The sequence below is a fragment of the Tinamus guttatus genome, unplaced genomic scaffold (assembly GCF_059628265.1).
Source record: "Tinamus guttatus ecotype Peru unplaced genomic scaffold, ASM5962826v1 Tinamus_guttatus_pri_ptg000125l, whole genome shotgun sequence".
In the NCBI taxonomy this organism is placed as follows: Eukaryota; Metazoa; Chordata; class Aves; order Tinamiformes; family Tinamidae; genus Tinamus; species Tinamus guttatus.
The window spans coordinates 5,823,339-5,932,159 of NW_028288659.1; the positions used below are offsets into that span (position 1 = coordinate 5,823,339).

A 108,821-nucleotide genomic window follows, 5' to 3' on the forward strand; every position below is an offset into this window, starting at 1 on the left:
GCTTGGCATTGAAACAGAAAGTGGCCAAATAGACCTAATTTCTGCAGGATCAGTGTTACGAGATCCATTACTAAGCATGCAAACTGAGCCTAAGCTATGAGCCAGGTTACATGAGTCAACTGATCTAACTCCTTGATTATACTGAATTGCTTTCATACATTAAATTGTGTTTTAATGCCAATTTACTGATACTTGTTCAAATTCTGCTATGGATGTGCAAGATGAAGCCTTGTTTGGAGTGGTTTGAAATTAAATCTAGTTATTCCAGTGTAGTTTGTATGGGGACTCTTTTGCAGGAATTTAACATTGGATGTATTTATTCAGCTTGCACCTGCCTACTTAACTAAGCAGAACTGCAGCAAGCTGGTTTAAACCAGTGTATCCAATTCATGCACAAAGCTGCTCCTATTTATGTGAGGGGCTGATAAACACTGTTATTTATATTGATGGAAAAATTCAAATTGACTAGTTTAATCCTAATTTATATTGATAAAGCATATATTTCCAATTATATCCAAATGGTTAGAAACATTTCAAATGGGAAATATTCATGGAGAGGGGTTTATCCCACTGCAGTTTGATTTCTATCCATTATTCTAACAACAAATGAGTATCAAACCCATCTAGACATACATCAGATTAGCAAACCTGCTAGAGACCAGCTGAAATGAATCATAAAAATAAAACTGTAATAGAGATTTGTATTTTTAAAAAATATCATTAAAGGCTCACATCTGGTTATTAATGTAAAACTCTCCCATTTAGGAAACATACAAATCAACGTAAAATTCTTCAAATTAGTCCTAGTGCAACTAGGTACTTTGATCAGGGCCTAAAGGACAATTTTCTGACAGTTGGATTGATGGATGGTCGCCCATTACCACCTAGAGCAAGAACAACTCTCCCTGTAGGAATGGGTAAAGCTGGACACGGAGAGCAACACCCTTCCCAATCATTAATATCACCTCACTCAGAAACTCTGAAGGAGGGAGAATGCTGAGCTGAGATTCGAGCATCAGGAAAAATAGTTTTGAAAGGGAAGGGCTTAACTTTTCTGTGGCATTTTCATTGTGTGTGTGTTTTTTCGGACACGTGCCACAATGCTACTGGCAGATGATCAGAAAACATTGTTCGATTAAGAAAAACCTTTCAGCTTAGAATGATTAAAACAAAAGTAACACTCATGAGACAAATCTCCGTGTTGGACCAGCCAGCTCCTCCTCCTCACAAATATCCACTTGCTCACGTACAAACTCACAGCAACAAAAGATTCTACATTTTATTGTTGGTGCTGATCGACAGAATAGCACGTTGACAATTAACCGCTGCAATCATCAATGGACAACAAACCTTATAGATACATACATCTTTTTTTTTTTTTCCTGATTTATTATTTTTATAGTGAAAAATGTGCAGTGGTCTGAAAGCAATGTGACAGATCCTGTGAAAAATCTCCACCTCTTGCCTTTGTGTCGACCTGCTGCAGATCACTTCCTACAGGTCTCCAGTTCTATAAAAATTGTTCTCCCAGCTGGGGACACAGAGGTGACTGCTGCCTACGGCACCAGTTGTGATTTTCCAGGGGACAGTTTTCTCATTTCCTTGGCTAAGGCCATGAACACATGAATGTGGTCATGGAAGTGAAATCTCAAGCGTTGTAAACACATGACCTGAGCTCTAGCTGTCCTATAGCTCAGCACAACACCTGCAAACTCACCCCATAATAACTGGGTGACGTTGGGTTTCATTAAACCTGCTTTTGAAAGCAGTTTGCTGTCGTACTTTCCAAAAGAGCCTGCTGGTGTGCAGCTGCCTTCAGGGAATGCAGTAGTTTAATCCTCAAGTTTTACTTTTCACAGCTTCCTTCTGGTGTTCTCAGAACAACCAAAGTGGGCTTGGGTGCAAGAATCATGGCTTTTGAGATAGTGGAACACCCCCACCTTTTTGTACACCTCTGCTTAAGGGTAACAACCAAGTCTCAACAAAGTCAGCTACAGAAAAGGAATGGATCTTATAGGATCATTGAGATAAAAAAGTAGCAGAGAAATGCTACTTTTTCTAGACCACTGATCTGTAAACTTCTAATCTGGTATAACTCTCTTGTTTGCTTATTGTACCAACCTCTTTGAAGCTGACATGGCCAAGCTTGATCTATAGCATTTTCCATTCAAGTTCTCTGACCTACAACAAAAATGGAACAGGTCACTGGTAAAATGTATCCCGCTAATGAATTTCACAAACATACCACTACTTTTAGGGGTGTTCCGAGATTTTTAAAGGAAGTGGCAGTATCCCAGAAGGTCATGGGCTACCGGAGTAAACACCTTACCTGTTCCTATGCAATACAGTACAAAGCAATAAAAACTTATTTTAAAAATACAGAGTCTCTGAGGTAAGTGTCTTGTGTTACTCTGGTTCTAGGCATGCTGAGCAATCACAAGTGTGGTGCAAAGCAATGCACAGTGCAGAAGGAGAAACAGCCAATGGGCCTGTCAGTATTTCAGAGGGCTGTTGACAATCGCAGAAAGTGCAGAATTGAAAAGTTGTACCCAAAAGACACAAGAAATTAAAGACAGATGAAGATTAATCTGCAGAACTGGATTATTCACCCTGCCTGTACAAAAAAAATCGTCTACCCAAAAGTAATCTAAATATTATCTGTGGTCTGCCGCTACATTTCCTGGAATATTAATAGACAGGGAACACACAGTAGTAGTCTGTAGTTTATAACTCGTATTTTAAGACAAATCAGGTCACCTCAGAAAGCTATGGTCTGGTTTTCATGCACAACTTAAGAGGACTCTGTAGAACAATACCTTATAATGAAATTCATGACAAAAGCCACAGGCTGTTATTGGTGCATCTGCTTATTATTTTCTCTTGTTCCTAATATCAATTATAGTTATTAAGATACACCTAATAGAAGATCCCCAAATAGTGTAAGGCTGCCCAGTTCTGTTGACTCAGGGGAGCTTTGCTAATAAAAGCATATTCTACCTATTCAGTGCTTCCAAAATCATGTTTCTCTTTTCTTTTCTTTCTTTCTCTTTTTTTTTTCCATTGTAATTCCAGAAGGCAGCTAATTCCACTCCAACAGAAAAGCCTGGAAGTGAAATGTTAACTCCAAATTTATCAGTGATTGATCGGATATCCTATATTATTGCAGCCTGCTGCCCCCTCAGGCTCTCACACACTCTTGTTGGGGCTCTCCAAGGGCGCGTGCAAAGGCGAAGATGATGGATCACACCAGCTATTAAGAGGCAAGACACCTTCTCAGAACGATGATGGAAACCGTAACACTCCCGTCATTTACAATGTGGTTGGCAAGTGTACTTGCGCCAAAAAGTTCCTCACTGGCAAGAACAGAGAAAGGAAATCTATTCCAATTAACAGGAATTAGTGCAAAGAAAGGCAAAAAAGCTTGAACCCTGGATGGCTGAATAAAAATAAATGTGACTGAAAGGCACCAGCTTGAATCTTAACATTGCTGATCAAGTTGGAACATCTATCCATATTTTATGGACAAAATTTCTGAATTTCAGGCAAGAAATAGTGCCTGGAAAGGGAGACAGGGAAGGGCACTGGGGGAACCGCCAGCCCACAAGTACTTTGACAGATGAGCAAAGTTGCAGGGATGGCCGCAGCTGCTGCCAGAACAGAGCGTCATTAGGGGCTATGCAGGATTTCAGGACAACTACTTCACTTTGCCCTGAAATAATACCAACCACATCTAACTAGTGATTTTTTAAAAATACTTAATTCACAACTAAATTGATTGGTACTTAATGCATGACTCTTCATCTTCTTAGATGCCATTGCTCTGGAAATGACTCACATTATTCACGGCTTCTATCCTTGGGGTTTTAGTGAATGAGCTACATATTAAGCAATTGCACTTTACAACGATTACACTTTACAAAATCACCAGGGGTTGAAAATTGGCAAGCATCAGAGCTTCCTACTCATGAGAGACATGCAGTGAAAAGAACAGAGGAAAGAGCTTAATTTCATTAAAAAATACAAGTGCTCTATACTGGGACTTTTGAGAATGTTTCCTAAAGCCGTTATAAATGTTAGGATTTGGGAGAAATACTGTAATTGATTATAGCAAAGGAATGAAATATAAGTATTCATTCCTGGGAAGCAACCATCCTCTCTGATCCTCATGTGCAGGATGTTTTGTGATATCAGTGGTATTAGGAGCTGCTGGGGAATTAAAAGCTCAATGCAGATTTCAGTGCTCGAATAGAACATACTTTTCAAAGAATTTCTACCTCCTATTTTGTAACAAGCACCTGGAAAGAAACACAAGATAAACAATGCAGTAGCATAGAATCATAGAGTCATAGAATGCTTAAGGTTGGAAGGGACCTCTAGAGGTCATCTAGTCCAACCCCCCTGCACACGCAGGGTCACCTAGAGCACGTGGCACAGGACTGCATCCGAGCGGGTTTTGAAGATCTCCAGAGAAGGAGACTCCACAACCTCTCTGGGCAGCCTGTTCCAGGGCTCTGTCACTCTCACTGTTAAAAATTTTTTCCTTAAGTTCCTGTGGAACTTTTGGTGCTTCAGTTTGTGGCCATTACCTCTAGTTCTGTCAGTGGCCACCACTGAAAAGAGACCAGCACCATCCTCCTCACTGCCTCCCTTGAGGTACTTATAGACACTGCTCATGTCCCCTCTTGACCTTCTCTTCTCCAGGCTGAACAGGCCCAGCTCCCTCAGCCTCTCCTCATAGGGCAGATGTTCCAGGCCCCTGATCATCCTTGTGGCCCTGCGCTGGACTCTCTCCAGCAGCTCCACATCCCTCTTGTACTGTGGAGCCCAGAACTGGACACAATACTCCAGATGTGGCCTCAGCAGGGGTGAGTAGAGGGGCAGGATCACCTCCCTCGACCTGCTGGAGATGCTCTTCTTAACGCACCCCAGGATCCCATTGGCCTTCTTGGCCACGAGGGCACACTGCTGCCTCATGGTCAACTTATCATCCACCATGACACCCAGGTCTTTCTCCGCAGAGCTGCTCTCCACAAGGTCGGTCCCCAGCCTGTACTGGTGTCTGGGGTTATTCCTCCCCAGGTGCAGAACCTTGCACTTGGCCTTGTTGAACTGCATCAGGTTTTTCACCGCCCAGTTGTCCAGTCTGTCCAGGTCCCTCTGACTCCCACATTTCTAAAAAGCTTGGAAAAATCACAGTTCCAACAGACACAAAAACTTTTCCCCTGCACTTCATGTGTGAGGAATTCATAGACACACCAGGTAACCATTTTGCAGCTCACCCATCTAAAGGCTGCTATGAGTTGCTGATACTCTGCTCCTCTCCTATCCCTCAAACTGGCTTCTTCTGAAAAACAAAGACTCTGTATTCACAGGAGGAAGCAAGAGATGCCTGTCCAGCCTCTGGGATCACTAAAGTAAAGCTCTGTTCCAAAACCCTCACATTGCTCTTCATGGTGCCTTTAGCTATAAAAGCTAAGGAGCGAAGCTAACTGTGAAATCTTCCTTTTCTCCCTCCACCACTGCCAGTTAAGAAACTCATGTTTTGTCTACATGAACCTGCAGGACACTGCTGTTTTGGGCAGAGTGATAGCTAAACAAACACCCCTCATATCGTGTCCATCACAATCCCCTCTTTTGCCCCCCTCCAAAGTTCCTACGCACAACTTGGTTTTCCACTTTAGGTAAACAAAAACAGCCCAGGGCAGTTTGTAACCTCACTTGGATGGAGATGCTACCATACAGATCTCTCCAAAACTTACAGATCTCTCACATGCTGTGGCAACAGAGTGGCACCAAAGGCCCCTCCAGCCCATTTCTGTCTTGCAGTGGCAGATCCTTGGGGAAGAAGGAAGCACGGCGTGCACAGCAATCCTTCCACATCAAACTTTCTGCTGCCTCTGTGCTCTTTGGCAGCCAACTCAGCTACCCACATTAGTTTTACCTTTAGTATTCTCTGTTTAAAGAGTATACTGTATTTCTTCCCTTCACTCCCTGCCCATCGCTGCACCCAGTATTGGTTGTAACAATCCACAATTCCGCCCTCTCCTTTTCTTTTCCCTCTCTCTGTTCCAATGCTTCACCACTCTTTCCATGTAGAATTGTTTCCTAATGTCTAAACTGAACCTCCCCTGGTGCAACTTGAGGCCATTTCCTCTTGTCCTATCAGAAGTTATTGTGCAGAAGAGATGGACCCCTGCCGCACTAAGACCTCTTCAAAGGTAGTTGTAGAGAGAGATAAAACAAGTGCACTGAACGAACTGGTTGCTGAGTCCCAGGGACAGCCACCTTTCCTAGTGTGGCATTCCCAGACCACATCACTAAACATGCAGCTAAATTCCACTTGAAATGAAAGGACTAACAGTGTTTCCTTCAAGCACCCACATCTCTGGCTGCTTTGTCTGAATGGCTGAAGAGACATGCCCAAAACCATCTCACTGCAAGGCTGTCCCCCCTCCACAGTATTTCTACATACCAGGCATTTAAACCAGACTGGTTCAAAAACCTTCAGCTCTAGTGTGGCAACCCGTAGCCTCTGATACAAGAAGTTGTTAGCACGCTTCAGCTGGTCTATGCTCAACGCTCTTGTAAAGATGTTGTGTGACAGTGTTAGCTAAGAGTGGTTAATTCATCCTTACATAAAGAGGACTAAATAATGCTTATCGGCACTAGTGTCAAGAGCATCCTAAGCACAGAGCTACAGGAGGCGCTCTTCTTGGCTCCCAGACAGAAGGGGGATTACTGTGAGGCCACGCTGTGCCCCTGATGTGGCCTGCTGGAAGCCACTAACAACTTCTCTTGAATTTTTGCAGTTTTACCATAGCCGCTGCAAAAGCGAGAATGTGCCTTCCAGCCTCCTGGCAAGTGTCTTCCACGTCACAGTAGAGTGTAGCAGAATGTACATATAATGTAAATATGAGATTGTGCACCTAGAAATCCCCTGAATGGGAGATTTCTCAGTTTTAGTCTCAAATTACTGGAGTGCTCCTGTTCAAACCATCCATCAAGTCGAGAGAAAGAAACTGTCCTGACGACTGAATTCATCCATGGAAATGCTTAATAAGAAGAGTTACATGCAAAATGTAAGGCTACGAACCGGAGACGATTTTATAGGATTGCATGGAGCTGTTTATGTATGTTTGGATCACCTGTACTTCATAGGATTTCATCAAATTCATATTTGGCAACTGTGTACTGATTGTGGCTAATTCACGGTTTTATCTCCTATTTCCTCAAACATCCTCTAATTTTCTCAAATCCTCCTTTCCATTTCCTCAAAAATCCTATTTCCTCTATATCCTCAAATATCCTTTTTATCCTTTTATCCAAGGATAAAATCTTTGTGATTGATAATTAGAAACCAAAAAAATTACATTTTCTTTTGTCCAGCTTCGTTTGGTTCTATGTTTCAGAACCAAAAGAGGTGGAATTTCAATTGCTGAACATAACACTGTGCTAATATTCTCTTGAATATGAAGAAACTTTACCTGACGCATGAAGAAATCTCCAGCTACTGCTTTCAAGTCATACACAGCATTATAGAATTCATATAAATATGCTGGATGAGCAAAATGACTTTGAGAAGCCTCAGGAGAAGCGGTCACAAGTACAGGACGCAGTGCTTCACGGGAGCTGTATACATTAGACAGTATTCAATGTGAAAAAAGTATTAAAAGAAAGAGACAAAAATAAGACAAAACATTCCAGCTCTACAAAATATGAAAGACAGAGAAATGCATACTTTTAGAGCACTAATGTAACGTCTTTATCGATCAGTCTAACATTCACAGGACTCCAGTTCTACTCTGGGAGAGTATCTAAAAAAAAAAAAAAGAAAAAAAAAGACAACGATTCTCAAATTTCTTATTCTCAGGGTGCACTTTTCCAGCATTTAAAGACAGGAGATCTGAGTACACACAAGGAGCATATCTGTTGGAAAAGCATTTTGTCAGTACTACTTCTGACATAAGCTTCATTTCATATGACACTCTCCATAGAAATAACAGACCTTTCAAGCAGCCAAACTCATGCCAAAATATTGGAAAACTATAGAGTCTTTGTCAGCATTGCCAATATTTTTCTTTCCTAATTTCTCCTTACCCAGCATTTAGAACCTACAAATATTGAAATATATGAACAGCAGCATAGTGATGACAGTAGCATATGTCCCCAGGCTTTTTTTTTTCCTTCATTTTTTAATAAAAATCTCACAGAAACAGAGACATAAGGGAACTGATTTTTTCTTTCTATGTTTAAGCACTTTAGATCCACTTATTTTCTCTAGACAGAATCACAGCATGAGTAAGGTTGGATGGGGCCTTTGGAGATCACCTAGGCCAACTCCAAGCAGGGTCACCTAGAGCACGTGGCACAGGGTCACATCCAAGAGCATTTGAACATCTCCAGAGAAGAAGCCTCCACAACCTCACTGGGCAGCCAGTCCCTGTGCTCTGTCACACTCACAGGGCACCTCTAGACACCCCTTAGGCACCTGCAGAAGCTCTGCAATCCTGGTGAACCTCTGTAATTCTGGTGAAACTCTTTTGGGAGGGATGTTCCTCACTTGTGCAGACCAGAACTGTTGGTGGGGAAGGCCTGTGCAGAGAGGTTATGTTATGCGATTGGCTTGGAGGACACAAGGGGAATTCCCCAGGATTTAATGCAAAGTTGCAGGCAGTCCTGGACACCTGGTTGATGCTTTTTGACTTCTGACAATCAGATGTCACCGATTTTCTTTTAATCAGCTCTCAGCTTTGTGACCTCATTGAGAAAACACCCAAAGGTGCCATTCAGGGAATTTCTTTGGAAGATGTTTATTTCTTTGCTGGTGCAAAAATACGGCTCAGGTTCTCACCTCAAAGTCACAAGTTGTCTTCACCCTGCCACTTTGAAGCTCGTAGCTAACATAGGCTTTTTTTTTTTTCCAAAGACTGCTACCTGTTAATGGAGAAGAATTGCTAGATAAGGCATAGAGTGGAAAGTGCTTTTTCTTGGAGCTGAAATATGAGAGGATCTTGTTAAGCTGGAAAACAGGAAGATGAAAATCCCTCTTACTGCTGAAAAGTGCAAAAAAGCAGCATGCTGAGTCCCTCATCTATGGACTCAAAATCCCTCAAAACAAAGAACGCCCAGAACTGAATCCCTCTAAAAATGAAGTTCTCTTTCCCCGAATAAATCCCCACAGTCACTGACAGGACTATGTATTACATAGTAGTAGAGAAATGAAGTATGGCCCGCTTTTTGAATCAAATGTATGAGAAAGAATTACAAAACATCACTTAGTTCCAAAGATAACCAGGAAGCAGGCTAGAAGCCTCTAGGAAAGGAAAGGGAAAGCAAACCAACCAGCCCCAATTACTTAGCTCTCATTTCAACATTTTCCTCTATATGCCAAACCAACACAGACTAAACAAAACTGTCAAGGGAACCTGTGAAGAAACACAAGAGTCTGAGGATTCCATGAATCAGATCATTTAGGCGGGGAAATGGATGTAAGTGCTTGTAACACAGTCTTCTGTGCCTGTACCAACTTCTCAACAGATCAGTTTTGGTGGATTCACCAACAGATGCTATGAATTCAGGAAACTTTAAAATTTAAAACTTTTTTTTTCTTTTAATAGGGCAATCAAAATTAATTAGCAAAAAAGCTCATGCCCACGGGGATGCAGAAGCATGCAGATTTTCTCCCTGGATTGCCAAGCAGAAAGACAGGCATTTGGGCACATACCAGAGTCCTTTTGTAGTACATGAAAAAAGAACAGCTTTCCCACAGCTGCAGAAAGTGTTAAGACCATCCTTGGAACCAAAATATTTAATGCCCTATGTACTATCTGTTTTACTATATGAATATACAGAGTTTGCCATGCCACTTCCTCATGGACAGCAAATCTCTAACCGGTTCAAGAACAGAACTTCCAAAAACAGCTTTGCAGCTTCTTTATCATCCTTATTTGTCAACTTGTTTTAAGGGGAATTTTTTTAAAAAGAATCAAAGAAGGCCTCTCTTATTTATCTAGAACTTTGTAAGTTCTTTGCAATATTTGGGACTAGAAAGAAATAGAAAAGATATTCTTCCAAATATAAAATGACTGAATACAATAGGCATCACCATCACTAGCACAAACAAAGGATGAAATAGTATCAGTGTCTATAAGTTTTAAAGCTCTTATTCCATATTCCTTATTAAATTTGAGCAGCTGGAGCCAGCACACAGATAATGAAATGCTTTTCTAGAACCCCACATTTTCTTGACATGAAGTTACAGTAATGTGCTAATTACTCCATGATAATTTCCATAATTAGAGGCTGCTGTTATAAGCACACAACTCTTGACTTCACTACATAATTAATCTGGGGAACTATCTGGGCTGGGAAGGAAAGAGTCTTTACAAAAACACACACAGTCTTCAGCAATTAAAAAGAAAAACAAACCCAGTGAACATCATCTGATACACTCTTCAACTCTTCATTCGGCAAAACCTCTCTTTTTTTGAATCTGCTTCAAAAGTTCCTCTTCAAAGTATCAGCAGTGTTCCTCGTTACAAACTTGGTAGAAAACTAATACTCCTTTATTTTTATGGTAGAATTGATCCATCAGACAAAGAGCTTAAAAAATATTCATACAAATGACCTGCAGTACCTCTAGGTTGGCTTGATTCCAACTTCAACCAGTGTCCACTAGGACAATAAATTTTATACAGCTTTTTGATGAACTTGGAGAAACCAAAGAATAACTTCACTTCCTAATAAAGCGAGGAAAGAGCAGGCCATGCTGTTTTCCATATCAGTGAGCTGCCAGCTGCTTCCTAGCTTTGGCAACAAATGACACTACATACATATTCCATGAACAAGGTACACGAGCTTCTTCCGTGGCATCCCTCTACCCGTCTCCACTGCATTTCGAATTTGTCCCGTCGCAGCTCCTGAACCATGCACAGGAACCGGGAAACAGTCGGAAGCCAAAGCGCCTGTCCGGCGCCAGTTACACACCTGCACTTTACCACTGCTGTTCCTACCAAAGTGAGGCAAACCCAGCCCTGTCCTGGTAAATCCCAGTGATCTTCTTGGCACACAACCTTTTAGGATCTTTATGACCTTTTATGACTATTATCCACTTCCAGTGTTGGACATACCCAAATTATAGCACTGAGCGTTTTTGCTCATCGTTTTCACAGCACAAGGCTCCTAGGCCTCCTTAGAAACACTAAGCTTACCCTCTATTCTCTGTGCTACCTTGTTAGCTTTTAGTTAAGTCTGATCTGAAAATAAAAACACTCCAAGGAATGACAACTTAATTAAAATTCTCACATGTATTATGTCAGTTACAGTTATGCAATGGCCAAGTATTAGTAAATTCATAGCTAATATTAAATTAAAACTCTGGAAAAAAAAAAGTGACAAACAGCTCCATGGCACGTACCATTCTTACCATGGGGATAATGCTTACCCTTTGTCCCAAGGGACAGTGGAAACAGGTATAAATATAGAAAATGTCTCAAAACTGCAAATCTAAGCCTATGTTAATGCTCTAAACTGTCACTGACTTTCACTAAAATTATTCAGATCCAAACATAAGTAATGATTTAGGACATCAATTTATAACTTAATGCTGGTGACCCTGTACCAGTCAGGCTGGCTTGCTTTCTGTACACAAAGCAAACTACACAGTGGCAATATTTTATCACTGGTTTTACAAGAGCGTATCGTTTGTAAATATATTTTTTAAAGATATACATACACAATTCCCCAAATTCAGTCATGGCTAAGTATTTCTCACCTAGCTTTCAATAATTTTAAACAAAATAAATACCAAGCCTTTTCTGTTTGGATGTCTTGCTTTGTTTTTCCAGCCTGAATGAGTCTACAAGTATTTTCTTAGTTATACAAGGCCAATGTTTCACTTTGCAAACATTGAAGATGAAGGAACACTTGAAGCTTCAGCACCAGAAGGAAAACAAGGAAGAGTGAAGAGGGTAGCTCCATTCGGAAGCACAAACCTATAACAATTACTGTTCCAGTTTGTTAGAAGTTGCTCAAAAATCCTTTTATTCTAAGTAGTCCTATTGTTATTGTCAACCAAAGTGATTCTTACGTGGGATCGCACCTTCAACACCCCAGATTTGATACAGTCATCCTGAAGAACAGCAACACAAAACAGTTCCCCATAAACACTGGAGAGATCAGAATACATGTAACCTCTTGCAAAATGTCATCTCAGTTCATGCAAACCTTTGCCTTTTTCCTTAGAAAAAGGAGTCTACTATGCTTGGACTTTGTTCCTGTGATTTTTTTGTTGTTGGAGGGTTGACTTCTTGACCGTAAGTTTTGTTTGTTAGGTTGAATGAGGGTGGGGAGAGAGGAGAAGCACCATAATATTTGCTGATTGAACTGCTTGCAATGACGCTGATGACTTCCCCTGTTTCTCTCCAGGCTCCCCTTACTATCCTCATTTTGCAGCTTTTTTCTTTTTTTCCAGAGTGCTGTCAAAAGAGTTGTGAGAGTTCATTCTTTTGAGAGAATAACATTGCTGATTTCCTTTAACTCTTTACTTCCATAGGAAGCAGATACGAGGCAGATTTGCAAGAGAATGCTAAATCAACTATGGAAGTTCTGCACTGTTGCCTGTTTCTGAGAAAGTCGTAGAAGTTCTTCTCTAATTGCTTTTATAAGAGAGGCTGAAGAGTGACCCGGCTGGAGGTCCTCAGTGGAACTGGTGGTGTAGCAAAGGCCCTGGCCCTGAAGGCTGTTGTGTGGAAGCTGAGCAGGGGGTGCCGAAGGCTGCCTGGCTGAAGTCCTCGGCATCTGGAATACTGGTGAGGAGGAATATTCTTGGTGTCCATGCATATGCGTCTGGAAAAAGTAGAAAGCATTATTGTACTCCCAGCAAACAGGATTATCCCAGAAAAGGCAAGAAAGCAAAAGGGCAAAGAACAGAGGGAAAGCAGCATGGAGATGCTTCTATCTGCTGCCACTGTTCCTTCATATGAATGAACGATTCCTCTATGGAGCACAAAACAACAAGCATACGTAAAATTGCTTGGACTGCCTCAAACTCAAGGAATTTTAAAGTTGCTTTGAATGTTCACAGGAAATCTGGCCTTCTCCTACTCTCTGATACTTTTACTGGGAGAAGGTGGGGAGAAAAAACACAGAACTGCAATTACACAAGGGAGCTGGCTTTGCTTTCATTGCTATGCCACAAACTTCATAGAAGTCAGTGGGAAAAACACTATCTTCCCAGGTATCATTTTTCAGAAGAAGCAGCAGGAGAAAATTATTCAAATCAGATAGATTAAATTTCCCATACTCTAGAGATGACTTTTACACATTTGAAAAAAAACTATCCCAATTTGGGGACAAGCTCTATCTAGTAAAAAGGAATTACTTTTACTTTTGCTCAGCCACATATATTCTCTCATGAAACAAGGGAGAATTAAAATAGAAGCCTGAAATTATGGGCTTGTACATATAGAGAAAAAACATGTACACTACAACGAAGCACGAAGTTACAGTACACCAAGTGGATGAATTTACAGTACACTAAGTGACTGTATCGACTCCCAGTGTAGACACAAGCCAGAGTATGTTTTGACATCCTAACTTCCAGCTGTGATCCCTAAAGGAGGTGTTTTGTTTTGGCTGGTATCTGTGAAGGCTGAGACACAGCCCAAGGGAAACCCTGGGCACAGATGGGAGCGAAAGCGGCACCGTCCCCTCTCCAAGAGCCTGTGCTCAGGTCACAGGTGTCACCGTTCAGGGAGCACTAACTTCCTCTGCAGATAAGCATTAAGTAGCAGAAAGGAGGGCAACCTGGTGAGAGAAGAAATTAATGCAAGGTCAGCTATGAGAAGCCTACCAGAGAAGGGGGAAGGGGAATGCAGGTATTAACAGAGGAGAGTCTGGGGAAAATGGGGGGACCTGCTGTGACTGTAGCAAGCGAGAAACAAAAAGGCAGGAGAATACGCTGCTTTAGGTCTCACAATATGAATGAGAAAACACCTGAGCCATCTGGTTCACAGCTGAACTAGTAACGCCCTCTGACTCTCCTGCACAGCTCACGTGCAGCACAGATCACTTGCACGTTTAACGTGAGGGGAGAGATAAGAGGAAAAGAAGCTTTAATAGAAGAATGGTGGGTAAAGAAGGGTTTCCACGTTACATCTGCTCTTACTTCTTACAAAAGGCAGATGATTTTAATATTAGCAAGGAATGAATAGTTCTCTTGACTGTTCCAAATTATTGCACTGAAACCTGAAACTACTTTTCATGTGCAGTCTTGAGTTAGCAAACCTGGCAAGTACTCTGTGGGTTTAGAGAGAAGAGATGATATAAAAAAATTAAAAACAGTAATTCCTTGACACATGAGCCTTAAAGGCAAATTAAATTGTGCTCAGGTTACTTTCACATTAAAACAACTATTTGATTCAGCTCCTATCTCCTACAGCACTGAGTTAGTACCATAAGAATGGTTTCCTAGGGGAAGTTAGAACATCTGCCAACAACAGTAGCTACTTTTTAACATTAAGGATACCGAAACTTTCTTAAATAGCTCATAAAAATAACAGTACATATGTTTGTAATCTAATGCTTAACATCAGAATTAAACAAGTTCGAGGACTTTCAAAAACACAGATCAGTTTAGAAAGCTTATCTGTCCAGCATTATAATAGCAAAACAGCCCATCAGTAAAAAGGATGGAAAATTTTCTGCTTTCTCTTTTTTGCATTTCTTTTTAAAAAAGAAATATATATTTATACATAAGATGTATATTTACATATATAACAGTATATACGATTTTATGTACTTAAATTATATTTTATATACATTTATATACATATATTTTTATATTATATATGAGCTAATTGACAAAAATATCTATACTGAATCTTCTTCCAGTTAGAATCCTCCCTTCCTCATAATAAATTCTATTTTGGCAGTAAGTAAAAATAATACTTTGGGTTTTTTTAGCATTGTTTCTTAAGGAAATAAGATTTATAAGATCATGGGGTCTATTTGTTCATCTCCACTTAGTTGTTGAATTTTCTGGCCAGTTTCAAGTGAAAATGATGTAGGGAGTGATATCAAAAACTGCTCTTCAGTATATATTGGTGCATGTGTATACATATACATATATGTACATATATAGTACATACACTATTTATATATGTATATGTATACACATACACTATTTATATATGTAGAAATAGAAAAAAAACATTTATATATAAACATACACATGTATTATAAGTTTCATAAAAAAACAGGCAGCCGATTAGATATAGTGAGGAAAGGCATGTTAGGATGTGCCCAGCTGTGCCTGACAGAGCCCAGAGCCAGTCAATATCTATTTCACATGCACCAGTAATGGGAACACAGTGACAAGTGGCAGTAGTTTGAGACGGTTTGGGGTAGAGGGAGGGAGGGAATTCATTGGAATAAAAATAAAGGAGAAGGGAATGGGTGACTTGGAGGAACATGGGAAAGCTGGAGAAGACTTGAGCACTGCAGTGGAGAGATACAGGGTTTGTGGATGGATAGAAGGGGCTGCCAGGTGGTGGTGGGAAGGCAGAGATATGCAGGGCAGTACACAAAGCTGTAAGACTAAAATCAACTCTTCGTTAGTTCTGCTGCTCAGCGACCCCTTGCTCAGTGTCTTCTGCCAGGTGAGGAAATGCTGCGACTTGCCCTGGTTGCTCAGGCCCTCTAGACAGAGAAATTCGGTGAGCTGATGGTAACTGCATGCTGACTTTGGGTCAGGAAGCACAGGCAAGAGATCAAATGCCAGTGGAAAATCAGAGGGTGCCACTACAGGACCTACAGGTGAGACTACTTAGAGGAGAAAGGCCACTGCTGGAACGCAAATGCAGATCCGATTTGGGTTTAGGGGTGACCAGGGCACTCCAGCTCAGCTCTTCCTAGCTGCAAGAGGTTAATTTTAGAAACTTGCACCAAATGAGGGAAACAATACAGGAATATTGCTGACAGAAGATCAGCTGAATACAGCACCATAAGGAGCTTAACTTTCATACCTCCATAAGGAGGAAGGAGAAGTTTAGAGCTCTGCCATAGTGAAGGAAACCAAACTCTGAGAGTACTTTAGTTTATTATAGGAAACAAGGCTAGGACTCGTCTAACAATGTTTTTTGTTTACCTATTATCCTTTGCAAGGAATTAGGAAATTATTATTATTATTAAAGGAAATTATCCTTTGCAAGAAAGAAGGAAATTCTTATGGGAAAAGCAACGTATAGGCACTAGGTAAGACCTGTTACAACTAACAGACACTATACTCCATATAGTTTTAATCTTATTATAATCTCCATTTTTCAACTGAAAAAAAATCAAAACGCAGTAACATATCAACTGCAGCAACCAAAAAGTTCTGTCAAAGCCAAAATGTTTAAAATCCCATTAGTTAAAAGAAAGCAAACCCAGAGTGAAGTGACAAGTGCCCATATGAAATGGCAGCCAAAGCTGTGAAGTTGTACGGGTAACTGTTGTCAAAACGAGTGCTTGCATATTGTGTCTCAGCTCACGGGGCCCTTTTTCTGACTGAGTTTTCAGTAATACATTAACATTAGAGGTAATAAATCTTAACAATGTAAAGATTCAACATGCACCTGGGGAGCTCTGCGGGAGAGGCTCACAGACCTATGAAAGCAGAGCCACTTTTGGGAATGGAAGACAAATGATGAGGGCTGCCAAGGAACAGAACCTAGAAATGCCCCTGAAGATCGACCAGGAGAGACACTAAGATCCCTCCTGTGAATGCTCTTCTACATCTAAATTAAAATTGCAATGCTCATGCACTCAGATAGTACAGCTGTTAGCACAAATAGTGAGTTCAGTTAGGCAAAACCATCTTTTGGCTTTGACAGTTAATACTTTTGAACAGAATTAGTAAGTTTATCCTCTACTGCATCCAGTTCTCAAACACTGCACCCTGCTCCTCTCCAGGTCAGTTGGAGTTGCAGAAGCTCAGGTCCAAGAAAAACTAAAGATGAGGCCCATTTTTCTTCTGTAGAGCCCTTAGAATCGTGCAATACTGAAAATAAATGCTAAGATAGTGCCCTTGTCACAGGAACACACACTGCTGTAAATACACAGAAGCAGCAGACCTTTTTCCTTCCTTAACAAAGCAAGCAGAAAATGGTAACTTTAGGAAGGGCCTAAAAAAGAAAGAGCATAGAGGTGTCACCCTCAAGACTACTTCAAGATGCTTCCAGATGCAAGTACATCAGACAGTGACCAGCTGCAGACACCCTATCTTTCCTGGAAAGGCCATACACTCTTTCCAAGCCTGGCTCCATCAGAAGTGTCTATCTCCAGAGGCAGCATTGCCAAGAATGTGAAAACAGGAGGGCTGCCTAGGCAACACCGTAAACTAATATGTATTGATCTACCACATCCTGCTGACTGAAGCTAGGAAAGTAACTCATTAGAATCACCTCTGCTGCTATGTAGAAGTATGCACCTTACTCTATGATTGTTGTTATGCACTGATATGGAAGAAAAAAGAACTATACCAAGCCAAAACGGGAAGGTAGTCAGGGATGATTTAATTCAGTTTTTGTCTACCTATAATGGTATCAAAGAGGAAAATGGAAAACAGTCTCCACCTCTGCTGGAGTTCAAAAGCAGAACATGGGGAACTGCAATTAATGAGTGAAGGCCTCAACGGATTGAAAAAAAAAAGCTTAGGGTAGAGCAACAGAAAGCAGTTAGAAAGAAGCAGAGGCGAAAGAGCAGCAAAAGCAAGAGGCAAAAGTTAGAAGAGCTAACGAAGGTTCGAAGAGCAAAGCAAAGAATGTCAGAGAAGCAACTGAAAGTATTCCAAGGGAAAAAAAGTTCCAAACAGTAATGCAAGAAAAAAAAAATACCCGAGCATATCACTACTTCGGAAACTATGCAAATGTGTAACACAGTACTCACTGCATCTCGCCTAGCACACTCCTCCTCTCCACGGCACTGGGGCCACCCTGGCCCCCCCGGCTGGCCATGCCCTGCTCTGCCTGAGGGGATCTCCACTTGTTGAGCTCCGATCCTGCTAGCAATTCCCACCTGAGTGAGGTGCTGTATCTGAGAACCTTAAAAGCAAATATTGGGTTTTTTTTTTCATCTTTATACACAGTTAGGTTTGTAGGGCAGACAAATGACAATATAAAACGTTGTTGGAAGCAGAAGACAAGAAGAAAGTGGAGCTCTGTTTCTGTGTAAATTATATATAAAAATAAAGAAAATCAGCAGAAAGAAGGCTACCAGTGCAGAATAAAGAGAAAAGTTACGTGCATTTTGGGCAGTCCATTTGAGTGTGATGCTTTTCATTGCCACTGCACTGAAGCAAGAGGTTGAGATACTTGTACCTCAGACATGGACTGCACTCTGCTCCACAAGCATGTCAGCTCTTTCCACAGGAGTGTTTATTGAAAGCCCTGGCAATGCTTTCATGTAAACCACTTAGCAGCAAAGAGAAGACATTTGCTACGGTGGCACACCTTATTTGCATCACACTGGCAAGACCCTAACTCTCTAGACTGCTTTCTAGTCCAGCCCTCAGAAGAATAAAACACATGAGTATGTAAGAGCACAGTTCTTTCAGCTTTGCTTTATGGTTAAACATTAAATGATGCTGCCACTAAGAGAAGGTCAGAACACACTGTATCTCCTTCATTAATTCAGCCTGAAAGCTAATCTCCTCCTTTTCCCTCCCTTTGCCTTTCCTCCCCATTGCTTTCAAACACATGCAAGAACAGCCACCATCATTAACTGCAGGAGATATGTAGCAACACGTCAGCTTTCCTTTTCACTCCCAAATTCTTTCCCACAGGGATACAAATTTATAAGCACATCAGAAACAAAACATTTAATAAACTCACAGATACATAACAGAAAAATGTATGTGTGTGCACACTCACAAAAAGGGAGGAAAAGACAAAATCAGCAGTGTGATTCAGTGTGATTTAGTTGATGTCAGTTCATTTTTATGTATTCCACTCTAAAAAAACCCCACAACTGATATTTCACAAATTTGATATCTGCACTTACTTATGCAGGAAAATGGCAGAAAATAATCTTAATTCACCCCACATTTAAAAGCAGAAGATACACAAACATATATAAAATAATGTGAATCAGAGGATAAAATATTCAGCGTTAAATAATAACAGTTACCACATCCTTGTCTTTCTCATTCACTTCACAATTATAGTGAGAGGTGAGCAACCATCAAAATTAGGACTATGGCTAAAGTGTCTGATCACATTTTCAGTTCTTTTCAACTCTCTTGGAATAACATATTTCTCTCAGAGAAACTGTGGCATTTAGATAACAGAACCTTTCATTCCTATAAATCACTGTTTGCTGCTTAATGGCCACGTGATGCTGGAATCTTATTCATTACAATTTCCACAGCAATCACCAGGGCTCGTAAATCCAAATCTGGAAAGAAGATTTCTTAGGGGATAGCAGCAATAGATGGAATCTTCAGACACTATATTTTTCATTGCCTTTCCTAGAAATGAGGGCATAAAGGCAGGACGTTTTAGTGAGTATACAGAGAAGTACAAAAAAAAGTTTCTTTGGCAGGCTGATTTGGAATGCATCAATTAGCTCATTTAGAATAAAACAAAGACTTGCAATGGAAAGTCACTGTGTACTATAAAACAATTTAGTTATTTTCTATTCACACAGGATTTTTTTTTTATCCCTACACTGTGGGATAACCAAGGCTTGCAAAACCCTAACAAAAACTGGCAAAGCACTGCCTTTTTCCATGAGGTCGAATGTACATAAAAGCCAGCCCGAGCCAAGGCCTAGCTTTGGCCTCACTATCACTTCATGATCACTTTTTTTTGGCAGTTGAAGACAAGGGTCACATTTCAAGTGTTGTAGCTGAAGAACCATGTGTCAGAGGCACCCTCAGTTTAAGAGTAGCCCTGGAAAAGGCCTGCTTATTTCAGAGCTTGTTCAGTTTGTGTGAAACGTACCTGCAGTGCTTCCGACTGGCCGTGGTCGTGCCACCGAGGGCGCTTCTTCCGCGTACATCCCTCTGGAGGGATACTGAGCCTCGGGCGCTTGCTGCTCCGCGTGCATTAACTCTGCAGGCGGAAGAAAACCTGGCCCAAAGTTCTGTCTGTAGAAAAGGAAGAACTCGAGATTACAGTAAGTGAATGGCCCAATTAAAACATATATAAATATCTTACATACTCATTTATATATATATATATATGCATACCTCATACCTCAACTCTTTATGATCCCTCTGATGCACGTTTTAACCGCAAATGCTACAAAATGTTCCCATCCAAGGAACACATTCCTCCTTTATAACATGCACAGGAATAGAAGTTAGCAATTCTAAAAAAAAATTTATAGAGGTGTTTTTCACATGTTGCAGTTTCTTCAATGCAGAGAATGAAAACCCACAGATACTGTTTTCACATGCTGGAAACAGTGTCTCCTAGCTTTGGTCTCACTCACACAGAACAAACAACTTCACAGATGTTTCTCAGAATCAATTACTATTTCATCAAGTGTTCTGTGCATTTTTCTGAATATTTTCAAAATCCTGTTCTTCAAGAGGTATCAAACTACACAAAACAGCATCAAGCAAAAGTGATGGAAGATGTTGTGTATAATAAAATTAATGTTTCCTATTTCTGGCTCGCACTGGTAGTCTCTGCAACACAGGAATAATCACTACCGTTATATATTTACTGAGAAGAGTTAAATACAGCAGCTGTCATAAATTTATCTTCATTAATTGTGCCAAGGTAACACAACTTATTGAAGTCATCCTAGGATTCTTTCATAGGAACAGAGAAGAAGGAAGAAATGTTGCTTTTGCTACACTTCCTATTAATATACATAAACCCCGACACGGAGAGATCATATTTAAGAGAATGATGGCACCTGAGCTTTCATGACTTATTTTTTTCTAAGCTTCTCTGCCAATAAACTTTGGATGTCTAGGATATAAGACAAGTATTTCTTAGACTCCATGTATGATTAAAGAATTAAAGAAAAGAGACAGGCTTCTTGAGAGGCATTCACAGCAAAGGATTTAATGCAGCGAACCTTGTTCTGAAAGAACCTGTATCTCACAAGTGATTATAAGGGAATCAAGAGAGGCAAACCTCTTACCTAAAGCACATGAAGTCACACAGTGAGGACTGAGGCCTAGTTTTATACACCTCTATGGCACCTAAGCAGTTCTAGGACACAGACTGAAACTTATGCCACCCTTTAACACCGAAGTTTTCACACTGCATGTGATTACATCCAGCACAACCTACTCATGATCTGGGCTTATCTGGCAAACTAGCATCCTGTGTATGAAGAGATAGCCAAGAAAGTTGATCAAAAGCATAGATCTGAGTAAAGCCAAAACAAGTAATTGCAAAATAAAGTAATAACTCTTTGGCATAAAATGCTACATGCAAGAGGCGTAAGGGGTTCAGCCTGTAACAATCCCACTGTTGAATTGTCAGAATTCCCCTATCTCTTTGCATACATTCCCAACTTTCCACTCAGCAGCTCCAGAGGAAACAACTTTCTGACCAGATTTATGGGCTAGTTAAAAGAAATGTCAGAAAGGGCAGGTAATGTTTAACAATGCCTTTTGTTATTTTAATCACTGTAACTAGAAGAAGAAAGATGTGATCACCCAGCATTTTATGCCTACAGCACAGAGCTGGAACCTTACAATTGATAAGATATTGTGATTTTTGCTGTTGCTTTTAAAGCAAATATCTTAACATTATTGCGGAACGAATTATTTTTATGCCATTTTTTTTCCGAGTGGAGGAGAGGTCTATACTTTATTGCTGATGTGTTTGCAGTTGAAAGGAGAAGTTTAATAACCAACGTCCTCTCTGTGGAACGTTCTTTATAATGGATTCTGCTACTCTTCAAAGTTCAGAGATCAACAAAAGAGGATGGAAACTGGATACATTTCAGAACCTATATTAGGAAGCAGCACTTGAAAGCTGTCTATTGCCAGACTGAAACCCAGCCTTCAGTTTATCTTCTCAGGCTCAAAAAAAAAAAAAAGAAACCCAAACCCAAACCAAAACAAACACACAAAAAACCCAAACAAACAAACCCCCACAAAAAAACAAAACACCCAAATGGTTTCACCTCCAGGGACTGCCCCAGAAATAAATTTTGGAGCATTTGGCCACCATGGCTTAAATGCTTGGTATCTCTGTTGCACTATGCAATATTCATTCTCAGGTAAAAGCTCCTTTTTGTGCCTTTATATTTGCACAGCTGTTATGTGACCTCACTTTTTAATGTTTACGTCTTTATTTTTTACCCAGGTTTGTTCCTGCCCATTACAGATGCTGGCTGCATTTGTACACAGCAGGGAACAGCCTGGTTACCTAATGATTACTCCATGCATTGGGGTATTCTAGTGAAGCAAATGAACTATGACATTGACACATGCTACCTAATCACACTGACCTCAGGTTATTTTCCTTTCTCCAGTTTGTGCACTATTTCTATCATTTGTTCTATTACTATATTCTGAATTTGAGCATAACCAGGCAGCTCTTGGCTGCTTTTCTGTCAACCATGCTTCAGGAAACCCTCTATTTTAACGAAAATTTTAAGGAATTCTTCCTTACAAGGTCCACGCCCTTGCAGACTGCTAACTTAATCTGCTGGCGCTGTTAGAAGCAAGTGTTTGAACATTTAATAACAGCACCATCAATCCATAGCTTACAGAAACCCAAAATGCCTACACTGAGGGTTGATGAGCTTTTGAAAAAAGCAGATGTTGCAAAGACCACATCTCGCTTAGGTGTTTTAACAGAGGTTACAGCACTTTTATAACTAGTTTATCAGATTTTCCCTCAATCTGCAACAGGCCAGGAGAGAAAAGACCCCCAATAGCTATCCAAGTGCTAGTATATTTCATTATGCACTGTACACAAAATTCTGGCAGCCTCAAAGCTCATAATCCACGGGGTATCTAATTTACAAGAACATAAACCCATGACAAAGATGACTGCACATCATGCTCTGCATCATTTCACATGCTGCTCCATTCACACTGGAACTGCTCATTTCAGCCAAGACTTAAGTGAGCAAATGTGTTTATAGACTATAGACTGTTCTCTCTTTTGCTAGCTGATACTTTGAAAAGAGGGTTGCAGAACAATGGACAAAGGACAATTTTCCTTATCCATTTTGTAGCTAGAGAACTACCAGGTTTCCAAGGCAGTGAGAATATTAGACGAAATCTGAGGAATAACATGGGTACCAGCGGGCTTCCCCCTCAGGTGGTGTGCTTAAAAAAGGTAATAGATGGGTGGTTTCAGGACACCTTTTTACTACCTCAGCTAAAGCAGTTTGGTGTGTGTGAGCGAGACAAGCATGACCCAAGTGGGTATGGTGACTGCAGAGGAGCTGATGTCATGTACACACAGATACCAAGCAAGGAATAAACCATCTCTTGGCAATTGTCTCTTTACATAATTCTCCCTCGGTGAGGCCAGAGGAAGATGCAGAGGTTGTTCCCCACTGACTTTACAGCAGTGGATCTGAAAAGCAGGTTTACTCTCTGAGGGTCAGGATGCTCTGCAATTTATTTTAGCCTGCTTGGCAAAAAATGAAACGAGCTGGTAGCCATTTGCAAGCTTTTGCAAGTGAGTGTAGTACTGAGGCTACAGACACAAGGTGAAAGTAAGAGCACTGGGCGAAGTGCACACATCTGAGTCACTGTTTCAGGTTGCAAGTCAATGGTTTCCTCAGTGTTTGGAAGACTAGCTCTGCAGCCAAGAAGCTAGAAACACATTTCTCTTAAAGGGAGGCTTAGATTCCACACAGTCTCACAGTATATCATTCATGCTCTATAAATTACACAGGCTGGATCTGGACTCTATACAGTTCTTTGCATAATAACATACCAAAGTCAGTGAGAACTCTGGAGAAAATACAAAGAAAATAATAAATGATAATTCCATCAGCAAAAAACTACCTTGGTAGGAGGCCTGGTGCTGTTGGCGGAGTCATTCCAAATTCCACATACCTCTGTTGAAAGAATGAAATGAATTAAAATCCATACACCGGGAAGTTCGGGGTCAGCCCTTGCAGTGATGAACAGCAGGGATCAGTAGGCCTGTACGTGCAGCTGGTTTGCAACTTTGTGGCTTAGTTCTACAAACGGAGTTGCACAAAGCGGTGCAGGAAGCATCACTACACGGACCCTTCTGTGCAACGACGTTTGTAAAACTAAGCTATAAAGTTAAAAGCGAAGCAGTCTCCTTTGTCTGATCATTGTCTTTATGTAACTTAGAAACCTTTTCAAAACATTCATGCTTGCTTGAGGATGAAGGGCTCCCTCAATGTATATTTAGCTTAAAATTTTCAGGGAACCAAATTTTTCCTTTCTCTTACATGCTGCAAGCTCATCAACTTCTGCTGAACTGCTGTGGAAGCCAAGGTGACCTGACTATCCATATGTCTCAGTGCTCCATAAAATACAAAGAACATAAACAGAAATACTGCTCCCCTACGAAATACATACAGTATCTATTTCAAAATAAGTAATTAACTGGCATATATATTAAAAGAAAATAAATTTGTCTCTTAGACATGGCAAGATTGTTCTCTGAAGAATCACAGCTGAGAAGATCAGAAGAGTTATCATAAAGGAGGAGAAGGCCAGGGAAGGAAAAAGGGAAAAGGAATTCAAGTGACTAAAAAAGTGAGTTCACTATTTTGTGATAGATCATTTGTGAACTCCCCTGGTTCTGGAATTTTCTCAGGGCTTGTGATAACTCCAGATAGAAAAGGTACAACAACAGTGACTGTAGCTCAACTGGTGCTAACTTCCTGCCCAGAAAAGCCTTTCAAAATGCATCACTCACATTAAATGGGTTGTTTACTGCCTGAGCGGGACCGTTAGTTGATGCCCTCCCTGCTCGAGCGGGAGTGCTGCTTCCCGGCTGTCCTGCAGAGACCCCGGGAGCTGTGACAGCAGTGGAATTGGCTGCTTGGCTACTGGGAGCCACGAGGGCAAACGCGTCATCCAGCAGAGAGTGCATGGTCTGCCGAGCCTCTTCGATGGACGGCTGTGGTGGGATGTACTGGGAGATGGGGTGGGAAGGCAAGGCAGGAAACTTCCCAAGGTCAGCTGAAGAAGACGTCTGAGGTTCAGGAGGCAAGTCTGGATCAGACTGGAAAAACACAAAGAAGGTGAAGAGCAGCCAGATCTAACTAGGCAACCTCCAAGACACAGCAGGCCTTAATTCAGAGTAACATCCTCCTTGCCAAATGAGAATAGGATAAATGGCACAAGCTCCAGCACTGGACAAAACTTATTCCCTCCCCACTCAGCATGCACATACATGACACCAACCATTCCAGTGCTTCCTGCAGGGCCCCCTGCAACACTGCAATACCAGATAAGGCAGCAGAGCCATCAGTGGCTACACAGCTATCACAGGAATCCAGTGTGCATGGATTCATGCTGTGAGCATTTTACTCCACCCAGAAAAGAGCCAATCCGCTCTGTATACATCTCTGAATTCACTACAGACTTTGCAATACCAAGAAATAAACGCAGTCTTTAGTTTCCAACTGACCACCCCAGCAGCAATATTAAGCAATTACTGCTCTCCAGAAAATGATGCAGAGGGAGCTGTTAAGCAGCTAAGTGATCCGCTGCGCAGAACTTGAACTGAGGCGCATCACCTGAAAGGGTCTCACTAAATTGCTCCTAGCAGCGTGACCCGAGGCAAGCACCACAATTACTACCCGGGATCTTACCACACGGGCTTACTGCTCATCAGGAACAGGAAATGAAACCGGCTCTGCAGTAGCAGAGCAATCATCAAAGCTCATTCTTGCCACTGCACGCAGCCTGCAAAACGGCCTGTGGAGATGCACGAGGCTGTGCTTCACGGGGAGCTTCGCACTGCGAGTACTGCCTCTCCACAGACGCCACAGGGGCTGGCCTTGCTGTGTGACAAGTCTTAATTACAGAGCTCCAGATGATAAACCATTCTGCTGCAGCATGACACTAAAATCATCACACTCTTGTGTGGATACAGAGGGGAAGCTACAGAAGTCCACACTATAGACACTTGACTGCATATGTAGCTAATAGGGAAATCCTTAAAATTATTAATCTATTTTTCAAGATGAAAGCTGTACAGGGGGTTCCAATGCTAGCATCAGACATAGCAAAGACTGATGAAAAGTAATTAAAATATGCCCAAATACATACAGTTTACGGCATGGATATCATTGAAAAGAAGTGGTCTCCATTTTTTGTCATATTTAAACAAGAAATAAAACTAATTTTCAAGACACTGGATTAGAATTGTTCCAAGTTATTGCAGTAAAAAGATGTCTGTTACTCTTGCTTTAATAATTAATTCCTACATTTTAACAATGAGAAAATGTTCCATAAAAGGAACTGAGACTTTCATTATGTATGAAAAAAGGTAATATGTTCTGTAACATGAATATATAACATGCAGCAAATTGGACTAAAGTGAAACAAAGTTCATCACAGTGTGGAGCATGCAAAGCACATTTTCATGTGCATAATACAGCAGCGTTAGCAAAAACAAAGTTTAGCTCTTCTTTAAAATGATGGAATTCTTGGCAGATTTTTACTGCTTAATACTAACGGAGTGCCAGGGAAATCCTTGTTTCACTCTGATTTAGTGCTAATTACACGTGACTGAAACCCGCCACAGAGACCACAGTAAGAAGGCCAAGACCTCCCCTTCTTGCAATGGTCATTACAATTACCAGAACACCCCTGCCATTCAGGAGACACACGTACAATGTACGCAGAGTTATTGACTCCTGGAGGCCTTTTGTAGGTGCCGTCACTGTCCGTTGTGATCAGCCTGTCCTTCTCCGCGTCAAGGGGACTGCCGTTCAGCTGGTGCCGTCGGCGCTGCTTGGGGGAACGTTTCGCACGAGAACTTAATGGGAAGAAAGCAGAAAGGAAGAGGAAGGGAAAGACAAACAAGAGACAGGTCATTACATTTCCTTTTTTTTTTTTTTTTTTAATTTTCCTTCTCAGTCTCATGCAATGTTGAACTTCAATGCCCATTCCCTCCGAATCATCTTCTCAGCCCTGTCTTTCTTCCCTTGCTCAGTTTTTCAACCCAGCACCAGTCGCTAAACCCAAATCTTTCTTCTCAATCTTCTCCTCCCTCAGGCCCCAGGCTCCCCAAACAGACCCCCTCCCCATTCACACTCTTTTCAGCGTCTCTTCTCTGCACTCATCTTCCCAGCCACCCATGCTCCTGCCTGTTCTGCTTCTCCCCACCTCCCAGATCCATGCAAAGTCTGATACATTCTAACCAGCAGAAGAAAGGAAGCCACCAGGCTTTGTACTTGGCACCTTCAGCTTAACCTGCCTGGGACAGGTCGGTTGAAGAACATGTGAAGATTCTGAATGTTAAGGGCAAATTAACAAATCATATGTTTTGTAAGTTGATTAAGTATTTCACAATTTTGCTTTTTTTTCCGTTATAAAAGATGTTTCTTTCAGTTTATAGGATTTTTTAGGTTTTTTTTTTAAGTGCTTACAATATATTACCATTTTGATCCCCTACAAAAAACGAAAATAAAGACATAAATAGCAGAGCAAATATAAATTGTTTAAAAAAAATTTCATACATTTGGATTTATTTACTGAGAATTCATCCATGAGAATGTGCTAAGAAATAACCTGAAAACATACTGGTAAATGCAGAAGTAAACCAAAATATTTAGAATAGCCCCAAGCTTTTCACCCAGACAAGTTCAACTAAGGATCAAAATCATTTTAAGCTCTGAAAGTTCAGAGGTACAGACCTGATGCACTTTGGAATTTGACTTTAAAAGAAAATTGTTCTTTCTCATCTTTGAAATCCCTACCTCTTCCTGGGCTCTATGAAGACAGTCGGCACGTTGCCTCCAGGGTCCAAGATCTTGTCAATTTGCATCTGTGCCTTACGATATATTCTGTGCTGTTCTTTGGAGTCAACCACCACCACATCATCCACCACTGGAAACTCATAGTGCCCTTTGCGCTTGGCGCGAAGACGAATCTTATTGCGGTGATGCTCAATCTCAGATTTATGCCTTAGGGCTGTCTGTATCTTAAAAAAGAACGAGGAAAAAAGTGCTTTTTCATTTTTACTTGTATTTAGAACTTCTTGCTGCTGTTCCATAAACCCCTTGTCCTCACCTCACTGCCTGGCCTCACCTCCTAAAAGATTAAAAAAAACAAACAAACAAAAAAAAACTGCAGGATTAAAATAAGCCACATGAAATTTGTAAGCATTTTTAAGGACATTTTTGTCCCTCCTTCCTGCAGTTTTTGCATTATCACCCCAGGTATATGTACTCTTTTACCCAATACAATCACCAGCACAGCAGGTGCAATTAAAGAGAAGTGACAGTCTATTAACAAAAGGCAACAGGAGCACAAAAATGTCCTGCCATTTGCCAGCAGTGACACTGCTCCGAGGAAACAAGACTGACCAACATATGCTGTGCCTATTTTTGCTTGTCAAACAGACACAGGACCAATAGGGCTCATGGGGTGCACCGAGCTCACTGAGCTCAGTACAAACCAGCCTCTTTGCTCAGTGTGAGGGGCTGCCACAAGCTATGCAGAAATGCAACAGCAGCCTTAGAGCCTCGGCGTGAGGTGGACATGCTATGACTCTATGACTTCCTTCAGGATCAGCTTTCATGCCTTCCTCCTGTCCTTTTTCAAATTCCTTGGTGTGTACCATGGCATCTGGGCAAAACTGCCATATCACCATGCTTTTAAGTACTAGCTCAACACTCACTGAAATGATTTTTTAATCACACCACAGGTAACAGATAAAAATGGACACTTTTGGTCCAATGGTCTCACTAAAAATCAAAAAAAGGCATATGTAGGACATAAGCCAGATTTGTTCTTTGCATTTACAGTTAGAATTACATCAGTCTTCTGCCCATATAATTATACTTTTATTTCCTGAATTCTCTTGTCCATGCAGACTGGATATATCCATTTCTCCCTTTTTCTGTGGGGACTGAGATAAATGGTGCCTTGCCACAGTTAAGTTACAGGTTTCAGTAATCTTCCACTTTCACTTATGGGAAAATGCTATCTTCCCTACTACAAAATCAGGACACAGGTTCATGGTATTTCTGGCAGCGGAAGAACTGGTTTTACAGTGCATTAACTTCTCTTCTACTGCCCCTGGGCATATCCACATTCTGCCTAAAATAACCTGAGCTCCTAAGAAAACAGTAAGTTTCTGTATGCTTACTGCCAAATAAGTATATGCATGTGAGAAGTCGGAAGCATTTAATGTGTTGCAAATTCACACTCCAGAGTGCTTTGAGACCCTTTCTTTGTAAAAGCTGTGTCCGGAGCTGCAGGAAAGCCAAGAGAACAGTGTGCAATGAAACGCAGGTGGGCCAGAGAGCCCCAACTCTGCCACATTCATTAGCAGAACTCTCACAAGTCGTGAGGCTAGAAAAAACAGGGCAACAAAAGGTAGCCTGACTACCAGCACTGCTTGCAACAGGTCAGATTATCTCTGGATGGAAAGAGGATCATACCAGTGACTTGTCAAGACTCTACCCCGCAGGGGGTGGTAACGAACTAACATGGAACTCCTCACTACATGAAAGAAACTAGATTTTTACTTGTCTCATGGATGGAAATCTTTATCTGTGCAAATGGCATCTTCCAAGACGAGCTCTTGAAGCACTTTAAAAATACCTCTTTGTTAATTTTGTTGGTTTCTGCTACTCGATCAGAAAGTATGGAGTTCTGCACTGGAGGTGCTGCCATGGGCTGCATAGCAATCAGCTGGATCTTGCTGGGGACCCTTCTGCTGGCATCCGAGGACCGCGACATCCTATCCACGTGTTCGAAGATAGAGGCTGAGGAGTGCTGCTCATTTCCACTGCTGCTCTGAGGAGGGCCTGAGTTATCAGAACAAATACACAGTAAAGTTGTGCTGCTAGGGTTATCTCAGTCAAATGTCAAGCTTTACAGATGCTACGCTAAGAGACTGCCATGTTCTCCATCTGTGTTTAATTTGTCCTCTGGGCCTTCCAGCTGATTCACATTTAATGCATAAGAAGTTTACCCAGTCATTTGCAAATTATAAACATTTTTCCATTACATTTCCAGAAGGTGAACTGCCATTCTTTGTTTCTGTAAATCAAGCTCTTGGCATCTGCAAAGCCCCAAAGTCTCAATCCACTCTAGCCCATAAAAAAGCTGCTCTATCACATACCGCTAATGGTTCTTCTTATCAGTACTTAAGGAGATGTAAAATCCTCAAATGGATTTTCAAAAAAAGCAATAAAAAGATGTCACATTGCAAAACACAATTTTTAAAAGGTAAGGCATAGAAGGAACAATACATTAACTAAACAAAAAATACTTAAAAATACACACACAAAAAAAAACAGTAAGAATTTTATAGCCCTTTTACTGATTTAAACTTTAAAGCCCTGCTTTCTTCTTAGGGACACAATAAATGGTTAACATACTAACATGCAAGCTGCACAAATATTGCCATGTTAAAATCTGCTGAATGGGATGTATGAACCCAGATACAATCAGGAAATGAAGCTATGGAAACCAATACTGGAAAGCTACACAGCCCTGGTTTAGCCAACAAGCATTAATTCCAGCAGGAATGGATTGTTTCCCTCAAAGACTCGAAATCTGTAAAATTATCCTGAGGATTGTGGTTAAGCAAATGTTTAAGGGTCTTCTTTTTCTTGTTTTTTTTTTTTAATTTTTTTATTTCCCTAGGCTGGTATGGAGTTCAACTTCAAGTTCAACTTACTTGACATAATGGTTGCACTTAGTTGTACAGTAAAGAATTGTAAAATTATCATTTGTCTTGTTTTTACAAGTTCTCAAACTACTTTTCACCATGAAATACAAGTAATGAGATGTTTAGATCTGTGACCTTTCCTGTGGAGAAACACAATGGAGAAGAGGGACAGATTTCTGAATCCTTGCATGGGCCGTGATTCTCAGACTCAGGATCAGGAGGAGAAAGAGTGGAAATTATGAGCCTGACCCAACTCTGACAGACAGGAAAGAAAATAGCCATTGCTTGGATCCATTTGCAATGCCTGGTGGTAATGAAGTGTAAGGTTCAGAGAAGTGAATGTTACCTTCTACGGAAGACTGCTGTGTACATTAATTACTCCTTTACATCCCCCCTATAGCACAGAAGAGGAGCAGCAAAGGGAAGGAATGGCACTCTTCATAAAATTCACTCCATATTGCTTTGGGCTGGAATGCAGTCTGGCCCCAAATGAAAAAAAAATCTTATTTCCCACATTTATCTCAAACCTGATCAATGTATTGTAAAATTGGCACTTTAGTGTGCATCACTTATAAATGATATTTTCCTATATAAGCGAAGGTAAAAAAATTCCGCTCAAGATCTCTGCATGTCAAATGTTTTGCAAGACACCGACTCTTTTAACCAATTGAAATATATCTACCTCTCTTTTGTAGCTATTTATATAATCTTTACCATCTGTCATTTCACAATAATTAATGGGCACAATCTTCACTCGTTTCTTTCAAGCAAGCAAGCATTGCTTCTCAGAGAGAGGCACAAGATATATTAAGCAGTCTGTCCAAATCACTCAGAGTGAGCCTGCAGTGCAATGGAAATCTGAATGTTGCATCTGTCTTTCAATTTTTACACACACTAGTCATGTTTTTCTATCCCTTTCCAGCCTAACAGCAGTTCGGAAAACTTGCAGACCTCCAACAAAGAAATTTTAGGCTATATTTTCATACTACTAATTCTTGAGGTTGGAAGGCACCTCTGGATATCTTCTTGTCCAATTCCTCTGCTTAAGCAGGATCCCCTAGAGCTGGAGGGCTCAGGATCATCTCCAGTCTGGTTTTGTTTGTCTCCAAGAATGGTCTCCAAGACCTCTGTGGTCAACCTGTTCCAGTGTTTGACCACCCTCACAGTAAAGAAGTGGGTTTTTGGTTGGCTGGTTGGTTTGGTTTTATGTCCAGACTGAAATTTCTGTGCTGCAATTTGTGCCTTTTACTTCTTGATCTGTCGCAGGGCACAGCCAAGAAGAGTCTGACTGTGTCTTCTTTACACTCTCCCTTCAGATATCTACATATCTTGGTAAGATGCCCTAACCCCTCTCCTTTTCAAGCTAAACAGAACAAAAAAGGACACATTGTCTGAAGCCATGTCCCCATAGCACACACCGCAAGAATAAGCCCTATCCTCACAGTGAATACCAACAAAGTTAGCAAGGATGTGTTCCCAGCATGTAACTCACAGTACCAGCGCTAGAATGAGTAAATATATGCAGAAATGTACCAAATAATAAAGAAATACACCAAAAAAGGCCAAATGGACAAACAGACAAAGGAAAAGTATGGTAAAAATGGCAAGATTAACTTTCATGCCATCTGCTATACGAGCAATAAGGCTTACTTTCAAAGGAAAACACTCAAAGAGAATTGCAGTTTAGATTTGATTATATCTCCTTAAGCACAGGAACAAAAACTCCTGCTACCTCCAGAAAGGAGAACGATTCCCAAGAATTCAATCCCATAATTAATGTAGTGCTATTTCAGTTCAATTAGTTAATCTACATCTAAAAGAGTTACCTCAAGTACACACTCGCAAACTCCAATATATGAATACATATATAAGTACCACTTGTAAATAATATCCAGTGCTTTTTATTTTGTTTTTACTTAAAATGGCTATGTCAGGTTTGGGCTTTACATTATCTCTGTATGCATACCGATTGCATTTATAAATGCAAACCAATATGAAAGTGTACCAAAGCGGCTAAGAACACTAGCAACTGCACAATGCTGTACAAGCACCATAAAAAACCTGACTATTTCAAACACAGCACACAAACAACCTCCTTAAGAAGTTCTGACATGATAAAATAAGAATCACTTTTCATTTCAAAATACTTTCACTACACTATTGTTCACAGTTAGAAAGTTTTTCTTATGTCAGAAGCATAGAGCTTGCACTCTATGAATGCAATTTTGATCTCAGAGCAGAGGGCTAAATCTGAAAAAAAGATGGAGAGGAATTAAATTATCCGAACAGTGGACAGAGCAGGTTTCAACAACTGGTCTGTATAGGTCACTTGTCAGGATCAATGCTCACTAATGCCTGCACTGGAATTGCTGGCCTGGACTGAAGCGTTGGCAGAAGGAATTGCTCTGTAGGAAAGAGGGAGACTACTCTTTTCCCCAGCCTCTTTAAATAAAAAAGAAAGGATGTTGCAAGCAGTGTGCAAGAAATCTAACCTCCAACCAGCTAAAGTCAATGGCGATCTTCCACTGATCCACTGGGCTTTGAATCCTGCACAGATTGAATTTCACACAGCAGGTTTATATCCCGACAGGTTGTGTCCCCGGGATGCGGCTGATGCCTCTCTTAGCTGCGAGGACAAGGCTGACCAGGGAAAGGCTCATCGCCAGCCTCGGCCCCTCTGTCTTTGCTCTTAAAGAAAGAACCCGGTCCTTAATTTATCACCAGACAGGGTTTGCATTAGCAAAGAGAGTGCCAGCTTTCTCCTTTCTGATCTTTGCTTTGTCTCATTCCTGATCGGTAAAACACTTTATTTAATGAGGAAATATTTGTGCTTCCTTGTAGGTTGCCTGCGTTTCTCTTAAGCTTCCAGTAGAGAGGCCAATTCTAAGCATTGCTGACTGTGACCGTAACTTGTTTATAGCAAGCAAGAACAGCTTGCCTCAGTTTTGCCTCTTTCACAGTGAGGATGTTTTCCTCAATAATTTGAAAGAATTTGGAGGAAATTAGAAAAATGTGTTTGTATTGAATGACTATAATTTGTGTTATTGAGAACCTTTTCTACGTCAATAACTCAAAAGCAATTTTGTTTTTTCGACTCAGAAGACAAATCCTTTCATGCTTAAGATATAATTACAGCTACCCCAGCACCTCTATTCATACTTGTACTCAACTACGGGCTCTGGTTACTTACCCACTCTGTTTGCTCCTGACAACATAAAAGAAAAAGAAGAGACAACACAGTAATTATTACAAATAATTCAGCTGGAACGGCAATTGGAAAAAAAAATACAACAGTAAAATGATTGTATTTACTTTTGAATGAAATGTGTAAGTTGGATCAAACTGCCAAGCCTCAGCTGCACAAAAAGGGAGCTGATTCTGCTGCTAAAAAGGCACAGAGTTCTCTGCAGATACTCAGGCCAACTCTGAGAGTTAAGAATTGCCTGAGTAGTAATCACAGAGACCAACTGCTGAAGAAACGAAATTATCTGGCAAGGGCACTATGGATGAGAAAGGACACTTTTGACACAGCATTCCTGCAGTCTTCACCAGATACTCAAGATCTAGTAATATGTAGCACTTCTACACTAAAACGACAGGCTAAACCTTACATATGGGTTCCAAGCCAGACGAAGAAATAAAAATATGGAGTTCCCTCATAAGATGAAATGGGACAACACCAAATCAGGGTCATGGAATTGAAGACAGATAGGTTGAAGCAACTCATAAGACAGGTGTCTTGCCTGAGATAAGCTTTGTCATAACATTATTTTATATATGTTAATCTAGGTATGATTTCTGTTTCCTGAATAAAACCAAGGTACAGAAATATACACATATATAATTTTCTAGTCACATTTCTGCAGTTTGTACTGTGTTTCCTTACATGCTCATTAGAGAAGCAAGCCTGCTCCATCACTTCTGCACTTGCAGAAGGAGTCCATGTTATGAAAGCTGCAAACCATGCACTGCTTAACCGGCTGTTCAACTGGCCAAGGCCTCATGGTGTATTTAAAATGACTATCTTACATATGCCTCTAAATGTCACCTCTTCAAGATCAGCATAAATTGAAGAATGCCAGCTATGACCTGAAGTTCAGTGACACCGTGGCACCACATTCTTCAGCAGCTACCTTTACATCTCAGCTGGTACTTCATTAGACACATGGAAAAACACTCAATGTATGGAAGACTTTTCATAATATAGATGGTATTTTTTCCTTCTCAGTTTCTACTACTACCAAGACCACATGTATTAAAAACAGACCAGGATATTACAAGCTTCTTTACCAGATATTTTATTATCAGAATTTTCCATAGGAAAGCTATCCTGATTCAAGCCAAAAATCTGGCAAACAAATCCTCAAGCAAGGCGCAGGCTACCTAAACTCAGAAACAAAACTTTTTGACACAGTTAACCACACACTTTTAAACTGGAATATAATTTAACTTTAATTAAAAAAAAAAAGTCATTTAGCAGTGTTTTATCAACTCCTAAGTGAGGAAAGGAGTAAAGTTCCCACGTGGGAGCTTTAAGATGAATGGCCGCATTTTCAGCAGTAGAAATGTGGTTCTCCATACACATTAAAAAAAAAAAAACACACCGCTATTGATGTATTATCACTGTATTTTCCTCTTTCTAAAGCATAACATCAAGGCGCCTTGATGTCTGAATTATAACTCATCTTTAAAACTTTGAGTTCTTTTTTTTTTCTCTTTTTCAAATTGCAGTTACAGACACATGCCCGTGCTGTATCAAGGCCCGTGGTGAGCCCCACTGCACACATAACTTTCTCCAAAACTGCTGTGAAGACAGCCACAGTGATGCATAAATCAGAAGAGCTTTGCCAGGGGGTGCAGAAGAGAAGAAGGAGGAAACCTCCCTCCAGTTAAGCCATTCGGTTCAAAAGCATGCCGGCATGAAATGAACGTGTAGATCTTTGGTTACAACAGAATAGATTAAAAGGAAATTTCTGCGACGCAAACCAGAAATTTTAATTGCCAGATAAGCTGTTAGAAAAAGTTTTATCTATGCCAGGAGAATGCTACTATTGCACACAAGAAGAAAATGTAACAAACCTTTCTTCACTGCTCTGCGTGGTTTGCCCTCATTTGTTGCTGCTGATGGTCTTGCAGTTTCTTCCCCTGTCTCTCTCCCACTGGACTGTTCACTTGCTGTGGAGTCAGCGTCTGACGGAGAAATTCTGCCACAAACACCAAAAAAAAAAAAAAAAACAACCAATCAACACATAGTGTAAGCTTATAAAGGGGCAGCCTTCTCACGTGCAAAGAATCCTGTATTAATGTATCTTGTGATGACCGCTACTATTTTCTAAGTAAATTCATTATAAATAAACAGTTAGCTATTCATTACCATGATCTTACTGTTATCATGTGTGTGAAAACTGTTTGAAACAGTTTTCTCTTATAAACATTAAAAGTCCATGGGAATATTTTCCTGCCTGATTAAATATAGGGCTGTTCAGAAATCCAGCTTTAATGTACTTACCCATGCAGTCACAAAATCCTTAAAAATACTTGCTGCCTACAAATTATGAGCCCAGACTCTGCTCTCCTCCAGTCTGTCCTACAGAAACATATCCACAACACTGTTATTAAAATACCTATCTTGTCCTTAAAACCTTTTTGGACACTCAGGAGACAGAAATACCATTTATGTAACTTCATTTTTTTCATCTGAATAATTGCAAGCGATTACAGAAAAATCTGAAGAGATGTGATTTTCTCCATCAGAATGATTTGGTTGTGAAACGAATCACACCATATGAAAAAAAAAAAAAAGGATAAATACAGGACAAACCCCACACAGCTGACACCAAAGCTGGTCTTTTCACACGGGACTGTCCCTTTGATCCATGCAGGAGGTAATCATCTTAAGTGTGGACTAGTCACTGCCCTAACCGTGTTAAGTGCAGGACTGGCTAGCGCTGGGTGGATACGTGGGCACGTGTCTGAGGCCCCCAGCTGAACGCCAGGCTGCCTGGAAGGCACAGGCCAAGACACCTACTCTCAGCTAGACAAGCTCTTTGAAAGTTAAACCTAATGCTTGCAGCAAGCAGAGCTCCCAGCTCAGCTTCCCCTTTTCCCCTCTCTGGATAATGCCCTGATAATCCAACACTCTACTTTTTTTTTTTTTGTCTCTGCAGGCTTGTAATACTAATCAGCCTTATTTATCTCAATAAAATATTAGCAAGGGAAAAAAAATAAAGAGAAATGGTTCTCAACGAGCTTACAGATCTGCACCATTGCACCTTTTCTTCTTTTCTACAGTGGAAAGAGGGGGCAGAGCTATCTTCTCCATCATCTTTTTCACTCTGTCTTGGTGCAGTTAAACGGCATGGAGATCTACTACTGACTGTTCCACCTTTGTGTGCTTTGCTTTCCTTCATATTCATTCCTCACTCTATCTAAATTGCCAGGAAATATGTTACAGGAATATACAAGTGTCAAGTGAACAGCAGTCTTCCTTCATGGTAACTGCTGTGGACTATTCAATTGTCGCCTCTCCAAACAAAACAACAGGTCCCACTCTGAGCCAGAGCCTAAGGATGCAATGTTTTCTGAAAATTAGCTGTCTTTCCCCATCCCCCCTTTTTTTAAAGCAATATGGAAAGCACTCAGGCACCACTACATTTACTGGTATGCAACAGAGTTCTGAATTGCGTTATAATGAATCAGAAAACAACTGAAACAACATAACACTCTACATTATCATTTTGCATTTCAACTTCCCCTTTAGGGAGTAAATGTTTCAAATCTAGGCTGACATGGGCATGTCAGCATGTTACAGAGATGATGGTAACATCTCCATAGTTAAGCCCAAAGGGAGGTTTGCATTTAACAGTGGGTAAGGGATAAAAGGGAAATTCTTTGTACAGCAGCTGGAAGGGTTTGAATTTAGAGTCTATCAAAAGCAAAATGTTGGCTTCTGAAAATTTTCATTTTCTGACTTATTCTAGATGAAATACTGCAACATTCTGAAACTAAAATTTGTTTCTTATATTTACTTGCATATGAACACACAAACGCACCTTCTGCTCCCCAACATCTTAGGCCACTTTTGAACTTTTAAAGAAAAATACCAGAATCTTTGTCCTTCTGATTTCTATCAATTTAAGCTACATTTCCTTCTCTTATTTTCCTATCCTTCCAGCCTCCCACTGAGTGGTGGTAATCTATAGTTCAGGAAGCCTATGGGGAGGTGGGAAGTCAGGCCTGGCAGCTGCGATGAAGGAAACGGCGCTGCGAGAAGCCCATGTGGGGAAGATGAAGCAAGAACCTTAGAGCAACGAGGGCTTTGGAGGAAGCGCAGAAGGTTCAGCAGAGGAGCAAGCTGCCTCACGGAGACCTGCAGCACAGGAGGAACCACCAGCAGCTCCTTTCTCATCTCATTCGACACTGCTTCTACATTTTCTTTTCTCCCACACTGCAATAGCACATAGGTAAAAGCACAGGAACATGCAGAGCTGGAGACAAGAGAGTGTGAAAAGGAGGGAGGGGAAGAATTATTGGGAAGCAGGGCACAGGGGAGTTTGGTCCTGCTGAGTTGTTTGTGATTCATTACAGCACAGCCTTCCTCAGGGCTCCATGTTCTTCCTACCAACTTCTCTCGCACTTTTGCCTTATTTTTTCTTTTTTGCACACAGATCCTTCCTTACTGCACAGCTTTGTTTCAGCTTCTCTCTACAGACACAATTCTTTCTGACAGGACACATTCATTTCATTTGATGCACGAGGAAGTGTAGGAAACTACCAGTGAAGGATGACAGTCTTTCCTCTTTTTGCACAGCTGTAAATTATCACTCCTTTTCCTGACCAAAACAGGTTTGCTGTGAAAAAAAGAAAGGATAACCGCAATGGAAAGCACTCATGCATCCCCACGAGATTTTCTATTTACTGCTTATTTTTTGAAAATCTGACTTATCATAAGTAAACTGGACACTTAATATTATTAAAACATAAATTGTTATTACCTGTCATTGTCTTTCATTTAACCATGTGCTGCCTTGTCAGCAAGGGGTCCCTACAAAAACACGCTTTAGTGTCTCTACCAAACAAGCAGTGTGTTGACTCCAACTAGTCCGGTCCTAAAGAACTCTTTTAACTGGACATGCTGCCATTAAGAGAAAAGTCACAGAATCTCAAAATGGCTGAAGTTGGAAGGGACCTCTAGAGATCATCTAGATATCCAGGAGGGACACCTAGAGCACATGACACAGGGCGGCGTCCAGGCGGGTTTGGAAGATCTCCAGAGAAGGAGATCTTCTCTGGGCAGCCTGTTCCAGGGCTCTGTCACTCTCATAGGAAAGAAGTTCTTCCTCACATGGAGATTAAATTTCCTGTATTTTAATTTATACCCATTATCCCTTGTCCTGTCACTGGCTACCACCGAAAAGAGTTTGGCCCCATTTTCTTCACATTCTCCCCTCAGGTATTTGTATATGTTGATAAGATCCGCTCTCAATCTTCTCTTCTCCAGGCTAAACAGGCCGAGCGCATTTAGTCTTTCCTCATATGACAGATACTCCTGTCCCTTAATCATCTTCGTGGCTCTCCGCTGGACCCTCTCTAGAAGCTCCACATCTCTCTTGTACCGGGGAGCTCAGAACTGCACCCAATGCTCCAGGTGCGGCCTAACCAGAGCTGAGTAGAGGGGAAGGATCCCCTCCTTCGACCTGCTGGCAACGCTCCTCCTCATGCAGGCCAGGATCCCATTGGCCTTCTTGGCCACAAGGACACACTGCTTCCTCATGATTAACTTGTTGTCAACCAGAAATGGACACCAAATTCTCACAACCTGCTAACCACAGAATCATAATGGTTGGAAAAGACCTTCAAGATCATCAAATAACAAACAATAGCTAGGCATAACCGGTGGCCCACTAGAAGTGCTGATGCTGAAGTCTGTCTGCTGAGATTAACCTGCAAAATACGATAATGACTAGACATTCATAAACTGTAAACTACCACAAGGCTGTTTGTCGTCTGTTCACTGACCTCCCTCTGTGTCGAACGGTCTTTGAAGGCTTTGAGGAAGTCTTGGACTTGGGGCTGGGCACATCTCCATTTTCAGATGGGGTAGTATCCTTAATAGGTCCTGGTAAAGGAGCCGGCTCATGGATAATCAGGACTTCATCTTTATTGTGCTGGCCCAAATGCTGCTTAGCAAAATCAAAGCCTTTCACATTGGGGGCCTGTAGCTGCGAGAGAAGAATAAAGACCAAAACAAAACAAAATAAAACAAACAAAAAGAACCATGAGTGAGGATGAGTATGAAAGCTTTGGTTAAGATCTGCAAACAATGGTCACTAGGATGATGGTCAGGACATGGTGCTCTCAGGAATGTACATAAGAGGGTTGGAAGGAAAAGAAAACATGACTATGTCCTCTTCTTTCAGAAGTTGATACTTAGTTTACAAGTCCATAGCAGCAAATCTAGTGAGAAAAAAAAAAAAAAGGCCCTTCTGTTTTCTCTACGTTTCCCTTTCCTCACAGTTTCTTCAGATTTAACGTTGTGGGAGAAGCTTTTTGTATACCTATGGATGCAAGGGTATACACACCTGTGCGCAGACTGAGGCAACTGCCATTGACAGGCCATCTTTTCATTTGCTTTGTTCAAAATGAGTGAAGTTACTTTAAATAATTTAAACAAGTTGTTGCAGTCTTCTTCATTCTGAACATACAAACAGCTAGTTCATCTGAGGAAAAGAGAAACATTCTGCAGATCTGAGTTATAGGGCAGCCTGGCAATGAGTTTTCAGTCAGCACAGCTGCCTCCAGAAAAGCAGTCAACATCCAGCTCTTAGGAACTTCATACTGCAAAAGACTTTCCAGGTTAGAAAAACCAGAGATTTATTCCAGGGATCTTATTTAGGATTACGGATTCCATTGGAATCTTGCTAAAAAAAGTACTTAGAATTAGGCCTTTCACTTCCATAACTGTTTTTGTAAAATAGTTAATCTTCTGCTTTCTAAATGAATTGATTCAGATTTAATTGGATTACAAGAGTCAAGTTCCCCCCCAAAATTTTGGGGCTTCTGCAAACCTAATGGAGAGAAAGATTTTCTTGAAGTCATATTAATTTTTTAAGTAGTTTGGAAATTGAAGGTGGAAAGAAATCTTGACAAGTCTGGTTTTAAAAGCGCATGCACATATCGTCACTGCATAGTGGACACAAAAACCCCTCTGTGTGTTCCTAGAGCTAATTTCCTGCAAAGCAAAGCATGTGTTGGAGTGTGTTTATGGGTGCGTCGGGTTCCAGATGTTTGTATGAACCCCCTTTCATAAAGCTTGGCATGCTGACATAGCTAACTACAAACAGACTCGTCTGATAGCGTGCCAAAGATAAGCTTGCCTAAGGAATATTCTGAAACAATCTCTTCAAAATATTTTCTCAGCAAGCAAACATTTTCCAAATGCTTCTTAGAAAGGACTTGCAGAGGAGTGAGCTGCCTAGTTGGACCGGTAGATGGCAATAAAAGCTCTCCTGTAAAAACTAAGAATTACCAGGATGGCTAAAGTCTTGGAGCTCATTTTTCACAGGATGAATACGCTTATTATTTGAACAGATGATCTGGATGTCTTCCACTATATTCCATTTTCCATGGGCTTTACAACAGTCCCTTCAATTCACCATTCTGGGTGACTCAGTTATTGAATTTATGTAAATCACTGCAAGCACTGATGCAAGAAGGCACTGTTGATTTAGACCAGGTGAAGATTAACTGTTTCTTTATTTCCTGAATCACAGCCACCTAGTGAATCCCTCTTGAAACTTAATCCCTTCAAAGTTTAAATATTGTATTCATGGTCTTGCTCACTTAAAGAAATCCATAACGTGTCATTCACAAACATTCACAAATTCCCTGTTCTCCTCTACACATTCTCATCCTCTTTGGAGTGGACTCATTTCATCTAAGTTCTTAAAGACATCCCTTTAATCTAATCTGCCTTGTGTGTGTCTTCTCCCCATGCTTCCCCAACCCTCTCGATTAACATCCCTTACTTGTAGTCTGCACTTCTGTCTTAACCTTCTTGGCCATGCCAGTTATAGCCTTTGTCTTTAATTGTCTCTCTCCACCTTGCCTTTTCTTCCAGTAAAAGAGTTTTGACCTAAGGTGTCTAACAGCCTCTTCCTTGCCTAACATTCAGACCATCAAGTCTATTCTCATCCTTCCTAGTTTCAAGAGTGACAAAACAGCAGAAGATTTAACTTTCCTTCTTAATCTTCAGCTTAATTTGTGTAACTCAATTCTTTCCTAATTTTCTTCCATTTTCTTGGTTTATCCACTGTGTTCTCCACCTACATGAGATTGTAATCATCTTCTCTCTTTCCATCTCCTCTCTGTCATTCACGTGGTTTTGGTGAAATACCAGTAAAAATTTAGGAGAACCTTCCTTCAACTTATATATACATATAAGTATATATGTATACTTATACATGTATATATATATATGTATATATGTATTTTTTATGTATGTTTTTAAGAATTCTGTAGCCTTGCTTGCTCTACTCCAGCTCTTCCTTGATATCTGCTAATTTAAGCTTCAAAAAGATAAAACTAACCCCCAATCTTTCACCAAAATCCCCTCCATTGTCTCTTAAAAGTGCATCATCTTCATCTTATGAGTTATGAATTCAATTTTTCCTTGGAGATACCCATACCTCCATTCCTTTTCTCCAAAACAGGTCTGAAGTAGAAGCTTTCATTTTTGCTTTCAAAATTATCATGCTACCTTACAGCATCCTCTATTTTGATTATTGGATCTTCCTTTGTAAGTAGCCCCACCTCCATCTCTGATCTATTTAAAACATTATTTTTTTTCTGTATGAAGATAATTCTGTGTATGATATCCTCCCTGTGAGCCATTTCAGTGGTTCCTCTTCTTCTAACCCTTTTCATATTTTGACCTTCTCAGCTATAAAGCCCTGCCTCTTACTCCCAGTTACCACGTCATGTATTTCACTGACTTTTCTCTCCCCAGGCCTCTTTTGCTCCATCAATGAGGAGGGACTTCACAGTGCGCTAGATAAAGTTCTTTCAGAGAAAACCTGGTGCTTCTTCCACTCTTCTTCAGCATCCTTGAATTGACCTGCAAAGTTACTCCTCCTGTTATAACAGTGTCATGAAACGGGGTGTAGGGGGGAGCAATGATAGGATGACACACAACAACCATCCTAAAAAAGACAAATGTGCTAGTAATGTTGGAAGTACTAGCATGACTTTGCCACAATGGATGACACACACAGTGGCTAAATTAAAATTGCCGAGTATCTCAAGCGCACATTTCAACATACCTTAGAGCTGACTCTAAATTCCTGCGCTTGTAAAACCTTTGGGGGAGTAAAACAACATGTATTTTTTTAAACATCTTTAAACTTGACAATAGAGCCCTATTCTTAGCTGCAATCTAATGTAACCTTTTGTCTAAGAGCACTTACAGAAACAGACACATTTGTGTGTACATCTTACATACATAAGAGCGGATGTAAGCACAAATGTTTATCTGCAGACAGACCACACAGAAGCTGGATTAAAAGTCTGTTAGTACTACAAAGGCAAACACTCAGACTCTAAGAAATAGCACAGTTAAGCTTCTCTGAACAGGCACAATTGGATCCTCTCATGTAAAAGCATCACATGCAATTTTAGCTGTATTATCATAAATCTGCTTCTTCCTTCTTGCTCTCTTCTACCCTGCTGGATCCTTGGCATAGGCTGCGCCTTCTGCTATTAGTCAAAATTGGGTAGAACACAGAAATGTTATTTGTAGAATCTGGACACCTACATAGTTTCATGCAAAAATTGTCAAAACCGAATGATGCAGCGGATATAAGAAGATAAAGCATGTTTTTTACAACTCTATAGATTTTATACCCTTGACTCAGGTGGAACCTTTTGAGAACTTAGGTGGCAACCTTTAATAAGTCTCTGCTGAGCACACACAAGCATCCTCCTCGATGGTTTATAACTTGGTGAGAAGGTGGCAACTCACGCGAACTGGCAAAAGCAGCTCCCTTGCCCAAAATAACCTTGTGGACCTTCCTTCCCTCCTCAGCACCCCTAAAGACACAGAAGTTGCACTAGAGCATCTCCAACGTTCTAAGACTTTTAAATTTGGACAGTGAAATACATTTTCTCTTAGCCTTGCTATTGGAAAGAACAAATTGTTGTTCTTAAAAAGTGATTCCATATGACACTAATATCAGGATAGAAAACTACTGCCTGAATGATTCAAATCTGGCAAAGTCATGTACAGCTGTATGATAAGATTTCATGATACCTCCTACTAAAAAAGCTTAAGTTGGCATTACAACTGCAATCAATATTTGGATAGTATAAGACATTGTAGGCGTGTGAGTATGTGTGTACGGATGAAATAAACATGAATAAAAATACAGTATCAAAAATACATATATTTAAAAATAGACATGAATATAGAAAGATTGTTCTCAATACAAATAGACGTATTTTTTTAAAAAAATAATGTCTATTATTTAAGATAAATCTAGAAACAGTAACACAATCTTGGATGTAGAAACAAGAACATTAAGCCCCCACTGAATTAATTTCTTCGTCTTTCAAAACAAGTGATGCCCTACAGCGGGTTGGATGGCCAGTGCTCAGCTGAGCACAGGCAATGGGAACAGCACAGGCTCATCAGCCATGCACTAACACCCTGGCCACCAAGGAAGGCACAGCGCACACGGGTGCTGACACTGCCATCTCTGTGGGCACTAAGACAGAACTAGCAACTAGCAACGTGTTTTAAATGTAATTCATTAAACAGGGCTTTGATTTGTTGTATTTTTAAATAGACATTTGTGAAAGAGAAAACTACCATGAGGTTCACCTCCAACATAAGCATGTGTGGATTAATGCACGGGGAAATCTAAGGGGACAAAGGTTTCAAATTGGAAGGTCAAGTCAGTTATTTAATTCTGTAGTTAGGTAGTGAATTTTTTAAAAAGCTTTGAAACTCAGTTTTATAAAAAACAAATAATTTCTTCAAAAGCCTACAGACTTCAAGTGTGCATAGCTTGGTAAGGACTTATTCCATGCTGGCAGCTAAGAGTTTTCAGTACTGTCTACATCACAGAAAAACTACACGGCTGCCAATATGTTGTTTTCCTAGATGCAGATACATGCCAGGAATGACAACAATTTGTTTTCTCAAGGCAGTAAAGGCTGCAGGTCAGTGAATAGTTCTGCAGAAAGCAGCAGAGAAGAAATTCTCTTACTCAGCATTCTTCCTGTGGTTGCTCTAATTAAAAGTTTGGGTTGTGTTCAGTTTTGGTTCAGTTTTATTTACATATTTATTTATTTATTTTTAGGAGTAGCAGTAGCATTTGAATTTGGACATAAGATGAAGAATAATGTAGCTAAGACAATCTTCTATTGATTTTATATTACTTTTTTTGTAGAGACAGAAGCACTGAGCAGAGGCTGTTAAAACACATTTTTAATTAAAGATAGGAGCTAAGCATGATTTCAAAAATAGTATTTTAATGTTGGCACATAATCTACGAACAGGACTGGAATCCCTGTAAAGAAACCCTGGTGACTTATGGATTTATTAAATGCTAGTACATTTAATAAACATAAATTCTACATGAGAAGATAAAGAAACTTAATAGAAAAAAGTGTTTTCACATCTACTAATTTATATGTAACAAGTAAGTGAGAATCAGTGTGCTTAACACTAATAGGTGCTGAAGCTGTATGCAAGCATTCTGATTGAGACTCCTTAAAATTATTAAATTTAGGAAACTTCCTTCCATAATCTAAGATTCACAGCATCAAATGCATCTTTGTATTCCAAGAACACCTAAGGGTGCCTAGGGAAGCACGAATACACTGCATTACTGTCCTGATGCACTGGTAATGTCAAATGGCTGCAACTGCCACAGCAGGCTTGCTAAGGCCTTGTTATTCTTAACTCACTTGTTTGAGCATGTCCCTACTATTTCCTCAGAGGTATCCACGAGTTCTTGCTCCCAACGGGATTGTTCTACCAGATTCTCTGCAGTGACTAACAGTTGATATTTTAAAACACCTATCAATAAATAAAATTTAGAACTAGTGAGGCATGTTCACCTTTCCCATTCAGTCTCATTTTATTATTCAGCTCGTTATTTCATTCCCACCCCACATGGAGCACAAACTCTCCATGACTCCCCTTCAACACAAAATCCTTTGGGATCACCATCAGGGACTGCCTGTGATTTATGCAAAAAATATATATATACATGCAGTGTTGGATTCAAAAGCAATAATGCATACGAAATTAAAGGTACAAGAGATGTGTGTTGGTCAAAAGGTATGTTAGAAGATGACACAGAAACAGAGCTGTGTCTCCATAGCCTCCTAGGAACAGTAATAGGGGTCCATTTGTATTTTGAGGTCTTTTTGTGCTGCAGACATAGCTTGCTTATGAAAACAGGATATGTTTCAACCAACTTGTACCATAATCACAAACTCCTTCCTGATTACTTTTAAAAATGACAGCAACATCACTGGGAAATGCGCAGAGCTGCGGCCTAGGAGAAGACACTTATCTGAAAGTAAAAAGATTTCTAATTGTTTAAATATTTCTGCTTAGAAACCATGTACATTAGGAAAAGGCTGCCTTCAGGCAGTTCATTTTATCATTTTTGGAGTGCGAGACCATCAGCCTCCCATTATGACTGTGTTCTCTATGGCAAACCTTAGCTCAAAACTGCAGGATTTTAAGTTTTGAGGGCCAAAGGAGTTGTGCTTGCAGAACACTTTGCATTTTCTCACATTGTGCCACCTATCTCTTGCTTCAGGCTCCTCCTCACTCCTTCCACAACAGCACTGCTGCTAACTCTCACTGCCACAGGGAAGAGCTCAGGCACTCAGCAGACACGTCCCTGTGGAGAAGGACCGTGCTCAGGGTTGCAGAGGGTTCTACCATCAAATCTGGGGAACGTGGAGCACTGAATCAGCAGAACTGGCATGGAGAACGAGGAGAACAAGCTTTTAAAAAAGGCAGTGGACATCACCTGGCTCTTCTCTCATCCTCCTCTGAAAAAGCAAAACTGCAGTTGCCAGCTCACCACTGTACAAATATTAAGTAAAGAATGAATTCTGCAAAAAGTACCACCTCAGGAATTTTTGCCCCAGGGGTATGATAAAACGCAAATAAAGAAACCCATAAATTTACAAGAACTTCATAAAGCCCAAAATCCTTGAAGACTCCTGTTCTGGAACAGCTTCTTACAAGAGATTCCTTGTAGTGGTTTCCATCACTCCCACCCTTCTCTCTGCATTTCTTCTTGCCACATTAACGTTACTGTGACAGCTCAGTAAATTTGACAAAATACAAGAAGGACTATGTTACAAATTAAGAAAATCTTCTTAATTTGGGAAGCAAAAAGATACTTTTCATAAGAGGGCTCTTGCTGTCTGGACTGAACGCGTACACAACACATTCCAGAAACACCTTCTCCCCACAAGTAAGGAGGAAAGTGCTAACAAATTTTAAGATAGAGCACAGATAAGGCATTTTAATTTATTTTTCAGTTATTTTGCTGGACTCAGTGAACAATGATAACCCTGTTGTCTTGTAGCTCAAATACCTATATATTTAAAAAGGGCTTATAGTAAACAACATTCATACATATTTTAAACACTCTATTTACTGAAGAAAATCTACTTGCTGACATGAAGCCACAGGGATTTTTTTTCCTGTCTTCCTCATGTTCCTCATTATCAGTGACTACTCTAAAACTAAGGATAACCTGTTGCTCACTGCAGGCCCAGGGATCCTTTCAAATGATGCTGCCACTTCATGCAGGGAAGATAAGGGAAATGAATGAGCCAACTGTCAGCTCTGTGGCTGCAAAAGGCTTCCAATGACTTTGTCACTTTGCTACAATCACAATGTGAATTGCAAAGTATTGTTAGGGAAATTTCTCACTGTTCTGCAACAAGGGAATAGCAACACTAAAAGCTTCGGCAACAGTGATTTGACACAAGCTAATTTCCTTATTCCCAAAATAGCTAAAATCCAATCTAAACTCTCTATTACCTTTTAGTAGGAAAATCGGGACATTCCTCTACTTGTAATATAACACCAGTAGCCTGTTATATTTAAGATACTGTCAAGCTAGTATGTATTTCAGTATGTACACACTGTGACTGTAGTCACCATATATATATATATTATTGTATGAGTCCATGGGTCAACTACATTCTGAATACCATTATGCTGTTCTAGTCTTTCATTCCAAAAAAAGACAGGAAAAAAAATACACCTGTCTTTTCAAAAGCTAACTCAAGAATCAGTTAGTTCAAAGTTAAGTTCAAAAGAATGGCTGATTCAACTGACTGGAAAAAGAGAGGACTGGTATAGGAATGTGGCAAAGATCTGCAAGATCAGGACTGGCACAGAGAAGGGGTCTAGAGATCACCTGTTCACTGCCCCCTCCAGTACAAGGACTAGGGGGCATCACATACAATGAGAAGGTGGCAGGTTAAAGAGCAAGATGACCTGCTTCATAGAGCATGTTATGGAAGTTGCTGTCAACAGCTTAGATGGCTTTAGGAGAAGGACTGGACAAGTTCATAGAAAGAAGAGAAACCTGCACAGGGTTGCTAAATATCACCACTACAGGCACCAGAACATGAGTGAGCCACAAATGACAGGGTCACTGAAGGCAAAGAGGCATCATATATACTTGCCCTGTCATTATTCCCTTTATAGACTTTTCCTGTGGGCACCAGGCTAGCTTATGTTTTGGTCTGATCTCCAGATGGCTACCTAAATCTTTCTAAAAAAAGATGGTGACATTTTACCTTTTTTTTTTTTTTTTTCCTAACAGAATAAGCAGTGATTTTAAGTGTGGCATTTTAAATCCACAATTTGTCAATAGTTACTCCACATTATAGAAGTTAACCACAAAGAGCTCTTGCAGAGAATCCACCATCAGATAAAATGAATCACTGAGAAGCAATTAGCATGTTGAATACTGTCTTGCTAGAATCCAGCTATTGACTCTGAAGCAGCAAAACCTGTAAGCCAATTTCAAAATTAATATTTTGGAAACCTAGTTAGGATTGCTATTAGAAATGAACAACATTTGTTATGCAAACAGTAGGAACAGACAAATCTGCTACAGAAACTCCTGTCACTTTACAGGTAGCTTTTAGAAGACTGGTGTCAGCTGCTTTTCTTTACATGAGTCTCTTTTGACTGGAATTATTCTGAAATGCAGAGCTGTTGTCTCCACGTTATACAGATGAACAAAAGCAGTGCAGAATGTCAAACCATCACAAGTGTTTTTTTATATCAGGAGCAGAAGTCTAGTATTTAGCCTCCAGCAGGGCTGCCCTCTTTGATCCTAGGAAGATTCGAGAGGCAGTCCACTGAGTACACAACAATAAGCAAAAATCTCAATTCAGAGGTGTAAAGTTATACCTGACACATGACATTTGGGTATCAGATGTCCCCGCTTGGGGGGAAAATAAAAATCAACAAAACTCTATTTCAGACATTTTGCAGAAGGCATGACTCATTACCTGTAGCTATGAGTGACACACGGAGCTCTGACTGGCTGTCACGCAACACAGATTAGGACAGACATGCAAGAGCATCCCAGTGATTACACATTTGCTGAGGTTTGCCAAAACGTGATGTAATTTGGCAGCCCTCCAGCTCTGATATTATTTGTGCTATGGCTCATGAAGAAGGTGGGGGACACCAAGGGTTTCATGGGGAGCTACTCAGCCCAGCTCTCCCCACATGAACACACAGGAGAGACACTGTGCCAGAAAGATTGCTGAGACCTCGAGCATCTTATTGGGGCACACAGGGCACTGACTGGAAAGCAGTGTCTCCTGACTAGAGAGGGAGACTTTTTTTTTTCCTCTAGGGTTTTAAGGTGTAAAAACTAGCTCCTTGGCAAATCGGAACCAAACAAGCATTCCCTCCAAGTCAGCACTATAAAGGCAATGACTTCAGCATGTCCAGCATTTGCAGGAGGACTTCCAAGATCCTGTAAAGAAATGAGCTTGTCCATACCATATCAGCACTGATATTCTTGTTAGCAGGGAAGAGAGCCTTGCCATGAATAACTGTCAGGGGCTAAAACCACCCCTGAAAAGCCATAGCAAAGTATTTGACTTTGCCCTCTGAAAAGCAGGGAAGGTGAGATCCATAAGGAACAATGTTTCATTTTAATTTTCGGATGCCCAAAGAGAGAGAGAACTAATCTTTCCAATTCTATTTGCATTACAGATAATATACAGAAATGTTTTTTTCCTCTTCATGGAAGAGGAAAAGGGTTGACAGTATTTTCTCACAAAAATGTTGGTACTCCAGGAGAGAATGAGGAATGAGGGCCTGGGCAAAAAGCGACATTTATCCATTTTCTCATGCAGAAGAAAAATGACCCATGGCAAAAATCCAACTATCCATAAAGGCAAAGCTTCTTTGCAATAAAGAAAGTTCACAATGCGATGACATTTGGTGGATATAAAAAATGGCAAGAGAGAAACCTGTAGTGTACATATGCCACTCATGCATCTTTTTACTTCCAAAGGCAAAGACATCTTTATCCAGGATGAGAACCCAGATCACATCAAGGCGAATTTCCTGCAGAATACTGCAGCTTACACAGCAGGTCATGAATACTTGATGTGCCCTTCAAACATCACGTCTCCATCTCTTGAAAAGTCATCTTTGCACATATCAATGGATCTTGCCTTAAAAGACCTGTTTCCTTAACTGCCAGTATAGAAAAGTTCCAAAATAAACTTGTCTTAAATACTTGTTTTCTCCATCTAATCTCCAGAACCAAGAATGAACTGTAAGATTTTTCAGATACAGTTGACCCTTAGAGGAAGAGGGACAGACTAGCTAACCTACCAGGGTCTCTTCCAACTCCATTTTCAAATACTATTTTCAATTCAAATTTTCCCTGTAAGTATAAATGCAGAATCAGTAATTTTCTCAGTATTTTGCTAACATTGCACAAAACTTTTCTTTCCTATATACAGCTATATTTATAGTCACTTAGGTAGAAATATTTGAGAATACCCAAAGTCTAGACCATCCCTTAAGACTTTGCACCTCGCATTCTCATTATCAGCAACCTTAGCTTGGTTCGTGCTCAGGCTACCTATGTATCCTTAGCAGAAGGTGGCATTATTTTTCAGGAAGGATCCTGATGTCATGCTGTCTGCAAGACACCAATTTTGTGATGCAACTGGGAAGCCAGACGGAGAGAACAGGAACTGGTGGGGTAGAACAGCAGGGCACATTTGCTCTGCACTGGTCACCACCTTAGAAAGAACATGATCCTTTATACCAGCGTTATCCTTGAGGGTGATCTGGCCTTAAGGGTGGACAGCGGGAGCTGGTAGTGAATCTGGATTAATGCCAGACTCGAGGCTGCCCTGGCACATCAATACGATGTGGCCTCGGGTGCTTAGATGATGTTTCCTCACAGCAGGAACCACCAAGTGCTTTTCAGCACAGGTCAGCCTGCTGAAGCGGGCAGATACGTTACTATCTCCTGCCCCAAGGGCTTCTCCGCAGCAGATGCACCAAGCTTTGCCCAGGGGCCAATGCAGGACAGCTGTGCTAGCAGGATCCTCTGCCTGGGGTGGCTGAGGAGCGAGAAAACCTGACACAGGCTGTGCTGAGACCTTCCCCTCGGCGCAGTGCAACGGCAGCGTACGCACAAGGCGCGCTCCAAAGGCAGGTAGGCTCTACAGCCAAGAGATAATAGCACCTTCCTTCCTTCGCTCCATTAAAAGATGTGATGTGAGCATATGCAACTTAGGAGCTACTTTAAATGATGGTGATTAAAACAGAGAAGTCGTATCTATCTAGGAGAAAGAAACAAAAAGAAAGGAAACAAAGCCTTTGTGGAGACAAATGTTTATGCATACAAGATGAAAGTTAAATCTAAAAAAATTATATTGCCCAAGTTCATTTCAACGTATTTTCAGATAAAGCCATGAGGAAGGGACTAAAATGACACGTATGTTTACAAAATCCAGGAAATTTGTAGCATCTTCTGAACATCTTTCTTAAGACAAGAATGCAAATCCTGTAAAACTTGTGTCTTACTCTCATAATTTGCAGAAAAGTCAGCGGCATCACCATACATTCACAGAAGTTCCCTAGCCTGGTAGCAGGAAGATATTTCCTCAGCAGTGTGAAATGGCACCACAAGCCGCCTCCTCCTCCCACTCCTAACCCTGCATCAGGCTTTAAATCACAGGTCACATCATCCGGCATCTTCTACTACTATAAATTCTATCAGGTTTTATGCCCACTGATCTGCTATGGTAAAACAGGTCATTAAACACACTGAAGAGCAGACTGGTGATACCTCTAGATATCCCACCAGTGCAAAATGATATCCTATTTCACCTGAATATGGAAAGTATCCCCGTTTCCAATCTTCCAGATCAAAGGGATTAAGATTAAAAAAAATCAGCACATTTTCAAGTGCAAAACATTGTAGACTTACTACATGGCTGACAAGAATTACGTTCTAATTCCAGTGTGGGCATACCATGTATATGTTAATGAAACACCTTGATATTTACACATTTCATTTCTATATTTACTTTTTAAAACGCTTATTTTTAAAGATTGATATTTGAGAGAAGAGCTAAAACCACAAATGTGCCTCCTCTACAATTTCTTTTAAACAAAAGAGAACAATTCAATCTCAAAAAATATCAAACAGTTTTTTAATCCAAATATCCCTCCATCTACAGATGTAGCGCAGGTCTTCACTTTCCTTTGGTACAAAAGTCAAGGACTAGAAAGAGGAAAAGGAAATTTTGTTTTGGGGGCGGGGGGGAAGATCCAAACTGTTTTTAAAAAATGAGTTTATTACAGCTCCAAACCCCTGATCACATGACTTCACTTCTTTGACTTTTTTGTTTGCATTTACAGCAATAAAACTATTAAAAAAATAGACATAAGCAAAAGGCAGGACCAGGATAACTGCACTTCATCATTTTAATGTTGTTTTGACCATTTGGAGGTCTCAGTACTTGCTCAATATGTCCTATTCTGACTCAGAAAAAAACACTTTCTGTTGGAAGACAAGACACTAAGAAAGCCTAGAGCCACCCTGCTACCAAGGAAGCCAGACTACTACTTTTATTCTGGATCTTCACCCAAGGAGAAAAATGGTTCTGGAAATGGATTCTGCCAATTGCTTAATGTGCCAAGTGATAAAAATTTAAGACACTTTTTAATGCTTTACCTCATTTAGTATTAAACTGTGAGCCATCCACTGGTACATGAAAGTTGGACTAGAAGCCCTTAGAGGTTCTTTCTAATTTGCTTGCACAGAAGGCAAAGTGACAGGCTCTTAGGCAAACCAAAACAAGTCTATCACACAAACACATTCAAGTGCGTTGAATGATTAAAGAATGATTAAAGTGAAGAGGACTGTGGAAGAAAGGGAGAAAGAAATAAACAACAAAAAAAATCAAAATCTGAGTCTATCAGTAGATTACCCTCAAACAATGTAAAACTATGACAGATGATTCTGGCCTACAGTCAGCAACTACTTTCTTATAAAAAACTTGAGACAGCAGCGAGGTACTACAGATTTAGGTCATGAAAGAGTCTACCAAGGATACTGATCCTCTCCCACCTTTTTCCTATGACCATTCTCAAAATGACCTTAAACTACTATGGGGAACTTCATCAATCCAGGTCAGGTAAAGCAACAACCATGGCTGAAGTTCATCACAGGGCGCTACTTGTTGTTGACCTTGTTTCTGATACTCATTGTACAGTGGCAAGACAAGTGGAAGCTGCTATTGATTTGTTCTGACTGCTTTTGAAGTGCAACAGCTTTCTGCTCCTCTCATCTTTCACATCATTAATTATCCTGAGAGAGAGCATGGTGTACAGACAAGACTTGTTACAGCGGAAACCGTATGACTGAACACGAGGTGACAGGGCTAAGAATATGACTATGGTACCACAGGATTACCACAGGCAGGCGATTTTGCCCTTATTAATGCCTGTGACAAGGGGACATGAAGGCATAGTCAGAATATCTATTTCTGACACAGACCTGTCCTCCTCAGTTGTAAAAAGGAAAAGTAAGACTTGTAACCCTTTAGTCATTTTTCCACTCCTTTTAATGAATACACCCCTTCTGAAAATCCTGGATTAAATACTTTGTAATTTGGGGCATGAAAAATACACTATTGACTTTTCTCACCATCCTAACCAAGTCCTCCATCACTTCAACCAAAATCCTACCCATGCAATCTCATCCAACGCCAGCACCTGAAGCTCTAGTCCAACAACAGGCTGCCAGGGCAGCAACATGGGCACTGTGGCAGCAAAATACTAAGCTCTGAGGAAGGCTGAGGAGCAAAGATGAGCTCTAGTGAATTTTAGTGCCAATGCCTGGTATGATAGATAGTGCAGCTGAGTTGCTGAATTAGTTTAGTAGAAGCTCTCCACAGAAAAAAATCAGCTTTCTGCAGAAAACAAGGTTAGTAATTCAGCAGTGAATACATATCCTCTTACATGGTCTGAGCCAAAGCCTTGAAAAGATGAAGAAAAGCTCTTTTCAGTCTCACTGCCCACATTTTTCAGAAAGATTTATGTATTCAATGCAGTATCAAATAACTAGCAGAACAGATAAAACAGTATGTGATTCTTGACCTAAGCTTTCGTTTAACTGTTTTTATACCAGAAGGCTCCAAAACAGTATTTCCACATCCTTTGTAAGGATGGCACGTGTTCCCTGGGCTCTCATGTTCAGTTCTGTTCAGAATACACCAACCCACCACCAGCACCAGCTTCCTATTTACCTTCTGTCGTTGCTGAATGTTGCTCATTGTGTCTGGCTGAAACTCCAGCTTGTCTGTCCGGCAAAGTTTCCAGTACAAAATAATGACGATCAGGAGCACTACAGCAACGGGGACGGCCACGCCAACAATAATCCACAGGTTGCTGTTCTGTGCCTCGGAGGACGACCCCTTCAGCTTTTCCAGAGCTGTAAAGTTAGAAAAATGAATACTATTTTAAGTGGCTGTATATTTTTAACTGGGAACACTTCAAGAAAAATACACTTCAATGTATTTTTATCTTTTTGCAAACGCTAGTTAAGAGATTTATCAGAAACCAGTTGCACATCACAGAAAATGTCATACACACTTAAATTAATGGATGTCACATTCAGAATACATTATTGCCTACCTTCTGAAGCTTGTGCCTAAGTTACTACATGAAATGCATTTTCACCACATCATCCTCTAACTCCAAACCAAGCTGATACAATGAAATGTGTCTGGGAAATTAATCCACCACTAATAAAGTTGAAAACTATTCTACATTGCTGCCTATGTCCCGCTCTCCCTTCTCTTCAGCAATACACTACACATTTTGCTACTTCTCTCTATGAATAACCACAGTCAAATTTAAATCAGTAAGACCCTCTTCCCCAATGTGCAGGGTTACACGTTCTTTATTAATAAATTACATTCCTTTCTCTATTTCATTGTCACTGTCAGAGATCCCTAACAGAAGACAAAGCTATTTATACTGGAAAGTGCCACCCAACCAGCAACACATCTCAAACGTGTAACAGAAGAATTGACAGAACTTTAGTTTACTCTGTTTTGCACAGGGGTTGCAGGTGGGACTGAAAAACAGAGCCGCAATAAATTTCCAAATGATTAAATGCATTTTCTTAAAAGATTTTCCCCTCCAAGAAGAAAAAACATTAAAAACATTATTTCTATGCCTTTCTAAAGAACTTTTTAGTTGGTCTTGGAGATACCAGGTTTCAAAACACAGAATATGCTATAAGCGCTCCATGGAGTTTGGTCCACCCTATCATTTTTGTAAGGGTATTTATTCTTGTAACCTTTTGTATTTTGTCTTGCCAATATTATATTCCATTAACAGAACTCAGGCAGATTGGTTATGGAACAATCTTTAAACCACTGCTTAAATGAGGGACAAAATTGAGAAACATAAAATCACCCAGACGGTTAAATTATCACTATTTTCTTTCTTTTCTTTCTGCAGACAATTCTAAAAATCAAGCACATGCCAAAATACCCTGCGGTACAATGTAACTCATGCTTCAAATACCACACAGAAAACAGAAAACCTAATTAAGCATTTAAATCTATGAAGTACTTTATTGTTCAGATGCATCTGTGTTTTGGGGGGCTTTGTTTGTTTGTCTGTTCTTCAAATATTTTCAAATTTCCTTCCTAACTACAATACAACGTTTTGAGTAAGTTTGCTCTCTGGCACCTTACTGCAAATTATTTATATATCAAGCTTCCTGAATAAAGTTTATTGTTCCGGGGGGCCTGTCCTATTTATTCTGATGTATGACTAACAATATTACCTTATTAAAAGTTCATATTACTTCTGTATTAACCCATCATATTCAAGAAGAAAAGAGGTTTCTCTATCTTGTACACTACAAAATGCCTTGAAATTAGCCCTTTTTGCAACCCTAAGCTTGGCAGGGTCTGCAGGAAGACAGCAACACCACATCGCTCAGCAGCACACGACTGCTGAAATATATTTCTTTAGAACTGCCAAAATAGGAGCATCCCAAGACAAAACATCACAGTGGTGGATACTCTGAAGTGCCCTGATCTCCATCGCTAATGTCATCCTTTCTGTTTCTCTCTGCTGGCATCAGGGGGACTTAACAAGGCTTACGCTGTGCAACGGTGCCTTCAATGCGGTATCCAAGGATGATCGCAGCTCGCTGGATGTCAACCCTGTTCATGAGATCCGAACATTTCAGAGCACTGAGTCTCTTTCCGTCTTGATCCTCCACAAAATAGATCAGCTCCACAGGGTTATCAGTGCCATCTAATCGTGACACATTCACAATCTGAAAAGAAATCAGCATGGTTTTACATTTTAAACTGTATTTCATTAGGCCCTTATATTGGCCCTTATTCTTACCTGCTTCTATACTCTTCTTTAGAAAGAAAGATTTGAAAGAGCTTTGCCAAGATGGCAAGAGCATCTCTCTCAATTGCTACTGTTTGCAGCCCCTGGGACATAAGCACTAAACCTCAGCGTAGCAGTACAGCTGCTGCAAAGTCAAATCCCTCTACCTAGCACACCTAGGAACATGATATTATACTAATTACACAACTGCTGTGAACTGCTACATTTTGAAAACTGTCACTATCCATGTAAGTCTGATAGGAAGACAATCCATGTGTAGTACTCCAAAATACTTATTAAGTGTCAAAAGAAACATATACACACATGCACACTTCTCTCATCTAAGAACTTTAGTCAACATCGGACAAGTGTGGATACAGAGAGTTAATAATCAGTAAAATAATTTGCTCCCAAACTGGAAGTCGAGATAGTGACATCTGATTGGGATACAGAAGGTCAGAGTGGACGTGCCTTCCAGGGCAAGGCATTAGAGGAATGCTAAGTCGGTGCCTAATTACATAAGCACTATCCAAGTACCTTAGGACACTTAGAAATATGCAGATTTACAAGTTCTTTTGTAACTGAAAGGAAAGCTTCCAGGGACGTGATTTGCATAATACATTTTTATGGCAAATCTGAAGTTTTTAGCTTTTCTCCATTTGCTTCATGATGACAGAGAGACAAGTGGGGGTGGAAAGTAGCCTCACATGATTGCCAACTGACTTTTATAAAGGTGCTTGTAAAATCTGGTGTTCACAAGTACCCCAAGTTTCTAAACACAAATGGGTTCCACGTTTTGGCGCTCTACAGGTTGGCTGTGATTTTTTGCGCATGTCTGGAACTTGAACTGTGGTTTGCTTGGCAAGTTAATTTTTCAAATGTGCAGGTGGGAAGTAAGGGATGGTGGGGGAAGGGAGAAGGCCTGAAACTCAAAGTTTTCCACTTTGAGAGTTGCTTTTCACCATCCCATCCTAAAAGCCTTGGATATCTTATTATCACCTCTACTTAATAGAAGCTACAGGACAAATTATTTTGATTGCCTTTTTCCTTCTCTAAACCCCTTTTTCTTGTCCCAGATTTTCTGAATGTTAAGCACATACGTAGGCAAATATTCTGTCAGCGTCAAAGAGAATAGCAATTCCTCAGCTAAAGCACCTGCACAGTCAACTTCACCTTCCAAACAGCTCCCCCTCACACCCGCCCTTCTTCAGGAAAGCAAGGAATTTATTTGACCCTGTGGGAAGCCACTTTTCCTACCTAGTTCTAAAGATGTTAATAATCAGAAGAATGTGAACTATGAGGGAGCCCTGTAGATAGTGTCTAACTGCTGAGCATCTAAATTGCAGATGAGACTCACATAACAATTTTACATTCCTGCAAAATTACATCTTGTACATTATAACTTTTGTTTAACCATTTATATGTAACGGTGAACTCAACCTACAACTAAGACAAACAAATAGTAGGAGCTATTTTATCAGGTTAATCAGAGTTTGAGAGAGAGCTGTAAGGAATTGCCACATAGGACGTTAAACTTAGTTTCCTTCACAACTCTTCTTTATTATGAAGTGTGTATTTAACTATGAAATTAGTCTCTAACAACTACTCACAGGCCTAAAGTAAAGCAAACATGTGAAGGCTTGCATGACTGAAGCTTACAAAAGCAAAGTTTTGCATTTTTCCTCTTCTAGTTTCCAGAAAAAAAAATCATGTTGAAGGGAAGCAGAGCAATGTTCTGGTCAACAGCCCTGGGGGCATCAAGTCAGGTGTCCTAAGCCAGCACAGGGAATGACAAAAAATGTATCTCCCAGCTGTCGTAACATTAAAGTATACATTAAAAAAAAGGAGAAAACACAATCATCACGAAAGCCTTCTAGCCTCAATGATCTGAAGGTTAAAACAAAGAAAAATAATCAGTGTTAGTCATATTTGCTATAAACAACAGAGCACTCACAAAGAGCAAAGAAGTGAGCACATTTCTGAACCACAGCACGACCTGATAAAAGGACCAGTTAAGCAACGTCTTGAATCAGCATCCCCTGCTGAAGGGGTTAAGAAGAGGAGGCCTCCACCGCCGCCTTGGGAAAGGGCGGAAGGGAAGGAGGAAAGATTCCAGCGCAAGCTGCCATGACTGAAACAACACAGTCCTAATAGATAATGAAAACCAACACAGATTTAATAGAGTTTATGGCTTTCGATGTTGAGGAGTAGGGGCGGGGAAGAGCAATCAGAGGGGAGGCAGAAAAGAAGTAGCTGGAGGTACTTTGGCACAGTACAGGGAACATGGGAGTGAGCAGGAAGCAACCGAAGGGAGGGTGGAGGTAGAGGCTGGTGCTGATGAGCTGGGCTCACTGTTTTAAGATAACTTTTCTCTGAAATAATTTCCTCTAAATTCACAACTCTTTATGAGTTCTCACGCCATGTGGAGGGAAGCTGCAGCCTAAATTTTAAATCCAGGGGGAGACAGTTATGGATTTCTATCCCAGAGGAGTTGATGGTTGAGTAGTATATTCTTGAGGTGACTATGAGACAACTAGGCATGCATGTAAACTCAGAAACTGTACTTCAACTTGCATCTGTCATGTTGGCATCAAAATCTATTTTTTAAATTGAACTCCGTTTGCTGCAACATAGAAAATGGATGTGAATTACTTTTAAGTCTGTTTTAAAAATCAATATACTTTTTAAAACACAATTTCTAAACAGTAAGTTTTATGCCGCTTTGTTCCAAATTACATCTCCCAGAAAATTTCTGATTTCTCTTGTTCTCATACTCTATGGGGATTCCCCCCTCTACTTAAGAGTGTCAGGAATGCAAGCATGGACAGAAATGTTATTTTCCAGGCATCCAGAAATGCAGCCCATGCACAAGGAAGTATTTCACATTTATTCTTTGGCAGTGAGAGAACACACAGGGGAGGGAAGAGATGTCAGAATTTCAACACGCTGGAGACAGAAAATTAAAAACAAAGACTAATTCATTCAACTTCTGTGTATATAAGTTGCATCATCTCTGTTGATATTAGATGCGCATTTAACCTCCATAAAATAAAGGCTTAACTGTGTTCAGGGGTCAGCAAACTTAATTTTCAAGTGTTTTCAAGAGAACATCATAGGCCATTGAGCTGAGCTGCCTTGGCAACCAAGCCTATTTCGTAAATTATAGCTGGGCAAATCCAGGTGGTGGACGAACTCGAGAAGCGCTGGCGGAGAGTCAGCCAAGGGAGATCTCCCCGTCAGCAACCCGTTCAGAAGTGAGCAAGCCCAGGGTGCACCCATGTCAGGCACAGGTTACTTAGAAACAAGCAAACACACACACACACAGAAGCTCCAGAACATAAGCACCAGGATGATTTTCCCATTTTACTCTGCTCACCCCATAGGAACTAACCCCAAAAGATTCTGCGTTATTAAGAGTAGGATTTTAGTGTCCACACAATTAAATCAAACTGCACTGTGGTCTCAGTGGTTCAGCAGATAACGCAACATAAAACACATGCAAGAAACATCACTCACAAGTAGCCCTAGGTCTGAGAAAGCTCTTACATAAACCTGTCAAGATGGGAAATACTGGGGCAGCTCACAGGCTTCCAGTGCTGTCCTTAAGTGCTCTGGCTGGGGCTGTACAGCACAGTTGTTGCTTTATCCAGTGCTTACTTCTACTTTGCCAGCTGAGAAATTGTTGGGCCAAAGTATTTTTAAACTATACTTAAGTAAGTCCTCTAATTCCTCGGGGAAAAAAAAAAAGAAAAGAAAAAAAAAGAGGATTAGGAGTATTGTGATAATCTATTGACAAAATACATCCTGTGGCCCAGTCTGCACAGGATGCAGTATAAACTGCATTAAGTGAGTGGCTTAAAATTGCAACGGCAGCAGGTACTTATTAAAAATATGTATCATATGCTCTGTAGAACACTAATATGAATATTACACAAAAATCAATAAAACTACCTTATGTTTTACAGCCAGCTGTGAGGCTTCAGAGCCTTTTTAGGTGATGGTTATAGGCAGTTTTACCACGGAGTACCGCCTGCTAGTAGTATGGATAGGTGAACAAGAGGAGGAAAAACATGTCATTTGGGTACCCTAGGTAATCTGAAGCTCTTACTCAAAGTTTCTAGATTTATCGGAGTAATTTTTAACGTTCTTAGCTCATAATACATTCATTTAGAAATTAAATCTAAAATTCACAAGATATCAGTTCTATTTTATTAGAAAAGTTAAAAAAGAAAAATAATAAAGAAAACTAGGAAAGGAAAAGAAACTAAACTAACACGCCTACAGTAACATTCACAAATAATTGCATCACTTTCTAAGCCACAGTCTCAATTTTCCACAGAGGTTAGCAATGTCACTATACACTATAAATTTCAATATACTATAAATATATTTCACCTCAGGCAAAACTCGGGGGCTTTACAGAACTGAAATGAATGTGTCTCGTCTTCTGTGGATAATATGTATGACCTGGTAATAAAAGTACCAAACACTTTGATGCTACAGGAAGCTTCTGCTCTTACCATCATTGCATTGTGGATTGCTTTACACTAATCATTGGCTTGTGTATAAGAAATATACAAGGGCAATGCTGAATAGAAAGCATAGAAGAACATAAATGGCACACGCAGATGCATACATATAACCTATTTCAAGCAGAACTTATAAACTGGGCTATGAAGAAGAGAATCAGCAGCAGCAAAACTACAAGGTTTCCTGCACATGAGCGTGCCCGGGAGGGAGGCAGCGAGGGCAGCACCTCTGCGCTGGGCTGGGCGCTCTCGGGGCTGCTGCTGCTGCGGCCTCGGGCAGCCCCATCTGCCGCGCCGCGACCGGCAGAGCTCAGGGCAGCTCTGCACTAAATGATTAACAGCTACCCCGTAACTACCTGCCTGCATAATGCGAAGCAAACCTAGCCAACCTGTCCTGTTTCCTACAGAAGTGTCATTTCAGCTGCATATTCTCTACAGCAGCCAGCACTGCAGTAGTTCTTCCTGCAGAGGTAGTACGCAGGTCAGATTACGCTTCTGAGAGCAGGAGGTGGGATGAAGGAGCAAAAAGTAGATTAAAATATCCAGTCATACTAACTAAATTTTAAGGAGTCCCAAATACCTTTATCAGTGCTGCAAAATACTGCCCAGAAAAGAGAACCTCTTCCCCCTATGTCTTCTGAGAGCACCAGCAAATGACTCAAAACCAGATGACATAAACATTTCCTCACTTTCCTGGTGATAGGAAGTTGATACAGAGACAGAAGTAACCAATTCACAGCAGAGCTTTGAGCATTAGGTAACAGACATCTCTTATGCTTAACACTGCACACACAGCGGCTTTCCTTCTCCCTCAACTCCTTTAGCAGAGTACTGACCATCCCTAACACTTGCCTGGGAGCATCTGGAATAGGGATGTGTTAGGTGGGAAGGTATGACGTGCTGACCATCACACCTCTGCTGCCTGCAGGAGAACTCCTCCACTGCCCAAAGAAGGAAATTTCCAGATTTCTTGCACTGTTTAAGTAGCGTAAGTGAGCAGCAATGAGGCTTGGAACGTGAGCTGCAGAGTGCATTTTACAACCCCCAAGTAACATAAATTTTGTGCATGGAAGCAAGAAATTACCTGAGCTCTATTACCTAAAATAGTAAAACAGTAATCTAGACATTCACTTTTTATAGATTTTGGCATCTTTGCTAGCAACATAAGGATTATTTGTTTATTTTATACACAAAGGCAGGACTGAGGCAGAAGGAACAAAGTGCAATAAAAGGCGTTGGGAATATAAGATCTGAAACAGACACTTATTTAGAGCAATTCAAAGCTGTATGTAAGAAAAATAATTTAAAAAATCTATTACTGAGACAGATGCTCCTGGGACAGAAGAATAAAATAAGAAAACTCCAACATCTGGAAATTAAAAGTGGTAGCAAAAACTGAGGATTAAATTAAATACAGATAATAGGTCTAAAGTCCTAGAAGAACATATGTGAAATCACCAAACTCATCATGAATTAGCTGGAAAGGTGATTTTGGAGAAAATCACCCATTAAAACCATCCTTCAGTTTGCTAATCTGGCTAAAGGAAGATATGTAAGAATCTAAAAATTGAATTTTCACGACCATTAGGTCAATAAATCCACCTACAACAAAACTATAAAGAAGCGCTGATACCCATATAGCATAAACAGAAGTTGCCACGTGTGCAAAATTGACATAATTAATCATTCTTATTTGAAAACCACTGAGACTGGAGTGACTGGGAGTACTGTGACAAACAGGCAGCTAAGAGGTAGAACATACTGCTCTACTGCTGCAAACAACACTTGGTTCTATTTCATATTTCTATACTGTCACCAAAACACCAGATTATCTATAATCATTTCAAGAGCTGTGAAGAGGTTGTTCCAGCAGACCACCTTTTTGATTCCAAGGACCATGGCAGCTCCTTTTGCTGGGCACCTCGCATAAGTCATAAAGTTAGCAAGTTTTCGAAGTTAGACATTGGCAAAAGCAATTTTCAATATGCTTTTAAGAAAAGTGACCAGTATTTCTTGTAGTTTGCTTTAAATTCTCAGTCATTTCCTCCTGTTAGTTTTAGTGTAGAAGATAACAAGGTAACCAGAAGAATAACATTTTCAGAACATAACCATAATAAACTAGCTGAACTAGCCAGACACCATATATACTTTTGTGTTATCCGTCCTCCACTCAAAACCCAGATACTATTAACGTATTTAATAATTTATTCTCCTTCATTTCTTGCTCTGTGTTGAGCTCTTAATACCTGCACGACGTTGCTGCCTGCAAAGCTGGCTCGTCTCCAAATCCGCCCTCGGGCCAAGGCCTCGTTTAGCAGGTGAGCCAGTTTCCGCTCCATCTCGGCCTGAAACACTTCCTCCTGGATCCGCTGCTCCACGACGCCCAAGAGAACTGCATCGCAGAGAAAGTAACCCAAGAACACAAATTAATTAGTAGGAGTCACCAGGGTCTTTTCTGCAATTTCAGGTATACGCTCTGAGTCACCCTGTGGTATCTCACGGACAACAGTGGCACGGCAGCAGTGGTCATATGGGAAAAGTGCCAAGGTTGGCCAGAGTTTACACGCTGGAACGCGTAAGGCTTTGGTTGGGAAAAGATTAAAAGAAATGTATATATATATATATAAAAAGGAGGGCATTTCTGGAATATGATCCAATCTAGAAAGACCCAGAATGATGAAGAAACAAATAAAAACAAACAAACAAAGAAAAACAAAACAAAAAAGAATGTTTAATGAATTATAAACAACCAAAAGAGAAAATTCAGGCTCAGTCACCTGCTTGCGGCTACTTGCAGCCATAGTTTTATCTTCTGAAGTCAGAGAGGGGCAAGGCAAGTGCTCAGGCAAAAAATGGGAGGAAAGCAGCAGCGCCACATGGAAAAACAATGGATCCATGTAGTCTGGGTGAATCTTGCCTAGATAAGGCAAAGATTAAGAGTATGCCAACTGTGTCACAAAAAATATGGTTATTTGCCCTGCCACCTTCAGTCCCCACTCTAGGCACCAGTGCCTGGGGCAGCTAATGGTGATGCAATCCCTGAGGAACACCACAGAGGAAGCAGCAAAAAACTAACAGGCTTTTACTACAGGATGGTAGCCAGTAAAGTAAATGGGGAGTGAGTGGAGGGACAGTCATTCAAGCTATTTAATTAAACAACCCGAAAGGACAGTAAATCAACTCACCACTGACAGCAATAAAATAATTCAGCTTTTATTCCTTAAGATCTCCTCTAATTTTTTAAAGCCTTTTCTGCATCTGTTATCAAGTTTGAAAGTGTGGCGCTTAGTAAATTGTTAACTAGATATGATTTTGATTATTGCGATTAAATAAAACGCTCATTTAAAACATATTTCAAATTTAAAAAAAAGATTACTGGAAAAAAAGGAAACATTTCCATAATTTCACACTGAGATCAATAACCTCTCTACTACTTTCAATTATAGAACAAGTATCGCAGAACTAAATATCAAATAAATGGATATAGGGCTATTATATACAATAAACTGAAGATCATTCTTGCCTGCATATTGAATTTCATATACCAGGGAATTATACTTAATAGCACAAACTGTATTCTGCAAATAAAGGGAGTATCTACAGAGAATACTGCACGTCCCACTGTTTTGTGACTTTCAACATACTTCAGAATATGCATTGACCTATACCTTAACAGTCTGATGTTAAAAACCTCATCTTAGTGTGCATTAACACTATTATTTACCTGTCATGAGTCATGTCACCTGCCTAGAAACAGCTACCAAATAATGAAAAAAGGTTACTAATACACAGTGGTTTTGCTCTCAAAATACAATGTGCAGTTTTTAAGGACTGACAAAGCCCAAGTGTACTAGCTCTTCCCAGGCTGCCTGTAACAACTGGAGGTACTAAAGATTTGTTTGCTGCTAAGAAAAAGCAAGCTGCTGCAACTGATTTTTTTAAAAAATCATGGCCAGAAGGCGTAGAAAATACAAAAGGGCATGACTTCTGAGCTGGAAGAACTTTTTTTTAAATGCAGAATGTAAGAGAACTTCCAGCAAGAATGGATAAAGCAAATCTGACTGTGAAAAGGGGAGAGAAGAGTATGGTACTCAACAAAACTGACCAAAAACCAAAACTTAAAGGGAAGGTGGGATGCACACATATAATTCGGTTCCACTTCTTGAACATCACCTGAAATTGTTTATTTTTCTCTAAAAAAAAGCCTTGTGGAATTCAGAAGATAAGGAGCCCCTTGCTTAAAAAGTAAACTAGTCCACTAGTGGGAGGTGACAGGGATATCTGGAAGAAAAAGTAGTAGTATGTGGGTAATACCACTAAATTCTGCGTGGGGAAGTTGGTGGAGAAGAGATAAAAATCTATCCAGGTGGGCATCTACACCTTAATAGTAAGGCTGTTGGGCACAGCCTCGTCACTATTCAGACTCTCAGGGCTTGAGAAGCAGGTAGGTGCTACTGCTTCCAGGCAAACACAACAGCCTTTGAGCATTAGTAAGTGACAGCTCAACTAGATCTGTGAATTAGAGTAAAATATCCAGCAGACTTTGGTGGGAGTGATCTGCCAAGAATGAATCACAAGAGATCAATGAAATGTGATGAAATTGTCTCATTTGCTTGGAGTGCAACTATTTTTAGTCTGTTTTATTCCTGGCATGTTTTAGTACAAAGTGCCACATATAAAGTTTTAATTTTCACTTAAAATGAAAAATCCTTTTTTTAAAAAAAAAAAGTGTGATGTTGACAGTACAAGTCTCCTTATGCCTGAGTGTAACTTGTCTCACTAAGAGTGAACTGCTTCATAGACAAAAAGCCATTGTGTGTCCATTAACAAGGAATTGCAGTAGTTCATTCCAGAGCCAGGAGTTACATTTCCCAGATGTTCCAGGTCATTAGACTGTTGGTTTTAGAATTTACACAGCTCAGGCTGTAAACATGCAGCACCCCTAAGCTATCAATACTCATCTCAGCTATTTTCCCTGTTACCAAAATAACTACCCTCCTATTTACTCACATGGACTGTACGTACCTGTTCTCACCCAGGAAGATTTCATCAGCTGCGACACATTAAGCTTAGGATAGTGAAAAGCTGGGGGGAAAACAGAATAGAGGAAAAACATATGTAAGAGCAGTATTCTCAACAACAGCCACACACACACATAAAAGAAGCCACTTCATAATTTATATTGTCAGTAAGCGTCTTATTTGCACAGATGCATTTCAGCTCCTGAGGCTGCGCAGACCCAGCAGTGAGGCAAGTGCTCTGAACACCCTGCTTCATCTCTGAACACAAAGCAGCTGAGTGAAGCAGTTAGATTTATTACCTAAAAGGTTTCAAGCTACCACACTGAGGTCATTGCTCCTAGAAACGTAAAAGTAAAGCTCCCTGACCACGTTCTGATTCTTACTGAGCTAAGTGCAGCATGAGACTTTTGCTCAAAGGGTGGTAGGGCAATTCACGAATGCCTGAGAATGGGAATACAACCTTCTTGGAGGCAGAAACTGCTCTGAAATATTAAGTGAGGCAGAAAACTAAACGGATCTTATTTGTGTTCTAGGCAGGTGTGCGGGAAATATTATTTGAAAAACATCACCTTGCTAAATTACTTTTCAAAAATCACAAAGAGAATGTGTAGAAGAGCATTTTGGTGGACAAAATTCTTGTGGCGTCAGTTTGGCCTGTGGCCCTATGTTTTCTTTAGTTCACAATTCTCCCCAAAAAGCTGTGCTAAAGAGTGAAATCCTTGCCCCAGTGAAGCGAATATAGCTAGTTTCCACTGATACTCCAGGAATAAATTTTTTCCCAAGGTTTCCACTGGAGTGCAGTAAAGACATGTCGGGAAACAAGTGCAGATGGGGGCTGGGCCAACAGTTTGCTCAAGGGACGTCTGGAGCTTCAGAATAACAAAAGTGTAACAGAAAGAAAAAGGAAGGGTCATAACGTTCTCAAAATATTTGATAATCCAGCTGCAGCTTGCTAAGCATTTTACAAAGGTTAATTTTTAATTAATTTTATGAACAGAAAGAAGGAGGTACGTAATTAAAATAACCATGTTCATGACAGATCAGTATTTAGAATAAGGATACCATGTTTTCGGTTCTAGAACTAGAATGTATGGCGCTATTACTTGTTTCAGAAAAACACAACATTATTAGTTTTCTAATTTAATTAGTACATTATTTGTGGAGTAGCTGACCTCTGGCCGTCAGTCCACTTAGGTTTTGCCTTCTCAAATCCAATTTTCTGCCCCTTAAAAACCTTCTGATTTTTTTGTTATTGCAAGAGTAAGAGAATCACTAGTATTAGACTGTTTATTTTTATAGGCTCATAAGCCATCCTATAAAATAAAATACAACATTTTCTCAAGTCTTATTCAAGTCTATTACAATAATAGAAGCACTGGTTTTAAGAGTACCACTTGGGAGACACACTGTGACTTAATCTGCAGAACAGTATCAGGCTACGGGCCTTTATTCTGACTTGCAGACATCAGTACTCGGTATTCTGACCAGGATGCACTAAATTTCCTAAGACTCAAAGGAAGAAAAAAAAAAGAAAGAAAAAAGCATTCCACAGTCCACTTATTTTAACACATTAATTTTTGGCATGCTGCTGCATGGTTCTTCTGAGGGTAGCTTAAAAATTGGACAGTATTGCTCTGCTTATGCATTTGTTTACTTCAATTTAAAGATACAATGTGAACAACAAAATCATAAACTAAACTGCATCTATGGTTCCAAACCTTGGGAAAAGGAAGATAAGAAAATCAAAGACTTTCCAATGGCCGTAAAACTTTGAACTTGTTGTGGGTTTTCTTTCATTTGAACCAATATGTTTCGCTTTGACTTATTGTGCTCTTCATGCTTTCTCTAATTAGTACTTGAAAATGATTTAATTCATGCAAATTGCTAGATGACTAGTCACTTAAACTTTACGTGGAATTAATGAAAGTTAAAAATAACAAGTCTCGAGCAGAAAATCTTAAAAATGAACAGGAGAAAATCCTCTGATCACTGGCAGCTGAGCCTGGGTTCTAAAACGTGACAAAGGAAGCACGAAATGAAGGACACTTCTGAAACACAGACAGCGGAAACCAGCCGGAAAATCCAATTCTTTCCCCACAGGTCACTCAGCGTCACACCAACGCTCACGTGGCCAGAGCCCGAGCTCAGCTGGAGCATCAGCACGATGGGATCAGTTTATTTGCCAGATCCCTAATGCCCCCTAAGATCTAAAGATTAAAAGACAGCATAGAGTAATTGCTATGCAGAGGGGAGGATCGGATAGACAAAATGCAATTGCAAGGTAGATTGTGGACGATCTGTAAGGACTATGGATGCTTTAGTAAGGAGCACACGGTCATCATTAGGGGATCCTAACACATGCTCCTGAAGTGGCACACACAGAATGGCATTGACTCAGCACGCAGGGGAATGGCGAAGGGCCACCCCGTGCTCCAGACACCTCTTTGAGCGCACAGAGCTCATGCAAACGCCCTGTGGCAGAAGCTCCCGTGAGGACATGTGAGGCCTTGCACACAAAGACACGTGGGACCATGCATGATAGAGCTGGTACCAACTGATCCCTCCTATTTACAGCATAGGGAGGAACTACAATAGAAAGCATGGAGCAAATGCCCCTTTCTGAATGATGGGAACATCACTTAAAAAATAACAGTCCATGGAAATATTGAATTGTGGTTAACACTAAAACAATTTATCTGCTGTGAGTTTGATCCAAACCCCACTCCAATAAAAACTGCCAATAATTTCTGCAGTCGTTGAACCATACTATATGATTTTATATTAACCTACTGACCTTGCAACATATCCAAGGTTTCCACAAGAGATACTCTTACAGCATTGAACGAAACAGTAAGTCCCAAGGCAACTCTCTCTACTTTAAGCCATAACAAAAACAAAGATTTATCACAGATAAGGTCACAAAGGCCAACATCCCTCATCTAGTCGTCCACAGCTAGCTTTTGGCTCAGAGACATCTGAGTCTTTGGTCTCAGAGACATCTTCCAGCCATGAAGACATACTAAATATATTCCCTTCTATCATTTCTAAGGAACTGGTGCCTAGTGCTTAGACTGGGGCTACGTTTTGCTGGCATGTAGCTCCTGCCCATCTAGGTGAATGAGTTACCAATCTAAAATGTGAGATGGAAAATGGACAGGGCAAAATTAATGGACAGGAAGATGTAAAGCGAACCTGTTAGCATAGGTGTGTTGCTGAAGTTACAGTTACCAGAAGATACTGAAAAAAGGAGAATAAAAACACACCTTCCCTGCCTTCAAGTCCTTCCTTCACACAACATGCAAGCCTAAGGTCCAGGAGGTTTCTTGCTTAGAACAGCCCTAGTCCTGCCCTGAATAGTCCATTCTGTCAAATTGACAACTTTTACTACTACTTTTCTTCTAAATAACTGGGAAAAATCTGACTGAAAAAATCCTAATTCTCAAAGATGTGCTGCACAAGGACAACCTACCCCTTTAAATGTATAAGAAGCACATCCAAATGATGTGAAAACCTAATGTGCGGAAGGCCACGTGAACAGAAATTAGGCAGCAAACACACAGTCAGAGCTCATAGTCAGGGTATCAAAGGCAAGTGTCACTTCACTTAGCCCAGCAATGCTAAGCTACAGCAGTATTACACAAGTAGCTTTTCCTTAATAGGAATCAACGTGAAACCCGACAGCTGAGCTCACATACAAATCAGTTCTTTTCCTTAAGATGCAGACTGTGATAAAACTTAAGAAAGCCTCAAAAAACTAGGTCACCACCAAGAGCATTAAGTGCTGCCGGGCCCAATAAATAAGGAGCAAATAGCACAGAACAGTACAGGAAAACATTTTAAATTTACATGTCAACATACTTCCAAAACTCCTGAAAATTTTCCTGTCAAAAGGGTGGTACATAATTTGCACAGAACAAAGCAGCCACCTGGCAAGGAAAGATCTTCACAATAGTTCCTCCACTGCATGACTGCTCTGTTGTATAGTGCTCTCCCATATCATCACAGAAAGCTGAGAGTCTGGAGCCCAGGAAGCCCTGAACTTCTGTATTTAGGTATCTCGTAGCCAAAGTCCTTTGGGGGATCTGACTCTTGGTCATCCTCAAGAGTAGGATGTCCCAGGAGGGATCTGCCCTTTGCTGCTGAGGCTTTGGCATGACTGCTGGCTCTGAGCAGCAACAAATTAAAATCCCTTGGATCAAAACTGTTTCACAAGAACAGTGCAAAAAAAAAATCTGCAGCAACGACGAAAAATAACAGCAATAATGGCCCTGTTTTATAAAAAGGTAGGAACTACATTCATGCTTGCTGACAGACAGACCCAGAGCTCTGAGCAAGCTGAGAACTGTGTTCTCACTTGCTGACCTATCAAATGGCACCATGGCTGGTGTTCCAAAGCAGTGAACATTGACGCCTTGAAGCACCACGGGGATGGCAGCAGAGAAGTTCAAATCAAAATGAGTTGTCGTGCTGTTAGCTAAATCCACAGCAAATGCATTGCTCAAAGAATATACAAGTCAAATACTGACAAGATACTCCTTGAGTTAGGGCACCATATCCACCAAATCCTCACTAAGACTTTAGGAAGATCTTATCTTTCCTAAAAAAAAAAATAGTGTATTTACTTGTCTCAATAAATTGAAATGGCATTTATTTCATTTTTCATTTTAACTTACTGAATGTATTTCATTTTATTTCATTTTTATTAATTTGTACTGTATGTGTTGCACACAAATTTGAAGGCTCTACAAAATTTCACTATTAACTAAGAGACACGCCACTGAGCAGACTAAGAGACACCACCACCGTCAAGTTCTGACAAAGAGGCAAATGCTATGCTATGTTGGCAGTATTCAATAGTTAGGCCGGGTCATGAAATGCAAGGGTGCACATTCACGGATCGGCTGGTTTGTTGATAGATTGGTTGTCATCATCCTTCCTAACAGAAATGTAGACTAATCTAAAACAACGGCATCTATCAAAAGCTCCAGAAATGAGTCCAGGAGAAAACATTTGTCATAAAGGACATAATCACTGTTGATGAGCAAATCTGCCTTCCTACATTAAGGGTTTGTTTGAGGATTTGAGCTTTGGAGGTGTTTGGGAGATTTGCTGGCAGATTGAATGGAATGGAGAATAATTTAGCATTTGATGATAAGCACAATCTTGACGTCTAGGCTGGATTTTGCAGAAACAAGGTTAAATCTCATCCACATGCTTGGATATGCAGAGAAGCTCAATTTGCCAGGGAATAGCAGCCAACTTTTATATGAGCTTTTTGCAAATCCTCACAGCAGCCAGGCACAAGGAGAAATTCTAAGGGAGCATTTTCAGTGGGTGCTGTTTGACCTTGTCACTCATTAACTCATGAGCTACTGTAGAGCTCTCCTGGATGTGAGCTCTAGGCATGCACATCACCCAGGCACAGCTCTTGCCCTGAGAGCTTAAGAAAAAAGAAAACAAAAGTTACCTTTGAATTTCTGAAATATCAGTAGAAAAGAATAAAAGGAGAAGAGCACATGCTTAATAGTAATGCTTTTCCCTATTGCCAGCCTGCCTTTCAGGCTATATAGGCCCTGCTTGAAATTCTGTTCTCATTTTATCACACTTTAGCAACATTGCACAACCTAGAAGATGGATACTCAGCAAGAAGCATCCTGCAAATTCACTATAAACCATATCCTAAAGTACGTGGACAAACTTAAAAACTATAGGAACAAATGTGTGTAAAGTGCAGAAAAGAACAAGAGACTAAAATAATACCCAAGCAACAAAAAAAATAATAAGCTTTAGGCCAAATGGGCAAAAGCTACCATGCAGAACGAAGACAAATAACTTTTAAGCAATCAAGGCAACAACAATATTTAGTTTTAATTCAGTGATGGAAAAAGATCATGACCCACAATTTCAGAAACTGACGCCTCTCAAGGAACAAAAGACATGTTGGTCGTGTTTGGACAAGGGTTCTGATTTTTCCCTGGCAAATCATAATATGCCAAGAATTTTGGTCCTATCTCAATTTAACATAGCTATCACACACAAGTATGGTTTATGTGAGAGCAAACAAGAGCCCAATGCAAAATTCTGACACACTCTCTCAGTCTATTATGGGGGCAGAGAGATCAAAATTCATAAAAGTGAAAAGAAACCAAAACTAAAAAAGTTAAAAAAAAAAAAAAAGTTTTCTTGTGCTATCATTTTACATAGATTTAAAGATGCTATAGAAAATAATTGCTTTTTGTAGCAATTACTCTGGCTATCATGGCTTCATTGACATACTACTGTACAGTAGAAAATGCCATTAGGTCTGAATTCCCACTTGACACTTGATTATGTAGAGAAAATCACTGTGTCAGGCCCTTGAAAAATAACTCAGAGATAATTTAAAATCTGCATTGGAATACAAAATGAGGAAAGAAACTGGGAATGCATGGATATTACATTACATTAACGCCTGCCACCAGGAAAGGCAGTACTGTAACACCACAATCTTATTTATAGCCACTAGTCATTTTTGTCAAGCAAAGTATGCAAGGATAAGTCTTGATCTTAGAAGTCTAGCTTATTTATGAGAAAGAGGTCACCTGAAACATTTAACAAAATGTACGTCATAAAAACGTAGTGTCAGGCAAACTCTACTATGCAACTGTTCCCCATTAATCTAAGTTTAGGATGGCCATGGAAAAAGTGACATGCAATGGAAGTAGTACATCAGGACAGCGACATGCTGGGGGTATCTTAAAAGATAACAGGCTACTTTAAAAAGCACTGCTACTGACAGCTAACAAAGACTGTATGAAAGCAAATCAGTTCAAGCTTAAGTTGCCAGTGCTGCCAGGGCTTACTAGAAGTCACAGAGCCACAGTTAAGCATGGCACAGAACCCAGGGTAGTAAATCATGCTGAGAAGCAGAAAATGCCCCTGCAGACATATCCAATGACTGGAGTGACTCCTATTTTTTTTTTTAATCTAAAGCAAGACCCGGGAAAATGAAGCCAGATTAGGCCCCACGTGACCAGTGCGGAAAGAAATGATGCTGGCAAAAGCAGTAAGTTGCCGTGACACTGGTACAAAACATGTGAACAGAGAGGTAGAGATTTGCTCTGCAAAGTCCCTGACACTTATGTACCTGTAATTTTTGTGCAGAATGACTTCAAATTACTTGAACAGAGAAAAAAAAGACAATAAAAATAGCATTTTTCAGTCTTGTTAGCAGTAAGTACTCACGTTCAGCAATTTGCTGCACGGGAAAGCCGAGATAGAAGCTGAATTCCACCACAGACAAGTTCCTTAGCTGCTCGCTGACGTCGGACCCGTTTAGGAAACCATATTTATCTCGGATGGCAAAAACAATGCTGACAGGGCCCTGCCGAAATGCTGCCCCAGCCCTGCTCAGAGTTATATTCAATATCTGAAAACAAGATTGGAGCAAGGTTAGAAAAATCAAATCATTGCCATTTCCATTTCTTCCTTCAATGAAAATTTCTTCCTAACGTGAACTGGAACTCTACATCAGAACAGGGGAACATCAGTTAACTCTAGATTAATTCAGCCTGCAAAGTCGTAGCAAGATCTGACAGTAATTACTTTAAAAAGGGCTGGGCAGCCTTTAGGTGAAAAACTATGACTATGTTATATTTCTTTTATATTCATGACTGATCTTTGATATGAACCTTCATGTTCTTGGATCATCTTCTCAGAAAGCTTGAACCCAGAGGGATGTGTGATGCCAAACTGTCCTGCTTTAGGACAAAGCACTAGAGTTCTGCATGATCTGGAAAGCAGGTGATAGCAGTGCACCCCTAACTCAGTATTACTGGCTGGATGAAACCCAAGACAACCAAAGGCGACGAGATACAAAACACGTGAACACGCTCACCTGCACAGTGAAGTTGTAGAAGTCCTGGTGGTGTTTGCTCACCTCCATGAATGCCATTGTCAGCCCTTTCTCAATGCGCTGGCTAAAGTTGCAGAACCCAACGTCCACATTCCGAGGCACAAACTGAAGCACTGAAAGCAAAGGGGATATGTTATTCCTAGAGACAAACACTCCCATGAGAGAAAATGAGAACAAAATAAGCAAGAGATTCCTCATTCCACAGGTCTGTCTCTGGCTACGGTAATTCATCTAGTCATTAATATCTGTTGCAACAATATTTACATTGCAAAAAGAATCTACAGGAAAAAAAATCTACTACTATCATACTTAAAGATCTTTGCTACAGATAATCTGGATAGTTTTACAGAACTTGAACACTGCCACACTGAAATCCTCAGTACTCAACAGTTTGATGAAAATCTGAAAAATAACAAAATTGTTCAGAGACTGCTATTTAATACTTAACACACGTATTTACTCCACTAACATCAAGAAATGCATCTGCTGTCTATCTTTAACCATGCTAAGCAGTGAGAAAGGCATCACACGACCACAGTGAAATTAGCTCTTACAGTACAGATGTTAACAGAGCAGAAACAGCACACGAAGCATACATAAATAAAAGCACCTATGTTGGAAATTCATGCAGTCCCTGCTCATGTACTCCCATTTACTCAATCTCTGTCATACCTGATTACTCAAAGTCATCCAGTTTGGTTAGTGTTTTTGTTATGTAAATACTGGCTAAAGAAAAAGACTTCAAGGGATACCACTCTCTCTCAAAACTATTTCATGGTTAACATCTTACTTTAGGTTTTTAGTAGCCATGGACTTTACATTAACTATTGCCATAAAGGAGCTATGGGAAGCTGCATTCTACACTGGCAATCCTCTAGCTCACTAATCCCCACATCTGAAGAATTTGGAGTACTAAAATTTAACCTAAAGATAATTCAAAACTTGAATCACATATGAAAAAGTGGCTGCATTGTGATTTTATGACAGAATGCTTTGCACACGGAAGTTTTTCTCTTCTTATTACCTTTTCCAAAATGCTGCAAATGAAGTGCAGAACAGGGGATTGACCAGCAAGGAGTAAGTTAAAAATAAGCACATTTTGCAATAAAACAGCAGGGCTACCACCCTACAGAGGAATGAATGCAAACTCCCTTCATTCGCTCCACTAGTAAACTATCAATTAAAATAAGCAAGAAAAAAATAACATTTCTCCAGGAAAAACCTGGAACCAGTGAAATTTCAGAGTTGGCTGCTCAGAATGCAAAATCTTTCTCTATCACAGATGCAACAAGCATTTTATTAATAGGCACAAAATAAGACTCACAGCAGTAGAAGGCAAGGTTTCTGACACAAGCTTGCCTACTTATTAATCACAAGACTATCCACAAGTAAAGAAGTGCAAATAGCAGAAAGCTCCATCTCCTGCTCTTACGGTTGGGAACAACTCACCTGTCTGCACTTGGAATCTGTTATCCGGCACAGTGAAAGAAGGGTGCAGGGAGAGGATGAGGGGGGCCTGACCACGAAGAAGACTGCTGTTCATAAGCACGTTTATGACAGCCACTGCCGTGTAAACAAAAGGACCCGACGTCACCAAGAAAGCAAATCTGGGGGATATTTTATAAACCTACAAAAAAGAAAAAGAAAAGGTCTTCAACATGAAATTTGACAAGCACACTTTAGACCTACAGCGTCCCACTCATTTCAAAGCCCCATCCTCAAGGGGAAGCAAGATGCAAAAATGCAAACTTTATTTTACTTGTATTTATGTTTTAGCAAAAGCAAAATAATAATAATAAAAAGAAAAAAAAGAAAAAGCAGGAAAGAGCACCATGTCTGGTAGCATGCCACAGTGGTATTTTCCATGAGCAAAGTTCGCCTACCAAACTCTCTCCAATATAATGCATGGATCTCCACACACTATGACTTAACATATGGCAGTCTAGTAGGAGCGCCACCCCAGCTAGTCTGTATTCCCTCGGCAGCATGAAAGTTCCTACAAAAATTGGTGGCTACACCCTGACTCACCTCCATAGCTTCTGCCTGGTACATATATCCCATAATATGCACGTATCCTATGCAAGAAGCAAAATGCATCCAGCTTGTGTTTTATGTGCGTAATTTTCACACAGAAGCACACGTTTTCTTCTGCAGAACACTTCTCCCCATTTTCTTATTACAGCACAGCTACGGCAATTATATTACTCTTCTTCTAACTCACCTATCTCCTGACTTTGAGCAATCCTAGATATCCTGAAGAGCTTTAGTCATTGTGTAAAAGAAATGGAAGTTGAAAGTTAAATATAAAGCTAGGTTTCATAATGACACTTTTATAGGCCATTATTCTGTCACCTAAATAAAAACAAAGTGAAGGCTTGTATTCATTTAAACATATTGCTGTGTCTTCTCTCCCTGAAAGGATCTCTCGGCATCAGCTCTTTCCTCGGCATTTTTTTTTTTTTTTTTAACTCTCCTAATTGCCCTGCCTGCCCGAGCAGTCAAACTACAATATTTGGGGATGTCCAACATGGCAACCTCACAAACACTCAATCCAGAGCACAGTCATCTGCACCTCTTAGATGAAAAGACACTTGCACCTCGCAAGCTTCGCTTGGTGAGGGGGGGTATGTTAGATATGGGACACTTTAGGATCAGCCTTAGGGAAACATACAGTGCCACCTAAATCATGACCCACGGTGTTCCTTCCTTTCTATGGTACTGTAAAATACTGGCAATTGCTGTTTGGATGAGCTAGGAGGCAGCCGCTTCCTATCCTCTAAAAAACACGATGCAATTTTAAAAAGAACATCTTCACTCAAAGAAACCAAGTAGCAGAAAGCAAAAAAAAAAAAAAAAACCTTTCCTCATTTCTCATTATATTCACAAAATCATGCAGCATCCGGTTTTTATTTTGAATGGATTTATACCTGTATCACTCAAATTTGTTTCATATGCACAGCTCATTTCAGTTCCTCTTCCCTGAAATTTTATCCTTTTATCTGAAGATGAAAAGATTTCATCATTTGTCAAATGGCAATAGCATACAACAGGTAAGACATGCCAAAGGAATGATGTCCATTACTTGCAAAAGAGACTGCTTAAAAGGCATGAAAAAAATAGAATTACAAATCTCAGCAACAATTTGCTGGTGCTTTCTAAAACAATAAATGCAGAACAAGAGAGCCCCAGTGCAGCCAGTATACTGGCTATATCCACCTACACTCTGGTGCACCACAGACTTCAGTCTGCCCCAAACACTTCCCTGAAACTTTCCATTGGCATTTTAGTCTCAAAAGCTAACATTCAGGTTTCTCTTTTGAGACTCACATCAGCAGAAGGGCCATAGTAACTCCGGGAGAATGGATATTTTAAATATTTTAAGTGTGAGTACAAGATTAGTAGATTGCAACCACTACAGGCTCAAAGCAATAGCTATTTCGGCTTGAGAAAAAGGCTTCAGGGCTGTCTAGAGCGAGCTCTGAACAACCTAATTCAGATGCCAGAAATAATAGAGCCATGCTAGCATGCTGCTCTCTACAAGTTAATTCACACCGAAATGTGGAAAGCTATCCAGAACAGGCAAGAATCGCTCCTGACTCCCGAGGCAGGAATGAGAACAGCTCCTCCTGGCATGGCTCTCGTGGCTCACAAACGCAGCTGCCCATCCAACCCTCTCCTGGAGGTTTCATCTCTATCACCAGGGCAGGTAGATGCTGGCCAACTAGCTACTGAGCCACCTACTATAGAAAACAAGAATCCATTTCCTATCCTCATGTCTAGGGCTATAAAGCTCCAGAAGCATCCAAATGCCCCGTGTATGCTGAGCCATTTCCACAGAAGAAGCAGAAAGCCAGGGGAGAGCCATGAGAGTATCTCGAGTTGAGCTGCATCTTCTCCCAAAAGAAACAACTAATCCGACTGTGCTGCTTCCTGGGCACAACCTGTCTCATTCACAGCCACCCTGACACAGACACTGCTTCTAGAACAGAAAGTTTTTGAGACAAAATTTTCTAGAGGCTAGAAGAACACTTGGGGAAAGCATCATTATAGATTTAGCCTGTCCCCTATGCTTTTCCTTATGCACTTGCATTTCATTATTGTCAGAGGAAATGTACTCTACTAGATTTACCTTCATGATCCAATACTGCTGCTTTTACTTCTACAGACCACTGTATTATGCTGTGTAGTCACCTGGCAGAAAGCATAAATAATGGATTTCCTTTCCCCCACCTTACCAAGAATACTGTAAAGAAACTGCAGAGAGCATTTAATTCTTAAAGATGTCCGACAGGGGTTGATGGGTCTTAAAAACGAAACAAACATTTTGCTTCTACACACATTAGGATCACAGGAGAACATTTCCACAGCATTTTACACACCTAAGTCTTATAGCAGTCAGTGCGAGTATACATGGTAGCTTCTTTGCAAAAAGTACTTTACTACCCGACTTACTTTAGTAACCTTAACTTGCCGTGCTTTTAAGGCAGATGTTTACAATCTTTGGATTATTAACTAGGCTAAATAGGCTAAAGACAGGCCTAAAAGCCATAATTAAGCATAGCAATGAAGCATATACTTCTCAGCATATACACTAAGGTATGAATTATACTTAAAAATAAAATTTCCAAAATGCAAATGTGATTTTTCTGTTGGCATGAACTCCTTGGCATCAGGGGTGCTCCTGCCAGCAGAGCACCGCCACACTCTTCGTTTTTCACACCCCAGGGTGACAAGCCTAAGTCAACAGGGCTTTGTATAACACATCTTACTCAAGTGTCGTAAGGTTTGCACTGTGGAAGGTTGACAAAAATTGCATGTGTTCAAACAGGCCTTTTTCTTCTGCAGATGCAGTGCAGGGAGACCAACTAGAAGCAGAACACTAAAATTTTAGGTCATTTTCAGTTTGCTGAAAGGCATTTTGCTAGAAAAAAAATGACCAACAAAAAGACAAACTGACAAACAGATTTTTATTAAACAGGATTCAAGCCTGCCCCTCTTTTTTTTTTTTTTTTTCATTTCAACAGCTGATGTCTGAAACAGAAAAGAATCAAAATCCCAAGCTTCAACTGAAAAAGCTGTGAGGAGGGAAGACAACTTCTTGAATTCCCATTTCTATGTAAAATTTGGTCTGTGTTTAAAAGGCATAATAGTTACATCCTCGGTTGTCATGGATTGCATTTTCAAAGTCTGCTTTGTTACCAAGTTAAATTTAACAGAACTGTCTCCTGATTCACTGTATATCACATCCCTGCCAGGAAACATTATGTATGAGTTGTAACAGAAGACAGTAAAAAAGTAGCTTGAAGTCACTGCTTTACCATAACCCATGATGCTCACTGCTCAGGTACAATGTATTCCTGACTAACAAAGGTCAGGCCAGTTTACTTAAGTTGAGAATATAGAAGAATTCTCTTAAAAAATTGGATTACCTTATCATTAAACTTGCCAATATTATAGACAATTCTTTATTTAAAACACATTTTGCTAGTACTACCCTGTTAGAAATGAAATAACTTTTAGTGAAAAAAAGCATAATAATGGCATCATGAGGAGAGGACACATATGATAGCAGTATTCCACCATTAAATAAGTAAAGCTATTTTTACAGAGATGTTTTTCCTTCTGATAAAAATAGAATTTGCAAAGAATGTAAGTGGACTAACTGTATTATTTATAAAAGCGGTTGCCTTTGAGCAGTCTTAGGGCCAGTATATCCCATTAGGAGCTTTGCAAAGCAATAGTGGACATGAAAGGAAGGAATTTAGAGTGAAAAATACATAAAGATATCAAATGTTAGCTCCACTCAACTTCTAAATATTTAGCAATCTATTTCATTATTTTGCTGACACTACTAAGGCAGTAAGCACTTCCATATTACTGAAGAATATATTTTATAAAGCCACTGATAATCAGTGCAGTTTCATCATCAATTTGTCTGTATCAATTTGCACAATCTGAAGATTTGTTTTTTAATCCAAAAAAATAATACCTGCTTATAGGCACATATTGATAAAGGGATCTAAATTAAACACAACCTACAGTGGCAGCTCATAAAATCACACAGCACAGAAGAGGAGCAATAAGAGTAATGTGGGTGTTGTAATAATTGACTATGGACTGTTGAATAAGGAAAAATCTCTATGAAACTCTGTACTTTTCCACTAATCCTGGACTAGAGACAGCTTCTCAGTTATTTTTGTCTGAAGTGAGTAAAAGGGGCTAATTCTCTTTTTACCTTCTTTGCCTTTCTCATTCACTGAAAAAAAGGATTTATCCTAAAATGTATAAACAAATTTATATACAAAAGAATAAAAGCCAAAACCAAAATGTGATTCTTTGAACTATCCACTGTTTTGGAGAGGAGGAAGAGCACAGCAAGAGCAGCACTGGAAGAGCACAGCAAGAGCGCAGCTAGCCAGCCAGGCTCATCAAGAGCAGGAGTCTGATACTACCAACAACGCATGCCTACTGGGAATAGCAATTGTAACCCTGAGCCCAATTGCTACTCCTTGAGAGAAAAGGCTGGCCCGGATTCATAAAACTCTTACCCTGACTGAATAGTGTAGGGGTACATTGTAAAACAAGAGCAGCCGCCCTGTGCCATTACACCAGTTCAGTTATTGCTTGCAGCGACGTTGCTGGTGCTGCCCAGAGGCCGCTGTGCTGCACAGACCGGCAAGGGGGTGGCCTCAGCACCCAGCGGGCGGGAGGCTGCACGGGAGGCGCTCATGTTCAGACAGCAACTCGAGTTAACCTGGCCCTGAACGTAAAATCGTAGATCCCGAAACCGAAACCTCACAGGGAACCACGTAGGGCCAACTTGAAGGGCTTAAAAATAACATCTGCCATTTGAACACCTGATTTTCTTTTCCTTTGTTCTTTCATCTGCCAAATCCTGCATGTGGGATTCCAACAATCACCCTGCAAGTGCAGATGAGCTCACCGACAAGATAAAAAAGCTTAGAGCTGTGGGGAAGGTTTTGGTTTATCTAAGGTGCAAAGCCTATAATGAGCTGGCAGCAGCAGCAGAACTTGAAAAGATACTTGGAAGGGTGCAAAGCTTTTCAGTTCCGTTTCACTTCACCACTCAGGGAAGCGGGTGAGGGGCAGAGGCCGCTGCTTGGTCACCTATGCCAGGAAGGAGAAGATGTGCCCTAGAAAACACACTCTAAAAGTAAAAAGCTGACGTTACAGTCATTAAAAGAAGAAAACATGACTACTAGATTTAAAACAGAATAAACCTTCCTGTGATTCAGTATCATATGGGTTGTTTCTAAATGACCATTTCACCCTGCACACTGAACGTGCTGCTGCATCACATCGATCGAGGAACACGTACGCATGCTCTGTACCACTTACCTCCAGCTCCACCGGGCGCCTGAACTGAACTCTGAGCACTTCTCTGATGGCTTCACTGACATTTTGTAGAACGGCTCTTCGGGCCAGCACTGGAAATTAATGCCAGTCAGTAAGTACATTTTAGCCGCATCGCTGGGGCCTTGGTTCAAAGCTACTTTTTCAACCGTGTAACGTGTGCAAAAGCAGGCAAAGAGATAAACTATGGCAAACACGTAAGACAATGAACCAGGAAACAGGTGAAGATATGACTGCATCCTAAAAAGTGATGCTAAATAAAATTTAAGGAGCTCCAAGTTTATTCTCTGTTTTTTTTTCATATCTAACTTCCTCATTATTCTAGCAAATAATTTTAAGAGCCATTGAGGCATTCAAAAAGCATCCAAAAGTCATAGTGCATTTGGTGTGATCTGTGCACCACAGTGAGTCTGCTGTCATAACACAGTTAATGTTTCATAGGCAATGCATGGAATGCAGATGAGGTCAAAAAAAAAGCCACAAAAACATGCATCTACTTCTCTCTTAAATAAAAAGTAAACAAATGTTACACTGATTACTGAAAGAGATACCCACTGAGTAAAAGAAGCTGTTTTTAAAAATTTTACACCCTTATGGATGTTATGTCTGCTACAATCACACTTCAGACTGTGCTTATGGATGAGGAAACAACTGAAAAACATGATGTGGTCATTCTCTATCTACTTTTAATCAGTAATTTGCTTAAAAACTACTCAAATTACAAGTTAATAAAAAAGTCTTCCTCATCACCATCACAGTGAGACCACCCTCCTGCCTGGAGGAGGGAACTACGTTCATTCTGATGCACGTATTACACTTACTCATTAATTGACTGGCTAGAATATACAGCACTTGTACAGCTGCCCTGTATTTGATCTGTAGTACTGCTTTGTTAACAGCCTAGACAGATAGGAAAACACCAAAAAAGCAGCCACATGCTACGAGACCATTGATTTTGAAACATACAGCTGTCACTTTTCTGGTTATAGCCACACCAAATTCAGACAAAATAAATATGGGAGGAGGGGAAAGTACAAATGCTACATAGCACAGTAAAATGATAAAAATGCTAATAAAAACAAAAATTTTGAAACCAGATTTCCTGTTTCATACTAAAACATTTCCTTGCATGTGGGCTTTTGCTTATGAACAACAGCAACAGCTTCAGAGAAGCTTATTCAGGGAGTAAATTTAATAATTTGGCAGAACAGTCTTGAGAATAACATTCACTTTCAGTCAACCGACAAAGCAACTGCAAATACAACTTGCTATTATGTAGGTAAAAGCAATTTTAGAACACTATTGCATTCACTGTGCGCTGCAATGTGTATGTAATTCACTATCACAATGGACTTTATTCAAGTGAGTTCCATTATTTGCAATAACAAATGATAAATCAACAGTTTTACAGCTGTTTGCCTAAACTCGCACCGTATTCCTTTGCAACGGTTACTTGACTAATTCAACGCTTGCAGCTTAACTAAGAGATCACTTGGCAGTGGTTTCTGAAAAACAAAATCAGACTGTTGGAAATCTCTTACCAGCAGTGACCAGGTACGTGTCGGGAACCGTGATGTCGCAGACGTACGGCGGCCTGGTCGTGGTCACGGTCGTGGTCGTGGCAGGGATTACAAACGTGGCTGCAGACGCAGTGGTGGCGGCCAAAGGAGGGGACGAGAACATATCTGGGCTGCTCTCTGTAGCTGTGGTGCCACGGCTGCTCACAGCACTCGTGGCAGTGGTGGGGACAGCATGCGTTGCATCAGCACCATCGGCTACACCAGTTCTCTGCGGAACGTCGTATCCCGTGGGAGTGATCGGAGACGGAGGGGATTGTGTGGGGACAAATGACGGGGTCACTGATACAGATTCTGCAGGAGAGGGAATGATGCCGCTCACGTCGCTCTGTGAGGTGAGATTGTCAGGATCCACAGTAGGAAGTGCAGTGCTAGCACTGACCTCAGGGTAGGATGTTAAAAGCAACGTGGGGTTACCTGTAGCACCAGTATCCTCATCAGGAGCTAGAACAGTTGACAGTAGAGATGAAGATACATTTAAGACAGGAGTTGTAGGAAAGGTAGTAAACAAGGAGACCAGATTTGTTTCATTGAGCGAGATGCTGCTGGTTACAGACTCGGTGTCAGCTATGGACAGCACCGGGGTAGGAACCACTGGTTGAGAAGAGAAGAGTGAAGACTCTAACGCAGAGGTAGCTCCTGTAAAAGCTGAGGTAAACAAAACTTCAGAATCCATCAGCAACACTGATGTTGCTTCCAGAAATACAGATGAGTCCGAGTGAAAATGTGACGATGGCATTATTTCGGGAACCTGGGTCCCTGGAACAGAGGACGCATTTGAAGAAAAGTATGACATTTGCCAGAGAGGGAGCTGAGAAGTCTCAGTGTCTGTGCTGACAGGGGTAGCTGAGTCCCAGCTGGAAGCATCCCCAGGAAGTGCTGATGTTCCAGTCAACAAGGTCTGAGGTAATAGTGTTGCTAAATCACTTGGCATGAGAGAGTAAGAAGTTTGTATGGCTGCTGCTGATGAAGACAAGTAGCTAGGTTCAAAAAGAAACGGTGTTGATAGAGGGCTGTATGGAAAATCCGTGATATTTACAGGTGATTCTTCCCTTGCCGATGTCTTGTCAAGCAAAACTAAAGATTCTGATGGTGTAAATTCTAGTGACTCCAGAACAGTCATATGACTGACTGCAAAGGATGGTTCTGGCTCCCTCAAGGTGAAGGTAGATTCAAACGGAGTATCAGGAAGATCTACACTAATGCTTGGTGTTAACAGAAGAGTTTCCATAACAGGGAAGGAAAACTGAGCAGAGGAGACGTTCAAACCCATTCCTCCAGAGAGCTGACTGTAAGAAGGAAAAATTGCTGTAGGCATTATGTCGTTAATGACAGCATCCACAGTGCTTAATAGAAACATGGTTGACTCAGGGATTTCTGCGAATCTTGAAGAAAACGAAACAACAGGTCTTGATGGAAAAGAAGTATCAAAAGTTTCAGGTGTAGGCTCCTCTAATTCATAAACATCAGCTATTACGGTTGTAAATGGGCTTAAACCTTTTACTTCAGAGGCTTGCAGAGACAAAGTTTCGACGTAGTCACCTGAGCCCACCTCATGCTCCGCAGAAAAGCCTGGCTCCGCCAGGGAAACCGAGTCACAGTACAAACAAGACACGGATGCTCTAGTGAAAGGCACTGGGCTTATGAGCTCGTTGGAAAGCTCAGACTGACTCAGTGTTTGGGAACTGGCAGGCAAACTTGGTGCTGTACTGGAGAATCCATGTGTAAACAGGTTGCCATTAAGAACCACGTCAGTGTCACTGAACATGGCAGGGGAGGAAACCGGGAGAGATGCAAGTGGAAGACTGATTGGAAACAAAGCAGGCTTGGCACTGCTGGTGGAAACAGGGCTGGCCCAGGGAACACTGGAAGAGGGATGGGTCCCTCGGCTGACAGCTCCTGTTGCCCTGCTATCCACGTCAGTGTAAATGTCATCATGCGGGTCTGCGTTTTGTGCTGTAGCCTGTGCTGCCATATGGCTGGTTTCATCCAGCAGCCTAAGAATGGCTGACCCTTCTGAAGTGGCCCCCGAAGGCAGAGATGCTAAACTCTTACTGATGTTCTCCCAACCTGCAACGACCTCTTCTGAAGGAATGGGAGTGAAATAAATATCTGTGTTTGGAGAGTGCAACAGCAAGTCTCTGCTTGCAGTTAAAACTTCACTACCTTGTACAAAAGGCTGTAATGTTGTAAGCATGTTACCGCCTTCAGAGACAGCACTTAGCGGGGTCTTTTGCAGTGCTGTTTCCATATCATATGGCAAAGAGGAGCCTGATAATGAAGGCGCTAGCAACACAGTTTCCAATGTGTCTTTTGGTGGCTCGATTGTATTAACTGAGTGATGAGCTGTTAAAACCGCAAAAGACTTGGGCAGCGGAGTCCACTGCTCCTTTGGAAAGGAGCTAGTGAATTGGTCGTCGCTTAGGAAGGCTTCGTTGCTGGTTACGGAGACACGCACGGGTGGGCGACCTACCCCTTCTGAGCTCCTGACCGCTTCGCCTTGGTTAAATAAAGTCACATCAAGGGGAGTGGTGACCGATGATAAAACCGTTTGAAGAAAACTGTTTTCTGGAGAATCCAAAGTACTTTTTGCTAAGGCCATATATGTCCTGCTGCCTGATATGCTTTGGTGCACCTTTGAGTCCACTGAGAAAAGGGAAAAATTTTGCTGCTCCAAGGATATCTCATCTAAATTGAGAGAGAAAGAGAGAGAGAAAAAAAGTCACAGATTAGCACACAAGTGGAAGCAGCAAACATTGCAAACTGCATTTCTGGAGAGCTTTGCCAAGAGTTTAAAGGGTTGGGACAAAACCTCTCTGTACTTAAACAACCAGAGCAAGTCAACCCAAATAATAGCTTTCCTTGTGAAACTCCCTTCCTTGGGAAACGAGTAGGACGATTTGACTCTTCTTAATTCACAACTCCGGAGCACCCTATGGAGCTGCTGTCTCACTAGCCCCCCCGCCCGGCCCCGAGGACAGAAAGCAGCTCCCTCCTACCCACACGAGGCTGCAGGGCAGCTCAGCTAGCAATCCCACACAGCAAATAAATCAAAAAGAGCACGGAGGTGCAGTGCAGGGAAACGTTTTGCTATCTTTATGAATCCAATTTAGAGCTTCTGCTTTCCATTAGTACCACTTCATTTCCTCCTGTTTTATGATTTCCTAATCCTGGGCTCTCCAGCAGTTCAGCACAGCGCTGAGTGCAAGCTAAGCAGCAAACACAGCACTGCTCTGCTATATAGCAAAGGGGCAGGGAAGGGGTCCTGCCTCCTCCACCCCCACTCCAGCCCCCAACACACAATTTTGAATGTACGCTGATTAAATATCAAAGAACAGCATCGAGAATTCATTAACAATATATTGCTCTGGCATTGAAATGTGGGGTCTTCCATCTAATGCAAGGGCATATTTTGCTTTTCAATGGACATACAGTATTTGCAAAAATGGTCCCCATTCACTTTTAGTGACCCAAAACCCAGACAAAATTCTTGCCCCCTATCTAAAAATAGTATGTAGCCATCATACCCTTTCTACGCCTCCTATCAGCCTCCAGAGACACATTTGCAGACCTGAGAGATGGCCTTAGAAAAAGAATTATATTTGCTTGTTCTTGTCTCCAGCTTCCAGTTCCCATTGTCTGAACTCCCATATAGAAAACCCACAGTTCTGCTGGAACTTTCAGACACAGCAAAACACTGAAACTGCGGTCAGAGGTACCTTCTTCCCAGTGTGGTACATCCACTCTCTCCACCGCCATTCAAACATGCTTACTCTTGCGTCTCTCTTTAGAGATCTTAATAACGACCCTGAGGTGTTCACAGCCAAAACCACTAACAGCTGATGGACCTGCGCAATATTCTGGTGTCTGAGTCATGCTTTGGAAGTGCAGATTCCACACTGGTTATTGCTGAAGGTTGCTCTGCACCTTCACTCTAGTTTTACTGGTGATCTTCAAGACATCAAACTGTTGCCCAAAAAAACCAAACTCCAAGAAGGGCTTTTTTTTGCTCCATTTTAAAGACGAGCTTCTGCCAGCACCTGCAATGAGTGACATTTATGTCACTTATGAGACATGAAGAGGGGTTGCCTTCGCATAGGGCGCAGTGGGATGTTGATGTCAATGGCAAGAATTTGCTAAGAAGAAAAATGACCAGTAGCTGCATTTATATTGCCTGGCATTCGCTTCACGTCTGGCCTTTAAACAGTTGGCGGCAAATTGCCTCATTCCACAACTGCCATCTTCACTCACATCCACAGCAAGAGTGCTTAGTTTATGGGCCACCTATAATAAAACTTCACTCTTCCAATTTACAGAATTTTAGTAGTAATAGCTTGCTTCAGGCACAAAAGAGAAAAGCTAAGAATTCTCTACACATTTTAATCAACATACTTGTAAAAAATCATATATGAATGCCATTTGCATTAGTTGAGTATAATTCTTCCACTCTCATAAAAGCATTCTTGGGGTATTGTGAAGATCTGAATATAACCTTTTCCAACCACGGACATATTTTGCAGAGAAACTGTAGATTATTGCTTGAGTATTTTACTAAAGTGTCAAGACTGCATTATTAGCTTTCAGAGCTGATTATTAAAGGAAATTGCAGAAATATTGCTCCAGGACATCTTGCTTGTATATGCATAAAGCCTTCATCCTTAAAGTAGCTAACCCATCTGATCATCCTGTTTTCCCAACATTACCGCTTTCTTATAGCAGTGTCCTTGCAGTGCTACTGGAACCTACAGACAACACGCATTAAAAAGGAGGGGAGGAGGTAAAGGGGAACCCACGCAGGCACCCAGTGAGGGAACAGACTAAAATAAAAATGGCAATACCAGTACAGAGCGTGCCACAGTGCTACAGTGCAGCGCTCAACTGCAGCTGTGTTTGTAACCTCCTAGAAGCTGCCTCCAAATCAATAACACCCGGGAGCCTTTCATAGCAGTTCACTGTTACACACGTGGCAGACTAACAGCACTTCCCAAAAACGATATATTGCTGCAATTATCCCCTCCTTAGTCTGCATACTAAATTCCCTGACACAATTTTTCAAACACTGACTTACTGAATGGATATTTTTTGAATCAGATGATCTGAAATGCACAATTAAAGGTAAGAATTAATGCACAGAATTAATACCACTCGCCACCCCTAGTCAAACATGCACTACGATACTATCTTATACATTAGAAAGCCAAAGCACGCACATTTTGCAGCATAACAGACAGCATTCTCTTAAATAGTCTCAGTCTTATTTTCCTCCCAAAACTCAAAGCATGCATAGCTAAGTTTATGAAGGGTTAAGGGCTAATGACAACAGTCTTATAGCAGTCTCAAGGAAAACATAATAACAACAAAAGTTAGTTACAGTACACGCCTTGTAAAATTTGTGCAGCTATGTCCTTGACTCCCTCCTCAGAGATTCACCACTGAACACAGCACAGTGCCGCAGACCGGGATCACGACTTTCACCAGCACTTAAACACTGCAGAAGCAGCAGCTTCCAACAACCAGGGATCCTAATCACGGCCCCTGAGCACAGGCTGCTGACTGCAGCCCCCCACTGGTGTCAGAAACAAGTTTCCTCATCCCTAAAAGCTTCCCATCTTGCTCCTTCATTTGACTTAGGTTTTCAGACTTTGGGTTTCTTCTTTCTGCCTATTTTGAGTAAGCAGGGAATTAGTTAAAGAAAAAACAACACAGGACTACAGAAGGAACACTGTCAGAATGAATCACTTCACATAGATGCATGCAGTGTATGAAGGCAGATCAGAACTCTTTTTAGCTAATCTGGTAAAATATTGTCCATCTTTATCACACTTTGTATGCTGAACACTTGCTTCAATTAAAATAAAATGAATTCCAAATTATAGACAAACATACTAATAGATATATTTCTCATCTTTACGATTTCACACTGCATTTCCTTATGGCAATAACAGAACAAGGCAGATGTGTTACACACCTTCAAAATAAAAATGATAAACGCTGCATTGCTACAGAAGCCATTTTTACTTTAACTAGCAAAGATGGCTACCTTCTAATTAGAGAGCACACGTATGATGACGATATTCACATTCATTCCCCTGACAGAGCAAAGCAGTTCCCCTGTCTACACATGCCCCTGTTGAGCGCGTTCATTCTCCTCTGCCCACAGAGAAGCATTTGCACCTTTGTGCAACCTGGTACGGGGACCACCACAAAGTGAAGTTTTGCCGCAGGAACCACAAAACCCAGAAAGAGGCACTTTGAACAGTTACTTACATGGCTATAAACCACGCATGGATAAGGCAAAGTAAAGGCAACTTTGGTTTTAAAACCACTGCTGCTTTACAATTAGTTTTTTTTATTGAGAGTCTGCTAATCTGCTCTTCTATGAACTACACATAATAGTGTAGATCAATAGTAACTAAAATTGAATCAATCACTTGTGCCCTTACTGCAAAGAAAGTTCCCAGTCACGCAAAGAAGGGAAGTCAATTTCTGAGAAAGAAGCTGCTTTTTCTTTTTTTTTTTCCCCCTTCTCTCTCTCTTTTTCTTAAAAACACCACTCTCAAAACACACTGGATCTTGGAAAACTTGCAAGCCACAGGACATGGCATGAGCGTGGGTTACGTGAGAAAAGGAAGGTGGGAGAAACTCATTTCTGCATGCCAGGTTTTGAAACAAAAACTCGCTGGAAGCCGGCAAGCCCGTGCTCCGTAGTATCTGCTTGGCTTGGCTTATTAGAAGCTGGGAGCACTAGTGACATGCCATCAATAACGCAAGCGACTGCCTTCTGTCGCCTCCCGAGGAGCAGCGAGCGCACGGCGGGAGCCCCGCTCGCGCGGACGGGCACGCGGGACGAGCAGCAGCCACAACAGGGAGCGGGCGCCGAGGGCAACGAGCAGCAAGGCGGGATGGGGAGGCCAAGGCGGGATCAGGGAGGCCACGGCGGGATGAGGGAGGCCACGGCGGGCCGCTCCGCGAGCGCATCCTCACCCACGCAATCAGGCGGTGCTGTGACACAAAGCAGCCGGTGGCCCCCCGAGGTCTGGGGTGTTTTAATGCCGCGGCCGCACACGTCTATTGATTAATGTCAATCCTGACTTGCTTGCTTGCACAGCTGCTGCTGTTGGGTGACCGTTTCGCCGGCCGTCAACTACGCTGCTGATGTGTGAGGTAACAATGATGGCAGGACAATAAGACCAGCCAAACTCCGCGCACTGGTAACATTATGAAAAGGACTGGGTAGCTTCGGATGCAGAACCGTGGTCCCAGGCTCCAGCAAAGAGGAGGGAAAGCAAAACCCTTGTGCACATGTCTGGGAGAGACGCAGATGGCACCGGGACAATGCTGCCCTTTAGACAATGGCAGCGGGATGCTATAGGGGTGAGTGACAGCGCAGCAAATACGCTAATGTGCTTGGGGTGATGAACTCTGCTCCTCCTGCTAGCCATGACAACAGGTAAGAGTCTGAGCACAAATGAGCAGGAATGAAACCCGCCACTGAGCACAATGACCTCTTCAACTGCCAAAGCCGCGTTTACGGAAGCCCAGCTGGGCACCACAACCAGGAATCCCGGCGGAGACGCGTGTCGATCGGGAAAGGCCACAGCACTGAAGAGCTTTCCCACGACTACAGCTCGCGTCAGCTTTTGGAAGATCCCGTTCCCCCATTACATTGCAAATGTGCACAGCACCTTCAGGAGAACACTCAGGCCATGCAAGGCAAAAAATTGTGAGGACTCCTAAAGCCCTTTCTCAACAGCTATTGATCTTCATTTTCTTATATTAAAAGACACAAATTATCTCTCTTCATTTAAACCATGTGGTCTTGAATTTCAACTAATGAATCAAACCTGCTTATACAGGTTAAAAAACAGTGAAAAGAGAAAGTAGAGAAGTAAAAATTTGTACCAAATCTCAGAACTTTTTTTTTTCAGTAAGATTGGAAGTAAACATTCATAAGAAACAGAAAAAATAAATGTATTAAGGTTAAGACAAAAACAATAGCCTTAAAAGAAAGGACACAAAGCGAGGGCATACTCCTGCGCAGCTCAGGTTTCCATACACAGCCCAGAAAGAGCAACATCTTGAAATCATTCTCTACCCTGTGCAAGCAGATGTGGCTCAGCTGCTGTGCAGGTGCACGGGCGCAAAAAGCTTCCCCCCCTGCACAGCAAATGAACACCCTTTGTGTCTTTGCACAAGGGCAAAGATGCACCTTGTGCTTGGAAGTGCAAATGGCAAAGATAAAACGCTTGCTGGTAGAGTTGATGAAGTCTGTGTAAAGAAAAGAGGGTTACTAGGAAGCCAATCTCATTCCATTTTAAAAACTTGAGGACTTGTCTTTCCAAGTCAAAAAATAGATCATGACACTTCTCACTGAGCACTGCATTTGAAAACTCACTGCATTAGAAGTTCCTAAGTGATGCCAACAAACCTGCAATAGCAGTCACTAACATTTAAGTTTTCTTATCTCACTCTAAAGAAGGCTTCTTTTTTCACACTTTTTTGGTAATCATCACTTGAAAGACTTACAGGCAGTTTGGGGTCCCAACTTTCGCTAACCACTTGATGGAGCATCTCACCAGAAAACCTGCAGTTGAAGTGATCAGAGTCCTGGTCCAGGAATCTTCTAAATATATCCTCTACTGGGGCAGATCAAGAGCCTGCACTAGCTTACCGTAATTGGTACATTAAAAAAAAAAAAAAGGATTTTTCTTTATCTAGTGGCACATCCTGTTTTGTGGGAAAGGGAGTAGAACCTCGCAATCCAAGTGCCACTTTTTGTAAAACACAAGTCACTAGCAGACCAACAGCTCAGGCAGTAGGGTAAGGAGAGCCCAAGGATGGAGGAGAGAGCGAAGCACCTCCCAGCACAAACTCCTTGAACACAGCCACAGAGTGAGAACCACCCCCCAAACCGTATTACTCCTTGAAAAAACCCTTCCTGTTAACAAGTGGGCCGGGAGCACAACCCATGCGTGTCATTTTTCACGACTACAGAAATCCTATGAACCCAGACATAAGAAATCCTCCCTGAGGAAGCTCGTAAAGCTTTTACAGCATCAAGATGCCTTGAGTTGACACTCTCTGGAGCTTCCCTGAGCAAATAAAGCTGAATTCAGAGGTGAGAAAACCAGCTAGCAAGGACAACCCAAAGCCACGGGGAACAGATTGGAGGAAGGAAGCCAGGCTAGATGCTGAGCACGAAGCCTTCCGTGGCTGCAGCTCCTCCAGACAGACCGTGAGAGAGGAAAGGACCCGCTCCACGCAGAGCTGGGGGCTCTCGCAGGGCCGGCCGCCTCGCGCGCCACCGAGCCCAGGCCGCAGCCGCGCTCTGCCTGGGAGCGCTCGGCTTTTCTTGGCACCGCGCTGGATGTGACATCACCATGCGGGAAGCCGTATGCCGGGGTGAAGTACACACAGGCTTCAACTGCCTTTACAAATGTTAATTCTAAGAAAAACGCTCCCATTTGCTCATCGTGATAACTAGGTCACATTTTTGAAAAGAGAAAGAAAACGCTTTCTTCTTCCTTTTTTTCTTTTTACTGGAACAGACTGCAGTTGTTCGTTGTGCAACTTGACTTCTAATCTCTAAAGACCTAGTGTTAGTTTGTTTTTTTTCCAACCAAATTACTACTGAGAAGCATTCTGGCTAAGTTCAACATTACAGCTGCCTCCAAAATAAAGATACCCAAAGCTTTTGAAAGCACCAATTAAATTTCTAATAGCCTTTCCTTTCTAGAAGTAACACATAGCAGGGGAGAAATATTTTGCATCCATTGCTTGCAGATGCTTTGAGCAAAAATGTATCTTTAAAGCATAGTGACTTTTACTTTTTAAAAATCCTCTGGAATTAAAGAGATAACAAAGCCTAGATACAAGCGTAACTGCCCACTTAAAGCAGAGCCTACTCTGTATCCTAGTAACTCAGTTATCCACAGGGACTCTCTTCACTGACAGAGATCCTTAACTCTGCTGTACTGACAAGGAAAAATAACCTTGACAGCTTTAGGCCACCACGCTCATTGCTCGCACCGTGATGTTGCTCCAGAACTACACTCCTTAGAGGAATAAATGGATGTCCCAATCTGCAACACCTTAAGCGAGCTCTTTTAAGACACTAATTCAGAACAGTATCGTTAAACATGTTGAAAAAATATGAAAAGGAAAGATTTCTAAGCAGCGTACTGCCACCACTCGGTATGGAACCTCCAAACCAAGAACCTTTGTTGCTCCAAGCTCACATGACAAACATATAACACATCTGTTTAAGACTGATTTTTGAAATTAGTGGTATATGCAAAAATAATCTTGAAAAGGTTTTGCACAGTCAGATAGGAAGGTCCTTGGTGGTAATCTCAGCATTTGACACTAAGCGAATCAGATCTCATGAGAATCCTGCCAATGCATTTTCACGGTAGAAGGAGAAAACCTCAAGAAGATATTGCCCAAGGAAATCACTAGGGAAGTAAAAAGAAAGGCAATACAAGCACTGATCTAAACAAATGGCTTTTCTGACTTTTTTCATTAAAATGTTAGGCTTGGACATTCCCTGTACAACACTTGCAAATTCACTGCAAATTTCCTTGTTACAGATTTTAGAACGGTATTGGGTCTGCAATTAATTCTTTTTGTGTTTTTCTCTTTTATAACTTCCTCAAAACCGAAAAAAATAGAAGAATGACAGTTGTTATGTCTTAGAGAAAAGAAATTTGCCCAAAGACTTTTCTTCTGTCTCCCTAATGCAACACAACAGGCCTAATCACTGCTCTCAGAGCAGCCACCTGGAAATTGGTTATCCTGAGCTCCTGCAGTCTAAGCTTTCCGACCTCAGGCCAAGTTCATTACCCACATAAGTGAGTTTAACTCCACTGGCTTCAGCAAAGTTGCATCATCGCTTTGCAGCCGTGAATTTGATCCTCTGAGACTACCATTTATCTGGCATAAAAGAATATCTGGGATAATAAGCAGTGTGTCCTCTACTTTTTGGTATTTTTAGCTGTTCCAGGTGCATGTAACATTCAGAACTTAAAGGAAGAATTGGTGAACACTGAAATCCCCAACACTCCTGACTTTCATATCCTGGCTGGTGACAAGATTATTTTCAAATGAGAACTGGTGTGTCCACATGGCCCTAGAAACTTCACAGGCCAAGTTAACAACAGAAACAAAAGAATGAGTAAATAGATGGTTAACTGGAGTGGCAGAAATAAATCAGAAAAGGATGAGATCTCCTCTTAGAAAAAGTGAGATATACAAATCCAAAAACAAAAAATAGTCCAAGGAGAGTATTTTTAAGAGAAAGATACATAGGAGAACCAGAAAAGCAACAAAATAATTGCAGAGCGCAGAGAAAAATATAGGAGTGGAAATCATTACACAGTTGTAGTTTACTGAGTGTCTGATTGTAGTATTCTCGACCACACGACACTTGAACAGGAACAGTATCACTTTAGGAACATCACATAATTACACTTTCTTGCTAATTTATTTGAAATATATTTACAAAGAGAAAAAAAAAAAGATAGAGAGACAAGGAATATTCTCTCACCAAAACTTAACAAGCATGAGGCAACCTGAAACAACCACTTGCTGGGAACTCAGGCAGTTTATGTGCCTTTCTCAAACAGGAATACTAGCAAAGAGAAACCAGAACAAATTTCAGTGCTTTGAAGAGATGAGAGCCACAGTTGGGCCATACTAGCTTTGGAGAATAGTTTTGTTGTTGTTTTCTTTAATAAAAGCTGTAACTTTTTAGCAGTATGAAACAAAACACCTTCTCTCCCTCAGAATAATGAAAAGGAAATGGGCAAGGCAAGGGTATTCAGGAATAAACTGCAACATACACTGATTAAATGCAGAGCAAGGCGCACTATTCCATATAAACACAGACAGCACTGTTAAAGGTAATTGCTGTGCAAAAGGAACTGGGATCTAACTAAAAGCAGTTCAGGGGAATCTCAAGTCTGGTTAAGACCAAGCTGATGGCTGCTTGCACGCATGCAGCCCAGCACGCTGGGGAAAGCGACGGGGAAATACCTGCTTTGGCTGCTATCTGGCTGTAGGCACTCTGGGACAAGGATAGTAAAAGTATACATTAATGTTACCATTTACCTTATTAAAAGAACACGTGTTTCTCTTTTATTGAGATCTTGGCACTCGTTTTTGGATCATTTAATCTGTATTTTAGCCCACTGAGGTGCTGGCGGGTTCCTCTACTACGCGGCACTCCCCAGGACAGGTCACAGCCCAGCACGTCCCAAAGAGAATTTGCAAGTTCTGGGTTTGATTGACGTTGATTGATGGTGCTGACTGATTGTAAATTGCTTAGATCTTCCTACTAGAAAAATATCAATGGTAAAATGAAAAGCATTGGAACTGGGAATGAATGGGATCAGCAGCAATGTTTCTCAGAAGACAAAAATTTGGGAGCAGCTCTCTCTCACTTTTGAAATATTCTAAGAAAAGGAGGCAATCAACTTTTACGTGCAACACAGGAAAAGGCAAAATTGTAGGTGAGCAAGAATCTAGTTTTGTTGGGAAACATGACACAAATACAAAGACGAAAAACGCACAGTGGGTGCTTAGAGGCACAAAGTCAATGCACTTTTTTATTTTGTATATAAACCCTACGAAATATATAGATATGATTTTCCAGAATAAAGAATAAAGCCATTATTAGTCAAATAGACCCAACCCACAAAATCCCATTCTCCTCTATTCCACTGGTACAAATTAAGTCATAGGCTTCTTCAGTCATTTAAAAAAAGAGAAAAAAGCACAGTAATGCACATGGGCGCATTTCCAGATAAAAAATCAAATGAAAATGACTGCATGTAAGGTTAATGAATTCTTTCACTTTGCTATTCCAGAACATAGCTTGTTAAAACAAACAATTTTATTGGATAGAGGAACAATCTTGGCACAATCACTCTTTTACAGTATAGCAGTCTTACAAAATTAACTGCTCAGTAGAATTTTATCTCAAAGGCAACAGGTTCAAAAGAAAGATGTTAATCCCCTCTATTAAGTTACCAGATACTTATGATAGAATATTTAAAACTGGTATTATCCGTGTTGTTTAATACCTGTCTTACCTAGAAAATTCCCTCATCTCTCCAAGGAAAGAGGTCATTACAGCACAGCACATTGGGTATAATGTGGCACAATCTCAGAGCTGACCCCAGTTTCTGTACACTGGGATTCTTCTTTCTTAGATGGAAGAGCTGAATTAAAGATACTGGTTAACTGTCAATGCATTCTGCTCCCAATATTTTAATTCCAAGAAATAATATTATTCAAGAGAACTATACATTCACATCTTAGAAATCAATAAGTGGCATACCAAGATGAGAGCTCTCAGAGCAAAATTTTATAAGCAGCTATCCCAAAACTTCTCTGCAAAGAAGTGAACAGTTGCCTCAAGAGGAAGCACTTCCCTACTGGAAGAAAAAAAAAAAAAAAGTTCTCTATGCCAACAATTTCTACTGTTCAAAAAGCTGCATCACACATACAGTTATCTTCCCCCATTAGGGCGGCTTGGCACAGGTCACACAGGTCACACTGCCCACGACTGAAAACAGGCAGTGTTTCAGGACCAGCTCACCACATGAATAATTTGCACTGCCGTGTATTGCCACGCTAACGTAAATTGTTTTAATCATGCTAACAGAAAAGCAGGTGAGTCTTATGCAAGGTATGAGCTACAATTTACCCTTTTTATCGCAGTTCCTGTGGTTTCAAAGCCATCTCCAGGCTATTGGGAGCGCACTGCTAGCCCATTTACCTCTAACTGTGGTACTCCTGCTGCCCTACTAATACTCTTTCTCGCCAGACTGACCCCAAATGGCAACCAGCAGGATAAGGACTATGTTCATCATAGACATAAACCACAAATCCTCACTTCTTTCAGGAAAAATGCAGGCAGAGGGTGTCTCCCCTTTAGGGACGACATTTTCCCAAGCTGAGTATACGCATTCATTTTGGAAACACAGAGAAATTTCCATTTTCTGCTTGAGTGAAGAAGTGTATTTCTAAGAAGAGTATCTTACATGTTATTTCATTTGATATGTGGCCTTTGGGAAAGTGTTGTTAACTATGACTACAGTGGAAATGAAATACTGACTTTAGTCATTCGGAAATGTCTGGATGGCTCTGTATCCAAAGGGATCACTCCAGATTGTCCAGAAGTCTCTGTCATTCAGAGGTCTTTAAGAAGAGCTTAAACAGCCATATCAGGAATGATAATTATAACTGATCCTCCCTCTGGAGATGACTTTGAGACTTCTTCTAGCCCAATTTTATCTCATCCAGGCTGTTCATATGCAATGAAAGCCAATGCCTTGTGTGTTTGGGAAATAACATATATATATATATACATATATATATAGTTTGTCTAAACCTTTTGTGCACACACACTATATATATATAACAAAGCTATTTTTAAAAGGACAGGGCAATAACCTTTGTTTATGAAAATCCAGACTTCCCTTCTGCTTGGAAAAGAAAATTCTCACCTGCACCCAAGATTTGTTAAAATAAAATTGCCGGCTTACAGACAGTGAATCGCAGCCAATAAATATGAAGTTGCCAAGGAATAGGCCAATTAACACATGCAATAATATCCTAAGCAATGATTTTAATTGGCGATTATAAAGAATTCCCTAACTGGCAATTAGTTTGCAAGGGCTAGCAAGCGAAGTGCGTGCTGCCTGTCTGAGAATAACAGGTAACATTTTCTGAAGTCTGTGGGACAAAAGCTGCATAAACGACTTAGCCACCGAGAGCTTCACAGACAGGTAGAGCACTTGCAAGCTGCACACACGGGACGAGGTCGGCAGTCGCGCATCCTCAGCAGAGCGCTGTATCTCTAACCAACCCCGGGCTCCCTCCGGGAGCACAACTTGTCCCGCTGTGCTCTGCGAGGCAAACCTCCAGAGCGCCTCTCCTGCTCTGCCTTCTGCACTGCCCATCCCCTCGCTCACGCCGAGCAGTTCTTGATGACAGCTGGAGTACGAGGCCTATACAGAGGATAATGCTGCGTGTTTGAGAGAAGTAAACTGCATCCAGCTCCCCCAAAACTGCTTCCGCCTCTTCCTGCCAGCATGAGAAAGGAAGGGGAAATCACACCCAGTTTCTTGGTTACAAACGAACATATTAAAATCAGTGCAACCACAAATGCCTGTACAAATGCATAGACAAGAAACTCATCCACATCACAGACATGTATCAGCCTTACACTAGGAGGATATTCCATCCTCTCCTTCCCTGCCCTGCCAGTTCCTGCAGTATCTGAATCAAGGATTCAAAGCTCGTCTGAGCTGCTCTGGACTCCTGTAGCTACCAAAAAAGTTTCTGCAGCAACCTTGGCTGAGGTTGGCCTCAGCTGCACTTCAGGACCTACTTGGAGCTCCGTAACTACACACATTTTATCAACTAATGCTGCCCCATTCAGAGAGATTAAGGGCAAAGTAGGGCAGTTCCTGCTGTGGCGTTTTGCTTTAAGTCCTCTCCCTGCTGGCAAGGATTGCGTGAGAGGAAGCTGTGAGCATGTATCACACACCGGGCTGAGAAATCTTCCCCACGCTTGTGCTGCATTACACTGCCACCTGAGGAAGCTCAGCAGCAAAACGCCCAAGCGCAGCTACGCGTCCCAGCTGCAGGGTCAAGGCCCTGAAGCCTGAAAAAGGGTAGGATATTTCAGTTCTCAGCTAGGAAGGCAAGAGAAGCTGCTCTTCATGCACCACAGGAAGGGAAACAAGGAGGAAAGTTACCTGTGTTCAGACATTTTATGTTAAGTGGTCACGTTAAGTGACTTTGCTAACCATCTCTCCAAACGAACAGGAAAAAAAGTCTGAAACACTTCCCAGTACCCAACTGAGCAGCCTAACAGATGCAAGCGCAATTGTCCCATCCAAGAAAATTTCAATTCGAAGACACAACGAGCTCTAGTCTACATTTCAATAAGATCATAACCTCCTGGAGAATGAGATGTACTAACACAAGGGCTTTTCAAAGCCAGAGGAGGTGCAGTTGTCTTTGCTGGCAGCTAAGTCGCCAAAGGCCCCCCTTACAGCTTGCCGGAGACCACAGAGGTTCGGGCATTATCCCTGTAATCTTCTTACGCACCTGAAAGTCTCTGCAAAGGAGTCACCAAAAAATAAAAGTCACTTTCACATGTCTTGCAGCACTAATTCTTTGAATAATAACCACACTCTGTGGGAAAAGCTCCTGCTACCCTTTGAAGGGACAGGAAAAAAGCTGTATGAGCAATGCCCTAAACGTGGTTGAAAAGTTGTGTTTCAGGGATTGCCATACCCAGAAGCATGGGACTTCGCCAGACCTCTGGAATTTCCTGTCAACTGCATCACCCTATGATGAAAGCAAAGAGTGGGTATGATGGATATTGTGTCTTGTTAAACAAAATATAAACACAATTAAAGGTCTGAAAAAACAGTAAGCAGAAATTAAATAGACACACACACATAAATGTATATAAAAGCATATTTAAAAGTGCATACATGTGCCTATGTTCTAGATCAATTCTGAGAGTTTGCCTGCCCACACAGCCAAGCTATAATGCGGACATAACATTTTCCCCAGTCTGTAGCCTGGTATCCAGCTCTTATATCACTGATACCTCCTTCAGACTGCCTTCACACAACAGAGTGAAATAGGGGAATGACATAATGTTTATCCCCAAACTCTGCTATGGTTTCTTGCACATTCAAATCCTCAGCCCCATCTCACTTCTCACTCCCATTCCCCAATTCTCTTGGAGTGACTTAAGTCAGGATGTAGATATTAATGCCCTTGTCTGGATTTATAACATCCTCATCCACATAAGGGTCTTTGGGCATGGTTAGATGAAATAATCACCTCAACAAAAGCTACAAAAAAAAAAAAAGGAACAAGTTATGAATAAGCAACCATACAAAGTGTGTTGCTCCTCCTGTAGGAGGTAGCAAACCAGCACTCGGGAGCCTGAGTCTTCACCTAATCTCTGGTAGACACCCCAGCAGCCTCCTACCAGTCGCCAAGACTACCCGGTGCTACCCAGACCACAAGCTAACTATCACTATTTTAAGCCTCATGTCCTAAGCAAGTTAGGAGCGCATTAATTTAGTGTCAGTCTTCTCCAAAAGATTCTGAACTCATAGGCCAACTGGGAAAAAAGAAAAGGTGTAGACTCTCAGGAATAGCTTGTTTCTCTCTAATTTTATGAAAATAAAATGCTACTACAAGGAAAGATGTATAAATTAGTCATACGTCTACCCTCCTCTGAGAGATGCTTAGACAGAACTCGGCTTCTGTCTGAAGTTTGCAGCTTGCAAATGGCTGCACGAAATGACAAACCTGGTAAGTTTAGAAAATGGATCTTTCTTGAAAGTCATTTTTTTTGCATATGAACCAAGCAACCAAATACTTCCAGATGCAAGATTTACACTAGTGACCAGTTGCCACAACCACTACCTCACACCCAGCAGCCAGTTGGACTAGAATTCCATAACAAACATCATAAAACTTTCAGTAACAAGACAACACCTCTTCCCCAACAAGAAAAGAGCCAATCTGGAAACTTCTTCCCCAAGAAGAGCCCATTTGAAACATCACATTTTACCAAAACACAAAAAAAAACCCACCCCACAACTGCATGACAGAAATGATGATAATGGTATCAAGCTGCTACATGATTCCAGCTCTTTCTCCCGTTCCCATTTCTAAATGTCTGTGCTTCACACACAGATGACCCATAGGCTACACTGGATTCCATGAGTCAAACAAAAATTCCCTTCCAGAAATTAACATCTTTGATAGACTCCTCTTCCACCACAAACTTATTTTTGTATCTCAGGGAAACACGTGCCCTTCTGAATCTCATTCTCAGCTCTAGACATTGCAAAAACTTCTCAGCCAGCAAGCAGGGTTTTCTTCTGCTTTTAATAATGTAATGCTAATGTACAGTTGCAGCACTTGCTTATACTTCAGTTTGCAGCTTTAAATCCTCTGAAGATCTTTTTCCTTTTCCGTTCTTATTGTGCACTTTGTTCACAGCTCATATAAGAACCAGTTCGATACATCTCTAACAACACAAAATGTAAAATGAGCCTCTTATCTGACCTGGTGTAAAAGGAAAAAAAACGGTGAGCTGGTGGGGAGCAGAGTTGATGCTTATGTTTTAACATGCAGGTTTCGAACAAAACATGTAGAGCGGCCTGAATTACAACCATAGCTTGGACTGAAGACTGGAGTTGTGTACTTGGCACTCAGCGGATGTTGCTCTGGGATCTCTGCAATTCCAGAGCCGAGAGCAGCTGGGAACCGAACACCTCGCTGCTGCACTCGGTATCACACAGAGGGTTGTACATGAGGCACCTCCATGGCTCTCCTAAGGCTTTCTGCCCCCACTGCCTCATTTATGTGCACAATTAAATTAGGTATTTGTTCAGGTGTTTAAGTTATTTAATGATTTGATTTGGAAAATCTCTAATTAGAGTTAGCAGTCCCCATCTGAGAGTTGTCATTTCAGAGTACTTAAAAGAGCGCTGAGTTTCACATTTGGAAGTTAGTTCTCTTACCAACTAAAGGACCAGAAATCTTGCTTCTATTCCAAAACCACAAGCTAAAATTCTCCACAATCTGTCATGGGATTTAGATAAACACATCAAGCAGGCTAGATCTGGCCTAAAGGCAGTTCAGCTTTCCCACTTACGCTACAATCTGGTCCAGGAACTGAGGCTTTGGTAAGCACAGGTTACACCAAAGCAACGTAAATGGTTTTAGGAGCAGAACTCCAAAATCCACTTTTTCTCCCCACACCCCAAACAAATCAGTGCACGTGCACTGGGGGAGTTATTGGGAGCTGTACCAAAACAGAAGAGCAACCCTCCCTTTATCCGTGTCGTGTCAGCAGCCGGGCTGTCAACACCCGAAGCAGCAAAACTAAACTAACCCCTGAAGAGAATATGCTAAGACAAGGGAGAAAGCAACACACCAAACCTCTGGTAACCATCTGTTCAAAAAATGTTTTAATCCAAAACAAGGCCCTACCGTGAATCATTATGTAAAAGATCCTAAAACAATCTGTTATATATCTAATTGCTTAGAAAACTGATCGTGCAGTACCACAACTAAGCAGAGTACTGATCTTTCTGCCTCTTAAAAAAAACAACAAAAAAAGGAAAAAGCAAATAGAAAGCCCTGTAATTCAGCCCCAAGCAGACGCATGCCAGCTGAAAGTATCTTTTCATTATTGCTGCACCAAAGAATCCCATTGCAGGAACCCTTTTGCCCTCTTCATCCTGCCAGTAATTCAATTTCCACAGGGATTAGAGAGACTAATGGCTGAAGCAGCCCTATAGAGTTAATTTTTAAATTCACAGTGCATATGTATTTCTTTCTATCTGTGCAAGCACATTTCTGTTGGAGGAAGACAAGGAGGAATCGTACGAGGCTGTAGAAAAGGGGAAAGAGAAGAATTTATCTGTTGCTCCCCAGTTTAAAAGTAAAACAAACTATGTGAAATTAGGTTTATACATTGAATATTACAGCAACAAGAACCAGCTCCCAAAAAGAAGTACATTCTAAAACCTCTAACTTTCTGTTGTTAAAACTTTTCAAGTAACAAAAGCAAATTATTCTACACTAGTACCAGTTTAGGATTTATTTAAACTTTTCTTTTACATACGTGAAGAAGCCACTCTTGTTTAAGTAATACTACTGCAAAGCAGCAAATGACCTCCATGTAGCAGTAGCACTATACTGATATTTGACACAGCACCGAAAAAGACTATGATGTTTAAAACGTGTTCTCTCTATTCTTTTCATCTACAGAAGACCAAAAAAGGTCAAAAAAGGAAAGATAATGCTTCCCCAAAGGAGAGAGCAAACAGTGAAGAGTGAGTCCCCAGCACAAACCAGAAGTCAAGGGGAAAAATGGCCATTCTCATGCAGCTGTGGAGCAGCAAGAGATGAAACACTGAAGAAAAATGAGGCATGAGAAATACTGCAATGTCATTTAATTACATAGCTGATTAGCTGGTTAAACAGGAGTATAATCTTTGGTTTGATACATAATCAATAATTTACAACAGCAAGCAAAACAATGGGGTATGTCTTATTGCATACAGAAAAATCTAGAAAACACACAAGCTAAGATGAAGAGAAAGTGTCACAAAATATTTATTCAGGTGCCAGGAATGGAAGCACTGCAGCAGTGAATAAAATAAACATAAAATCTGAAATTGCAGAGCGTTTCAGAGGACATTAACTAGTGGCACGCCAGGCTCAGGCTGGCTAAGCTCAGTTATTAAAGTGAAACAAGCACAAACGATGCTTTGCTGATTAAAAGCGTCCCCATCCCTCCCTGCAGGCTGTCGTCTTTTCCATTTCATTTCAGAAACTGATTGGAGAGATAACGTTGGGCTTTGATCTACTTGAAGACGCATACACTAGATTGACTCCTGATCTACATCCTATTTTTCCATCTTCTGGTGTTCAATCTTTTAAATCTAAGGATGGTCTAAATCAGGCCACTCAACAGTAACTCCTGTTTGTGCAGCAGTGCCCTTCAAAGCTAAAGCAGAGCAAACCCCCAAACTCTGCAAACAGGTTACAGCTCTAGCGAGAGGGCAGCTACCAGAGGCAGCAAACACAGCAATTTGCACAACAGCGCCTGGGCTCTGCTCAGCGCCTGGGCTCTGCTCAGGCCTTCTGAGAAGCTGCTGAAGTCGTGGGGTCTTTCTGGGGACCTTCTGAGGAACGAGGCGGTTGCTGGGGCAGCTAAGGAGAGCTAGATAAGGAGAGGTACAGGAAGCTTTCACTTCTGAAAAGCCCTAGCAAGGTGCAGCTGCTGCTAAGGAGCTCCCTGCTTGCTCCTGATCAGAGAGACTTGGGGCCTTTGCTTCTGCCGACCTGTGATGAAGGCGTGTGAAGAACACTTGGCCTGGGAGAGGCCCGTATAAGTGCCCAGCCCAGAGGGCGGCAGGGAACAAAAGCAGCAGCCTGTGCAGCAGGCTGCGAAGGGGCCCTCAGCTCGGGTCACAGCAGTGCACGCACGCTCACAGCTCACACACGGTTACGACAGGCAAGGTGTCCACGAGTTGTGTCCCCATGTAAAGGAGCTCTGGGAAGCGGGCTGCCTGCACAGCACTCGCGAAGGCAACGGGGAGATAGACAGAAAATTCTCAGAGACCCTACGAGAGAGTCTCAGCCATCCCAGTGGAGGTGCAGGCAGGCTCTGTGCCATGTTGAACATTAAGTCATAGCGTTGTAGATGGAGGAAGATTGGAAACTTCTCGTATGAAGAGAAAGGCTCTTCCTCCTTCTGAACATCTGCACTTGATGAACAGGTTCGGCACCCTCCAAGCAGAGAAAGAGCAACAACTGGTCACGCCACTGGTGCTGCCACCAGCGTTTCATTTTCTACGAGCATGAGACCCTATTTGAAGATCAACAAATGACTGGGAGAGGAGGAATTCACCTCACTGAATAGGCACATGCATCCTTGCCAACAGGCCGGTCTTTAAACTAGGAAAATTAGAGGAAGGGGAGACTATGCAGTCAACAAAACCGCGCTCAAGCAGGCATCTTTCTCACAACTGCATGCACAGAAATACCCACAAGGCACGACTACGGGGACACCTCTTGCACCCATCCTGGGGGGATACCTTTGTGAAGTACCTGTACACAAATCCACATAACACAGGGCACAGAGTAGAATCACAACCCCCAACTTCAGGAAAGGACAGTGGCCTCTACAAGAACATTCTTGGAAAAATCCAATGGAATAGGGCCCTTGAAGGAAGAGACATAAGAGAGCTGGTTGAGATTCAAGGATCACCCCCTCCAAGGTCAGGAATGGTGCATGCCAGTGAACAAGATGTCTAGCCAAGAGCACAGGGAAACCTGCATGGATCAGCAAGGAGCTCCAGGCAAAACTTGAACAGAAGAAGGAAGTGTACAAAATGCGGAAGCAAGCACGGGCCACTAAGCAAGAATGTAGCCTTGCTGTCCGAGCATGCAGGAATGCGAGGAGGAAGGCCATGGTCCATTGCGAGTCTAATCTAGCAAGGCAGGTGAAAGACAGCAAGAAGGGCTTCTTCATATACTTTAGCAACAGAAGGAAGGCTGGGAAAACATGGGACCTCTACTGAATGGGAAAGGCGCCCTGGTAATGATGGTACAGAGAAGGCAGAGATACTGAAGGGTGCCCTTGCTTCAGTCTCCATGGCAAGACCAGCCCTCAGGAATCTCACACCCTGGAGACCAGGGAGAGAAAGAAAGATCTTCTTTTGATGGGAAAATATCAGGTTTGAGATCATTTAAGAAAAGATGACATCCACAACTCCATGGGACCCAATGGGATGCACTCACCAGCACTGAGGCAGATGGTAGATGTCACTGTAAGGCCAACCTCAGTCACCTTGGAAAGGGCATGGAGAACAGGAGAGGTACCTGAGCAGTGCAAGAAAAATAATGTCCCTCCAGTCTTCAAAAATGGCAAGAAGGAGGACCCAGGGAACTACAAGCCAGTCAGCCTCACCTCCAACCCTGGAAAGCTGATGGAACGGCTTGTCCTGAATGCCAGCTCTAGACATGTGAAATAAGAATGTGATCCAGAGGAGCCAGCAGGGATCCACAAAGGGGAAATCATGCTTATCCAACTTGATAGGCTGTTAATGATGGGATGACTGGCTGGGTAGAGGAGGGGAGAACAGTGTATGTCATCTACCTTGACTTCAGTAAGGCTTTTGCCACAGTTTCCCATAGGATGGGAAAGCTCAGGCAGTGCAGGCTAGTTGAACAGACAGTGAGGAGGATTAAGAAATTGCTCAAGGGCAGAGCTCAGAAGGTCACATTCAATAATGAAAAGTCTAGTTGGGAACCTGTAGCTAGCAGTGCCTCCCAGCTTTCACAATACTGGGCCCAGTCCTGTTCAGCTTACTCATCAAGGACCTGGGGGGAAGAAGAGAGTTTATGTTTCTGTTTAAATGCTTTCAACCTAAAGAAGAATCATAGAATCATTATGGTTGGAAAAGACCTTCAAGATAATCAAGTCCAACTGCAAACCCATCATCAATATGCCTCTTAAACCCTAAGTGCCTCATCTACACGTTTCTTGAACACTGTCAAGGATGGTGACTCCACCGCATCCCTGGGCAGCCTGTTCCAAGACTTCTCCACTCTGTGTAGAAATTTTTCCTAATATCCAACTTGAACCTCCCCTGGTGCAACTTGAGGCCATTTCCTCTTGTCCTATCAGAGGTCATCTCGGAGACCAGTCCCCTCCTCACTATAACCTCCTTTCAGGTAGTTGGAGAGAGCAATAAGGTCTCCCCTAAGCCTCCTCTTCTCCAGACTAAATAACCCCAGCTCCCTTAGCCACTCCTCGTAAGGTCTGTGCTGCGGCCCCTTCATCAGCCTCGTTGCCCTCCTTTGGGCATGCTCCAGCACCTCCCTGTCTTTCTCACCCTCAACAAGTTTGCTGATGATACAAGACTGGGAGGAGCAGCTCATACACCAGAGGTCTGTCCTGCCATTCAGCAGACCTTGACCTAGGGTGGCAGAGATGGCTAAAGGGAAAGCCCACGAAATTCAACTCGGGGAATCCTGCACATGGGCAAGAACAACCCTAACGTGCACTAACACAGCTCTGTGGAGAGAGATGGGGGGGTCCCGGTGGACTGCAGGCTGATTATGAACCGGCAACACGGACGAGAAGGCCAAGAGTATCTTGGAGTGGATTAGGAAGAGCAGCGCCAGCAGATGGAGGGAGGTAATCCTCCTCCTCCTCTACTCAGACCTGCTGAGGCCACATCTGAAGCACTGTGGCCAGTTACTGGCTCCCTGGGACGAGAGAGACATGGAGCTACTGGACCAAGGCCAATAAAGGACTACTAAGATAATTAAAAGTGGATGATCTGCCCTAAGGGGAAAGACTGAGGGAGAAGGGACTCTTCAGCCTGGAGAAGGGTAAGGGGCAATCTTATCAGTGTGTATAAGTATCTTAAGGGAGGGGATGAAGAAAATGGGTGCAGACCCTTTTCAGTGGTGCCCAGTGCCAGGACAAGAGGCAACAGACACAGATCAAAGCACAGTAAGTTCCATCTGAACATGAGGTAAAACTTCCCTACTGTAAGAGTGCCTCAAAATGGAAACACGCCGAGAGGTTGTAGAGTCTCCATCCTTGGGAGATATTCAAAAGCTGCCTGGCCACTATCTTGGGCTACATGCTCGAGGTGACCCTGCACTAGAAGATCTCTAGTAGTCCCTTCCAACCTCAATCATTCTGTGCTTCTGTCATTCACGTAGTAGCTGTGGCAGTCACTAAAAGTAGGGTGCGGTCCCTACAGCAGAACTGTCTATAAGGTAGGAAGTATGTCCCAGGGCAGCTGTGCTGTACAGCTGAGTCAGCCTCCTACCATACAACTGCTAGAAGCAGAACAGCTCTGCTGGACTAGTAGGACAAATTGGCTCAGTGACAAGTCCAAAGTGCACCAGCGTCACTGAGAAATACTCAAGCAAAGTTAAGCTAGAGCAGGGGAAGGAGGAAGTAAATTGAGACATCTCTCCCTTTCAGCAGCAGTGAAGCATTCAGCCTGCTCAGCCATCCCACCTCACGTAATCCTCAGCACTAACAGAATCCTAGCGGGGGAAAAATAAATGCTGAAAATTTGAAGTGGGGCAAATTTCAGGTTAAATAGTTGATCAGTCAAAAATCTGACTTACATACAACCTTTGGAGAAACGTAAATTAGAATATATGACCCTAATGGCAGCAAAAGTGAGTTGATGGTGCTTAAAAAATAAAAGCTTTAAAGGCAGATTAAGCACTACATTCAACTTACTTTTTGCTCTTTTCCCTAAACTAACAAAGTAAATATAACATCATAGTCTTTGGGTGCGGTTTTAGATGAGTTTAAGCTTTTGTTCAAAAACAAACTGCTGACATCAGCCTGACATTTATTAGGACTCTTGCCACATAAAAAAAAAAAAAAAAAAAAAAAAAAACCACCACTGAGAATGAGGAAAACACAGCCAAGGAAACCAATTTCACCTCAAAATATTGAGCCTTGAGATCGCACCGAAGATGCAGATTCATGTTTGTAATACAAGCATAATCCACTTTGATGATAGCATATATTTCTAAAAGGAAGTTTTCGTTCACTCACAAAACTCTTTTGCATTTTATTTCAGTTAAGCTCTCTATATTCTATCTGTACTATAACTAAATTTTGCAGATTAATATAGCCTTAAGGGGCTAAGTGCTTCAGTATCTTCTTCAGCCTAACAACACCCTCCTGCAGCTCTGGCCTTGGGCCTGCAGCGCACACTCCGTGCAGACTGCTGGCTGCTGAGGGCCACCGAGCGCTGCTTGGGGCCAGCTCAGAACGTTCAGCCCAGCATGACACGAGTAGGAGTCTTCAGGAACACAGGCTCGCCATTGAACAGAGTAATTCAAACCGCTTAAACAGTAACATTAGTTTAGAATCCCAGGACCAAAGCTTCAAAAGAAAATCATATAATGAATAAAAACTCTGTATTTGGTGACTTATACTTGCAGGTTCACTCAGCTGAGCTTTTCCATCAGGAAACCTCAACCCTTTCCATCTCTGCCCTTGCCCCTCTTTCCCTGTGTACCTCCA

General features: G+C 41.2%; 1 protein-coding gene across 1 annotated transcript; it reads right to left on the bottom strand.

Moving 5' to 3' along the window:
• Positions 1-11,287: 11,287 nt before the first annotated feature.
• KIAA1549 (KIAA1549 ortholog) lies at positions 11,288-85,898 on the bottom strand (the record flags this gene model as incomplete). The annotated part of the gene is made up of 20 exons (XM_088521683.1): positions 11,288-12,846; positions 17,929-18,083; positions 19,983-20,128; positions 23,981-24,033; positions 24,873-25,181; positions 26,801-26,945; positions 27,889-28,112; positions 29,741-29,946; positions 34,006-34,020; positions 35,895-36,019; positions 39,834-40,036; positions 54,672-54,856; positions 56,548-56,725; positions 63,563-63,708; positions 66,342-66,401; positions 73,562-73,745; positions 74,214-74,344; positions 75,681-75,858; positions 81,591-81,679; positions 83,147-85,898. Coding segments are annotated over 20 exons (5,739 nt in total), but the record flags the coding sequence as incomplete, so codon positions are not given.
• Positions 85,899-108,821: the final 22,923 nt, after the last annotated feature.